The sequence below is a fragment of the Octopus sinensis genome, linkage group LG11 (assembly GCF_006345805.1).
Source record: "Octopus sinensis linkage group LG11, ASM634580v1, whole genome shotgun sequence".
In the NCBI taxonomy this organism is placed as follows: Eukaryota; Metazoa; Mollusca; class Cephalopoda; order Octopoda; family Octopodidae; genus Octopus; species Octopus sinensis.
The window spans coordinates 13,256,221-13,400,399 of NC_043007.1; the positions used below are offsets into that span (position 1 = coordinate 13,256,221).

Consider the following 144,179-nt stretch of genomic DNA (forward strand, 5'->3'; position numbering starts at 1 on the left):
CACTGGGGTCGATATAATCGACTTAATCCGTTTGTCTGTCCTTGTTTGTCCTCTCTGTGTTTAGCCCCTTGTGGGTAGTAAAGAAATAGAAATAGGTATTTCACCTGTCTTTAGTTCTGAGTTCAATTCCGCCGAGGTCGACTTTGCCTTTCACCCTTTCTACCAGTTTCGCACTGGGGTCGACGTAATCGACTTAATTTCTTTGTCTGTCCTTATTTGTCACCTCTATGTTTAGCCCCCTGTGGGCAATAAAGAAATAAATATCTCTTTTTTTTTTTGTTTCAACTATCATACGCTAACAAAATGCTTATAACATCATCAACGAAAGGTGTATATTCTGTGGATTAAGGACCAGTTCAGCAAACCCGTTTATACATACACCCGAAGAGCTGACATTTTCCAGTATTACTAAAATAATACTGTTTCGATGTAGTATTTAGTACATTACATAATAATGTAATATGATTCTTCTGGTAAAGTGTTGATGAAATAATTAGGGTATTAAAGGGGTGGAATAACGAAGCAAAACTGTTCTGCTTACACACAGCCATTCAATATCTACGTCTTCAAGAAAAGACTTTGGGATATTAATATGAACCGTCAACTATTTTATGAGTGTAGAAAATACCCTTTTCTACTCTAAGCACAAGGCCCGAAATTTTGTGGGAAGGAGCCAGTCGATTAGATCGACCACAATACGCAACTGGTATTTAATTTATCGATCCCGAAAGGATGAAAGGCAAAGTCGACCTCGGTAGAATTTGAACTCAGAACGTAAAGATAGACGAAATACCTCTAAGCATTTCTGCCAGCTCTCTGCCTTAACCAAAAATAAATATTTCGCCAAACTTGGACATACGGCAGTTTAGCACAATAGCAACAATATATATACGACGGGTTTTTTTCAGTTTCCGTCTCCCAAATCCAGCCACAAGGCTTTGGTCGGCCCGAGGCTATAGTAGAAGACACTTGCCCAAGGTGCCACGCAGCGGTACTGAACCCGGAACCATGTGGTTGGGAAGCACACAGCCACGCCTGAGCCTATGATAAACTTGACATTATTTTCCATGAAAAAAAAAAAAGAAAAGAAAAAAGCAATGTAGTGTTAGCTTTTAATTTAGGCTCAAGGCCGGCATTTTTGGAGGGCGTCAGGTTAGTTGATCCCTTCGATCCTAGTTTTGAACAAGTACTTTATTTTATGGGTTCCGGAAAGATGAAAGCAAAGTTGACCAAGGCGGGATTGGAACTCTGAACATAAAGATCTAGAAGAAACAACTTGAGACGCTTGTCCGACCCTATCCATTCTACCAGCTCGCCGCCCTCAATAACTATTGCTCCGAAATTTAGGTGCGAAGCTTTCAGTTTTGAGCTAAGTGGAGATAGTCAATACTGGACTGGTATTTTATTTTACTCTTTTTACTTGTTTCAGTCATTTGACTGCGGCCATGCTGGAGCACCGCCTTTAGTCGAGCAACTCGACCCCGGGACTTATTCTTTTTTTGTAAGCCCAGTACTTATTCTATCGGTCTCTTTTTGCCGAACCGCTAAGTGAAACTGCTCTGCAGAGTCTTGTCGAATTGCGTGCGTACGTGCGTGTGTGTGTGTGTGTATGAATATTTGTGTGAGTGTGTGTGTGTGAGAGAGTGAGAGAGAATGAATGAAAGAAAGAAAGAAGGAAAGAAAGAGAAAGAGAGAGAGAGAGAGAGAGAGAGAGAGAGAGCGTATGCCTGCACGCTATCTTATGTGTATATTTTATCTATTTATCTAGCAAGCCACCCAGCTATATATATATATATATATATATATATATATATATATATATATATTAGATAGATAGACAGATAGATTGATATACATATGTATGCATACAGATATATATATATATATATATATGTATATACACACATGTTTATATATACATAAATATAAACATACACATATACACAAATATATATACTTGTGTGTGTGTTGTGTATTGATATTTGTGTGTGTGTGTGTGTGTGTGTGTGTGTTCATAACAAAGACAGGTGAATAAATACATACACAACACATACGAATGCAAGTGTACATGTGTATGTGTTGAGAGAAAGAAGGTTTTTGTTTGGGGTGGGGGTGGGGTGGGGGGGGGTAAGGGGAAGACGGTAGGGTGGGGTCTTTTTTTTTTTTTTTTTAGCTGGTGAAATTTTAGGATATAATGTCAGAAATTTCATTTGTTATTTCTGATCTAACGATATCTATTTTGAGAGGAATCTAGCTTCGAAACAAACAAACAATTCCGCTGAGACAGAGCCAGGATTCTTGCGATAAAAAAGACATCATAACTCGAGGTCTCCACGCATACACACACACACACACACACACACACGCATACACACACACGCATGCACACACGCAGGCACGCACACACACACACACATCATAACTCGAGGTCTCCACACACGCACACACACACACACGCATACACACACACACATCATAACTCGAGGTCTCCACACACACACACACGCACACAGACACACACACACACACACACACGCGCATACACAAACACACACACACACACACACACACACACACACACACACACACACACACGCGCGCGCATACACAAACACCACACCTTGTTGTTACATAGCAGGGAGTATATTCGTAGACATCAGTCACTGTAATTTGAACTTTCAATAAATGTAGGCTTAGACAAGAAGGAACGTTAGAATTGACAAAAACACGTAACTTTAGGAGCTGTGCTCAGTAGGGGAGCGGGGCTTGTTTTCTGTTCTATGGCCAGCAAAGGAGATATAAGGGACAAGAGAAACAACAGCGTTTATTACCTTATTTTGTGATGTACGCCACCATTTATTAATCATGCTTAACAAATATCAAGTTTTGGTTTCGGACCCACGAGATCGGCTTTTCGTGGTCGTTCGACCTGCTAAAAAAAGCAGTCAAATCTCTCACGAATGAAACCCTATCGGGATCTTTTCGGTTTGGCCGGCAGTTTTTTCTAGCGGTGTCATATGAAATTGTCACCCATAATTATGACCCCAGTATCGATCTATTGCATTTCAATCTGTTTTTGGGTTAAGGTTAGAGTTAGACTTAGTTAGGGCTAGGGGTGGGGGGAAGGTATCTTTTTCTTCAGAAATGTGAATAAACCCAATCTGCTTCTAAAACGAGGGACATATTCATACGGCACAGAATGTTTTCACCTCAGTAGATGTCATTGATTGGTTGAAATTGCAGAAATTGAAGAAAAAACAACAACAAATATCTTACAAACCATAGAATTTTCTCAATAAAGCCAAGAGTAAAAGATGTTTTATAAACACATTCTACCAGTATACGAAGTTTAAAAGTGTTTAGTTACGTGGAAATTATTTTTAAAAAACTGCCGTTCAAACCGAAAAGATCCCCCTATCGTCTTAGGGAAAGGCTACGTTGGGAAATGTGACCCTGGGTGGAAATGTCTTTGATTATAAATCTGATCGATTAGGGCCGTTCTGGGAGTAGACAGTATAAAATCACTGGCATGATATTGTTTAATCCCAGGCCGACATCATGCGGGAAGCTTGAGGTAGGCTGTCGACGGCTAGAAACAGCAGCCAAATCTTCTTTAAATCACATACTCAGATATATCACGACTCATAAGGCGGGACCTTGACTCGGTTTTTTGGTGTATAATTGACTGAGGTTACATCACTTCACCTAGCTGAACGGGAACCGGTCCGTTGCAGGATTGAATTCCCACTTATGGATGCAACTCATAGCTGAGTGAATTGGAGTAAGTGAAATCATTACTCAGATAATCTTATATATAATATATATATATATATAATATATATAATATATAATATATATAATATATAAGAACGCCATTATGGACCGTTAGCTCCTACACGCATTTTTTTTCTCTCCTTGTTTCTTGTCTGTGTATCTTTCTGTCGAAGAGCGTAGGCTCGAAACGTAAAAGACTTGTTCTATTTCTATTCCTGAGCGTCATACTAATACATTTGTTTGTTTGTACTCCACCTGCCTTCGTCTTTTGTTTATTTTCGTAAACCTTCCCGTTATATATATATATATATATATATATATATATATATATAGATATATATATATATATATATAATATAAGATATATATATATATATATAAATATATATATATATATATATATATATATATATATATAATATATATATATATTATATATATATGGCTCAGTGGTTGAGCGTCGAGCTTACGATCGTGAGGTTGTGTGTTCGAATCCCGGACCGGGCTGCGTGTTGTGTTCTTGAGCAAAGCACTTTATTTCACGTTGCTCCAGTTCACTCAGCTGTAGAAATGAGTTGCGACCTTTGTCTTTCCCTTGGATAACACTGGTGGCGTGGAGAGGGGAGGCCAGTATGCATGGGCGACTGCTGGTCTTCCATAAAAACAACCTTGCCCAGACTTGTGCCTCAGAGGGTAACTCTCTAGGTGCAAACCCATGGTCACATGACCGAAGGGGGTCTTTACCCCTTATATATATATATATATATATATATATATATATATATATATATATATATTATATATATAGATATATATAATTGGTCAGCTGTCCATAAATCCGAAAAAGCGCGTTCGAATTTTGTTTTTTAGTAGTAATATTTTACATAGTCGTTGGTTATGTCCGGTCAACTTACTGTCCAGCCATAACCAGCTTCGTGTGTCCTCATCCAAAATGGAGACGAGTAACAATATTCCGAAGTTGTTCGCTTGAATAATTGTAGAGATCTCTTCCACATGAAACTATCGGTTGCCTTGTTATTACGCAAATAAAGAATATATATCTATTCACGATTGCAGTGGTGAGCTCTTATTCTCACTGTTCGATACTAGTACATATAGTAGACATCTAATCAGAGCTAATTTAGCTATTTCTTCGTGGGTAAGAAGCTTGCTTCCCAACCACATGGTTCCTGGTTCAGTTCCACTGCGTGGCACCTTGGGCAAATGTCTTCTATGACCGCGAGTCCACTGCTCTAACCACTGGGTCACAACGCCTCCACCTTCACGTAATACCTAGGAGAAGTCAGTATGTTACGGTGTGTGACAATGGTTAAACCCGGCGCCAAGGTAAATGGCACACACCCAGGGTACGACACAGCAGACGACTGTAACGCGAATGTCTGTAACAACACAGCAATGCTTCCACCCGTCTTCTTTGATAAATTACCCTTTTTGTTTACATATTTGTTTTCCTGTCTTACCCCTAAATTTATTTATATTTCTGCTGCCTCCAAAAACTGCATCCGATCCACCCAGATTATTTTTTGCTTCTTCCTTTGCCCAAATATTTTTATCCTGTCTATTAAAAAGTTCCGCGTCTTCCTTTGCATTTGCAAAAACCGTTTTGTGTGTGTGTGTGTGTGTGTGTGTGTCTGTGTGTGTGTCTGTGTGTGTGTCTGTGTGTGTGTGAGTGAGTGAGAGAGAGAGAGAGAGAGAGACTTTACTAATAACGTTCTTTATTTTTTTTATTTATTTCTATATATTTTTCTTTTTCTTTATCCGAATCAATCAAATTTTTTGTGTTATATATACATACATGTATATATATATATATATATATATATAGATATATATATATATATATATATGTGTGTGTGTGTGTGTATGTATATATATACATATATGTATATATATATATATGTATATATACATATATGTATATATATATATATGTATATATACATATATGTATGTATGTATATTTGTATGTATATATATATATATTATATATATATATATATAATGTATACATGTATATATATATAATGTATACACGTATATTTATATTTATACATGCATATATGTATGTGTATATCTTCTTATAAACCGAAAACTCTTTAAAAATAAACCTAATACTCTACATAAACGTATTAAATGACTTCTCAGTTGATGTTTTACTCTTTAGATTTTGTTACATTTATAAAAAGCCACGTATGTGTAAGTGTTTATATATATATATATATATATATATATATATATATATATATATATATATATATATATACACGTGTGTTTATACGTTTATATACTTCATATACGCATGCACACATAAGCGTACATGTGTGTGCATATTGAGTTCTTTCAATATAAAGACTATAGAGTTTGTGTGTGTGTGTGTGTATGTGTGTGTGTGTGTGTGCGCGTATGAATTTATATAATAATTAAAAATCTATTAATGGATCGGATTATACCAAGTTTCATAATATCGTGCCTCCAACCAAGGAATACTCAGAACTGTTGGTTTTTATTGTCATCCTACCTTTACTCTGATACTACGCAGGATCACTCAATGGTGAAAGTGTTCGTATGTATGAAGATAACAGTCTCAAACCATAGAAGTGTGTGATTTTGGAGAGATAAACCATTTTTTTTTTTTCGTTTAAAAGTTCAACACCCCTAAACTACAAATAACTAAATTTAACGGAACGGTTCATATATATGACTAATTTCACCAACTAATAAACAAAAAGAACAAAAATGTAGGGTTTTGATGTTTTGAAATAAGGGTAAAAAAAATAATATTTTGGCAACAAAATTATGATTTGAGATAAGGCGGCGAGCTGGCAGAACCGTTTGTATGCCAGGTGAAATGTTTAGGGGTATTTCGCCCGTCTTTATGTTCTGAGTTCCAATTCCGTCGTGGTCCACTTTGCCTTTCATCCTTTCGGGGTCGATTAAATAAGTACCAGTTACGCACTAGGGTCGATATATTCGACTTAATCCGCTTGTGTTGTCCTTGTTTGTCCTCTCTGTGTTTAGCCCCTTGTGGGCAGTAAAGAAATAGGTATTTCGTTTGTCGATACGTTCTGAGTTTAAATTCCGCCGAGGTCGACTTTGCTTTTCATCCTTTCGGGGTCGATTAAATAAGTACCAGTTACGCACTGGGGTCGATGTAATCGACTTAATCCGTTTGTCTGTCCTTGTTTGTCCTCTCTCTGTGTGTAGCCCCTTTTGGGCAGTAAAGAAATAAGAACCGTTAGTACGACAGGTAAAATGTTTAGCGGTATTTCGCCCATCTTAACGTTCTAAGTTCCAATTCCGTCGTGGTCCACTTTGCCTTTTATCCTTTCGGGGGTCGATAAAATAAGTACCAGTTGAATTCTGGAGTCGATGTAATCGACCATCCCGCCTCCCACAAATTTCGGACCTTATGCCTAGAGTAGAAAAGATTATTATGATTTGAGGTATGGCGACCCATACGACGTTTTTGAAAATATCATCGAGAGTCTTCAGGTTTTAAGCGTGAAATTATCATTTATTCCTTGCTGTAATTATTTTCAGTACCATGGTAGATTCTGTTTTCAAGTTACATAAATTTCTGCATATGGAGCATCTCAAATTTAAATCTAAAAAGGAACGGCAAGGAAGATGATATTTGAACCCAAATATTTTTCAAATGAGTTTGAATTATTTTGCTTTTATTTTTCAGTGGTGAAGAGTGTGTCTAGAAGATGAATTAAATTCACGAACCGAGAATGAAGTTTTAGTTTCACTCTCTAACCGAAGTCACTTCAGTTTATTTAGTCTGTTGATGTCATCGAGTACAGAATAAACATTACGACCTCCTATTTTTTTCCTTCCTTCTGCAAAATTAATTTGAGTCTGGTATATCGTCTTCCTATTTTAGTTATGATTTTAAAAAAAATTAACATTAAAACACGGGAGCAAGCAGAATCATAGAGCCCTGGATACAATGCCTTTTGGTATTTTCCAACATCCCTTCACATTTATTTTGAAATCCTGGGAAAGTTACTACAATCTGTGTCCGCCTGAATCATTAAGACAACCGGGTTCAGCTGCTCTGCATTGATAAGGGGCAAATACCTGCATACCTGCAGATGCCTGACCAGCAAAGGGAAGCAGCTGACCTCTCTTGTTCGAAGGTTATAATGGACACAGGTTCGTGTGTCACATAGCTAGCTAGAGGCGATGGCCTCTTGGAGCTAATCAACGGCAGCATTCGTCCTATATTTCTGGACTGCCATATTAGCTTGGCGATAACTATTAATATCCAGTACCGCTGCCGTAGTCTCCTTTAGGGGGACTTAGAAATATTAATAATTCCATTAAGACATAATTATCCACGAAGTACGGAGGATCATTTAATTTTGTTGACTCGTTAAAATATTTAGAATTTATTTTTAATAAATACTAGCAGTATCGCCCGGCGTTGCTCGGGTTTGTAAGGGAAATAACTATATAAGCATTTTTAGAGAGTTACTTCCCTTATATAATAGCGAAAAAATGCATTAAAAATGGGAAAAAATGATGGTAAATTTTTTTTTTTAATCGTAGACTCATCGTAGACGCGCGCTAATACCCAGAAGGGCTCGATATGAATCACGACTATAAGATACCCGGTTTTGGTTAAACTGCACCGCAAAATGTTGGAGTAGTTAGGAATCTAAATCGTAGGAGACATGATTCTTTATTACCCACGAGGGGCTTCTAAATCGTAGGAGACAGACACCACACAACTTCACTTTTATATATATAGATTACAATTTGCGTTTGTTTTATAAGAATTTTTATCTGAAGCCAACGTAGACATGGACAGACCACATCGGGTCGTCTACGTTCGTATCTAGGTAGAGGTTGTCCACCTGTCGGCTACACAGAAGACATCGATTAGGTTTAGTAAGGTCGTAGCGATAGAGAAAAATCAAACAGAAGGAGACTTAGAAACTTACAAGATGCTCCTGGGAAAGGAATCGCAACTGATGTGATCGCGGTGAGATTAGCTCTCGATAAATTCTTCAACACAAAGCACGAAGTCTGCATTATCAGAGCCAAATGCATGTTGTAAGACGCGAGGGGGACGAAAGTCGCTTGATGAGTCCGAGTGGTAGAGGCGCAACGTGAAAGCAAAACCCCAATTCGGTCTTTTGTGAACTATAATTGGCGCATGCTATTCGAGCCCGAGTAGATGTGTACGGCATTTAAGTAGCACTTCGCTCGACTGTTCGGGACCGATGGTGGGCCAGAACGCAGGAAGGATCTCAGTGCTTACCTCGTTGGCTTGCCGGGACTCTCAGAAAGGGAGGGCAAGTGTTGTAAAACACCAATAACGGCCGCGGAAATGCGGGTAGCAATAATTAGCTGCACGGGTTACAAATCGCTTGGCTTGTATGATCTACTCTACGAGCTTTACTTTCATAAGGAAAACTTGTTTGGAGACATCTTTTTTTTTTCTTTATTGCCCACAAGGAGCTAAACATAGAGGGGACAAACAAACGGATTAAGTCGATTACATCGACTCCAGTGCGTAACTGGTGCTTAATTCATCGACCCCGAAAGGATGAAAAGCAAAGTTGACCTCGGCGGAATTTGAACTCAGAACGTAACGGCAGACGAAATGCGGCTACGCATTTCGCCCGGCGTGCTAACGTTTCTGCCAGCTCGCCGCCTTATCTTGTTTGGAGACATCTTGGTAAATATCAACCGCACAGGCATCAGAACGGGAAAGTTTCTAGTTCTGTGAGCCGAAGAACGGTAACATTGCTAAGAAAAGGGGTCAAACAAGATGAGCCACGTCGATAATTTTAGGGCCATAAAATTGCTAAATGCAGATTTCAAGATTTTTAGCCAGTGTTGGCAAATAGGTTGGCTAGCACTTGTCAATGGTTTCACTGGTGATGCACGAACAAGTACAATCCCGAACAGATCTATCCACGACAGCCCAATCTCGTGCGATACATCATTGAGAGGGTGAATACAGAACGTGGTGTAGGGGAGGCCCACACAAAACCAAATCAGAAAACGCTATAGTCTATAGGATCTTTTCGGTTTGAACGGCAGTTTTTAACATAATTTCTAGGTAACTAAAAAATTTTAACCTTCGTATACTGGTAGAATGTGTTTATAAAACATCTTTTTCTCTTGGCTTTATTGAGAAAATTCTATAGTTTGTAAGATATATGTTGTTTTTTTTCTTCAATTTCTGCAATTTCAACCAATCACTGACGTCTATTGAGGTAAACAACATTCTGTGCCATATGAATATGTCCCTCGTTTAAGAAACAGATTGGGTTTATTTACATTTGTGAAGAAAAAAAAGATACCCTTCCCCCACTCCTAACCCTAACCCACTCTAACTAACCCTAAATCTAAAATAGATTGAAATGCAATAGATCGATACTAGGGTCATAATTATGGGTGACAATTTCGTATGACACCGCTAGAAAAAAACTGCCGTTCAAACCGAAAAGATCCTTCTACAGGACTCCACACACACACACAGATAAACAGAAACGGGTAGCTCCTGGTTGCGAAGCGGACTTCTTAACCACTGGGCCCTGGCTGCGTCGTGTTATTATGTCTTTGATAACATCTTGAAATCCCATAAACAAGTGTAAGTCATTGAATCATCCTGCTGGAATCCTTATAAGTAAAACACCTACGTCCCTGTCTGTCTGTCTGTCTGTCTTTCTCTTTCTTTCTCTGTCTGTCTGTCTGTCTTTCTCTCTCTACCGGATTGAGAGGTTATTATAAGAGAAGTGGAGGTTTTAGGAAGTGAAGACGAAGTGAGCTTTCAGATGTCTGTGTTTATTTATTTATTTATTTATTCCAGATATATTCTATTTGTAAACCACTCCTGCTCGTTCAGGAAAAGCAACTGCCATCTTCTAATGGTGGTACCGATGGTGATGGTGGTGGTGACGGTGGTGGTGGTGGTGGTGGTGGTGGTTGTGGTGGTGGTTGTGGTGGTGGTGGTGGTGGTGGTGGTACCGATGGTGATGGTGGTGGTGGTGGTGGTGGTGGTGGTGGTGGTGGTGGTGGTGGTGTGGTGGTGGTGGTGATGGTGGTTGTGGTGGTGGTGGTGGTGGTGGTGGTGGTGGTGATGGTTGTGGTGGTGGTGGTGGTTGTGGTGGTGGTGGTGGTGGTGGTGGTGGTGGTGGTTGGTGGTGGTGGTGGTGGTGGTGGTGGTGGGTGGTGGATGGTGGTGGTGGTGGTGGTGGTGGTGGTTGGTGGTGGTGGTGGTGGTGGTGGTGGTGATGGTGGTGGTGGTGGTGGTGGTGGTGGTTGTGGTGGTACCGATGGTGGTGGTGGTGGTGGTGGTGGTTGTGGTGGTGGTGGTAGTGGTGGTGGCGGGGCTGATGGTAAGTGGGTAGCGAATTGCCACCGTCTCCTTTCCCCCTTCTTTCTCCCTCCCCCTCCACCACCACTACCACCACCCCGGTACCCCCGTGGCTTTCTCCACCCTCTTCTATCAAAGTAATTGATGGCTTGGTCATTTACCCACTTTCCACGACGACAGGAACTCGACTTCCTACACTCATTCGCAATCGCCTTCTCCCACCCAATCTCCTCCCTCTGCCTCTTTCTTTCTATATATATCTATCTTTCTTTCTCAGTCACATACACCCCCCTCTCTCTCTCTCCCTCTCTTTCTCTCTCAAACACACACACACACATACACAGACACACACACACACACACAAACATTTTAACTCATTTTCCTTTCATTTTGACAACAGCAAGATTTCCACATTATTCCTTCCCACTTTTATTTTTTCTCACATTATTCCCTTTTTCTTATTTCTTTATTGCCCACAAGGGGCTAAACATAGAGGGGACGAACAAGGACAGACAAAGGGATTAAGTCGATTACATCGGCCACCAGTGCGTAACTGGTACTTCGGCGAGCTGGCAGAATCGTTAGCACGCCGGGCGAAACGCGTAGCCGTATTTCGTCTGCCGTTACGTTCTGAGTTCAAATTCCGCCGAGGTCGACTTTGCCTTTCATCCTTTCGGGGTCGATAAATTAAGTACCAGTTACGCACTGGGGTCAATGTAATCGACTTAATCCGTTTGCCTATCCTTGTTTGTCCCTTCTGTGTTTAGCCCCTTGTGGGTAATAAAGAAATAGGTATTTCGTCTGCGTTACGTGGTGAGTTCAAATTCCGCCGAGGTCAACTTTGCCTTTCAACCTTTCGGGGTCGATTAAATAAGTACCCGTTACGTACTGGGGTCGATATAATCGACTTAATCCGTTTGCCTATCCTTGTTTGTTCTCTCTGTGTTTAGCCCCTTGTGGGTAGTAAAGAAATAGGTATTTCGTCGGCGTTACGTTGTGAGTTCAAATTCCGCCGAGGTCGACTTTGCCTTTCATCCTTTCGGGGTCGATAAATTAAGTACCAGTTACGCACTCGGGTCGATGTAATCGACTTAATACCTATGTCTGTCCTTGTTTGTCCCCTCTGTGTTTAGCCCCTTGTGGGTAATAAAGAAATAGGTACTTAATTTAACCCTTTTTCTGTCGCTTTCCCTCCCTCTTTCTTCGTTGCATTTCCACCTAAGTAGAATTTGATTTTTTTTCTTTTACCGTTTTCTTTCTCGCCTACCCACCTCTCTCTCTCTCTCTCTCTCTCTCGCACACACATACACACACACATCAAACATCCTCATTTTAATCCCAGCTCCTTTGACTGCGGCCATGCTGGAGCACCGCCTTTAGTCGAACAAATCGACGCCCGGACTTTATTCTTTTGTAGTACTTATTCTATCGGAGTCTTTTGCCGAACCGCTAGGTCACAGGGCCGTGAACATACCAACATCGGTTGTGAAGAGATGGTGGTGGTGGTGGTGGGGACAAACACACACACAAACATGCATACACACACACATTTCAGTATATTTGGTCAGAACTGAAAGTCGGCCACTAAGTTAGGAACATGAAAATATAAAGAGAGGGAGATAGAAAGAAAGAGATAGAGGGCGAGAAAGAGAAAAAAGAGAGAAGGAGAGATATATTCCATCAACACTGTCCAAACGATGCCATTATCAAGTCCACAAACCCTCTGCAAGAATCGAACTCATGTCACATAGCAACATTGTGACACAACCTTTTTTTTTCTTTTTTTACATCAACTGGTATTGTCATATTCAATATATATTTCTTTACTACCCACAAGGGGCTAAACACAGAGGGGACAAACAAGGACAGACAAACGGATTAAGTCGATTACATCGACCCCAGTGCGTAACTGGTACTTAATTTATCGACCCCGAAAGGATGAAAGGCAAAGTCGACCTCGGCGGAATTTGAACTCAGAACGTAACGGCAGACGAAATACGGCTACGCATTTCGCCCGGTGTGCCAGCTCGTTTCTGCCAGCTCGCCGCCCTTTGTCATATTCAATATAGGCGTAACTTCGGTATAAGTACCGGAAGTACCGGATACATTTCAAGAAAGTGTTTTTTTATATATATATGGGGGGGGGGGGTTAGTGTTAGGGTTTGAGTTAGGGGTGTGAGAAAAGGGTTTCTGTTATCTTCAGAAATGTAAACAAAGTCACGTGTGTACTTATAGTCAAAGAGGAAAATGACCCCAGAGCATTCAAACCGTTGCTATTATGCAAAAGTGTCGTAACAGGCGCAAGAGTGGCTGTGTGGTAAAACCTCTGTGGTGGAAAGACGTGTTTTTTTTTTTGGCGGTGAGTCAAACGTTTTGTTGGACGTGGATAAATTTTTTCTATTGGAATTGTTGTCTATTGTTGAATATTTTCGAAATGTTGAACATTGTTGAACTTTGAGAATTTTTGTGCTTTTTCCCGGTGACGGGAGAAAGTAATTGTTGAAATATTGAAATTATTAATATTATTAATATTGAACTTATTAAAGCCGTTGTATGCTTTATTGTCGTCCCCCCCCCCCACTCCAGCGGGGGTGGCATTTGAACTGTTACCCTCATTAAGAGGAAAAATCTTATAGGTTTCCCGTTTTTTGGGATAAGCAATTTATTATTGCTAGAAAAATTAAATTTTAGCCGTTGTAGGCTCTATTGTGGCATCCACCACTAGCGTGGGCGAGATTTGAACTGTTGTCCTCGTTGTGAGTGGGGGGGGGGGATATTATAGGTTTCCCGTTTTTGGGGATTCTATATTTTATTATTGTGTGTGAAAAACAAAATTAATTTCGAACGTTGTAAGCTTTGTTGCTACGTCTCGCTCCCCAGCAGGGATGGGATTTGAACTGTCGTCCTCGTTAAGAGAAAAAAAAAGGTAAAAAATTATAGGTTTCCCTTTTCTGGGATTAAATTGTGTATCATTTATTTCTAACGAATATGTGGGTCGAAATATTCCAAGAAACGAACCAGCTACATGAGCCAGCAAAAAAGTTCGCGGCGGAATTTGAACTCGGAACGTAACGGCAGACGAAATACCTATTTCTTTACTACCCACAAGGGGCTAAACACAGAGAGGACAAACAAGGACAGACAAACGGATTAAGTCGATTATATCGACCTCAGTGCGTAACTGGTACTTATTTAATCGACCCCGAAAGGATGAAAGGTAAAGTCGACTTCGGCAGAATTTGAACTCAGAACGTAACGGCAGACGAAATACGGCTACGCATCTCGCCCGGCGTGCTAACGTTTCTGCCAGCTCGCCGCCTTTTTATTTGATATTAGTATTTAACGTTCATTTAGCGGCATTTCGTCAGTCCTCAGGTTCTGAACTCAAATTCAGCCGATATCGACTCCGCCTTTCATCCATCGGAGATTTATAAAATAAGTCGACTTACCCAACGCCCCCGAAATTGCTGGCCTTGTGCCAAAACTTGAAATCAATATTAAACATTCGTAACAGATAAGGTGGCGAGCTGGCAGAATCGTTACCACGCCAGGCAAAATTCTTAGCGGCATTTTGTTCATCTTTACGTTGTGAGTTCAAATCCTGCTGAGGTTGATTTGACCTTTCATCCTTTCAGGTTCGATAAAATAAGTACCACACAAACAGGTGAGCAATGACTTGTCGGTTACTCTTTCTCTCTCTCTCTTTTACTTGTTTCAGTCATTTGACTGCGGCCATGCTGGAGCACCGCCTTTAGTCGAGCAAATCGACCCCCCGAGAACTTATTCTATCGGTCTCTTTTGCCGGCATCAATGTCATCCTCATAATGGTCACTCGGTGTGCTAAAAATAACATCGATTTCACGCTCCATTGTATAACACGATCTTTATTGGAAACAAAACAAAACAAAAACAAAAATATGGAGTTTTTGATAGACTAATGTCTGCCAAATCACAGCTTGAAGACAATTTTAGTTATTAATAGTTTAAGTGAAATTATAAAATGAATGTATTGGTTTTTCTTTTTTATTGATTTCATTTTATTGTATTGATTTTTTTTTTGTCTCGAAGAGTCTGTACTTGTAGCCTGAAAGCGAAGAAATTATTGAGAACAACGCAATTAATACGATTGCTGAGTGAAAAACACACAGTAAACATTGAAAAACACAGACTGTTAACCTCTCTTAAACGTTTATTATTTGTTATTTAGTGTCTAGATTTTCGTCGAGCGAAGGATCTCTCATAAGGGCTCGTGGTGCATAGAAGCACACGTAATTATATTGCTGACAAACGAGAATCGTCTGCTATGGCTGCTGGAACACCAGATCACGTAATTTCAACTTGCTATAAGTTCTTCAGTGACAGAAATCCAGCAGCGTGACAACGGCCGAATTTCCCGTCAACGATATATAGAATCTCGGTGGCTATTCAGGAACTAGTGTCGTAAATAGTCAGTGAAAATGGTAACAATAGAAGTAATATTAATACTAAAAGGTAATCTTGATCTCCATCTTAATTTGGAGGTTGTATTAGAACAGAGAATACTGCAGGATTTACCTTAATCTTTTGCTTGTTTCAGTCATTTGACTGTGGCCAAGCTGGAGCACCACCTTTAGTCGAGCAAATCGACCCCAGGACTTATTCTTTGTAAGCCTACTACTTATTCTATCGGTCTCTTTTGCTGAACCGCTATGTTACGGTGACGTAAACACACCAGCATCGATTGTGAAGCGATGTTGTGGGGGACAAACACACACACATATATATATATGTACATACATACGACGTGTGTGTGTTTGTGTGTCTGTGTTTGTCCCCCTAGCATTGCTTGACAACCGATGCTGGTGTGTTTATGTCCCCATTACTTAGCGGTTCGGCAAAATAGCCCGATAGAATAAGTACTGGGCTTACAAAAGAATAAGTCCCGGGGTCGAGTTGCTCGATTAAAGGCGGTGCTCCAGCATGGCCGCAGTCAAATGACTGAAACTAATAAAAAGAGTAAAAAGAGTAAATATATATCAGCCAACAAAATTACAGCTGAGTGTCAAGAATTTTGACATTATATCTATATATATAAAACTGTAGTTGTGTGAGTGTCTGTCCCCTTCGATTTAGATTCCTAACTACTCCCACATTTTGCGGTGCAGTTTAACCAAATTCGGGTATCTTATAGTCATGATTCATATCGAGCCCGCCTGAGTATTAGCGCGCGTCTACGATGAGTCTACGATTTTAAAAATAATTTAACATCATTTTTTATTCCATTTTAATGCATAATTTTTCGTGTGTCGATGGCGGCGGAGTTGGCGTCCATGGTCACACCTGCACCTGTTTGCTTCTCCCCCTTCTTCCCTCCCTCGTGAAGCTGTGGGGAAGGGAGTGTAAGGAAATCAACGTCGTAAAGCGTTGTCAAGGAGACCAGCGTTCTTTTAGAACAACGACTTTATGGCTTGAAGACACCAAAACAGAAATGGCTAAGAAAGCCCGAATTGGCATCTATAAGGGAAGTAACTCTCTAAAAATGCTTATATAGTTATTTCCCTTACAAACCCGAGCAACGCCGGGCGATACTGCTAGTAACAAATAATAAATGACGGAACGGACACTAAGACAATGAGCAAGATCAAAGGCCAACCAAAGACATCGTCTTCATCGTTTAACGTCCGTTTTCTGCGCTAGCACGGGTTGGACGGTTCGACCGGGGTCTGGGAAGCCAGGAAACTGCACCAGGCTCCAGTCTTGATCTGGCAGTGTTTCTACAGCTGGATGCCCTTCCTAACGCCAACCACTCCGCGAGTGTAGTGGGTGCTTTTTACGTGCCACCGGCACAGGTGCCAGGGGAGTCTGGCATCGGCCACGATCGGTTGGTGCTTTTTACGTGCCGATGGCGAAATGATTTCACCCGCAGCCTGGGACCTACGTGGCCATGACTGGCCATAGACAAATAGCGGTGGAAGGAGTCCAAAGAGAGGTTCCTTCTTCTGGAGTGACGAAACCCTGGGTAAAGAATAAATGTTTAAGTGAATCTAATAGTCTTTGTGTGCTTTTCAATGGCCAATAAGCGATTAATGTTATTCTTGAACCATTGCAAACTGACGGCTGAAGGCACAACATAGGCAAGGGGTGTGTCTGTTTGGAAGAATTTCCCCGAGAGTCAGCGTTCTGGGGTGGGGGAAGGACTGGGCGTGGCAGTTAGTGCATAGACTGATGCAGTGGACGGACGAAATACAAATGTCAGGAGGAAGAGAGAGAGAGACGACAAATGAATGGATGAGACCAGCCAAGTCGGAGAAGTAGAGGCCATTGTAACTGCAATACAAAAGGCTGAGAGGACACTGTCCGTGTGTGGGGGAAAGAGGTTGGAGCGATGGTAGTGATTTTTGAAGCAGCATGAGGTACCCCGTTGTATCTACTTCGCTTCACTCTGAACCTGTAAAAAAGAAAAAAGAGAAAAGTACAACGAGGTGGTCATAGGTGGGTTGCCTTTGATCATAGCTTTGCCCGATCACGGCTCACATAATGCAAAACATGAGTAATTTTGGTAGAAAGAAACATATATATATATATATATATATGTATGTATGTATATATGTATGTTTATATGTTTATATATATATGTATATATGTATGTTTGTATATAATATATGTAGAAAAATACAAACTGGGACAAGAACGTAAAACATTTAGAAGACGATACAAAAAACACGGACGGGACATTCGAAGCCTTCAATCTTCAGTCAAGAACCGGATCATCCTCGCAATTTCGGCTGATTAATCTTGAGATCGCTCCGATGCGGCCAGCCCCAAGGAAAAACTAAGCTACGAGCATTAGATTTCTTGGAAAAAGGATCGAATGTATACGAAACAAAGACAGAAAAACGGACGATGCCATACGAATATAAATACAAAAAACAATAATGGTAACAACAGGACAAAAACAGCGGGTGTCTTACGACTATAGACAGTACAACTTAGTTTAGCTGGCGTATTTGGAAAAAAAGCCTTTTTCGGCAAATGAAGACAACGATGTTCTTGTGGCGCTGGTTAGAAGCCGAAAGGCTAGTTGACCGGCGGTCACGTGAGAGGAGAAGAGAGAGAAAAAAAAGGGGGCAAAGGAATCAAAGAGAGAGAGAAAAAGAGGGACGAAGGCACCAAAGGGGGGAGAAGAGAGAGAAAGAAGGAATTAAAGAGGGGAGAAGAAAGAGAGCGTGCCAAAGATTGGCTTGGCGACAGAATCAGTGAGGTGCAAAGTGAGAAAGACAGAGAAATGTGAGAGAGTGGGGGAAGAGGAGACCAAAGAATATGTGTATATATATATATATATATATATCCAAATAAGCAACAATGATATCCAAGGTAGTGTAGTACGATCGTTTCATGCTACTTCATTTTATTAAACACTGTAAGTAGCATGAAACGATTGTACTACTCTACCTTCGATATACTTGTTGCTTATTTTGATTATAATCACCCCATTTGATTTATATGGATAATACCATACAAAATTCTGGTGACTTTAACTTAATACCATATTCATCTGAATCTAAATTTTGCCGAACTTATATATATAATTGAAAACAAGTATTACATTTGACAAATACCGCTGCTGGCTCCGCATTAAAAGCACCCAGTACACTCTGTAAAGTGGTCGACATTAGGAAGGGCATCGAGCTGTAGAAACCATGCCAGAACAGACAATGAAGTCTGGTGCTCCCCACGACCTTAACAGCCGGAGGTGAAATCGTCCAACCCGTACCAGCACGGAAAACGGACGTTAAAAGATGATGATACAGACACCTCAAAATTAAATAGACATCCCTCATTATACTGCTTTATCTGTGAAGACACTAGTTGGTGCTTCAAGCCTGTTGGTGTATCATACACAAAGCATGTCTACTAAATAATAGATTAAGTAGTTCAATGCCTCAAACGTGATTATTTTGTTTCTAGAAATATATCTTTCGAAAATGATGGTGTCTATTTATTTTTGAAATGTATCGAAATCGAATTTGAACCAAATCCGATGCCAGTGCCGCTGAACTGTGCAGGTGGCAAGTACAGAAACACCGTTTCGACCCTGTGCTTGAGGAGACCTATTGAGTCAAGTACATCAACATCAAAAACCAATGGAAATTGTAGTTGTGATCCCTGTGCCAGTGGCACGTAAAAAGCACCATCCGAACGTGGCCGATGCCAGCGCCGCCTTGACTGGCTTCAGTGCCGGTGGCACGTAAAATACACCAATCCAATCGTGGCCGTTGCCAGCCTCGCCTGGCACCTGTGCTGGTGGCACATAAAAAGCACCCACTACACTCACGGAGTGGTTGGCGTTAGGAAGGGCATCCAGCTGTAGAAATACTGCCAGATCAGACTGGAGCCTGGTGCAGCCTTCTGGCTTCCCAGACCCCGATCAAACCGTCCAACCCATGCTAGCACGGAAAACGGACGTTAAACGATGATGATGATGATGAGACAAAAAGTTTTTAAAAAATAAAGAAATGAAAAACTCCGTCGGTTTCAACGATAAACAGTGAGTCGTCCAATTAACTGAACTAGCTACTTACTGAATCAACATGGATGTGGCTGAATATACCTCAGTTACGTTACCTATCTATATAACATGATCCTCAAACAGAATCAGTATGAGAAAGATGTACATTTGAATTACAAATACAATCCATTTGACGGGCTTCCATACAGTTTCCACAACAAGGTATGGGGACTACAGTAAAAGGACTCTAGCTTAAGATGCCACGCAATGTGATCGAACCCCTGACTTCGGAATTGTGAAGGAACTTCTTTATCGTTCGTCTGTATACTCTTTACTCTTTTACTTGTTTCAGTCATTTGACTGCGGCCATGCTAGAGCACCGCCTTTAGTCGAGCAAATCGACCCCGGGACTTATTCTTTGTAAGCCCAGTACTTATTCTATCGGTCTGTTTTGCCGAACCGCTAAGTAACGGGGACGTAAACACACCAGCATCGGTTGCCAAGCAAACACACATATACATATATATATACATATATACGACAGGCTTCTTTCAGTTTCCGTCTACCAAATCCACTCACAAGGCATTGGTCGGCCCGGGGCTATAGCAGAAGACACTTGCCCAAGATGCCACGCAGTGGGACTGAACCCGGAACCATGTGGTTGGTAGACAAGCTACTTACCACACAGCCACTCCTGCGCCTATGTACTTCTATGATAAAATATTTAAGTTATATAGAATATGCCAAATGTAATGAATTTATATTTATTTTAATTTTTGCAAGAATTTCATTGGTTTCAATTATCAGATTGCGCCCATGCTGGAACAGAAATCGTTCCAGTTCGCTCCTTATTTTGTCAATTTCGACTTGTCGAATAACTATTACCATTTTTCATATAAAGGGACACAACTCTGCATATATTCAATACTTGTGAAAAAAGTTGACCAAAGTTATCTTTTCTTTAGTTTCTATTTTATATCTTTTGGAAAATTTAGATGCGCTTGTGAGAAGATATGGCAGACGGAAACTTAAAGAAGCCCGTAAGATGTGAGTGTGTCTCGACATCTTGTGAAAGATATGAGCATCATGGCATACAAGCGCTGTCCTTCGTCTCCAATCTTTCAAGAAAAACATGTCTAGTCATAGCGAAATATTACCTTACCTGGAAACAGGTGAGGGTTGACAACAAAATGTGGCATCTGGTGGTAATATACCTGACAACGAAATTCAGCCTGACCCATGCAAGCATGGAAAAGTAGACGTTAAAACGATTAACACACACACGCACGTCCTTCTACACCAGTTTGTCGTTCTCATCCACAAAGAATTCTTCTTCCCATCGTGTTTATTCCGGTGTTTGAATTAGATAATGTTTCCTTAAATCCTTTAAAATGTTTTAGCCTGAAGGCCGCGGCCATGCTGGGGCACCACCGTTTGGTTAAAAAAAAAAATGACTTGTTGGCCATGGGTGGAACGCTATTGGTCATTAATCTTCTGGTGCATCACTGACCACCTCAGGCTAAACCAAACAGCAACAAATTAAGGAAGCTTATATCACCGAAGCAGGCCATGGTAGGATTTGAACTCAGAACCGAAAGAGCCAGAATAAATGTCACAAAGCATCCCATCCAATGTTTCACTGATTCCATCAGTCCACCGCTGTGGACTAGTACTTTACTAATCCTGGAAGGATAACGACACAAAGCTGACCCCAGCAGAATTTGAACTCAAAATGCAAGACATCGCTCTAATAATTCCACTCGTCCACCGTGCCACACACGTACTTTGTTTATTGATCTTGGAAGGATGGAAAAGCAAAGCAAAGCTGTCTCTGGCAGGTTTTGAACTCAGAACGTAAAGAGTCATAACAAATATTGCAACGCATCCTGTCCAATGCTCTGATGATTCTGCTAGTTCATTGCTCCAGACTGGCACTTCATTTACTGACCATGGAAGGATGAAAGGGTTAAGTTGACCCTCCCCCTACAAAAAAAAAAGAGCCTCTGCTAATTCACCCCCGACACATTAAAAGCTGACACTCCACCGGTTATAAAGCTGAGGTTTCCAGTTGATCCGATCAATGGAACAGCCTGCTCGTGAATTTAACGTGCAAGTGGCTGAGTACTCCACAGACATACACACCTTTAATGTAGTCTTCAGGGAGATTCAGCATGATACAGAATGTGACAAGGCTGGTCCTTTGAAAAACAGGTACAACTCATTTCTGCCAGCTGAGTGTAGTGGAGCAACGTGAAATAAAGCGTCTTGTTCAAGGACACAGTGTACCACCAGGAATCAAACTCATGACCTTTGGGTCATCAGCTGAACACCCTAACCACATAGCCATGCACCTCTACACATTATCATCATCATCATCACCACCATCAACATGTTAATGCTTGCATGGGTTGTTCTTTGGCCAGGTGCTCTTCCTGTTGCTAACTATCATCTCTTTCCAAGCAATGTAATATTTCCCCACGCCCTGACATATTTTCACAGAAAAGTGGAAACAAAAGACGCCACGTGTGTCACTGAGATGCTGGTGCCATGTTAAAAGCACCCAGTTCACTCTGCAAAGTGGTTGGCATTAGGAAGGGCATCCAACTGTAGAAGCCATGCCAAAACAGACGGTGGTGTTATTAAGTAAGACATGGCCTGGGCCTATACTGGCCGAAACCTATCAAAGTTACAATTGGAGTCTGCTCCTGTCAAACCGTCTAACCCATGCCAGCATGGAAAACGGATGTTAAATGATGATGATAAAAAGCACCATTCGAGTGTGATTGTTATCAGTGTCGCCTTACTTGCACGTGAAAAAACATTCGAGCGAGGTCGTTGCCAGTGCCGCTGGACTGGCTCCTGTGCAGGTGGCACGTAAAAAACACCATTTGAGTGTGGCCGTTGCCAGTACTGCTGACTGGCCCAGCACCCACTACACACTCAGAGTGGTTGGTGTTAGGAAGGGCATCCAGTTGTAGAAACTCTGCCAGATCAAGATTGGAGCCTGGTGCAGCCATCTGGTTTGCCAGTCCTCAGTCAAATCGTCCAACCCATGCTAGCATGGAAAGCGGACATTAAACGATGATGATGATGATATCATACAATGCAAAGGCGGAGCTGGCAGAAACGTTAGCACGCCAGGTGTAATGCTTTGTGGTATTTCGTCTGCCGCTGTGTTTTGAGTTCAAATTCTGCTGAGGTCGACTTTGCCTTTCATCCTTTCGGGGTCGATTAAATAAGTACCAGTGACGCACTGGGGTCGACGTAATCGACTTAATCCGTTTTGTCTGTACTTGTTTGTCTCCTCTATGTTTAGCCCCTTGTGAGCAATAAAGAAATAGAAATAGGTATTTCGTCTGTCTTTATGTTCTGAGTTCAAATTCCGCCGAGGTCGACTTTGCCTTTCATCCTTTCGGGGTCGATTAAATAAGTACCAGTGACGCACTGGGGTCGACGTAATTGACTTAATCCGTTTTGTCAGTACTTGTTTGTCCCCTCTGTGTTTAGCCCCTTGTGGGCAATAAAGAAATAGATATCACACAGTGCAAAGTGAAGGCGACAACACAATACTCAAACATAAACCAGAAAAAAAAAAAGACATTTTGAAAGATTTTTTGCCCTTATTTTTTAATGAATGACACGAAGTAAAATCACAGATAATGTTGTTTGTAGCCAACATCAATGCTAGACTGCATTAAGAGGTCTCTGTAGTTGGGGGCAAACATTGTGATGCCATGGTCTGACATCACAGAGCAGGTCTCTTCAACACACACACACACACACACACACATACACATACAATGAGACATTTTTTTTGCAGGTTTCTTTTGTGTTTTTCAAAAACTTCCAATGATTTAAGATCTCGTTCTTCTCCCTCTCTCTCTCTCTCATTCAAATTTTTCAGTTCCCAGCACAGTTTGAGCATTTTCGATTCCACAGCAGTTATTTCTTGTTACAGCATGGAGGTATATTTTTCGTTTTATTATTATTATTTTTTTTTTTAAGTAAAGACTTGGTTGGCAGGTGGTGGCCATGGCTAGCTTACAAACTGCCATTACTTGGTTGCATCAACGCAGAAAAGATTGGCAAGGCCAGTAGATTCGGAAGCATCTAGAATATCAAGAGAAGGCAGTTTATTCTTCAGCTGGAATATAGGGGGGAGTTTTTCAAAATGCCTTTCTTTCTTGAAGTGCTCACCGAGATTTTTCTGTGGAATTAAAAGAAAATTTAAAATCATTATCATATAAATATATAATTGGTATGGCTGTATGGTTAAGAAGATCACTTTGCAACTCCACATTTTTCAGGTTCAATCCCTCTGCCTGGTACCTTAGGTAAGTATCTTTTACTATAGCCTTCAGCTAACCGTTGCCCTGTGAATGAAATCGGTAGACAGAATCTTTATGGAAGCCATTGTATATACACACACACATATTATCACCATTTCAATGTCCACCTTTCCAGGTTTGCATGGTTCTCTTAAAACACATTGGAGCAGATTTTCTATGGATGAATGCTCTTCCTGTTGCCAAGCGAAGAATTATTTCCTTTAATCCTTCAAATACAAACAGCTCAATGGCCAAACATGTTTCTATGGAGGTAGTGAGGTTACTGAGCCTTGCTTCGGTTGAGATTAAATATAAATTTGTCCTATTGCAAAACAGGACACACACATGTGTGCACATTCACTGAAACTCATTGATATATAGTTAGAGAATAAGGTTCGTTTTTATAAGGAAAACATTGAAAGTGGCTTCAAGTTTTGATGGTAGCTGGCTTCATCAGACAATCTGACAAAGCTCACCATTGGAGAAACTTCGAAGCCAGTCAACCTTCCCCATGCGCGTGCATGCATGCGTGTGTGTGTGTGTGTGTACACATACACTTCATGACTGTATGATTGGAAGGACACCCATTATTTCACCACCTGTAGAGGTCCATTACCATCAGGTAGGTAAAGACACCTGTGGAAGTTGTCAGTTTTTCGTCCTGCATGAGTTTTACAGGTGGATGCCCTCCCTATCACCAACCACTTTACAATGTGGATTGCATGCATTTTATGCTGCCACCAGCACTAGAAAGGTTGTCTGCCAGAATTAGGTGCCCCTCTCTCCTGTGGCAGAATTGTTAGGCATAATAAGCTCAAACCCTGCTGAAGACAACACTGCTTTTCATCCTTCTTACTTTACTCAACATAGCCCTTCGCTCCCTATGGAGCAGATGCCATCAACAACTTTTCTTCCATGCTTTTCACTCTGGGCTGTCTTTTCTGCTTCGCTCCAGTTGGATCCTTGATTTTTCTACTCTTCCTCCATGAAGGTGCATGGCTCAGTGGTTCGATTCCTGGGCCAGGCTGTGCGTTATGTTCTTCAGCAAGACACTTTATTTCATGTTGCTCCAGTTCACTCAGTTGTAGAAATGAGTTGCGATGTCACCGGTGCCAAGCTGTATCGGCCTTTGCCTTTCCCTCGGATAACATCGGTGTCATGGAGAAGGGAGGCTGGTCTGCATGGGCAACTGCTGGTTTTCCATAAACAACCTTGCCCGGACTTGTGCCTCTGAAGGGAACTTTCTAGGTGCAGTCCTTTACCTCCATATTGCTCCAATGGAGGGCCTTCCTTTCCTAGGTATTGTTGCTTTTGAATTGCCATTAACACTTCTGAAGCTGGGTTTTTTCCTAAGCCCTACATAAACCCAATTTTTACCACTGGGAAGAGGTGGTCCATGGCCTCTGTCTTTTGACCTGTCCCAACATGAGTGGCTTTACCAGGTGCCTGCACTCCACCGGCTCAGCTCTCAGGGTCTTTGAGGCACACAAGCCACCATGCCACAACAAAGACTGAAGCCTTTATCCTTCTGATGGGGGTCAATAAAGCAGAGTGATAGTTCTGACAGAGGAATGACAGAATTATTAGAGATATTAGACAAAATTCTTTACAGCATTGTTCTGGATCATTGTATTCTGAAGGCCAAGGCAGGTGGAGTCAACTAGTCTACATCAATGAAATATTTATGTATATTTTATGATTTTGCTTAGGAAAAGCAATACCAAGAACCAGTTGTTAGAGTTTATTATACATTTGTGTTAGAGGAAAGCATTAAGCAGAGCGTGATATTTTTTTTTATTAATACACTTCATTTAATTAACGTATAAGGAAGCTATAGGATGTTTCACAAGCACTCAGTTCAGAGTGTACTGCTTCTTATAGCAGAAACAGATGTAAGCCATTGAAGTTGATTTTACGATTCTTGTTCCCTTGTCATTCGTTAATTAATATAAAAATGTGTGTGTGTGTGTGTGTGTGTGTGTACCTTAGTCAAAACATTGCATAATTGTTGTAAATGGATGTCATTCATTTCCAGTATTCCGTGAAAACATATCTGGCCATGGGGAAAATATTATCTTGCTTGGAAACAAGCGAAGGTTGCTGACAGGAAGAGCATCCAGCCTTGGAAAATCTGACTCAACAAATTCCATCTGTCCCTACTAAGCAACCACGGAAAAGTGAACATTAAATGATGGCGATGACATGGGCTGTGTTCCCAAGCAACACGACTCTCGGTCTGATAAACACCGCCGATCACAGGGACTCTGGGCAGCCCCAATCAAGGGGACTCTGAACCTAGCTGGGCGAAATGACCCTTGCGCCACCACAATCTCATGCCGCAATCATACACTCACCCCCAGAACCCTCACCCCACCCCACCACCACTACCTCCAGTCTTTGACATCACCCCCCCCCTTTGTTTCTGCTATCATTGACCCTATTTTCTGCCTACCCTACCCTCCAAGGATGTTAATCTAGAGGTTCTGCATCTTTATAACGTAGCTAAACTATTACAGTTTTTGCAACCTGACGACCATCATCACCAGTTTTTGTTCCACTTCTATCTTCACCATCATCGTTTAACATCCGTTTTCCATGCTAGCACGGGTTGGACGGTTCAACCGGGGGTCTGGGAGGCAAGAAGGCTGCACCAGGCTCCAGTCTGATCTGGCAGTGTTTCTACAGCTGGATGCCCTTCCTAACGCCAACCACTCCGTGAGTGTAGTGGGTGCTTTTTACGTGCCATTGGCACAGGTGCCATGGGAGGCTGGCAGTGGCCATGATCGGTTGGTGCTTGTTACGTGCCACTGGCACAGAAGCCAGTGAAGGCGGCGCTGGCATTGATAAAAAATACCTCGAGGAAGGCAAACAGCAGACACCATTCTATTATCACAAAACAGTCTTTAAAAAGCACACAGCGCATGCCAAAGAAATCACCAGGGGTCATTCACTGGCCTCAAGCACGCAGAAAGGACTGGTATCTCAGTAGCTTGACGAATTCACTCCTCTCCTGTGTTCTTTCTTATTTTTGATATTGGCTTTGACAGAGTACATTTAGTACTGTTGAAAGGCTTCCTGTGGCAAGAACAACAAATTCCTTCTAATCTGTGATTTTATATATATATATATATATATATATATCATCATCATTGCTTTTCCATGTTAGCAGGAGCTGGATGGAGTTTGAGACTGTTTTACTACAACCTAATTAATGCCTTTCTTGTCCCTAGCCCCCCACCTGTTCCCAAGCAAGATAATACTTCTACAAGGACAGACAGGTTTTCACAGAATGTTGGAACCGAACGACACTGCTTGTATAACAGTGACACTCATTTACAAACCACACAACAGAAAGACAAGGAGACATAAACACACACACACATATATCTATCTATCAATTGCATCTATCTATGTATCTATTTCATCTATCTTTCTATCAACTTATTTCATCTATCTGTCTATTTTTATATATATATATATAATATATCGTTGTTTTAACATCCACTTTTCCATGCTTGCATGGGTCAGACAGAATTCTGTTGACGCAGCCGCCCCCTTCCTATTCAAACTTTACCCTGTATACAAGTGACACCCCAGTTTTTTTTCAGTTAAAAGCAAATATAACATGCTGTGGCTTTAATACATGAGCAAACGTCGTATATCCATATATGATTGGCTTCCTTCAGTTTCTACCTAAAAAATGGTCTCACCAAAAGACTGATATGGTCAAGGCTATAGTAAAAGGCATCCAAGGTACCACAAGATGGGATTGAACTATAAACCATGTGGTTGCGAAAACAACTTCTTACCCACACAACCATGATTGTACCTACATTTAATTATGGTAAATAATCTATTATATATATATAATATTATAACACACACAATCAGTATTATAAATAATTTATAAACACAATAAGGCAATAGCTGTCATTCTTTGGTTTATACAAGAGATTTTAAGATGATGTTAAAAGCAAGCTCAAAGAACTAAGCTAGATTAAGGTGAAACCAAAGCTATTTCCCAAAGAAAATTAGAAAAACGAAAATAAAAAAAAAGGAAGGAATTCAGTTACTTACACCAATAATGTCAGAGACAAGCTTTTTAAAAGCATCTTTTTTCCTTTTGTCAGACTGTTTCTGAGGTGCCACATGGAGGACTTTGTCATCAAACGACTGCAACAAGAGGAAGAAATCAATGCCGAAACGAAGAATTACGGCCGACATTCATAACACAAGACAAAGCAAGTTGGTCATCCATTTTCACTCTTTTTGCTAAACCTACTCATCAATGGAGAGTCGATGGAATGAGACAATTCGGAGCAGCGGTTTGGATGCTACCGATTTGGTACGGCAGATCGAATGTACAACCTGGTTTTGGCAGCAGCACTTTTTAGCACTGGAGGCTAGCAGAAATAGATATATATATATATTTATGTATGTGTGTGTGTGTGTGTGTGTGTGTGTGCGTATGTGTGTGTGTTTATATATACATAGAGGCACAATGGCCCAGTGGTTAGGGCAGCGGACTCATGGTCGTAGGATCGCGGTTTCGATTCCCAGACCGGGCACTGTGAGTGTTTATTGAGCGAAAACACCTAAAGCTCCACGCGGCTCTAGCAGGGGCTGGTGTACTCTTTCGCCACAACTTTCTCTCACTCTTTCTTCTGTTGGCCTGCTCGCTTAGACAGAGGGCTGGCATCATTTGAAGCCTAAAACAATGTGAAGCGCATTGTGACCAGCGATGTGTAGCAACATCTGATAGCCTGGTCGGTCACGGTGCTATATATATATATATATATATATATATATATATATATATATATATATATATATATATATACAGAGACAGAAAGAGAGAGAGTGTGTGGGAGAAAAAGTCAATAAAACTTATTAATTTAACATAAATGATAGAAATACTTTCCTACGTAAAAAGAAATATGCTGAGAGAAAGAACAAGGAAAACATTACCCCGTTAGCATTTAAGCTGGCCATATCTGGCCCAAATATTCTACCTGTTTTCTGGTTAAACTGGCCAGATTTGACCTCTCACACCTAACCTACAATGTTCTTCTAAAAATAGAATGTCACGTCATGGTCACAAATCTCAAAGCTATGAGATGGTGCATGACTGATTTGAAACAAATGTGAATAAATAAGCATTACACTTGACAGAGTAATCCGAATGCTAAAGGGTTAAATCATACGATGCCCAAAATAAGTCAGAGTAAAATCGGCAATGCCAAATTGGTGGCGCCAAAACGGCTGTGCCAAAACGTCTCGTATCTGAGAATCAAATACTAGCCTGACACGATATGGATTGGTCATCATTCATCCTCACCTCAGACTTGTTATACTGGAGGGTCAAACACATTCTTAACTCTTTTGCTACCGTTTTTATTTTGAGATGCTCTGTGTTTCATTCAATTAATTTTAAATATAACAAAGAACTTAGTTACAATTTATGTTCCCAATACTAGCTTAATAATAACTAAGGTTTGGTGGAAGATTTTAATTCAATATTTATGAAAACAAAATATTTGTACTATAGAGCTAGAGGCGGTTTTGGCTAGGTTGGTATCAAAAGAGTTAATGCTTCAGAGTTTAACCTCTTAACATAGACATTTTTTTTTTGTTTCAATTTCCATGAAAAAATATATCTTTTTATTATTTATTTTGAATCTGTATATAAGTAAAACTAAGTACACAAATTATTTTGGATCCGTTATTGATTTATTATGAAGTTATTGATAGATATGACAGCTACTGATTGTTAATGATAGAAAAAGAGAATAACATCATGAATGTAGTATTTTGGGTTAGAAATTAGTGTCAGATACCCCAGAGTACAGTGGATGAATATTTTCATTCAAATATATATTTACTGCCGCAAGGCACCTGCCAGAGGGAGTGTTTGTCCAGGATAGGACTATGCAGCCACAGCAGGAGATGTTAAGTTAATTTTTTGGCTCTAAAAGCAAAAAGCAAGGCCATGTAGGGGGACATGGAGTTATGTACAGGGTGGTGTTCATGCAAACGGTTCAGGCCATTTGTGGCCAAGGGAGACTTTGAACCAAGCGGTCGTCGGCATCTTCACTATCTCGTCCGGCAGCTTATTCCATGGATCCGCAACCTGGACGGAGAAAGCCCCTCTCCTTCAATTGAGATGAAATCGTCGCAGATAGAACTTTTCGGAGTGACCCCGCAGCCGACGCTCTGGAGCAGGAGTGAAGAACAGCTCTTTCGAGAGGTTACACTTTCCGCTTATGATGTTTAGGACATGAAATGTAAAAGCCAGACTAGATTACTTTATGCGCAACTCCATTGTCTCTCGAGACAAAAAGGATGCCAACAATATATTTACTAGACACCTCTAAACGAAAATATACAGGGTACTATGTTAAAGAGATTAAAATGGATTAAAACACAAAGCCAATGTATTCTGGTTACACATGAGATCACAAAACAGTTAATGATTGCAATATCAATTAGGAAAATATTGTCTTAACCCTTTTGTTATTGTATTTCTGTTGAGATGCTCTGTGTTTCTTTCAATTACTTTAAATATAACAAAGAATTTAGTAAAATAACTTAGTTATCATTAATCTAGTGTTAGGAACATAAGTTGTGACTAAGGTTTGGTGGAAGATTTTAATTCAAAACTTATGAAAATAAGACATTTCTACTACAGAGCCAGAACCGGTTTCAGCCGGGTTGGTAATGAAATGGTTAACCCTTTTGTTACCATATTTATTTTGAGATGCTCTGTGTTTCTTTCAATTACTTTAAATATAACAAAGAATTTAGTACAAGAACTTAGTTATCATTAAGCTAGTGTTAGGAACATAAATTGTGACTAAAGTTTGGTGGAAGATTTTAATTCAAAACTTCTCAGAGCTAGAGCTGGTTTCAGGTGGGTTAATAACAAAAGGGTCAATCCAAACAAAAAAAAAAAAAAGGTTAGTGAATGCACCCACCTTTTTTAAATTAGCTAAAATAACACTGAATTTGAGGATGTGAGGTGAATCATTATTACATGAATAGAACAAGGCAAGAAGAAATATGACAAACCTTCAGAGATGTTTCTGTACAATATGGTATCTGTTGTTGCATCACTAACCGGATATCAGGAAATAGAGGGCGCTGTGGAAGAACAAGTGGAAAAAAGGCATCGAATGAATCAAACATAATACAACAATAAGGGTAATGTTACTCGACAGAGGGCATAGGTCAGGGATTGGAGATTTTGTTGAGGTCAAGCGGTCAAGCTGCTACTTTTCTGCACTGACAGCTCACAGCTCCAGAACTCTTTACTCTCTCTCGTTTACTTGTTTCAGTCATTTGACTGTGGCCATGCTGGAGCACCGCCTTTAGTCGAGCAAATCGACCCCGGGACTTATTCTTTTGTAAGCCCAGTACTTATTCTATTGGTCTCTTTTGCCAAACCGCTAAGTGACGGGGACGTAAACACACCAGCATCGGTTGTCAAGCATTGCTAGGGGGACAAACACACACAAACTCACACACACACATATATATATATATATATACATATATACGACGGGCTTCTTTCATTTTCTGTCTACCAAATCCACTCACAAGGCATTGGTCGGCCCGGGGCTATAGCAGAAGACACTTGCCCAAGATGCCACGCAGTGGGACTGAACCTGGAACCATGTGGTTGGTTAGCGGAGTAAGAAATTTGTTTCCAACCTCATAGTTTCAAGGTTTAGTCCTATAGCTCCTGGGTTAAATGAAGCTTTGTGAGTGGATTTGGTAGATGGAAACCAAAAGAAGCTCGTCGTGTGTGTGTGTGTGCTACTGCCTCCTTGCCTAGACATCATGTGATGGGTGTACACAAGTGTTGCCGTGATGCAAGCATATCCTTTGCTTCCAACCTTCCGTGAAAACATGTCTGGTTAAGAGGATATATAACCATATCTCAGAAACAAGTAAGAGTCTGTGAAAAGGAAGGGCATCTGGCAGCAGAAAAGTCATCTTGACAAAACTCTTTAGATATACAAAAGTGCACTTTGAAACAATGATGATGACATGATGACCATGTGTACTGTGATTGATTAATAGGTACACCATGCCTCTTGTAAAAGGTAGCCAAACATGTTGGTGACAGAAAGATTATGATATTCTAATACAGTGCTTCAGAAAACCTGCCCAAATTATCACAGCAAAGAAAACTGGATGTAGTCAATTGTAACCACACCATTGTATTACACTTGATTCTGGATGGAATAAAAAGAATTATTCTTGATTCATCATCATTTAACGTCCATTTTCCATGCTAGCATGGGTTGGACGCTTCGACCGGGGTCTGGGAAGCCAGGAGGCTGCACCAGGCTCCAATCTTGATCTGGCAGTGTTTCTACAGCTGGACGCCCTTCCTAATGCCAACCACTTCGTGAGTGTAGTGGGTGCTTTTTCACCTGCAGCATATATGCCACACCTACATTAGAAATTATTGGCATGTATAAAAAGCACCTTTTGAGCATTGGGCCTCACAGAGGCAATGACAAATAAATAAGAATTTTGGCAATATGCTGTGCTTGAGAAGAGCCATTAAGCCAAAGCCAAGTGAAATTGTAATCATGGCAGGCACAGGTGTCACACATCTGGCACCCGTGCCAGTGGCACGTAAAAGCACCCATTACATTTCTGGAGTGGTTAGCATTAGGAAGGGCAGAAACCATGCCAAATCAGATGAGAGTCTAGTGCAGCCCCTCAGCTTACCAGCCCGGGTCAAACCCTTCAGCCCATGCCAGCATGGACGATGGATGTTAAATGATCCTTGTTGTTGTTATTATTGTGAAGGTACATAGTTGACTGGTTAGAGTATTTGGCTCACGTTTGTAAGGCCGTGAGTTCGATTACCAGTAGCGTGTTGTATCCTTGAACAAGACACTTTATTTCACATTGGTCCAGTTCACTCAAGTGGCAAAATTAATCTGCAAGGAGGGACGATCCTACTAAAACGGATTCTGTACTAAGACAAGACACGAGTCTGTGTCGTAAAAAAAAAGGTTGAAATCATCATCATCGTTTAACGTCCGCTTTCCATGTTAGCATGGGTTGGACGATTTGACTGAGGACTGGCGAACCAGATGGCTGCACCAGACTCCAATCTGATCTGGCAGAGTTTCTGATTGCAGATCAGATTGGAGACTGGCGAACCTCATGCTAAGGAAGATTATCTAATGATAGGGACCATGCCAAAATTCACAAGTATAGACGAAACATTTAGGAGTAGAGTGACGCTAATTAAGAATTGATTGGGATCGTGATGACCAGAGTTAATTAAATAAATACTGAAAGGTTGACGTTAATCTGGACAACAGATTTTCTCGTAGACTGTTTAATCTGTTCGTTATTATATTTCTTTCGAACTGTACTACTGCTTTTGTTTCAATTAATTATGAAAATAACAAAGTGCGTGTGCCTCCTAAAAAAGCACCCATGCTGGTGCCACATGGAAATGATCTGTGATGGTGCCGTGTAAAAAGCACCTGTGCTGGTGACAGTACAGACCATGGCAGCAGGGGCATAAAACAATGATCATGGTAACGGTGGTATGGATGTGTGTGTGATAAGGTGGCGAGCAGGCAGAAACGTTAGCATGCCAGGCGAAATTCGTAGCTGTATTTCGTCTGCCGTTACATTCTGAGTTCAAATTCCGCCGAGGTCGACTTTACCTTTCATCTTTACGGGGTCGATAAATTAAGTACCAATTACGCACTGGGGTCGATGTAATCGACTTAATCCGTTTGTCTGTCCTTGTGCGCCCCCTCCGTGTTTAGCCCCTTGTGGGTAGTAAAGAAGTAGGTATGTATGTGTGTGTGATGGGGAGAGAGAGAGAGAGAGAGGAGTAATGGGGATTTTATGATTTTACTTACCAGAACTTCATAGACTTGTAATCCCAGACTCAGCAACATAGCCTGGCCTGCTTCATGTTGACCATGTAGTTTTAGTCCTAACAGGACAGCGTGAAGTAAGTGATGGGCAACAGCTGAGGTTACTGTTTTGTCAGCAAGCATCTACAAACAAAGATTTCATGAAAGAGAGAAATATTAAAAACTGAAAGGTTTTGTTCATGTTGAGTTGAAATCAGAATTGGTGGAGAAGACAGCCTTCAAATGACACCACCCCATGTATATATATATATATATTGGCCGATGCCAGCGCCGCCCCGACTGGCTTCTGTGCCGGTGGCACATAAAAAGTACCATCCGAACGTTGCCAGCTTCCGTGCCGCTGGCACATTAAAAGCTTCAACCGATCGTGGACGATGCCGGACACCCCACCCCCTGGCACCTGTGCAGGTGGCACGTAAAAAGCACCCACTACACTCGCAGAGTGGTTGGCGTTAGGAAGGGCATCCAGCCGTAGAAACTCTGCCAGATCAGACTGGAGCCGGGAGCAGCCCCTGGCTTCCCAGACCCCGGTCGAACCGTCCAACCCGTGCTAGCGCGGAAAACGGACGTTAAACGATGATGATGATATATATATATATATATATATATATATATATATATATATATATACACAAGCAAAACGCCCCCTCGGCCAATGGACGGTGCTGAGTTGTCAAACATTTAAACCAAATTTTCTCAAAACAACTTGTCCGACCGTCCCATAGGCCTCCCCTTTCAGTGACACTGACTTAACCTAAATTTGAGACACTAGCAAAAGAAAAAATAAAGATAGACTTTTTTTCTATTCCAAAGAAAAACGATTTTATTCACACAAATATGCAACCGAAGAGTTTAAAGTACCAGTAACGATAAGGCTGTTGACTGGGAGAACACAAATATGATTTAGATCCGAGAAGACACACCCACAGACAGATAGACAGAATGGATTTTATATAAGAGAAATATATATATAAAGGCGCAGATGTAGCTATGTGGTAAGAAGCTTGCTTCTCAACCACATGGTTCCGAGTTCCGTCCCACTGCGTGGCACCTTGGGCAAGTGTCTTCTGCTATAGCCTCAGGCTGACCAAAGCCTTGTGAGTGGATTTGATAGATGGAAACTGAAAGAAGCCCGTCAAATATATATTATATGTATATCTATGGCCGTTGCCAGCGGCACGTAAAAAGCACCATCCGATCGTGGCTGTTTGCCAGCCTCGTCTGGCACCTGTGCCGGTGGCACGTAAAATGCACCAACTACACTCATGGAGTGGTTGGCGTTAGGAAGGGCATCCAGCTGTAGAAACATTGCCAGATCAGACTGGGCCTGGTGCAGCCTTCTGGCTTCCCAGAACCCAGTTGAACCATCCAACACATGCTAGCATGGAAAGCGGACGCTAAACGATGATGATGATCTATGTGATTGTGTCTGTATTCGTCCCCCTACCACAGCTTCACAACCGGTGCTAGTGTATTTAGAACCCTGTAACTTAGCAGTTCGACAAAAGAGCTAACTGAATAAGTACCAGGCTTATAAAAAGTAAGTAGTGGGGGCGGTACATTCAACAAAAAAATTCCTCAAGGTCGTGCCCCAGCATGGCCGCAGCTTAATGACTGAAACAAGTAAAAGATAGGCATAAGAGTGGCTGTGTGGTAAGTAGCTTGCCTACCAACCACATGGTTCCAGGTTCAGTCCCACTGCGTGGCACCCTGGGCCGACCAAAGCCTTGTGAGTGGATTTGGTAGACAACTGAAAGAAGCCCGTTGTATATCATCATCATCATCATTTAACGTCCGCTTTCCATGCTAGCATGGGTTGGACGGTTCAACTGGGGTCTGGGGAGCCCGAAGGCTGCACCAGGCCAGTCAGATCTGGCAGTGTTTGTACAGCTGGATGCCCTTCCTAACGCCAACCACTCCGAGAGTGTAGTGGGTGATTTTATGTGCCACTGACACAGGTGCCAGACGAGGCTGGCAGACGGCCATGCTCGGATGGTGTTTTTATGTGCCACCGACACAGGTGCCAGATACATACATACATACATACACACACACACATATGGTGACTTATATTAGCAAAAGTATAGAGATTAAGATTTTATAAGGGAGGATGGAGCTGAGTAAAACACAAATCAAAAATTTGGTCAGTAAGCACAGGAAATAAGATATACAGAAAATCAAGACTCCTGGTACATGCATGACTACATGGTTTAAGAGGTCTGTTTCAAAATCATGTGTTTCCATGTTTGATTCCACTACGCATCACTCTGGTTAAATATTTTCTTCCCAACTACATGGTTTCAGGCTGTCTGAATGTGGCACCTTGGACAAGGGTTCTACTTTAGCCCCAAGCTGACCAAAGCCTTTATAGATGGATTTGTGAGAGGAAACGAAAGCAGCCTGTTATGTATATATGTGTGTCCTTGTTTTGATATCACAGATGATTGTGAATTAGTGTCAGTGTCATTCATTTCCAACATATTGCGAAAACATGTCCGGCCATGATGAAATATTACCTTGTTTGGAAAGCGAGTGTTGGCAACAGGAAGGATATTCGGCCGTAGAAAATCTGCCTCATTAAACTTAGTTCGACCCACGCATGCATGGAAAAAAATGCACGTTAGATCAATAATGAAGAGGAATAAATAAACCAAAATAAAGAAGCATGTACACTCAGTCAATTCTACAGAGCGAAAAACATCTGGAAATTCAAACATCGTTTTAAACTTTCACAAAGTGAGCCAATTCAGGCTTTCAAATGCGAATAAAATAAATGTATATACTTCAAATGTAAACAAATTACACGCACACACACAATTTATATCCATTTAAAAGAAAAGATAATGGAGAAAAGGAAGTTAATAATTGTTTATCTATCTATCTATATATATAACGTTCTCCAACTCTAATTAGCTTCTAATTACAAATAGATATATCGTCAACTCTAGTGGTTCATAGAATCATTTGCACGCCGGGCAAAATGCTTAGCAGCATTTCGGCTGTCTTTATGTTCTGAGTTCAAATCCCGCCGAGATCGACTTTGCCTTTCATCCTTTCGAGATCGATAAAATAAGTACCAGCCAAGTACTGTGGTCGATGTAATCGACTTCCCCACGTCCCAGAATTGCTGGCCTTGTACCAAAATTTGAAAGCATTACTATTAGTGGCTGTAGTTATGTCGAAATTCTTTTGATTTCTATTTTTATCTTTTGACATATCTTTATTGTAGTTGACGTAAACACCTCTTTTGTGTGTTGCATTTCGTCCTTTGATATTGTCTTAAGCTTTTACGGGGAATAAAAATTATCATCATTCATTAATATTTTGTTAGTAAGCATTAATGTTATTGACTGGTGCGGACTCTCAGAAATCGAAAGGAAGCTTTAAAAAAAACAATAAAAACGCGTTGAAGGCAATTCTTTCTTTTGAAGATCCACGCTAAAACCATTGTGTCGGGCTGGCAATGTTTAAGGAGGATGAAAGTTTGTTTTCAGAAAAAAACCATCAACACTAATTTTGAAATAACTATTATAAACATATGAAACGAAAGCTACCTCACCTCAGTATAACTATGTTCTCTGGATTATTTTACTATTCTCTGCTCCTTAAAAACATTAGCACTATTGAACAGTGCTAAGGTGTTCAAGCCACTAAAATTATACACAGATATATATATATATACTAGCAGTATCGCCCGGCGTTGCTCGGGTTTGTAAGGGAAATAACTATATAAGCATTTTTAAAGAGTTATAGCAAAAAAATAACAAAAAATGCATTAAAAATGGAATAAAAAAATGGTAATTTTTTTTAAAATCGTTGACTCATCGTAGACATTTTTAGAGAGTTACTTCCCTTATATAATAGCGAAAAAATGCATTAAAATGGAAAAAATGATGGTAAATTATTTTTAAAATCATAGATTCATCATAGACGCGCGCTAATACCCAGAAGGGCTCGATATGAATCACGACTATAAGATACCCAGTTTTGGTTAAACTGCACCGCAAAATGTGGGAGTAGTTAGGAATCTAAATCGTAGGAGACAGACACAACTTCTTTTACATATTGTTTTGGTGTCTTCAAGCCATTAAGTCGTTGTTCTAAAAGAACGCTGGTCTCCTTGACAACGCTTTACGACGTTGATTTCCTTACACTCCCTTCCCCACAGCTTCACGAGGGAAGAAGGGGGAAAAGCAACACAGGTGCAGGTGTGACCATGGACGCCAACTCCGCCGCCATCGACACACGAAAAAATATGCATTAAAATGGAATAAAAAATGATGTTAAATTATTTTTAAAATCGTAGACTCACGCTAATACCCAGACGGGCTCGATATGAATCACGACTATAAGATACCCGAATTTGGTTAAACTGCACCGCAAAATGTAGGAGTAGTTAGGAATCTAAATCGAAGGGGACAGACACTCACACAACTACAGTTTTATATATATATATATATATATGTGTGTGTCTGTGTTTGTCCCTCTAACATCGCTTGACAACTAATGCTGGTGTGTTTATGTCCCCATAACTTAGCGGTTCGGCAAAAGAGACCGATAGAATAAGTACTGGGCTTACAAAAGAATAAGTCCCAGGGTTGAGTTGCTCGATTAAAGGCGGTGCTCCAGCATGGCCGCAGTCAAATGACTGAAACAAGTAAAAGAGTAGAGAGTATATGTACATGTGTGTATATGTTTGTCCCCGCCAACATCACTTGACAACCGATGCTGGTTTGTTTATGTCCCTGTAACTTAGCGGTTCAGCAAAAGAGACCGATAGAATAAGTACTAGGCTTACAACGAATAAGGTCTGGGGTCGATTTGCTCAACTAAAGGTGGTGCTCCAGCATGGCCACAGTCAAATGAGTGAAACAAGTAAAAGAGTAAAGCGACATGTACACACTTGACTGGCTTACATGTAGTTACCCTCAATCAAATTTACCGCACAAGTCTTGGATCGTTTCAAGGCTACAGCAGAAGAAATCTGCTGAAGGCATCATACAGTGCAATGAAATCCAAAATCATGTGGTTGTACAAGAAACTGCCAAACTATATCATGTCTATGCTAGGCATAAATGCACAATCTCTGTGCAGCACAAATGGCTCCATTACCATCCATAAATAAAGATGATAAAAATTGCTATCTCAAATGTAAGATGACAATATCACAGTGAATAAAAATTTTGTGACTGCATCATGAAATTGAAATCTTCAATAATAAAAGCAACTTGAAAACTACATTTTGATAAAAATATATTAAAATTGGAATTTATAAAAATTTTCTACATGGTGTTAATTTTAATAAATGCATTTTTTTTAGGCATTAAGAAGGTGTCACAAAAGTGTAATCTTAATGATACTCACCTGTTTAAGTACTGGCCATCCCAAGCTGATACATTTGTGGCATGTGGAACTGTCACGCCATAAAAGCCCATCATACACACACAGGAAGATGAAGGGATAGATGTCCTGTAAACAGAAATATAGGAATGAGACCTCAGTAACAAAGAAATTACTTTTTCCCCCCAGCATTTTCTTTACTATAAGTCAGTGTATTTTCTTTTCCTTACTAGATGTCAGTGTATATGTCATTACATTCATAAGTTTATATTTGGTACAACTGATGTCAATAAATTACAAGTGCTACTTTTACTCAGCTTTGTGTTTCTTAGAAAGCATTCAATGAATATGAAAAGACACAGGAATCAACATAATTTGGCTGAAGTTTGATTAAACTTATAATTTGGAGATAGTAGAATGGCAAATGCTTGGGTATATTTCCAGAAGTATAAATAAAGATGATAAAAATTGCTATCTCAAATGTAAGATGACAATGTCACAGTGGATAAAAATTTTGTCATTGCATCATGAAATTGAAATCTTCAATAATAAAAGCAACTTGAAAACTACATTTTGATAAAAATATATTAAAATTGGAATTTATAAGAATTTTCTACACGGTGTTAATTTTAATAAATGCATTTTTTTTTTAGTTAAAGTTACATACACCAAACAAATAACTAAAGAGCTTTCTTAATTATAGTATAGATATTTCTATATATTTATTAATTAGTAGGGATATATGAGTTGGTTGAAGCAAATCAAATTGACTTCATGAGATGGTATCATAAAAAGATGCAATGGTATTATCTAGCATTGAATTCCAGTGCTTTAGGTTAGCTACATGGTCACGTGCCTCACTACAATCTACAAGCACAATTTTCCTTGTATCACACCTTACTGTCTTAAGAAATGGCATATTGAGTAGAGGAGTGTAAGACTTGAATAAAGTCATTTCTGTATATCTTCTCAACCAGAACAATGAACAGCTTCAAGGCAACAGAGGTTCAATTTCAGGTGTGGAATTCTTAAGCACACACAAACACTGATAGAAGGTAGAATGTGATAAATAAATTAAATAAACAGAATAATAATTACTTCAGTTTTCATACACATTTGGCCTAATTCACTGAGGTTATCGTCCCTGGTGGGTGCTCCCTGAGAAACGACCTCCATATCATCTATATTGTCTTCTGTTTCAGGTTTCTTGTTCATACATATCACACCTGAACAGAATGAAAAGACAGTGAAAAACAAAAACAAACCAAAAATCAGTAGACACAAGTAGTTTCGTTATAATTAATGAAATTTAACGATTAGTTATTCCTTACTCTAAGACCTGTCAAGCCAAGTGAAATCATAGTTGTGGCCGTTGTTGGCATCGGGTAACTGGCACCTGTGCAGGTGGCATGTAAAAAGCTCTGTTTGAGAGTTAGGCCTCACAGAGGCAATGTGGCCAATGCTGGTGTCACGTAAAAAGCACCTTTCGAGTGCTGGGCCATACCGGAGCAATGACCAATGACGAAGACCTTTGGCAATATGCAGCGCTTGAGAAGGAAGATCCATCAAGCTGAGTGAAATCATAACTGTAGCAGATACTGGAGTCACGCGACTGGCATGTAAAAGCATCCATTACACCCTTGGAGTGGTCGGTGTTAGGAAGGGTATCCAGCCATAGAAACCATGCCAAACCAGATTGGAACCTGGTGCAGCTCCTCAGCTTCTGTCAAACCGTCCAATCCATGCCAGCATGGACAAATGGACGCTAAATGATGATGATTTGCTCCCAAAAGTTTCTATCAACCCTTTAACATTCAAACTAGCCATATCCAGCCCCAATATTCTTCCTATTTTATGTTGAAACCAGCCAGATCAAGCCTCTCACACTTACCCTACCATGTTATTCTAAAAGTAAACAACTACATCATCAAAATCCTGGAGCTATAAGGTAATACATGATTGCTTCAAACCAATATGAATCGATAAGAATTACACCTGACAGAATAACCAGAATGCTAAAGGGTTAAATCACATCTCAGGATTTTTTTCATAAATTTATTAAGCTTGGTTTTGTCCACATCCATATAAAATGTATCAAATGTATCATCATCATCATCATTTAGCGTCTGCTTTCCATGCTAGCATGGGTTGGACGGTTCAACTGGGGGTCTGTGAAGCCAGGAGGCTGCACCAGGCCCAGTCTGATCTGGCAGTGTTTCTACAGCTGGATGCCCTTCCTAACGCCAACCACTCCATGAGTGTAGTGGGTGCTTTTTACGTGCCACCCGCACAGGCGCCAGACGGGCTGGCAAACGGCCACGGTCGGATGGTGCTTTTTACGTGCCACCAGCACGGGGGCCAGGCGAGGCTGGCAACGGCCACGATCAGATGGTGCTTTTTACATGCCACCGAAAAAAGAAAAATCAATACTTCAATCTTAAATTTTTAACACTTCAGTGCTTCCATATTTTAAAAATATATTAAAACGACAAGCTAAATATAGGTATGGAAAACTACACACACAAAATATTTATTTCAATAATATTTTAAATAGAATTTATGTTATAGAAATATTATTTTATTAATTTTATAAATTGAGTCAATGGAAATAGTAGTTGTGATACCTGTGCCGGTGGCACATAAAAATCACCATCCGAACGTGGCCGATGCCAGTGCCGCCTCGACTGGCTTCCATGCCGGTGGCACATAAAAAGCACCATCGAAATGTGGCCGATACCAGCGCCGCCTCAACTGGCTTCTGTGCTGGTGGCACATAAAAAGCACCATCAGAACGTAGCCGATGCCAGCGCCGCCTTGACTGGCTTCCGTGCCGGTGGCACGTTAAAAGCACCAACCGATTGTGGCCGATGCCAGAGTCCCATCGCACCTGTGCCGGTGGCACGTAAAAAGCACCCACTACACTTGCGGAGTGGTTGGCGTTAGGAAGGGCATCCAGGTGTAGAAACACTGCCAGATCAGACTGGAGCCTGGTGCAGCCCCTGGCTTCCCAGACCCCGGTCGAACTGTCCAACCCATGCTAGCATGGAAAATGGACGTTAAACGATGATGATGATGATGAGTATTGGGGTCTGTGGTTGTTAATTTTTATATTTAGTTGTAACCCAGGATATATATATGTATGGCATATTTTGGAAATATTTTGAACTATAAACTTAATACTTGTGTATTTAAGTATGGAAAACTATACACCCGTGATTCTCAACCTGGGTCCATATAAGACTTTTGGGGCTCCACACTAGCAAAATAGTAAATTAGGGATCCATAGTAGTATATTAAGGGTGCACGGAAAAATTTTGCTTTAGATGTATCTATTAGAAAAAACAGCCAAGTTTATTTTTCTGATGTTTTATTTATATAGTTCCGCCTACACAGGTTATCATCATCATCATCGTTTAACGTCCGCTTTCCATGCTAGCATGGGTTGGACGATTTTGACTGAGGCTGGCAAACCAGATGGCTGCACAAGGCTCCAATCTGATCTGGCAGAGTTTCTACAGCTGGATGCCCTTCCTAATGCTAACCACTCCGAGATTTAAATATCAATGGGTTCAGTCAACTGGGCTGGTTTTTTGAGCCAAAAAATTTTGATCTGGCTGGGTTGGTAATGAAAGGGTTAAGGATACGATGCACCACTGGGAATTGAACTCGTAACCTTGTGATCACTAGCCGAATACCCTAACTAATGTTTTGCCACAACTAAACAGTAATGATATTTACATTCCGTATGGAATTTGGTACCAAGTAATAAAAGGTACTTGTACTATTATTCAAAGAGACTAATGGTTTATATAAACCCATCCAACCCACATCAACCAAACCAAACAGAAAGACACATTGGATAATGTTATTCTAAATACAATATGCCAGGGGGTTGCTGGATTAGGGATGGCATAAGGCCTTGATCAACAACAATTTGTCTCTCTATATATAAAGCTGAAGTTGTCTGTGTATGGCAGGTTTGGTAGCCTTCAACTAACACTATCTCCTCCGAGACCCTGCAGCGCAAGTTGACCAAAATTGAGAGTATGATAGAAGAAGGCTTGCTCTTCCTTCCGTAGAAGAAAAAATTCAAATCGGACCATGTTAACACCAAACATTATTTACATCAAAACGGTGTTTTTTTCTATTAAATTCTGTTTTTTTCGATTTTTTGACTGCTGTGTCGCCATTTTTTGGTGTATTTCAACCAGAAAAATGTTCACTTAAAGAGAATAACAAGCTACATAATGCAAAATTTTTACTTTTCAAAATTTCCAATTCTAAAGGATCGGAACAAATCCGAGCAATGCTGGGCGATACTGCTAGTATTAGTACAAAAAGAAGCAGGTGCAAGGGGGGTGGGGGTGGGGAGAAAATATGAAGCAAATGTTGAATGATAATGAAAAAAAAATAAAAAGAAAGAAATTGTGTCACCTAAAAGTTCTAAATATTCCCTCGTTAGCTGCCTCGTTAATTGGTCTTCTAGGACTTCTTTGTCTTCATCAACACTGGAACTAAGAGGAAATGGAAAGTAGAAAGGAATGGTCAGGGAAGAAAGGGGAGAGAGAGGAGAGGTGAGAGAGAGAGAGAGAGAAGGTAATAAAGACCAAATAAATTTAGCTCCAATAAAAAGAATCATGGTGAAATGTGAAAGAGGAGTGAATTGTGTGAAAGGACTCACGCATCTTGGCATCGTTTGTTAATTTGTTCCCATTTCAAACTCAACCTCTGTAATAAACAAAACAAAACCAATAAAAGTAAAGTAAAATCATCATCATCATCATCATCATCGTTTAATTTCCACTTTCCATGCTAGCATGGGTTGGACGATTTTGACTGAGGACTGGCGAACCAGATGGCTGCACCAGGCTCCAATCTTGATCTGGCAGAGTTTCTATAGCTGGATGCCCTTCCTAACGCCAACCACTCCGAGAGTGTAGTGGGTGCCTTTACATGCCACCGGCACAGTCCAGTCAGGCAGTACTGGCAACGACCTCGCTCGAATCTTTTACAGGTGCCAGTAAGGCGATGCTGGTAACGATCACGCTCGAATGGTGCCATTTAATTGCCACCGGCACGAAAGCCAGTTGGCCGCCCTGGCAACGATCACACTTGTGTGGTGCTCCTAATACCCTACTAGCATGGGGCTCGAGTGCCAGTAAGGTGATGCTGGTAACGATCTCGCACGAATGGTGCCTTTTACGTGCCACCGGCACGGAAGCCAGTTGGCCGCCCTGGCAACGATCATGCTCAAATGGTGCTCTTGGCATCCTACCAGCACGGGCACAAGTGCATGACAAGAAAAACAAATAAAAGGCATTTTTTTTATCATCACCATCATTCAAAAATCTACATTCTCATGCTTGCATGGGTTGGGCAGAGCTTATTGAGGTAGATTTTCTACGACCACATGCCCTTCCTGTTGCCAACCCTCACCTGTTTACAAGCAAAGTAATATTTCCCCATGGCTGGACACGTTTTCGCAGAACACAAGAAATAAATGACACAACTTGTATGATAATGACAGGTGTAGCTGTGTGGTAAGTAGCCTGCTTTCCAACCACGTGGTTCCAGGTTCAGTGTGTGGTACCTTGGGCAAGTCTCTTCAACTATAGCCTCGGACTGACCAAAGCCTAGAGAGTGGATTTGGTAAAAGGAAACTGGAAGAAGCCTGTCATATTATATTTATAAATATATCTGTGTGTGTGTGTTTGTCTCCCATCACAACATTGGCAACCAGTGTTGTTGTGTTTACATCCTTGTGACTTAGCATTTTGGCAAAAGAGACCAATAGAATAATTACAAGGTTTCAAAAAGTAATAAGTCCTGGGGTCAATTTCATCATCATCGTTTAACATCTGCTTTCCATGCTAGCATGGGTTGGACGATTTTGACTGAGGGCTGGCAAACCAGATGGCTGCACCAGGCTCCAATCCTGATTTGGCAGAGTTTCTACAGCTTGATGCCCTTCCTAATGCCAACAACTCCGAGAGTGTAGTGGGTGCTTTTTACATGCCACCGGCACATTTTACGTGCTATCGTTTGACTAACACCCTTCAAGGTGGTGCTCCAGCATGAGCTCAGTCAATTGACTGAAACAAGCATAGGATTAAAAGATTACTTACCTGGTACATATATGGACAGAGCTTGGAGAGCAAGGGAAGGACAGCAGTTACAAAATACTCTCGTGGACAATGTTGAACATAAGGCTTCATAAAAACACCTAGAGTACACTTAAGGAAGAATAAAATACTTTGACTTATTTCATCACCAATTAAAAAACAAATACAGATTTCTCAACTTCAGTAATTTACGGATTAGACACTGAAATAAGCAAGCAAATAAACTGGATAAAACTGCGGCACCTAACTTTTTAATGGTTGGTGATGACAAAATGTGTGTTAATGACTATTTTATCACAGCTGACAGATTAACCAAGAGACTTTAATGAAGCTATCTATAATAAATCGTATCAAGACAATTCCCCCTGATGACATCTACCTCGAGGACAATTACTGCCCTTGGTTAATTACTCCCTCTCCAATATATTTAGAAGTTTTAAATCATCATCTGATGTCCTCAAGGGTAATTGTCCTGGGGTGGGGGAATGTCCTAGACTCATAATAAACAACTCATAATCATCATCGTTTAACGTCCGTTTTCCATGCTGGCATGGTTAGACGGTTTGTCCAGGGTCTGCACCATGCTCCAGTCTGATCACAAAGTATGGAAAGCCAGCGGTGCCAAAATCTCAAGGTATGGAAACCTAGCGGTGCCAAAATCTCAAAGTATGGAAGGCCAGCGGTGCCAAAATCTCAAAGTATGGAAGGCCGGTGGTGCCAAAATCACAAAGTATGGAAAACCAGCAGTGCCAAAATCACAAAGTACGGAAGGCCAGCGGTGCCAAAATCACAAAGTATGGAAGGCCAGCGGTGCCAAAATCACAAAGTATGGAAAGTCAGTGGTGCCAAAATCTCAAAGTATGGAAACCTAGCGGTGCCAAAATCTCATGGTATGGAAGGCCAGCAGTGCCAAAATCACAAAGTATGGAAAGCTCCAGTCTGATCTGGCAGTGTTTCTACTGCTGGATGCCCTTCCTAACACCAACCACTCCGTGAGTGTAGTGGGTGCATTTTACATGCCAGGGGAAGCTGGCAACAGCCATGATCGGTTGGTGCTTTTTACGTGCCACCGGCATGGAAGCCAGTCAAGGTGGCACTGGCATCATCCTCGTATGGGTGGTGCTTTTTACATGCCACTGGCAAAGGTATCACAACTACAATTTCCATTTGATTTTTTTGATGTCGATGTACTTGATTCAATAGGTCTCCTCAAGCACAGCAGGTTGCCCTACGATCCAAGGTAAGCACAGCAGGCCGTCCTGCGATCCACAGCACTTTGGATGGGCTGGGGCTTCTATGTGAAGCTGGTGCAGGAAACAGTGCTAGATTAAATACTAAACCTCTATCACTATATGAAAGAAAGAAGAGAATAAAATTAAAACAAGTTCCTTAACTCTTTTGATACGCAGATCATTCCTGCTGCTATGATGCCAACTTTATGTTATAAAGTGATCTAATTTAAAATCTTCCATCAAAATTTTGTTACATTACGTTCGAAAGGGTTAATAGGCACCAATAGATAACTGGTAATTATTTCACGGACTTCCGCAAGATTTGAACTCAGAATAGCTAAACACTACGCTACATTTAGTCTAATGCTCTAATACCAAATGTTTTGTAAAATGCTAAACAATAAAAACAACAATACAAATATTATTTTTAAGGATACGAATAATTGGTCGCAGTCTGTAGTCGGGTATATTGTTCAGGTTGATTAAAACATAGTTCAAGAGTAACGTGGACAATTCTGGGTGAGCATAGAATTCGTAACCGAGACACAAGCCAGCATTGCCCAGGATATGGTAACTGTAAAAGAAATAAGAAAAATATACAAACTGAAGCAATGTGTGAATATTGTATATTATGGCTGAAACATAAAGAAAATGCTGTAAACATTTGTAAAAAGAAACCGTTATTGGGTTGTCTGAAAAATTTGTGCCGATTTTTAAAGGAAAGAAAAAGGTCAATAAATACTTGCCATTGTATTTTTAATCAACCAAATATGAACCATTTTGTTGCACAATGTGTCTCCATCTTTCCTTTAACTTGAAAATACCCTCTTCCCAGAATTCAGTTGGTTTCATGGCAAAGAATTCATCGAGGTATTTTTTTACGTCATCCAAGGAATTGAAATTTTTACCATTAAGACTACTCTGCAGAGATCTGAATAAGTGGAAATCTGAAGGAGCAATATCTGGTGAATATGGAAGGTGGGGCAACACATCCCAGCCGAGCTGCAGCAATTTTTGTCTGGTTCCCAAAGCATCAAGTGCCGAAAATGAACTTTCTTATCTTCCATTTTAAAGGGTTCCAGAATTAACACAGGTTATAGGAAGATAAACCTTCTTCCACGAAAAGATAGCTTAAACTGTGCTCTAAATGGAGGTGTAGTCAAATCCTATTTTATGGACTCAACCATGTTCTAAAATAAGTTGAAAGGTAAGCTACTATAAATCGGCACAAACTTTCCGGACAACCCAATATAATTGATTGATTGTAGAGTGTCAATATATTATTTTGTCAATTTCTTTTATGGGCCATTGGCAAGTAAAAAAACACCTGCTACACACTTGGAGTGGTTGGCATTAGGAAGGGCATCTAGCAGTAGAAACCTTGCCAAATCAGATCAGAACCTGGTGCAACCTCCCAGCTTACCAGTTTTCTGTCAAACCGTCCAACCCATACCAGCATGGAAAGCAGATGTTAAAATGATGATGATGATTCTGATTCTGAGTTCAAATTCTGCTGAGGCCAACTTCAGCTTTTATCCTCATGGGGTTGAAGAAATAAGTACCTATTGAGCACCTGGGGGGAGGGTTTCAATGTAATTGACTAGCCCTGCCTCACCAAATTTCAGGCCTTCTGCCTGTAGCAGAAAGGCTATTATTTATCAAGTGAACAGTTGTGATCGATTGGTAATCTTAGTACCTATACAATAAATCCTTGTGTGCATGGTGAACAGCATGAATCAAAATGATGTTTAATCTGTTCTGGCAGTTTCCCACATGAATCTGTTGCCAAGCCTTTGTACTCATCCTGGCCCTCTTAACTTTGTCTCTCGCATTCCTCCTTTTTCTATACCACTAGCAGTATCGCCCGGCGTTGCTCGGGTTTGTAAGGGAAATAACTATATAAACATTTTTAGAGAGTTACTCCCCTTATATAACCCGAGCAAAAATCATTAAAAATGCGGAAAAATGATGGTAAATTTTTAAATTGTAGACTCATGCTAATACCCAAAAGGGCTCGATATGAATCACGACTATAAGATACCCGCTTTTGGTTAAACTGCACCGCAAAATGGAATCTAAATCGGAGTAGACAGACACACACACACACACAACTTTAGTTTTATATATAAAGATATGTGATATACACATGGTTTACAGACCAGCAGTAGTCTTTGTAGTTCCATTTTGTCTTAGAAAGGTGTCCAACAACAATTCCTGTGATACTGACCATTTTAGGTTTAAAATTGTAGCAAATACTCACCCATTGTCATGGATATTGCCAATAAAGTTCTGCATACGTTCCACAGGTTGTTTGGATATTGTAGAGTCTGTATTGTCTATGTAAGGTGGTTGGATACCTGAAGAATGCAAAAAAAGAAGAAAAAAAAGACAATAAATGGATGCAGCAGATGTTTCCAATTTAACGCTCTGGCATTCAGATAATTGTCAAATGTCATGTTGCCAGCGCCGCCTGACTGGCTCCCCGTGCTGGTGGCATGTAAAAAGCACCACCCGAAAGTGGTCAATGCCAGTCCCCCACCCCAAACTGACTCCTGTGCCAGTAACATATAAAATGCAGCATTATCCGAATGTGACTGATGCCGTGCCACCTGACAGGCTCTCGTGCTGGTGATGTGTAAAAAGCACCCACTACGCTCTTGGAGTGGTTGGTGTTAAGAAAGACATCCAGCTGTAAAAACATTGCTAGATCAGATTGGAGCTTGGTGCGGCCTCCTGGCTTGCACATTCCTGGTCAAACCGTCCAACCCATGCCAGCATGGAAAACAGACGTTAAACGACGATGATGATGATGTTTTGAATTAATCATGTATTATCTTGTAGCTTTGAGATTTTGATAATGCAATTCTTTATTTTTAGAATGACACTGTAGGGAAGGTGTAAGAGGCCATGAATATAAAACAGGTACAATATTTAGGCAGGATACCCTTCCTATGCCAACCACTCTGAGAGTGTAATGGGTGCTTTTATATGCCACCAGCATAGGTGCCATTTGCATAACACCAGTGTCTGCAACAACTGCAATTTTACTTGGCTTGATGGGTCTTCAGGCACAACATAATGCCATGGTCTTGGTCATTTGTTATTGCCTCCATGAGGCCCAACACTCAAAAGAGCTTTTCATGTGGCACTGGCTACTTTGGCCCCACAAACTCCAATACTCAAAAGGGGCTTTTCACATACCTATTTCTTTATTACCCACAAGGGGCTAAACGCAGAGGGGACAAACAAAGACAGACATAGGTATTAAGTTGATTACATCGACTCCAGTGCGTAACTGGTACTTAATTTATTGACCCCGAAAGGATGAAAGGCAAAGTTGACCTCGGTGGAATTTGAATTCACAACGTAACGGCAGCCGAAATACTGCTAAGCATTTCGCCTGACGTGCTAACGATTCTGTTAGCTTTTCACATACCAGTCACATGACACCAGCATCAGTCATGACTGGTTTCACTTGGCTTGACCAGTCTTCTCAATCACAGCATATCACCAAAAGTCTCGGTCACTAGTCATTGCCTCTGTGAGGCTCAGAGTTTGAAGGTCATGCTTCATCACCTCATCCCATGATGATGATATTAAAAAAAAGAAGAAAGACAGAGAAAATAAAAAAAACCCAGTTTAATAATTAAGGAAAGCTTATAAGGTACTTACCTAAAACTGCTAATTTGTCGACTTCTTGCAGGTCATATGCATTGCAAAAATCTGGATGCCTTAATTTCAGGTTTTCTTGAAGCCAGAGAGCACTAAGCGTCCTATAAAACAATTATAATAATAATTATCAATTGTGGCTGTGTGATTTAGGAGCTTGCCCCCCAACCCTGTGGTATGGGGTTCAATCCCACAACACAGCACCTTGGGCAACTATCTACTATTATAGCCCCTCAGCTGAACAAAGAACAAAGCCTTATGAGTACATTTGGTAGAGAGTAACTGAAAGAAGCCCATCTCTATATATAGAAAGCTTCCCTTTCCCTTTAGGACATTTTCTAAGCGTTACCCACTATTCTCATCTTCTTGGCCCTAAGGCTATATTTTGCTTGACCGTTCGGCCTTGTCCACCGCCCTAAATTACACTCTAAGTCATTTTGCTTTGTTTTGTTTGCTCTCAGCCCTGAATTCTTCTCTGCAAAAATAAATTCTTTTTAATTGTGAATCTCTCAGTCTTATCCTTAAAGGGTGTAAAGCCGAGTATTAGCAACTGGTTGGTAACTGATGAAGGATTTGTCTCCCATCTGGTTTTATACTCAGTATATGTTATGTTGTATGTGTATTTACCATACATATTTGAATTTACACACACACACACACACATATATATATATATATCTATATATATATATATATATATCACTGTGACCGACCAGGCTATCAGATGTTGCTACACATCGCTGGTCACAATGCGCTTCGCATTGTTTTAGCCTGCAAATGACGCCACCCCGCTGGCTAAGCGAGCAGGCCAACAGAAGAAAGAGTGAGAGAAAGTTGTGGCGAAAGAGTACAGCAGGGATTGCCACTACACCCTGCCGGAGCCTCATGGAGCTTTAGGTGTTTTCACTCAATAAACACTCACAACGCCTGGTCTGAGAATCGAAACCGCGATCCCGCTGCCCTAACCACTAGGCCATTGCGACTCCATATATATATATATATATCTTTTACTTGTTTCAGTCATTTGACTGCGGCCATGCTGGAGCACCGCCTTTAATCGAGCAACTCGACCCCGGGACTTATTCTTTTGTAAGCCCAGTACTTATTCTATCGGTCTCTTTTGCCGAACTGCTAAGTAACGGGGAACATAAACACACCAGCATCGGTTGTCAAGCAATGCTAGGGGGACAAACACACACATGCATATATATATATATATATATATATATATATATTATATATATATATATATATATATCACTGTGACCGACCAGGCTATCAGATGTTGCTACACATCGCTGGTCACAATGCGCTTCGCATTGTTTCAGCATGCAAATGACGCCACCCCGCTGGCTAAGCGAGCAGGCCAACAGAAGAAAGAGTGAGAGAAAGTTGTGGCGAAAGAGTACAGCAGGGATTGCCACTACACCCTGCCGGAGCCTCATGGAGCTTTAGGTGTTTTCACTCAATAAACACTCACAACGCCTGGTCTGAGAATCGAAACCGCGATCCCGCTGCCCTAACCACTAGGCCATTGCGACTCCATATATATATATATATATCTTTTACTTGTTTCAGTCATTTGACTGCGGCCATGCTGGAGCACCGCCTTTAATCGAGCAACTCGACCCCGGGACTTATTCTTTTGTAAGCCCAGTACTTATTCTATCGGTCTCTTTTGCCGAACTGCTAAGTAACGGGGAACATAAACACACCAGCATCGGTTGTCAAGCAATGCTAGGGGGACAAACACACACATGCATATATATATATATATATATATATATATACATATATACGATGGGCTTCTTTCAGTTTCCGTCTACCAAATCCACTCACAAGGCTTTGGTCAGCCCGAGGCTATAGTAGAAGACACTTGCCCAAGGTGCCACGCAGTGGGATTGAACCCGGAACCATGTGGTTGGTAAACAAGCTACTTACCACACATCCACTCCTGCACCTATATATATAAATAAATAACAAATGAAAGACAGAAGATGGAATATAGGAAAATATATTATTAATCACAACAATTGTCTCGACATATCGAGCATTGACTCCTCTTGTGGGACACACAAAAACTGGTACAGGAGTATCCAGCGGTGCACACGTATCTTGTCGGGTGATAAATAAATAAAAAATCTCGTTAAAATGACAGCCAAAACTCTTCTTCATTGCAGTATAAATCTTGCGTTTGTAATTTGATTTCTGCTTAGGGCACATTTGGAAAAGATGATGGCCGTGTCCATGTAAAAATTATTGAAACTTCAATTTATGATGATAACTGTTTTGTAATGAAACAACGATTCCTGATGTCTGCCATTTAAAGGTTAAACAAATAAATAAATATATAACAGCTATTAACAGGTGTAATTCATTTTCGATCTTAAGTGGTGCAGAGATATTGTAGAAATTGACAGGTGTGGTGAATTATCTTACCTGAGCAATGCAAACAGATTGTTGAGTAAAATGCTGATGTGTGGAGTAGCAGGGTTTCGTATCTGGACAGTGGAATCGAGGCTTGGATTAACAAAACCACCAGACTTTGCGATCTGTTCAAAGAGAAATTAAACACAAGTTATTTTCAGTAACTGGGCTGTGGTCATGCTGGGGCATCACCTTGTGGGGGCTTCTTTTTTTACAACTTGAATATAAAGACGATATTGCGAGTGAGAAGAAACAAACTGATTCGAATGATTAACCCCTTACCCGGCAGAAATGAATATATGCGTTTTGACCGAAATCGTATTTTTCCATCTCTGGCAAGTTAACTCGTCAAAAGATAGACTCGCCAAAATCGACAGCAAACGAGTTCCTTCGTCTAAAAACGGGTTAACTCGTTTCTGCCCAATGCCATAATTTAAAATCAATATTATTGAATTAAAATTCATAATAAATAAGGTTTGAAATATACCTCGAAATCACCATTCAAAACATAGTAAAATAAAACAATTAAAAAATATGTCTGAAAAAATACATTTATTTTCAAAATAATTGTTGGGTAAGGGGTTAAGATCAAAATTCATAAAACCAAAATAAAATGGAAAGAAAAGACAAACCTGGAAATCATCGGGCCATTTGCTCCTCTTCATAACAGCAAGGATTGTGATGATACAATATGAAATCTAGAAAGAAAGAAAGAAAAAAAAAAATTCATTTGTACAATTCTACATTTAAGAGATGGGGTATTCATCATCATCATCGTTTAAACGTCCGTTTTCCGCGCTAGCACGGGTTGGACGGTTCGACCGGGGTCTGGGAAGCCAGGGGCTGCTCCAGTCTGATCTGGCAGAGTTTCTACGGCTGGATGCCCTTCCTAACGCCAACCACTCCGCGAGTGTAGTGGGTGCTTTTTACGTGCCAGGGGGGTGGGGTCCGGCATCGGCTACGATCGGTTGGAGCTTTTAACGTGCCAGCGGCACGGAAGCCAGCCAAGGCAGTGCTGGCAACGTTCGGATGGTGCTTTTTATGTGCCACCGGCACAGAAGCCAGTCGGAGCGGCGCTGGTATCGGCCACATTCGGATGGTGCTTTTTATGTGCCACCGGTACAGAAGCCAATCGGGGCGGCGCTGGCATCGGCCACATTCGGATAATGCTTTTTATTAAGGAAGGAAGGAAAATATTAGATTTATAAGCCCTAAAATTCACTCCGTAATTGCCCAAGGGCATATGGCATAGTGGTTAAGAGTGCGGGCTACTAACCCCAAGATTCCGAGTTTGCTTCCAGGCAGTGACCTGAATAATAATAACAACAATAACAGCAGCAGCCGTCCAAGAATTTAGACCTGGAGATCTCGATTTCCAGCGACTTCAAGGGCCACCTCCCAGTGGTGTCGGGCGTCAACGAAGAGCCCTCAACTACAACAAGATGACCAAAGTTTTTTTTTTCCAAGGTCTGGGTCTCCTGCCCCTAAGCCCTAGACCATCACCTAATCACCCTTACCCGTCTTGTTGCTTAACAACAACAACAACAACATGAGAACCCAGGTTTGAAATTTCTCCAAGACATCTGATGAAGGCTGAAGGGTATATCAGCCAAAACGTTGTGTTAACAATAAACAAGATGAGGACAAATATCCACCATATGTAAATAATGCTCATTTGTACAAATAATACATTGTAAATGAATAACATAGATCTTAAGGGTTCTTAATATGAATTTCTTGATATTCTTTTACAGTATTTTCTGGCTTAAAAGTCAAATTCTTCAGACCAAAATTTATAGCCAGAAAAGGTAGGTTCCCCATACAAGCATTGTCATTCATTTACAATATGCTGTGAAAACATGTCTGGTCATGAGGAAATATTTACCTTGTTCAGAGACAAATGAGGATTGGTGGCCAGAAAGGGCATTTGTTGTTGTTTGTCCTTCTCGAGTCACGCCTGGCTCATAAGGGCCGGTTTCCCGGTTTCCTTGGCGTATAGGTTCCCCACCTGGACGGAACGCCAGTCCGTCGCAGGTGAGCTGCAAGATGCAGGAGGAAAGAGTGAGAGAAAGATGTGGCGAAAGAGTCAGCAGAAGTTCACCATTACATTCTGCTGGATCCGTGTGGAGCTTAGGTGTTTCGCTCATAAACACACACATCGCCTGGTCTGAGATTCGAACCCGCGATCCCTCGACTGTGAGTCTGCTGCTCTAACCACTAGGCCATGTGCCTCCACAAGAAAGGGCATTTGGCCAAAGAAAATCTGTTTCGATGAGCTCTGTCTGACCCATGCAAGTATGGAAAAGTTGATGTTAAAATGAGGAAAGTAGAGAACAGAATTGAGATTTTATGCAGACCCCACACCCCCTTGGCTGTGTAAACAATTGCTGTGAGGTCAAAGTACCACACCAAAGAGTCCATGGTTAACAACCGTCCATACAGTTGTAGCTCTGCAGGATCCTCTATGAAGTTGTCCAACCTACTGAAAATAGCAGCCCACCATCACCACCATCTCCTCCTTGTCTTGAGACAGCATTCACCCGGGGTGGGCTGAGCTGGCTTCATTCATCCTCAATGCTGCATCTCTCACAAACACCACCATCATTTAATGTTCACTCTCCATGCTGGCATGGGTTAGACGGTTCGACTGGAACTGATAAGCTGCACCAGGTTCCAATCTGACTTGGAAGGGTTTCTATAGCTGGATGCCCTTCCTAATGCCAACCACTCCAGGAGTGTAATGGGTGCTTTTACATACCACTGGCACTTCAACCATGCCAAAAGTAAGATGGCTACGTTAAATAAGCATTTTGTAATGGTAGTAGTAATAATAATAATAATAAGTTTTTTACTTGTTTCAGTCATTGGATTGCAGCCATGCTGGGGCACCCCACTTAAAGGGTTAGTTGAACAAATTGACCCTGAGTATTTTTAAGTTTGGTACTTGTTCTATCAGTCTCTTTCATGAGGACATAACCGAACCAACACTGGTTGTCAAGCAGTAGTTGAAGACAAAGACAATTACACACACACACAAAAATATATATATATATATATATATATATATATATATGTATATATATATATATATCATCATCATCATCATCATCATTTAACGTCCGCTTTCCATGCTGGCATGGGTTGGACGGTTCAACTTGGGTCTGGGAAGCCAGAAGGCTGCACCAGGCCCAGTCTGATCTGGCAGTGTTTCTACAGCTGGATGCCCTTCTAACACCAACCACTCCGTGAGTGTAGTGGGTGCTTTTTACGTGCCATATACATATATATATATATATATATATATATATATATATACATACATGGTAGCGTATATGTATAGAGGGTAGCTGGATGTCCTTCCTAACGCCAACCACTCTGAGAGTGTAGTGGGTGCCTTTTATGTGCCACCAGCAAGGGAGCCAGTCAGGCGGCACTGGCATTGACCACACTTGAATGGTGCTTTTTATGTGCTACAGGCACAGGAGCCAGTCAGGTGGCACTGGCAAATGTCTTTGATTATTTGGACCCACAATAACAATGGAATGAAACTTAATTCTAGTAGAATGAAAAACCATTTACCTGTGAACGGTTAATACCACTCAAGTCATCAGTGCTTGGTTCTACAGGAGGTTGGTCTAGGCCTACAAATGACATGAATTTCTCAGGTGACTGAAAGGCTCTGAAAGAAGAAGCAATATTGTCAATGAGATTTCTTTGTATTTTCCATAATATTCCATATATAAGGAAGCCCCTAATTTTTTTTGGGGGGGGGGCTTAAAATCTGGAAAAAAGGTTTTGTAAAGGATTATAAGAAACTCCTATATTTTTTTAACCAAAATTTTGACAAAATAAAAAAAGGGTTTCTTATACATGTTAAAATATGTATTTCTTTATTACCCACAAGGGGCTAAACATAGAGGGGACAAACAAGGACAGACAAATGAAATAAGTCGATTACATTGCCCCAGTGCGTAACTGGTACTTAATTTATCGACCTCGAAAGGATGAAAGGCAAAGTCGACCTTGGCGGAATTTGAACTCAGAACGTAGCGGCAGATGAAATACGGCAATGCATTACACCCTGCATGCTAATGGTTCTGCCAGCTACACAAATACACAGACAAACTCATAAATCACTGAAATAATTCTCATACACCTGTTCAAAATAGCAAAGGAAACAACAAGGCACCGAAACTACTCCACCTCCAATACTTTATGGGTAAAGTTATTTATTCTCTTAATAATCCTTCCTACTATAGGCACAAGGCCAGAAATTTTGTGGGAGGGGACTAGTTGATTACACCGATCCCATTAGTTGATTATATTGACCCCAGCTCTCGACTGTATGTATTTTATCGACCCCAAAAGAATGAAAGACAAAGTCGACCTTGGTGGAATTTGAACGTAAAGGCACATGAAATGTTGCTAAGCACTTTGCCCAGCGTGCTAACGGTTCTGCCAGCTCGCTGGTTTATCGACGTTTAACATTGGTCGACAACCATGATTGTCACACGCTGATGAAAGGTAAACACCTCGAGCCCCTGTGTATCATGAGTTGAAGACGGGGAGGATGACTCCCCTTCACAAATACTGAGAGGACACAGATAGTGTGTCTATAGCCAGCTGGAGGAGATATCTTCCTGGGGCTACAAACTACAGTAGCATCCACCCTTAGAGTTTAGCCATATTCAAATGGCAAATATGCGTCACGATATATATATATATATATATATATATATTATATATATAAATACATATATACGACGGGCTTCTTTCAGTTTCCGTCTACCAAATCCACTCACAAGGCATTGGTCGGCCTGGGGCTATAGCAGAAGACACCTGCCCAAGATGCCACGCAGTGGGACTGAACCTGAAACCATGTGGTTGGTTAGCAAGCTACTTACCACACAGCCACTCCTGCGCCTTTTAGGTGTTTTCGTTCAATAAACACACACACCGCCCGGTCTGGGAATCAAAACCGTGATCCTCTGACCACAAGTCCACTGCCCTAACCACTGGGCCATTGTGCCTCCACACTGGCCAAGAATACAAAACTTGAATATTTTATCAAACATATCCCATAGCAACATTTAACATAGGATTTTACAAAGAGAAAAAAAGAAAAACAGAGAAACCAAACATAAAAATACTCACAATTCAAAACTATTCGATAACCAAATTTCCTTCACTGGTTGAAGAACTTCTTCTATGAAAGTGGATTGTTTATCAAAGTTTTGAGATTGATTGCTGAAATATATAAAGTTAGTAAAACCGAATGAGTCATACTAAAGGAGAGAATTTTATTGGGTAAAACCGAAGGTGGTAAAACAGCTTACTTGGATTTCAGGTGAAACAGTAATTAGTGTTTATGTTGTAGATTAAGACTAGATCAGAGAGAGAGAGAGAGAGGGAGAGGGAGAGAAACTGCAAACCTATACAAGTGAAAACATTCACTATACAAACCATTCATCCAGTCCACATTATAAAATAGTTAATGAAAAATGATGCATTCAATTAAAAAAACATAAAGAAAGAAGATACAAGACTGACCTAATAAGAATTAAAGCTTCTGTTAAAATACATTTCTCCATTTGAGACAGTTGAATTGGGTCCTTTGCGATGTTCTGTATGTGTTGATAAAGACTTGGGAATACAGGCTGGAATAGATTCGCAGAAATATGGGAGTCAGTGATATATAAACCAGAAACAAGAGGTAAAATGTTAAAGATTCACTTTTAATGTTTTACAGCAGCATAACTTAAGAGAAAAACATAAATACGGTATATATATAAAAGTGAAGTTGTGTGTCTGTCTCCTACGATTTAGATTCCTAACTACTCCCACATTTTGCGGTGCAGTTTAACCAAAACCGGGTATCTTATAGTTGTGATTCATATCGAGCCCTTCTGGGTATTAGCGCGCGTCTACGATGAGTCTACGATTTTAAAAATAATTTACCATCATTTCTTTCCATTTTAATGCATTTTTTCGCTATTATATAAGGGAAGTAACTCTCTAAAAATGCTTATATAGTTATTTCCCTTACAAACCCGAGCAACACCGGGCGATACTGCTAGTGGTATATATATATATATATATATTAAGTGTTTAAAAAAATGAAGGAGAAAGACATAGTCATTTGACTGCGGCCATGCTGGAGCACGACCATCAGTCGAGCAAATCGACCCCAGGACTTATTCTATCGGTCTCTTTTTTGCCGAACTGCTAAGTTACGGGGGACGTAAACAGACCAGCATCGGTTGTCGAGCGATGTTGGGGGGACAAACAGAGACACAAGGCATTAAACATATGTCAAACACATAAACTGTAGCTTAACCCTTTAGCATTTGAACCAGCCATCTCCAGCCCAAATATTCTGCTTAGGTGTAGGAGTGGCTGTGTGGTAAGTAGCTTGCTAATGAACCACATAATTCCAGGTTCAGTCCCACTGCGTGGCACCTTGGGCAAGTGTCTTCTACTATAGCCCTGGGCTGACCAAAGCCTTGCGAGTGGATTTGGTAGACAGAAACTGAAAGAAGTCCATCGAATATATATATATATATATATAATTTACAAAATGAGGGCAGAAGAAAAATTCTAATGCCAAATATGCCGAAAAAAAGACAAAAATTGTCAATTAACCATTAAATTATAATGGTTAATTGACAATTTTTGTCTTTTTTTCGGCATATTTGGCATTAGAATTTTTCTTTTGCCCTTATATTGTAAATTATTCATAAATTTAACCTTTAAAGGTATTTTTTGATATGCTGGTCATTGATGGAATTTTTTTCCCGAAAAAAATTTTATCCTACATTAGTTATATATATATGTGTATATATATATATAATTATAACAATGAGGGCCTTTGCAACAATACTTTTGGTATGTGGTCTAGCACCCTCATTGTTATAATTATATTAACTTTTACCGAATATGGTCTTTATCCATACCAAAATACTACTTGGTGAAATTTGTTGAAAATATTAAATTAATTATATTTCACCCTTTATCTGTATATATATATATATATATGTGCAGGTGGCACGTAAAAAACACCCACTACACTCGCGGAGTGGTTGGCGTTAGGAAGGGCATCCAGCCGTAGAAACACTGCCAGATCTGACTGGGCCTGACAAAGCCTTCCAGCTTCACAGACCCCAGTTGACTCGTCCAACCCATGCTAGCATGGAAAACGGACGCTAAACGAGGATGATGATGATGATGATATATATATATGTATGTTTGTGTGCCTGTGTTTGTTCACCCAACATCGCTTGATAACCGATGCTGGTGTGTTTACATCCCCGTAACTTAGCGGTTCAGCAAAAGAGACTGATAGAATAAGTACTAGGCTTACAAAGAATAAATCCTGGGGTCGATTTGCTCGACTAAAAGTGGTGCTCCAGCATGGCCACAGTCAAATGACTGAAACAAGTAGAAGAGTAAAAGAGTACTTGTTTTGTGTTCAAACCGGCCATATCTGACCTCTCACACCTACACTATAATGTCCTAAAAATAAACAGCTACACCATTGAAATCTCAAAGCTATGAGATAATGCCTGATTAATTCAAAACAAGGTGAATACATAAGCATTGCATTTAGCAGAGTAATTTAAATGTTGAAGGATTAAATAGGGTGTTAAAAAAAAAAATGGAAAAGAATACAGAATGAAGGGATCTTACAAATAGCAAATCTGGATATTGCTTGCAGACTTTCACAAGAACTGAGCAAGCATGCTGCCGGACATTTTTAACAGCTTTGCTTCGTGTTGATTTAGTTTGGCCAGGAAGATTGAAGACAACAGCTGAGAAAATCTGGTTTAAGAAAATTGGGGAAAGAAAAAAGAATTTGTTGATGCTTTTGATAAAGGATCCAAAATAAAATACACACAGAGAATCAAATTTATACAAAATATAAAAATGAAAAACAGAGAATAGGAGTGGTTGGCGTTAGGAAGGGCATCCAGCTGTAGAAACTCTGCCAGATCAGACTGGAGCCTGGTGCAGCCCCTGGTTTGATGCTTTTGATAAAGGATACAAAATAAAATACACACAGAGAATCAAAGTTATAAAACAGAGAATAGGAGATTATTATATAATAATAATCTCGCGGAGTGGTTGGCGTTAGGAAGGGCACCCAGCTGTAGAAACTCTGCCAGATCAGACTGAAGCCTGGTGCAGCCCCTGGTTTGATGCTTTTGATAAAGGATACAAAATAAAATACACACAGAGAATCAAAGTTATAAAACAGAGAATAGGAGATTATTATATAATAATAATAATCTTGCGGAGTGGTTGGCGTTAGGAAGGGCACCCAGCTGTAGAAACTCTGCCAGATCAGACTGGAGCCTGGTGCAGCCCCTGGTTTCCCAGACCCCGGTCGAACCGTCCAACCCGTGCTAGCGCGGAGAACGTACGTTAAACGATGATGATGATGATGATGAAAGAGCTGAGTTAAAGATGTAAAATGTATTAAGATAAAAATAAATTGATTTGTTCATTTAACATTTGTCTGGGGAGAGAATGACTCTCCCCCAGACACAACAGAATATGTGGAAGGTTTTGTAACTCACCTTGTCTAATACAATTGGTAGCGTTTCAAGACTGTCATTGAGGAATGTGAATAATGCGGAGACACAGGACAGCAAACACGATAAGATCAAAGGATCCTGTAACAGGAGGAGAAAGAGAGAAAAGTGAATTATCATTAACATGTTGTAAGCAAGAACACACACAAGACAGAAACTATGAAATAAATATGGAAGATTACAGCCCCAAAAGGGCAAGAATTTGGACCTTGAAAGTTACATATTAAAAAGCAGACTAATCATATACCTATTTCTTCACTACCCACAAGGGGCGAAACACAGAGAGGACAAACAAGGACAGACAAACGGATTATGTCGATTATATCGACCCCAGTGCGTAACTGGTACTTATTTAATCGACCTCGAAAGGATGAAAGGCAAAGTCGACCTCGGCGGAATTTGAACTCAGAACGTAACGGCAGACGAAATGCCTATTTCTTCACTACCCACAAGGGGCTAAACACAGAGAGGACAAACAAACAGATTAAGTCGATTATATCGACCCCAATGCGTAACTGGTACTTATTTAATCAACCCCGAAAGGATGAAAGGCAAAGTCGACCTCGGCGGAATTTGAACTCAGAACGTAACGGCAGACGAAATATGGCTACGCATTTCGCCCGGCATGCTAACGCTTCTGCCAGCTCGCCGCCTAATCATATACCGTATTTGATGGTATATGATGCACATTTTTCCGAAAAAATATCTCGTGAAAATCACCCTGGGCCCTACATGTAAAGTTGGGACTCCCATAAGCTTAATATTTGTCCTGAATCTCACTACTATCGACTAATTTTAATCCAGACGGTCTCTTCTGCCTTAGTATTTTTTTATATTTAATAATGTTTCTGGTAGGTAAGGAACTTTTGTAATGTTTTGTAAAAAATTATCTGCTTTAACCCTTTTTTTAGCAACCTGGCTGAAACCGGCCCTAGCTCTGAGTATAAATGTCTTGTCTTTATAAGTTTTAAATTAAAATCTTCCATTAAACCTTAGTCACAATTTATGTTCCTAACATTAGCTTAATGATAACTAAGTTATTCTACTAAATTCTTTGTTTATATTTTAATTAAATGAAAGAAACACAGAGTATCTCAACAGAAGTTCTGAATAAAAATCTTCCACCAAACCTTAGTCACAATTTATGTTCCTGACACTTGCTGAATGATAATTAAGTTATTTTACTCAATTCTTTGTTATATTTAAAATTAATTGAAAGAAACACAGAGCAGCTCAACAGAAATATGGTAACAAAAGGGTTAAGTAATCTGTTGATTAAAGGTCTGCTCAATCAGGACTATTTTGGTGCTTAAACAAGAATAACTAAGAAGAAACTCATATAAAACAAATGATGGCAGCTCTAACAAGCAACAACAACACCAACAACAATAATAAAGTCAAAAGGGTTTTTTTTTAAAACCGTTGTATACAATACCTGTGTGTTGTAATCCAAGACTTGTTTCAGCAGCTGGACACCGGCGGCACGATCAGGTTGTGGATTAGGGGACGTTGTGAGTCTGGACATGACACTCTCCAAGAAAGTGGTCAAGCCATCCCATTCAAGGAAAGCAGGTGAACTTAAGTTACAGTTACCACGTTCAGTACCTACATGGAAATATCAGAAAAAGTTGTTTCAATTTATTTCTTATTTCTTTATTGCCTGTCTAAGGGGGAAGTAACTCTGAATAAGAATAGACTCTGGGGATAATGACTCACCTAACCCATGCTGGCAGAAAAAAAATCGATATAAAACAATATGTATTTATATATATACTGGTTACCCTCTATTGTCTTTATACTGCATAATTTAGTGGCTTTAAACCAGCCACATCCAGCCAAAATATGCTACTGTTTTTATGTTCAAACTGGCTATATCCAGCTCTCTTTTACTCTTTACTCTTTTACTTGTTTCAGTCATTTAACTGTGGCCATGCTGAAGCACCGCCTTTAGTCGAGCAAATCGACCTCAGAACTCATTCTTTGTAAGCCTAGTACTTGTTTTATCGGTGCCTTTTTGCCGAACCGCTAGGCATCGGTTGTCAACCGATGTTGGGGAAACAAACATACACATACTTCTTTCAGTTTCCGTCTACCAAATCCACTCACAAGGCTTTGGCCCTTCCGAGGCTATAGTAGAAGACACTTGCCCAAGGTGCCACGCAGTGCAACTGAACCCGGAACCATGTGGTTGGTAAGCAAGCTACTTACCACACAGCCACTCCTACACCTGTTCACACTTTCCCTACAACGTAATTCTAAAAGTAAATAATCTCATTACTGAAACCTCAAAGCTATAAAATACTGCATGATTAACTAAAAATAATAAACAGAACACTTGACAGAGCAATCTGAATGCTAAAAGATTAACGAATAAAGTAACAGGCTGAAATTAAGTATAGGGATTGATATGATTGACTGAAATCATTAAAGGCAGTACTCCAGCTTGGCCGCAGTCCAATGATGGAAAGACTAAACTGGAATCAAAGTACTGACCTCCGCCAATGTCCACAGGTTTCTGCAGTAAGTCTTGTAACCAAGTGGCAACAGCTTCAAAGGTACATTTAGGGTTGATGCGTGTAGCAAGTCGCAGAGTTTCAGCAACTTCGGCTCTGTAACCTGGGGAAAAGAAAAGAAAAAAGAAAGATACAATAAGAAAACAGAAGAAAATGTAAAGATTCTTCAGTGATAAATTTGAATACAGTTCTATATTTAAGAGATGAGGAATTATGTACATTATTTACATTTGACGGATATTTGTCCTCATCTTCTTTGTTGTTAAGATGATGTTTCAGCTGATATACCCTCCAGCCTTCATTAGCAATATACCATAATTCCTCGAGCAAAATCCGCATTTCCCCCCAAAAAATTTAATGGTCAAAATCCCTAGTGCGTACTATATACGAGGTTAAAAATGAAAAATATTTTCTAAGCAATGTCCGCGTCTCTATTTGCTGTCCGGCAATGTTTATTCAGACGCATTTTGTGATGTTGGGCGTGGAAATACCTTAAGCTAAGCCTGAAAGCAATGAAGTCATAAAAAATCATCCATAACTTGCAGTAAGCAACATTTATTAAACGTTATTACTGTTATTTCTTTATTTTCTGCAAACAAAATGCACAAAAAAGCTACATGTTTGCATTATGTTATATATACAATAATAATAAAGGACATTACCGTATACATTTTTACAAATCAAGGACGTTATATAGATCTCCTTGACTCAAGTTAGAGTAGGGGTGTGTGTTATACACAAGGTTTAGGTTTTTCAGAGGTACAGCCCTCTAAAAATCCTCTGCATGTTATACTCAAGGGTGGACTATACTCGAGGATTTATGGTATAACATTTTTGGCAAGTGAATTCTATTATAAGCCCTAGGCTGATCAAATCCTTGCGAGTGGATTTGGTCTTTAGAAACTAAAATAATCTTGTCGCATGCGTGTGTGTGTTTGTTTTGACATCATGTAATAGCTGGAATTGAATGTCAACTTTGTACAAGCGATAGCAGGTTTCCAATCTACCATGAAAGCTTGTCTGCTCATGAGGGGATATTAAGTTGCTTGGGGACAAGTAAGGGTTGTTGACAAGAAGGGCAACCAGTCATAGAAAATCTACCTTAACGAATTCTCTCCGACCCATGCAAGCATAGAAACGTGGACATTAAAATGAGGATGAATGATGATAGAATTATATTCTATGGCAAACCAGATGGCTGCACCAGGCTCCAATTTGATCTGGCAGAGTTTCTACAGCTGGATGCCCTTCCTAATGCCAACCACTCTGAGAGTGTAGTGTAAAAGCACTCACTACACTCTCGGAGTGGTTGGCATTAGGAAGGGCATCCAGCTGTAGAAACTCTGCCAAATCAAGATTGGAGTCTGGTGCAGCCATCTGGTTCGCCAGACCTCAGTCAAATCGTCCAACCCATGCTAGCATGGAAAGCGGGCATTAAACAATGATGATGATGATGATGATGATGATGATAGGGATCAATGTTTCCAAAATCAATAATTTACATACAGGAATACTTACGTGAGAAAAATAGATTGAATTCTTCATCACTGTCAAAGTCCAGCAAGGCATAGCTACAACTTGGTGAATTGTTCTGACTAGGAAATCCAACCTAGAAAATAACATCACGTGTCTTTTAGACATTGCTGATCTTTATAAAACACTCTCATAAATTACCCATTGTGATATTCTTAAAACATTGCAAGAAGCGCAATTTAAAAAAATACTATCCAAAACTGTCTGCAAGCAATAATAAATCTCTGAACGAGATGTAAACAGTAACTGCTCGACAACGTAAAGCATACTAGCCATCTCAATATGGCTAACCACTAAGGGTGGGTGTTACTGTAGCTTTTAGCCCCAGGAGATCATCGTCTCCAGCTGGCTTTAGGCACACTTTCTGTGCCCTTATGGTATGACCTCCCTTTGCAAATACCATAAGGGCACAGAAAGTGTGCCTAAAGCCAGCTGGAGATGATGATCTCCTGGGGCTACAAGCTACAGTAACACCCACCCTTAGTGGTTAGCCATATTGAGATGGCTAGTATACTTTACGTTATCTAAAACTGTTTTCTAAAAAAATCGTCCATTACTATTGCACCAACCTGACAGATTTAAAAATAAAATCATCTCCAAAATGTGTGTGGAATCTGTTATCATAAAATGCAAAAGGATAATATTCTTAGATTTGGGACCAGTTTAATACATGCAAATACTTAACGCTTTCAGGTCCAAGATTTTGGATAAAGGCTTGGGGAAGCACTCCGTTGGTTACGACGACGAGGGTTCCGGTTGATCCGATCAACGGAACCACCTGCTCGTGAAATTAACATGTAAGTGGCTGAGCACTCCACAGACACGTGTACCCTTAACGCAGTTCTCGGGGATATTCAGCGTGACACAGAGAGTGACAAGGCTGGCCCTTTGAAATACAGGTACAACAGAAACAGGAAGTAAGAGTGAGAGAAAGTTGTGGTGAAAGAGTACAGCAGGGATCACCACCATCCCCTGCCGGAGCCTCGTGGAGCTTTTAGGTGTTTTCGCTCAATAAACACTCACAACGCCCAGTCTGGGAATCGAAACCGCGATCCTACGACCGCGAGTCCGCTGCCCTAACCACTGGGCCATTGCGCCTCCACTCGATAAAGGCTTATCAATCTACAATCAAAATTAGAAATACCAATTTTTTTTTTTTGGTCAAGAAACTTACCTTAATAATGGTTGTAGTGGCACTGCGCACCAGACGAGGTATGAAAGACATTAATGTTTCATCTTCGGATATAATCTCATGCCTGAGGAAAGAGGCCCACAGGGAATGCGTTAAACTGCCAAGAAACTAGCAAGGACAATAATAGTGAAAAAAAAAGAAAAGAAAAGAAAAAAAAAACAGAACGTTGTCAATAAAATTATCTCAAACAGAAAGAGAAGAAAATGATAAAGGCAACAATAAAAAGAAAAAAATCGGAATCTTTTCGGTTTGACCGGCAGTTTTTAAAAATAATTTCCACATAACTAAACACTTTTAAACTTCGTATACTGGTAGAATGTGTTTATAAAACATCTTTTTCTCTTGGCTTTATTGAGAAAATTCTATGGTTTGTAAGATATTTGTTGTTTTTTTCCTTCAATTTCTGCAATTTCAACCAATCAATGATGTCTATTGAGGTGAAAAACATTCTGTACCGTATGAATATGTCCCTCGTTTAAGAAACAGATTGGGTTTATTTACATTTGTGAAGAAAAAAAGATACCCTTCCCCCACTCCTAACCCTAAAACAGATTGAAATGCAATAGATCGATACTAGGGTCATAATTATGGGAGACAATTTCATATGACACCGCTAGAAAAAACTGCTATTCAAACCGAAAAGATCCAAAAGTCATGGGTAATGGCCACACATTATATATCTCACCTTTGGTACAGTGATGAGAAATATTTGAGTGTGTGAGGTGCAGTATAGTACAGGTGTAAATATTTTGACTTTGGTTGGATGGAAAGAAAAACAAACATGAAATCAATTGGTGGAGGGTGTAACTCAGAAACTGTAGCCAATTAATTAAATATTGGTTTGAAATTTAGCACAAGGCCAGGAAGTTTGGGGGGGGGGACAAACACACACACATACACATACATATATATGACAGTCTTCTGTCAGTTTCCGCCTACCAAATCCACTCACAAGGCTTTGGTCGGCCCGAGGATATAGTAGAAGACACTTGCCCAAGGTGCCACGCAGTGGAACTGAACCCGGAACCATGTGGTTGGTAAGCAAGCTACTTACCACACGGCCACTCGTTATATTTTTCATCTTTTATATTATTTTATATACAGTAAAAATAAGAAGAGTCATAAATATTTAGCTACAAGGTCTTACTGTACTGGTACCTGGTGCAGCTCTCTGGCTTTGCCAGCTCCTGTCAAACTGTCCAACCCATACCAGCATGGAAGACAGGCATTAAATGATGAAGATGATGATAAAGTCATTAACATCATCATTGTTTAATGTCCATCTTCCATGTATGAGTAGGATGGTTGACAGGAGCCAGCCAGGTAGCAAAAAACTACCCTAGGCCACTGTGTCTGGTGTGGTGGGGATTTTACATCTGGATGCCGTTCCTAACACCAGACCTGGTAGAATTGTTAGAACGCCAGGCAAAATGATTAGTGGTATTTTTTCTGCCACTACATTCTGAGTTCAAATTCTGCTGAGGTCGACTTTGCCTTTCATCCTTTCAGGGTCGATTAAATAAGTGCCAGTTACGCACTGGGGTCGATATAATCGACTTAATCCATTTGTCTGTCCTCTCTGGGTTTAGCCCCTTGTGGGTAGTAAAGAAATAGGTATTTCGTCTGCAACTACATTCTGAGTACAAATTCTGCCAAGGTCGACTTTGCCTTTCATCCTTGATGAAATAAGTACCTGTTACACACTGGGACCAATGTAATCAACTTGCCCCACCACCCACCATTTCAGGCCCTGTGCCCGTAGTAGAAAGGATTATTTTATATACTGTAAAATACAGCATCAGAATTATAAACACAGATGAAGAAAATGAAAAACAATAATGAATTAGAAATGATTTAAGGTGAGAATAAAAATTTACCCTGCTTGGGTGCTCTGTAAAGGCTAATACTGCTTCGAGGTATTTCGTAAATGTAGGAGGTTTCTGGACATCTTCACTGTAGCCCTGTTGAAAATAAGAATAAACAGATAAGATTTACAAAAATATGTGAAGTTGAGAAGGATGTTCCCCAATCACTTGGGAAAATAGATGACTGGAGCCTGGTGCAGCTCTCTGGCTTACCAGTTGAACCGTCTAACCCATGCCAGCATGAAAAACAAATGTTAAATGATAATGATTACACACACACACGATAGGTGTCTTTCAGTTTCTGTCAACCACATCCACTAACGAGTCCCGTTTGACCAGGAACTATGATAGAAGACATTCTCCCAAAGTGCTGCGGCACAGTGGGACTGAACCCCAAACTGAATGGTTGGGAAGCAAGCACCTTAAACACCAGCCCAGCCTGTCTTTAGTGTGACTACTCCAAAATAGTAACGATGACAATGGTGTCATTACCAACGTAAACGATGATTGCAATGATTACATTGTGAAAATGAAACTTAAAAATCTCACTTACCCATAAAGCACAGAGTTGTTTCCCAATTTCCGTGAAGACTTGACATAACCGTTTTAGGAAGAGATAATAACGCTCATCGGTTGAGGAATTGTTAGCTTCTCTAGAAGAGTGATGAAGAAAGGAAATGGTAATTAGGAAGAGCTGAAATGATGTGACTAGCAACAGATAGCAGTAAATAAGTTACATAATTAGAAGAGGAAACAAATTCCAGTACAACATCAATAACAAGGAGGAAACCTGATACGGGTACTACGCCTGCTAGTAATGACAAGTAAATCTTTCTAAAATTATATCATGTTGCTTTTAACAGATTAACTGCCACATGTACTACATGTGGGTCATTGCAAACTCTACACAATCACCAAATGCATCACTGGTGGTGCATTTTCATAATTTGAGAAAATATTTTATTTTGTACCCTTGACATGGTTTTGCGGACATTTAAATAATATGAGTGCTAAATATTGATGCTTAATTATGAAATATTGTAAACATGCAAAAAAAAAAAAAAAGGGATAGATGGGAGTAACTGGAAAGAGAAATTAAGATGAATATGATGAGGTGTCAGAGCGTACCCCATAAGGTACAATGACCAAATCGACACGACTGTAGTTTTTTGCTTCTAACCATCATTCATGTTTTCCAGTTCTTTCATGGAAAAACATGTCTTGCCGTTGAAAATATTACTTTGTATGGAAACAAGTGAGAGTTGGTGACAGGAAGAGCATCTGATCATAGAAAAACCTGCTTCAACAAATCCTGTGTGATCCATGCAAGTATGGAAAAGTGGATGTTAAATGACGATGATGATATATATATATATGTGTAGTTCTTTGTCTATCTCCTTAACTTCTTGGAGATTTTAGGCAGTGAAACATGGGCTGTGGAGGACATGTGTAGGCTTGAAAGAAATGAAGCTAGCATGATCCGCTGGATGTGCAATGTCAGTGTCCATGAACGACTGAGTGTAAGCGCCCTGAGAGAAATGTTGGACATAAGAAACATCGGATGCAGCGTGCAGGAGAGACGTTTGCATTGGTACGGTCATGTACTACGGATGAATGAGGAGATTTGTGTGGAGAAGAGCCACTCCCAAACTGTTGAAGGAATCCAGGGTAAAGGTAGACCCAGGAAGACATGGGATGAGGTGGTCAAGCATGACCTTCATACGTTGGGCCTCACAGAGGTTATGACGAAAGACCGAGATCTCTGGAGATATGCTGTGACGGCAAAGATCCGACAAATGAAGTGAGTTCAAAGGAATAAAATGGTGTAAAACAATGTAATCTTCTCTTCAGGGAAATGAAGAAATGAAACTCGTCAATATATATACATACATATATATATATATAGACGAGAAGAAAATGGAGGAAAAATAACAAACAGAAATGAGTCTTTTGTGGTAATAAACCTTACTAATTAAATAATGGCTTACTAGCGCAAAAGACTTTTCTTTTTGTCTATATAAATTTAACTATGGTTTACCTGCTGCCATATACCTTTTACCAAGGAATATACCTACTGAGGTAATCATCAGGTGTGCCTTTGGATATATCTATCCCTTAGAGGTGTTAAACACCTCTAACTTATACATGCACACACATATATATATATATATATATATAATAATGAGGGAGATAAATTGAATATTAATCTCTGGAGAACATTCTTTCTTTGTACTTAGATCGTATGTGATCTTCTTCTAGCATATGGCTATCCACCTAGTGGTTTTTAGCCCTAAATATACATACATATATATATATAGACACACACACACACATCAGGTATTTTTTGGTTTCTGTAGCTAAAGGTGATGATGACGATAACCTTTTTTGAGGTAGATACTTAGTAAAAGAGAGGGGAGAGAAGAAAAAAGGAACTTACATAGCAGCAGTAAAAATAATAGACATGGCATCATCACTGAACAATATCAGCAAAGGTTTTCTCTCTTCCAAACGACCCTGAAATTGAAGAAATATAACAATTCAACAATGACCAAATGCTATGTCAATAACGAAGCTCAACATTACCTCTGAATATTACATTATACAAATATCCACTTTCTATTCAGAATTCTCTCTTGAAAAATCATTATGCTCAGAGATCAGAGGCACCCAAAATAGAGACACTCAAACCAGAGGCGCCCAAAATAGAGACGCTCAAAACAGAGACACTCAGAGGCACCCAAATTAGAGACGCTCAAAAACAGAGACACTACTTCTCCAAACTGAGAGATCACAGCTCCAATATATATATATATCACAACATCATAAGTGGAAAGTGTAACCTCTCGAAAGAGCTGTTCTTCACTCCTGCTCCAGAGCGTCGGCTGTGGGGTTACTCCGAAAAGCTCTATCTGTGACGATTTCATCTCAATCGAAGGAGAGGGACTTTCTCCGTCCGGGTTGCGGATCCGTGGAATAAGCTGCCGGACGAGATAGTGAAGATGCCGACGACCGCTCGGTTCAAAGTCTCTCTTGACCAGAAATGGCCTGAACTCTTTGCATGAACATCACCCTGTACATAACTACATGGCCTTGCTTTTTGCTTTTTGAGCCAAAAAATTAACTTAACTTAATACTATGGATGTGTGGTAAAAATGTCTCATGAAAGAATTGCCAGACAGGTTTTACTTAGCAGAGCCAACTAGCAGGAATCGAAGAGGCAGACTGCAAACAAGATGGTAAGATGACATCCGTGAGTTTGGATGGTCTCAATATCCATGAGTCCAGCTGGATCAATTGGAGATGGTTGCTTCTAACAAAACCCCATGAAAGGAGTACTTGAGGACACTGCCCCTACAACCCTTCCAGGAATAAGTGGGCAAAGAAGATGAGATGAGAAATGAGATTATGCAGTGCTGTGCTGTAGGTTTGAAAGGTTTTCATATCCAGAGATTAACTAATCTACATTTGTAAAACAAACTGATTAATTGACATCAAGTTGTTTATTGACACACCTCAACATCTGGCCTAAAGATACTCTGGTTCTTCTCTTTAACACCATTATAATGGCTTTTGCTCTTTGGTGCCAACTGTTTCCAAGCCAGCTCTACTCAAGCACTTCTCAACTCACTTGTCAATGTCTCCAATATCATGATTCTTCTTCACAAGCCCTATGCTTAGACTTATTTCTTCTAAACAACGCAGATTCCCTCCCTGTACATTTTTTTCCCTGCAACTACTAATGTTCAAGAATAAAGACAACCATGCCAGTACTAGTCCTACCACCCTCAGTTCAAGGGTCTGGTTTTGCAAATTACTTGGTGACCTCACTGGTACAAGTGTCAGTCAGTACACTCTGTAAAGTGGTTGGCATTCAGCCATAGAAACTATACGGAAGCAAGCTGGCAGAAACGTTAGTACGCAGGGCGAAAGGCTTAGTGGTATTTCGTCTGCCGTTATGTTCTGAGTTCAAATTCCGCCAAGGTCGACTTTACCTTTCATTCTTTCGGGGTCGATAAATTAAGTACCAGTTACGCACTGGGGTCGATGTAATCGACTTAATCTGTTTGTCTGTCCTTCTTTGTCCCTTCTATGTTTAGCCCCTTGTGGGCAATAAAGAAATAAGAAACGTTCTGAGTTGAAATTCTGTCGTGGTCGACTTTGCCTTTCATCCTTTCGGGGTCAATGAATTAAGTATCAGTTACGCACTGTGGTCGATATAATCGACTTAATCCCTTTGTCTGTCCCTTCTATGTTTAGCCCCTTGTGGGCAATAAAGAAATAAGAAACCTTATGGAAGCAGATATTGGAGCTTGGCTCCTGTTGAACTAGTCAATCTATTCCGGCATGGAAAACAAGACATTAAATGGTGATAATGTCAATCTCACTGGTCCCAGAAATCCCATGAAGACCATGTGCAAAGCCCCTTGTAATCAGCCTAATTTTCAAAAAGAAAAAAAAAAAGAGGAGTGGCTGTGTGGTAAGTAGCTTGCTAACCAACCACATGGTTCTGGGTTCAGTCCCACTGCGGGGCATCTTGGGCAAGTGTCTTCTGCTATAGCCCCGGGCCGACCAATGCCTTGTGAGTGGATTTGGTAGATGGAAACTGAAAGAAGCCGGTCGTATGTGTTTGTCCCCCTAGCATTGCTTGACAACCAATGCTGGTGTGTTTACGTCCCCGCTACTTAGCGGTTCGGCAAAAGAGACCGATAGAATAAGTACTGGGCTTACAAAGAATAAGTCCCGGGGTCAATTTGCTCGACTAAAGGCGGTGCTCCAGCATGGCCGCAGTCAAATGACTGAAACAAGTAAAAGAGTAAAGAGTAAAGCAAAACCTAATTCCATCACATTAAACCTCAGACAGTGTTTTCCAGCAACGCTTTGGCAATATAACGAAAGTCTTGTGGATGAACCCTGGTGGATGGAAACTGTATCAGTTTGTTCCTTGGTGGAATACTTTAACCATCGCCCAGTTTTTTCATCCCTAACATTACTTCTGATCCTCAGGTGCCTTTAGCAGAATGAACTACAACGAGTAGTCAGGCAAGGTTTGAGAATAAACAGATATTCCGATACACCGTTTACTAAGCTAGTAGCAACCAATAAATTGTGCTTTTTTCCCCCCCACCTTTTCTTATCAACTCGTGTTTGAGGTCCTCACTGCAACTAACAACGTTGGACACACTGTTAACCCCTAACTCTACCTCCTGCTCTGAATTATGATATAAAAAAAAAAAAAAAAAAAAAAAGCACCGTATTTGATGGCATAAAGGACACACAGGTATATTAGACAAACCCCAATTTCAGTAGTGCATATTAAAGAAAAATTAATTCTTGTGCATTAAAGCTAATAATATTTCACCCTTTTAGCATTCCGATTCCTCTATCAAATGTAATGCTTATTTATTCAGATTATTCCGAATTAATCATCGCTTATCTAGCAGCCTTGAAATTTCAATGATGTAATTGATTATTTCTAGAATGTATGGAAGCACTCTATCGGTTACAACGACGAGGGTTCCGGTTGATCCGAATCAACGGAACAGCCTGCTCGTGAAATTAACGTGTAAGTGGCTGAGCACTCTACAGACACGTGTACCCTTAACGTAGTTCTTGGGGATATTCAGCGTGACACAGAGAGTGACAAGGCCGGCCCTTTGAAATACAGGTACAACAGAAACAGGAAGTAAGAGTGAGAGAAAGTTGTGGTGAAAGAGTACAGCAGGGATCACCACCGCCCCCTGCCAGAGCCTCGTGGAGCTTTAGGTGTTTTCGCTCAATAAACACTCACAATGCCTGGTCTGGGAATCGAAACCGCGAGTCCGCTGCCCTAACCACTGGGCCATTGCGCCTCCACATATTTTTAGAATGACATTGTAGGGTAGATGCGAAAGGCCTGATTTGACTAGTTTGAACAAAAAAAAAAAAAAAGAAAAACGTAAAATATTTAGGCCTGATATAGTTATTTAAGTGCCAAATGGTAATAGATTTGTCTTGATTTTGTACTTTTGAGATTTCGAGTGTTTAATTTTAGAATGACATAAATTTAAATGCTAGTGGTTCAACCTATCAGCATTTAAACTGACCATATCTGGCCCAAATATTCTGTTTCATGTACAAACTGGTCAAATTAGGCCTTTCACACCTACTCCACAATGTCATTTTAAGAACAAATGATGATGATCATTGTTTAACGTCCGTTTTCCGTGCTAGCACGGGTTGAACGGTTCGACCGGGGTCTGGGAAGCTAGGAGGCTGCACCAGGCTCCAGTCTGATCTGGCAGTGTTTCTACAGCTGGATGCCCTTCCTAATGCCAACCACTCCATGAGTGTACTGGGAGCTTTTTATGTGCCAGGAGAGGCTGGCATCGGCCATGTTAGGATGGTGCATTTTACGTGCCGCCGACACAGGTATCACAACTACAATTTCCATTTGATATTTATTTTGATGTACTTGACTCAATAGGTCTCGTGCCACCGGCACAGAAGCCAGTCAAGGTGGCGCTGGCATCAGCCACGTTTGGATCATCATCATCGTTTAACGTCCGCTTTCCATGCTAACATGGGTTGGACATATGACTGAGGGCTGGCGAACTAGATGGCTGCACCAGGCTTCAATCTTGATCTGGCAGAGTTTCTACAGCTGGATGCCCTTCCTAACGCCAACCACTCTGAGTGTAGTGGGTGCTTTTATGTGCCACTGGCACAGGGCCAGTCAGGCGGCACTGGCAACGACCTCGCTCGAATCTTTTACACATGCCACTGGCATGGGTGCCAGTAAGGCAATGCTGGTAACGATCATGCTCGAATGGCGTCTGTTACGTGCCACCGGCACAGAGGCCAGGTAGCCGCTCTGGCAACATCATCATCATCATCATCGTCGTTTAACGTCCGTTCTCCATGCTAGCATGGGTTGGACGGTTCGACCGGGGTTCTGGAAGCCAGAAGGCTGCACCAGGCTCCAGTCTAATCTGGCAATGTTTCTACAGCTGGATGCCCTTCCTAACGCCAACCACTCCGTGAGTGTAGTGGGTGCTTTTTACGTGCCACCTGCACAGGTGCCAGGCGGGGCTGGCAACGGCCACGGTCAGATTGGTGTATTTTATGTGCCACCGGCACGGAAGCCAGTCGAGGCGGTGCTGGCATCGGCCACGAGTCGGATAGTGCCCACGAGTCGCATTGAAATCTCAAAGCTACAAGATAATGTATGGTTAATTTGAAACAACATGAATAAATGAACATTATATTTGACAGAGTAATTTGAATGCTGAAGGATTAAAGCAACTTTGCATACAGGACCTGAAGGACCTATGAAGACATATAAAATCGTGCATTTTATATGCCACCAAATAAGGTAAACAAATACAAGTTTATGATAGTTTCAGTTACCCTTCTAGAAACAATAAGTAAAAGACATTCTGCCGCCATTAACTGGAGTGACTTGTCATTTAGTAGCAGACACAACAACCGTAGAAGAAGACTATTGTCATCAAGAATATGACTCATTGGTACCCACTCTACAAAACCACACAGGGTCTGTAGAACAGCTTCACATACTCGACAGTGGACCAGTGCCCTCATCTGAAAGTCTCTCTCTGTGCTTTGTTGCTGAAAAGGAAACAAAAACAAAATAGTTAGAAATTAATCATCAATTGTCATTTCTCTTACATTATTTACACTTGACGGATATTTGTTCTCATCTTGTTTGTTCTAACGGTTCAGATGATATATCCTCCAGCCTTTATCAGGTGTCTTGGGGAAATTTCGAACCATCTTTACCTCCTTCCATGCAACTTCTGTCCACCCTTATATAATGTGGGGTGGTCAATCTCCTTTATAGCAAGACACTTGTGCTTGTCCCTCTATCATACCTTAGCCTCTGAAAAAGGGGCTTTTTCCCTTTATTTCCCTGTTATTTTCCTGTCTTACAAGTGCCAGTGGCATGGAAAAAGTACCCAGTTTACACTGCAAAGTGGTTAGCATTAACCCCTTTGACACCGGTATTACCCATTGATAAGGACCAGCTATGCTTAGGGGACATTTGGAGAAGATGATGCTCAGGCACCAATTGATGGCCATATCCATGTAAAACTTATTGAAACGTCAATTTATGATGATAACTGTTCTCTAATGAAACATCAATTCATGATGTCTGCCATTTAGGGGTTAAACAAATAAATAAATATATAACTCACGGAGTGGTTGGCGTTAGGAAGGGGCATCCAGCTGTAGAAACACTGCCAGACCAGACTGGAGCCTGGTGCAGCCCTGGCTTCTCAGACCCCGGTCGAACCGTCCAGCCCGTGCTAGCACAGAAAACGGACGTTAAACGATGATGATAACAGCTATTAATAGGTGTAATTTCATTTTTGATCTTAACCCCTTAACGCCGGTATTACCCGAAGCATGCGAGACACCACTCCAGTTTTTTTAATCTAATGAGGCCACGCAAATACACAAGTGCCAACGAGCTCGCGTCTATTTACGTTCACCGTTGCAATAACATAGCGTCGTACATTTACGTCTACTGGTTTATGAAATGGGAAGAACTCCGTCGGTCACGACGACGAGGGTTCCGGTTGATCCGAATCAATGGAACAGCCTGCTCGTGAAATTAACGTGTAAGTGGCTGAGCACTCCACAGACACATGCACCCTTAACGTAGTTCTCGGGGATATTCAGCGTTACACAGAGAGTGACAAGGCTGGCCCTTTGAAATACAGGTACAACAGAAACAGGAAGTAAGAGTGAGAGAAAGTTGTGGTGAAAGAGTACAGCAGGGATCACCACCACCCCCTGCCGGAGCCTCGTGGAGCTTTAGGTGTTTTCACTCAATAAACACTCACAACACCCGGTCTGGGAATCAAAACCGCGATCCTATGACCGCGAGTCCGCTGCCCTAACCACTGGGCCATTGCGCCATGGTTTATGAAAACGAATTATGTGAAGCTATTTATCATAAATGAATTATTCTGCTCAAGTTCAGCCACGTTCGGATGGTGCTTTTTACATGTCACCGGCATGGGTATCACAACTACAATTCAGGTATCACAACAACGATTATAAATATCAGGTGAGGCATTGATTTTCACTTACCAATGATTGATACTGTCCCTTGTGATAATTGAGTTTGGCCAAGAAAAATTTAAAAAGGTCTCCTAAGTTAGCCGTTAGTGTCTGTTGGATTTCTCGTCGCCGCTGTTGTGGAATGCTCTGAAATGCAATGACATCTTCAACGACTCGTAGAAAGACCATAAGAACCAGCTCAGTTTGAGTTTCCTGTAGAAGAGAGAATAAAAAAAAGATAAATCATTTCACAATATCATCATCATCATCGTTTAACGTCTGTTTGCCATGCTGGCATGAGTTGGACGGCTTGACAGGAACTGGCAAAACCAGGGTCTGCCCCAGGTTCCATAGACTAGTTTGGTTTGGTTTCTATGGCTGGATTCTCTTCCTAATGCCAGCCACTTTACAGAATGTACTCTTTACTCTTTTACTTGTTTCAGTCATTTGACTGCGGCCATGGGACAAACACAGACACACATACATATACATATATATATACATACACATACATACATACACCGCCTATAATAGAATTGGTTCGACTGTGGCTTTGAAGATTTCAAGTTGGAAATCTCTACTTAGAGACTGAACCTAGAATTATGTGGTTGTGAAGCAAACTTCAGACAGCCATGTCTGTATTGAAATAGACCAGTCCAACCTATGCCAGAATGGAAGAATGGACATTAAGAATGTTGGTAATATCACACAAAACCCCTAAAAAGAAAAAAAATTTTGAATACAACACAAACCCCTTGACGGCTTAGTATTTCCAAATCTTTTAGTAACGTTGCCCAAAGTTGAGGCCAATCTCTTTTAAGAATTTCTACAGTTATCCGAGACACTGCATCTTTAATATGATGTTCTTCCACCAGAATACCTTGTGTTCCCTGAAGAAATAAAAGAGAGAAGAAAAGATGTAAGGAGGAGCCACCAATAATAAATAACATTGTAAACAAGAACAGAATTATAGGAAGTTCTTCGTCAAAGAGTTTAGGAACTGGAATAGTGGTTGCTATTGGCACTGTTTTGTGGATGTTGGGAAAAATTGATATTCTTCTGTGCCCTTTAAGCCTTTAGCATTCAGGTTCCTCTCTCTCTCTTTTTACCCCTTTACTTGTTTCAGTCATTTGACTGCGGCCATGCTGGAGCACCGCCTTTAGTCGAGCAAATCGACACCAGGACTTATTCTTTGTAAGCCTTGTACTTATTCTATCGGATCTCTTTCGCTGAACTGCTAAGTTACGGGTATGTAAACACACCAGCATCAGTTGGGGTGACAAACACAGACACACAAACATATATACACATACGTATCTTACAGAGATTTGGACCGACTGAGACCCGGCTTGATGGGGTGCCCAGGAGGAATTGGCAATATACCAACAAATAGTGAGTGCAGCAACATGATGTGATGGCACATGGCACCACCAACACACATACACCTGACCTGATGAGAAACTTAAAAACTCAGAAAATCCTAAAAAAAAAATTTTTTTTTAATAAAATTTTTAAAATGCAAAAAATTAAAATCTCAAGATCACTTACTGTTGAAATTAATTCCAGGGCACTTTTCTTCATTCGATTTTTCTCTTCTGGTGTCAGGTCATTCCAACGATATCTACAATAGGTTAAAAAAATGAAGAGATCAAACACTTTTTGTTTATGGCATTTATTTTCCAATGTCAGAAAAGGAAGAGATAGGCTCAGAAATCATAAGAAGTCTAAAACCTTTAACACCCCAGTTACTCTATTAAATGTTAAGCTTATTTATTCACACTGTTTTGGGTTAATCATAGCTTATCTCATAGCTTTGGCTTTTGATGGTGAGTTTGTTGTTTTTAGAGTGACATTGTAGGGTAAGTGTGAGAAGTCAGACTAATCAGTTTAAATATAAAACAAGTTTATGATTTATGTAATGTTTAGGCCAGCCACAGGTTGGCGCAGGAGTGGCTGTGTGGTAAGTAGCTTGCTAACCAACCACATGGTTCCGGGTTCAGTCCCACTGCATGGCATCTTGGGCAAGTGTCTTCTGCTATAGCCCCGGGCCGACCAATGCCTTGTGAGTGGATTTGGTAGACGGAAACTGAAAGAAGCCTGTCGTATATATGTATATGTATGTGTGTGTGTGTGTGTGTCTGTGTTTGTTCCCCTAGCATTGCTTGACAACCGATGCTGGTGTGTTTACGTCCCCGTCACCTAGCGGTTCGGCAAAAACAGACCGATAGAATAAGTACTGGGCTTACAAAAAGAATAAGTCCCGGGGTCGAGTTGCTCGACTAAAGGCGGTGCTCCAGCATGGTCACAGTCAAACGACTGAAACAAGTAAAAGAGTAAAAAGAGTAAGGGACCCGTGGTGGCGGTGGCTTTGGTTGTTGCAGCCTCCATTTTCCTTCTTGCCGTTTCTCTCCCTCTTTCCTGTCGTTCAGCTTCAAAATGATTTGTCACAGTGGAGATGGAAGGGTGCCAGCCTGTTGAGTAATGGGGGTCGCTGTAAATGACTCACACGCCACCCCTGAAATTGCTGGTCTTGTGCCAAAATTTGAAACCAATATTTAGGTTGGCGTTAGGAATGGCATCCAGCTGTAGAAACTCTGCCAGATCAAGATTGGAGCCTGATGCAGCCATCTGGTTCACCAGTCCTCAGTCAAATCGTCCAACCCATGCTAGCATGGAAAATGGATGTTACATAATGGTAATGATAAAAAGTACCATTCGAGTGTGATTGTTATCAGTGTCACCTTACTTGCACTTGTGCCGGTGGCACGTGAAAAGACATTCGAGCGAGGTCGTTGCCAGTGCTGCTGGACTGGCCCTGTGCAGATGGCACATAAAAACACCATTTGAGCGTGGCCGTTGCCAGTACCACCTGATTGGCCCTCGTGCCAGTGGCATGTAAAACACCCACTACACTCTCAGAGTGGTTGGTGTTAGGAAGGGCATCCAGCTGTAGAAGCTCTGCCAGATCAGATTGGAGCCTGGTGCAGCCATCTGGTTCGCCAGTCCTCAGTCAAATTGTCCAACCCATGCTAGCATGGAAAGCGGACGTTAAATGATGATGATGATTTAAATGCTAAAGGATTAAGCAAGATGTAAATTTTAGGAGCTGACTATAGTTGACATTGCTTAAATCCAGGCCAGTTATGATCCCAAAGACATTCTAAACTTTCAAGCACATTGCACCTTGGACTGTATTACTTAATCTTTTTCCTTTTAAGATGAGAAGGCATAACAAGAATTTGGCAGCTATTTCTAATAGATCAATGACCACACGGAAACTTCTTTGGCTGTAGCCATATTTAAATGCATAATTTTGCAGGTCCATGGCTAAGTGGTTAAGGTGTTTGGCTTATAATCATACTGGCTCCACTGAGAGAGAGAGAGAGATATCGGATCTTTTCGGTTTGAACGACAGTTTTTTCTAGCGGTGTCATATGAAATTGTCACCCATAATTATGACCCTAGTATCGATCTATTGCATTCCAATGTTTTAGGGTTAGGGTTGGTTAGGGGGAAGGGTATCTTTTTCTTTAGAAATGTAAATAAACCCAATCTGTTTCTAAAACGAGGGACATATTCATATGGCACAGAATGTTTTTTACCTCAATAGACGTCATTGATTGGTTGAAATTGCAGAAATTGAAGAAAAAAAAAACAACAAATATCTTACAAACTACAAAATTTTCTCAATAAAGCCAAGAGAAAAAGATGTTTTGTAAACACATTCTACCAGTGAACGAATTTCAAAATTTTTTTAGTTACCTAGAAATTATGTTAAAAAACTGCCGTTCAAACCGAAAAGATCCGAGATATCTTGTAACTTACTTGATACAATGCTCTAGAAGCTGGAGACCAAAATGCCGTATGATGGGGGAGTAATCCTTCTGAGCCAGAATCAGACCAAACTTTATACTCTTGGAAGGCATTTCCTTCAGTTCATCACAGACCTGAAAATAAAAGAGAGCAAATTCAATAACATGATTTAAAATATTCTTCCTTTTCTTCACCACTTAATATCCGCTTTTTCATGCTTGCAGGAGCCACAGAGTATTTGTCGAGGCAGATTTTCTACAGCTGGATGTCCTTGCTGTCACCAACCCTCAGCAGATTCCTTGGCCAGACATGTTTTACAGTGATGCTTGTTTACAGCTATTTTACTTGCTTCAGTCATTTGACTGTGGCCATGCTGGAGCACCACCTGTAGTCGAGCAAATCGACCCCCAGGACTTATTCTTTGTAAACCTAGTACTTATTCTATCGGTCTCTTTTTGCCGAACCGCTAAGTTACGGGGACGCAAACACACCAGCATCGGTTGTCAAGCAATGTTGGGGGGGACAAACACAGACACACAAACATATATAATATGTATATATATATATATACGACGGGCTTCTTTCAGTTTTCGTCTACCAAATCCACTCACAAGGCTTTGGTCGGCCCGAGGCTACAGTAGAAGACACTTGCCCAAGGTGCCACGCAGTGGGACTGAACCCGGAACCATGTGGTTCGTAAGCAAGCTCCTTACCACACAGCCACTCCTGCGCCTATCATTTGAAGACAGACACACACACACTGTTAAGTTTGACAGAATAAACTGAATGCTAAAGGGTTAAATCCCATGTTTATTAAATGATGTATCATCATCATCATCTCCATCTAATGGCCGTCTTCCATGCTGGCAAGCATAAAGATGCACCAGTTATCATTGATCCCCTCATCGACCCCCAGGCATGTACAAGAAAATAAATAAATAGTGCAGTTTCAAGGCATTTATTGATCCCTCGAATAGTCCCATCGACCACTTTGGAGACCCCTGCACTAAGATGGCAAGTTCAAAGGTTTGGGGTTCAGTCAATAATAATGATGATGATGATGATGATAATAATAATAATAATAGTTTCAAATTTTGCCACAAGGGCAGAAACTTGGTGGGGAAGAGATGAATCAATTACATCGACCCCAGTGTACAACGGGTACTTAATTTATCGACCCCAAAAAGGATGAAAGGCAGAGTCGACCTCGGCGGAATTTGAAAGCAGAATGGAGTGACGGGTGAAATACTGCTAAGCATTTCGTCCCGCGTGCTATAATAATAATAATAATAATATGCCCTGATGCAGTACCAGGCAGTGGCTCTCATGGCTTCTGATCTCAACTAATTGGAAGTGTTATCATGTACATTGTTTTTTCTTGGTATAAAAGATTGGCTACAGCAAATATTAGGCTCAATACCACAGATTTGCCTCTGAGTTGTTTGACCATAACCAGTTGAGCATGTCCCTTAGTGGCTGATGATATGTGCATCTCTGATCATGAGCAGAAGTAGTGGGGGAGCATCATAGCCATGTGTTGAGAGGGATTCTTTGGGGTTTGAATAATTCATCTCTGGAAACATGGGTGCTCCGTTCAACATCCTTAAACAACCCTTATTCAGGGAGCTTTTGAGCAGGATGGGTTACTCAACCAGAAGAAAATTCTAACTGGGCCCCACCTGCAAGATCGTGCATTGTTTACCTTGAGATCACCATGTCGTGCACATATGGTCGTGATGCATGTGCCTGGTGTACCTTTATCAGACGGGTAGTCAAGATGGGTATATTGGGCTTTGTATATTTTACCCCAGTGTCACTTTGATGGCATGCACTGCTCTCTCACTCAATAATAATAATAATAACGACAACAACAATATCATTATTATTAATAATAATCTTTTCAGCCTATAGTAATTTTGGGAAGAAGCTAAGCCGATTAAATTGGCCCAGTGTATAACTGGTACTCGTTCCATCGACCAATAATAATAATCCTTTTTATTGTAGGCACAAGGCCTGAAATCTTGGTAGTGGGTGGGGGATGTTTAGTCGATTACATCGACCCCAGTGTGTAACTGGTACTTATTTCATCGACTCCGAAAGGATGAAAGGCAAAATTAACCTCGTTGGAATTTGAATTCAGATCGTAAAGACGGACGAAATGTCGCTAAGCATTTTGACCGGAGTGCTAACGATCCTGCCATCTCGCCGCCTTAAAAACAATTAATAGCAATGATAAAGATGAGCATAAGTGATCGGTAAATATTTATTGCATCTCAGCCGGTGTTATGAACTAGTTTCTGAGAAAGGTCTATAGAACTGCTAGAAGTAGCTGTCAAATCACAGCCTTAATAGAAAATGAATGATGTATTAGAGAGGATATAGTTCTAAAGATCGAAAAAAAAAAAATAAAAGATGGGATGTGCACGCATGGAACGTCTGCTTAAATCATGGCTGACGAAGGGCTTAAGAACAATTGAGAAAATAACGAAGCCACGAAGGGAGGATACTACGCGACAGAAAGAACTGTTAGAAATAGCAGTCAAGTCTCACAGCCTACCGTCTTAAATAAAAGATAATGGCAGAATTCAAGAAGGGGAATGATCACAGTTGGAACTACTTTGATCATAGCTCTGGCAGCTCGATCGGGGCTAAAAAAAAACAGACAACCACTGAGGAATAAGCAAGATTTCACTGATATGGTGCCTTATTCCTGATGAGAAAACTCCACCGCGCAGCTCCTTAAACAAAAGAACCTATCTCCGCACCCGTAATACCTTATACTTCATACCCAATGTGAAAATCGATTTCTGTCTCACAAACCTTTGAACAAAGAGAACATCCCGATAAAAGACCCCGGTTTTAATTTGTTATTCTACAAGTATAGTAGTAGAAAGAAAGTGCGTGTCAGACGTGGTAGTGTTATTATGGAAATTTGATATATAATTAAGGTAAAAATAAAAATTAAATTAAAAGCTTAGCGAACAAGGAACGTGTAGCTTGTTTCTAAGAGAAGAAGAATCAGTAATGAAGGAGAAAGAAAGAAAAAAGTGTTTATTAATGAAGAAGCCGGTCAGTGGTTGTTAGAAGAACGGGGATTCCCCCTTTGTAAACGACACAATTATAATATCTGATTAGCACGCGATGGAAATCCTCTCCAAATATTTTAATTAGCATTAATTTTGAGACTAGCAATATCGGACTGTCCGATGATGGCTAAACTGGCCGAAACTTCGAAGTCCCTCTCAGTACTATTCTTGTTGGTAAAGAATAATAAATTTGCACTCTACCGAAAGTATTGAGTAATGCTTCAGATTAAAGTTAAATTGTTTTGTATTATAATATAAAAAACAAGCAATATTTATATAGAAGTATAATTATATATATATATATATATATATATATATAAGGATATATCCGAAATGAATGCGAGAGAAAACAAAGCCTTCCACATATGCACAAAAACAACCGAGAACAATAAAGAAACGTGTGGCCATTGCTCGCTAATTGGGATAAATTAGAATGCGTTGAGCCGAAAATATAGAGATCGTTTTTACATTAGCAAAAAAAGAATTCTTTTATTAATTAAGATAGACATCTATTGTAATATATATATATATATATATTTTGTTTCTTCAATTCGAGGATATACATACATATATATATATATGTATACTATACCAAAATTAACCAAGCCACCTTGCTCCTCTTTACCTACCTATCTATCTACCTACCTACCCCGGCGAAATTCCAGATATGGCTACTGTTATTTCTTTTTTATTTTGTCACCAATAATTTCTTGACAGTAGAAACTGAAGCAGTATCAATAATTTTACAAGCAGGTAGCATCTAAATAATGGTCTCTGCAACATTTTTTTTTTTTTTTTTTTGCTTTCTTCCTTTCTTTTAATAAAAACCAAAACGTAACCAGCAAAGATAATTTACATTTATAAAAGTAAAAGGCATTTTTAATTTAAGATTAATTAAAACAAAAAAACTATTCGCAAATAAATTAATTTTTGCCGAATGCATGTATGTATGATGGCGTTTCACAATTAATCTGTACTTTAAGAACCGGTCTTTTAGACTCTCTAAAACGATCATCCGTTACAATAAAATGGTTATTTTGGTGCCCATTGGATCCTTCCAATAACTCTGACGTAACTTTTAACCTCAATTTTGTAAGAAGCAAAAGAGATGTGTTTTAGCCGGTCACTCTACCTTGACATAGTCAAGTGCGCGCGCTTATGTATTCATGTATGTGTATATATATATATATATATATACACACACACACACAGAGGTTTGGTAGGCCAGTCAGGAAATATAGAACTCTGTGTGTGTGGTGTGTGTATATATATATATATATATATATAATCGGCAAAGTTACAAAAATGACTCCAGGGCAGATAGTTTCGTGTATACCTCTAAACAACCCGAATCCATCCACGCTATGCAAGAACCACGTTACCAGATTTTAAATCTGATAAGAGCCATACACGAAAATCTGGGCCCTTGAGTCCGCTTTGTAATATTCTACAGATTAAAAATTAAAAGTATATATATATATACCAATTAAGGACTGAACACGAAAAGTGGACAGTCAACATGCTAGATATAGACGTCAAATCGCCATTCTCCACAAAGATTATGTTCTCAAATCAAACTCAAAGTTTGATTTGAGAACATAATCTTTGTGGAGAATGGCGATTTGATGTCTATATCTAGCATGTTGACTGTCCACTTTTCGTGTTCAGTCCTTAATTGGTATATATAAATATTTTAACCTTCGGATTCTTTTTAATATGCTAGACCACTGGTTTTAATTGATAAATATCAATTTCTACCCTTAATTAATTATATATATATATATATATATATATATATATACATGCACTCATACACGCATTCTAAACCGTTTAATTCCACCGATCTTTGCAACGGAAGCTATAACCACATGTATTTCTATTAAATGTTTCATGATACTGTTTAATTTAAAGATATAATCAGAATTTTATGAACCTAAATCTAGGTGTTTTCCTTTCCAGTAATTCTTCCCCCGATCTAGCATTGATTGATTCCTTGTCATATGAATAGGTACAGATGTCTTTATGCAGAAATCGTACTTTCAAATTCGTGTCGTTGGTTAAGAATTGGGGGGGGGAAAAAACCCGAAGAATATAGCTGCACTATATCGCATGTGGTTGTTAAAGTTATTTTATATATAGAGATTTACATGCAATAATGAAGCAAAGATTATCAGTAAGGAGCAATGGCTGTTTAGAAATTTGGCGGCAGAGAAGGAGAGAAAGAGAGAGAGAGACAGACAGAACAAGGGTGAGAAAGATAATGAAAAAAAAAAAAGAGACAGAAATAGAGAAAAAGAACGGGAGAGAGAGAGAGAGAAAAGGAAAGAAAAGCGGGTGAGATGTAGGAAAATCAAGCAGAGAAGAATAGAGACGTGAGAAGATATATTTGAAAAAAGAAAAAAAAAAAAAAGTCAGATGCGGGTGGCAAATATTTGAAAATATTCTGTCGCTGTTGATTAGTCTGGGGAGAACCTTGACCGAGCAAGTCAATATAATAAGAAACTTGCAGCTGCGACCATTCTGTCGGTTTTTTTTTTCGATCATATTATTAAACGTGCACTTTTCTAAAGACATTACGGTATGATTTGAAGGGGGGAGGGGGTATGGGAGAACGGAATCTGGCTGCTGTTTCTAGCATGTTGAGCAACCACTAGAGGCTCCCTCATTGGTTCGTTCGTTACCGGCATTAAAGAATTCGAACGAAACTAAGCAAGATACCCACCATAAAACGAAAGTGTTTACAAAATATATGTCTCATAGAGATAATTCAAATCGTCGACTAAATTGGAGAAAGCATTAAGAAATTTCGCCCGCTTTCTAAACCTTAAACATAATATATATACAGCCCGTGGTATCTAGTTCAAGTTCGCATACACATTTGCCGGTGAGTGCAATTAACTGTAATGTCGATCGCACGAAACCTTTAAATACGACGGAATAATTCGATTTACTCCTTTCTTCCATAATAAACACACATATGTATATAGTTAAACATGCAGATTCCGCCGAGGTCGACTTTGCCTTTCATCCTTTCGGGGTCGATAAATCAAGTACCAGTTACGCACTGGGGTCGATGTAATCGACTTAATCCCTTTGTCTGTCCTTGTTTGTCCCCTTGTGGGTAGTAGGGAAATATATAGTTAAACATGTACGTGTAAGCGTGAAAGGTCATGTATGATACTGTAATAGATACAAGACAAAGTGAGCGCATTTGAATTTCACTTTTACCAAAAGAAAGAAGGAAATAGTTTCGTAAATGCCTTAATTAGTTAATCAATTAATTAATATCTCACCTGGTGCGCTAAGATTCGTTCCTGCTGGCTCACAGCTGGGTTCATCACTGTGTCCACGGCTGTTATGAGGTGTTGAACATCTGTATCCATTTTCAGTGGTTTAGTTGGGTTATTTTTTAAATTAAATATATAGAGATATGTATATGTGATTCAGGGTTTCAAAATATATATATGTGTATGTATAAAGATTACGCTGTTCTTGAGTTTATGCTGCGATGAGGTGGAGAATTTTTTACAGAAATATATAAATATGTGTATAGTATGTATGTATATTCGTTCACTAATTCCTTTTTTTTTTTTTTTTCTGGTGAATGAAATTGAAAACAAACAATAAAGGAAATTAGCGAAAGAAAAATTCGGTTGAATGAAACCGAATGTAAAAGAAAGAGAAAGGTATTATTCTTCCGATGCTGGTTTCACTAATTGGAGGAATTATTATTGAAGCAGAAACGAAGGATTTTCGGGTTTTGTAGTTGATGCAAGTGTAAAGCTGTGGCAATGGTAAGAAATCATCCCAAGACACCAACTAAGAAGAGAACCTTGCAAAACATGCCAACATGCCGCATTTTACGCACGCGCCAATTTCTCACACAGCCCAATGGTAATTGCGTTGACGGTGCTCCCCCAGAAACTGTTCCACTGCGAAAATTATATCCACTCATTTGCCATTCAGCGAACTAATGAGTCCACCTGTTAAATAATATGAAACACATCATCAGTCTCATATCATACTTTGGTAATCTTTAGCAAAGCCGGGCGTTGTGAGTGTTTATTGAGCGAAAACACCTAAAAGCTCCACGAGGCTCTGTACTCTTTCACCACAACTTTCTCTCACTCTTACTTGCTGTTTCTGTTGTACCTGTATTTCAAAGGGGCCGGCCTTGTCACCCTCTGTGTCACGCTGAATATCCCCCCGAGAACTACGTTAAGGGTGCACGTGTCTGTGGAGTGCTCAGCCACTTACACGTTAATTTCACGAGCAGGCTGTTCCGTTGGTTCGGATCAACCGGAACCCTCATCGTCGTAACTGACGGAGTGCTTCCATCAATCGTTAGCAGAATCGGGCGAAATGCGTAGCTGTATTTCGTCTGCCGTTACGTTCTGAGTTCAAATTCCGCCGAGGTCGACTTTGCCTTTCATCCTTTCGGGGTCGATTAATTAAGTACCAGTTACGCACTGGGGTCGATGTAATCGACTTAATCCGTTTGTCTGTCCTCTTTGTGTTTAGCCCGTTGTGGGTAGTAAAGAAATAGGTATTTCGTCTGCCGTTACGTTCTGAGTTCAAATTCCGCCGGGGTCGACTTTGCCTTTCATCCTTTCGGGGTCGATTAATTAAGTACTAGTTACGCACTGGAGTCGATGTAATCGACTTAATCCGTTTGTCTGTCCTCTTTGTGTTTAGCCCGTTGTGGGTAGTAAAGAGATAGGTATTTCGTCTGCCGTTACGTTCTGAGTTCAAATTCCGCCGGGGTCGACTTTGCCTTTCATCCTTTCGGGGTCGATTAATTAAGTACCAGTTACGCACTGGAGTCGATGTAATCGACTTAATCCGTTTGTCTGTCCTCTTTGTGTTTAGCCCCTTGTGGGTAGTAAAGAAATAGCTATGAGACAACAGTCTCATGTCATACTTTGGTACTACTAGCGAACAGTGGTCCCGGTGCGCGCACTCGCGCTAGCTAGTCGTAAGTAGTCGATCCTACAACGACTTGCGCCTATGTTTGTATTTCAAGGCTGAATACATATCAAAAGAAAATTAAATAATATTTTTCGAACAAAGTAAATACATTTTTAAACTAAGTAAATAAATTATTTTTATAAACAAACTAAGATTAGGGTTAAAAAGTCGTCGTAGGATCGACTAGTTACGACTAGCTAGCGCCGCTGCGCGAGTGCGCGCAGCGGGACCACTGTTCGCTAGTAGTACCAAATATATGAAACACATCATCAGTCTCATATCATACTTTGACGTCTTTGAAACGTTTAAAGGTACTACTTGAAAACAGTGGTCCCGGTGCGCGCACTCGCGTAGTCGCGCGTTCGCGCTAGCTAGTCATGACTAGTCGATCCTTACTTTGTGTTTTTGTTTGTGATTTACTTTGTTTTAAAAAATTATTTTCGGATCTTTTCGCTTTGACCGGCAGATTTTTAAAATAATTTCTTTGTAACTTAAACACTTTTAAACTTCGTATACTGGAAGAATGTGTTTATAAAACAACATCTTTTTCTCTCGGCTTTCTTGAGAAAATTCTGTAGTTTGTAAGATATTTGTTGTTTATTTTCTTGCATTTCGGTAATTTCAACCAATGTGGTCCCATGTGGTCTAGTGGTTAGGATTCCTGGCTTTCACCCAGGCGGCCCGGGTTCGATTCCCGGCATGGGAACGTTAATTTTTAGAAGGCGGCGACTTGGCAGAATCGTTAGCACGTCGGGCGAAATGCTTAGCGGTATTTCGTCTGGCGCTACGTTCCGAGTTCAAATTCCGCCGAGGTCGACTTTGCCTTTCATCCTTTCGGGGTCGATAAATTAAGTACCAGTTACGCACTGGGGTCGATGTAATCGACTTAATACCTATGTCTGTCCTTGTTTGTCTCCTCTGTGTTTAGCCCCTTGTGGGTAATAAAGAAATAGGTAATTTCAACCAATCAATGACGTCTATTGAAGAAATTATTTTAAAAATCTGCCGGTCAAAGCGAAAAGATCCTTATTTACTTTTTTGTGTTTTCGTGTTTTATTTACTTTGTATAACAAAAATTACTTATTTTGTGTTTTATTTACTTTGCTAGGTAGTCGTCGTAGGATCGATTAGCGCGGATGCGCGACTACGTGAGTGCGCGCACCTGGACCACTGTTCTCAAGTAGTACCATGTTTAAAAAGTAAAAAAAAAAAAAAAAAAGAGGAACAGCTTATTGGATAATACAGTCCGGTATAATCAGTGTGGAAAAGCACGATGGAAAAGGCCAGAACTCTGTGGCCATTGTTCCACTCGATCAATACCGAAATGGAATTAAAAAAACGGCAACAATAGGCGCAGGAGTGGCTGTGTGGTAAGTAGCTTGCTAACCAACCACATGGTTCCGGGTTCAGTCCCACTGCGTGGCATCTTGGGCAAGTGTCTTCTGCTATAGCCCCGGGCCGACCAATGCCTTGTGAGTGGATTTGGTAGATGGAAACTGAAAGAAGCCTGTTGTATATATGCATATATATATATGTGTGTATGTGTGTGTGTTTGTCCCCCTAGCATTGCTTGACAACCGATGCTGGTGTGTTTACGTTCCCGTCACTTAGCGGTTCGGCAAAAGAGACCGATAGATTAAGTACTGGGCTTACAAAAGAATAAGTCCCGGGGTTGATTTGCTCGACTAAAGGCGGTGCTCCAGCATAGCCGCAGTCAAATGACTGAAACAAGTAAAAGAGAAAAGATATATATATATATATATATGTGCGTGTGTGTCTGTGTTTGTCTCCCTAGCATTGCTTGACAACCGATGCTGGTGTGTTTATGTCCCCGTAACTTAGCGGTTCGGCAAAAGAGACCGATAGAATAAGTACTGGGCTTACAAAAGAATAAGTCCCGGGGTCGAGTTGCTCGATTAAAGGCGGTGCTCCAGCATGGCCGCAGTCAACTTACTGAAACAAGTAAAAGAGTAAAAAGAGAGAGAGAGAGTCTATCTATGAAGGGTTTTCGATAACTCTCACACATAATACTTCTCTTCACCGTATTTCTGCATGAATAAATACCTCTGTCGAATTACAATTAAACGAAAGAATAGGATAGAATTGGTACGCGTTGTTATCCGATAATTTTAGGTCAAAATAGTATACAATGAAACCAAACTCCAGCGATGTGATAATACTGTTAACGTTATTGGACAAGTGTGGCAAGGAACAACAACGGAACTAACTCAACTTTCGTGTATTTCCTATTAATGAATGATACAGCTCTTCAAGAGTAGAAAATAAAGTCGATGGTGTGCGCGAACTTGCACAAAACGAAACTGCGCAGCTTGGAAGAATAAAGACAAATACATCGATTATATTATTAAGATGTTGAAAGTTATTAATTTAACGCCATCTGGTGTATGCTAATAAGTATATCATTTACATGCTTATCATGTGGATATCTATCTATCTATCTATCTATCTATCTATCTATCTATCTATCTATCTATCTATCTATCTATCTATCTATCTATCTATCCATCTATCTATCTATCTATCTTTATCTATCTATCTATCTATCTATCTATCTATCTATCTATCTATACACGCACGGGCACTCACTTTGAAACGTAGGCTTTGTGTGTGTGTGTGTGTGTGTGTATATATATAATGTATGTAAGTAAATGTATGGAAATATATATACATACGTATATCATCATCATCCTCATCATCTCCATCAGTTAATGTTCATATTCCATACTAGCATCGTTGGACAGTTTGACAGGATACGCTGGGTCCAAGGACTGCATCATGCTTCAGTGTTTGTTTAGCAATGTTTCTAAGGCTGCATACCCTTCCTAATACCAACCGTTTTACTCCATGTACCGTGTGCTATTTTTTTTTTTTGATTCATCAACACTAGCAGGGTCTCCATGCAGCTTGCAAAACTATTCACCTCGTGTGGGAAGGGAGAAAATTGTGCCAGGAGGATAAGGAATCGAGAGGGCTTAAATATAAAAGAAAAGGGGCCAGAGCAGAACAGGTTTCTTACTGTAGAGGTAGAGTTAGAGTTAAACCATATCACTCCGGTATTAAGGATCATAGGACCGCGACTATTTCATGCCAGCGGACGCGATCTTGAGCTACCTCCTTAATTCCGCCTCATCCTCCATACATCCTTTCCAGGTCTTCTTAGGTCTTTTCTCTTTCCTTCGGGTTGCCAGTCTAACCCACGTCTTGCAGGGCACCTTGGAGGACCGATCTAGTCCCATTACCTTTTTTTTTCAGAATTTCTCGTTTGATGGGAGTTCGGTTCGTTCTACCCACCCACACTTCTATTTGAAATGTTGGTCCGGCCTTCAGATTTTGTGGACGTAAGCGCAGACATTTGTTGACTGCCCGCATTTTAGAAGAGAAGGTAGGGTCGGAGATGGAAAGTGATATAAGCGGGGAAGAAGTGTAAGAAGGACATTCAATGTGCAAAGGTGGGTAGGAACGAATGGGGCCAGGGTGCCAGGAGTGAGTGAGTGGTGTAGGGAATGTCTGATGCATTTGGGGGTGAAAGAAAGATGACATGTTGGTGGGTAGGTTGCAGAGGTGGATGGGGAAGAGGGAGAGAGAAATAAAGGGAGAGCAGGCACAGTGTATGAGGAAGGTGAGACGCATGGTGATTAGGAAGGTGAAATAATTTGATGCCAGAGTGGAGGGTAAGAGTGGGGTTAAATGGAAGTATATGATGTTTGTTCCTTCTCAAGCCATGCCCTTGTTCATAAGGGCCGGTTTCCCGGTTTCCTTGGCGTATAGGTCCCCCACTTGGACGGGACGTCGGTCCGTCGCAGGTGAGCTGCAAGATGCAGGAGGAAAGAGTGAGAGAAAGTTGTGGCAAAAGAATCAGTTCGCCATTACCTTCTGCCGAACCGCTTGGAGCCTGGGTGTTTCGCTCATAAACACACAGATCGCCCGGTCTGAGATTCGAACCAGCGATCCCTCAACCGCGAGTCCGCTGCTCTAACCACTAGGCTATGTGCCTCCACGAAAAAATGGAAGTATAGGAGGAGGTTAGTATTAATGGAGTGAAGGCACGTAGCTAAGTGGTAAGAGTATTCGGCTCACATTCGTAAGGTCCTGATTTCGATACCTGGTGTCTTGCGCGTTGTGTCCTTGAGCAAGACACTTTATTTCACGTTGCTCCAGTCCACTCAGCTGGCGAAAACGAATTTACTTGTAATCCAAAGGGCCAGCCGAGTAACATTCTGTGCCACGCTGAATCTCCATGAGAACTACATTAAGGGTCCAAATGTCTGTGGAGTACTCAGCCACTTGCACGTTTGTTTCAGGAGCAGACTGTTCCGCGGATCGGATCGGATCAGCTGGAACACTCTTCGTCGAAACCGACGGAATGATCTTTTACTCTTTTACTTGTTTCCGTCATTTGACTGTGACCATGCTGGAGCACCACCTTTGATCGAGCAAATCGACCCCAGGACTTTATTCTTTGTAAGCCTAGTACTTATTCTATCGATTTCTTTTGCTGAACCGCTAAGTTACGGGGATGTAAACACACTAGCATCGGTTGTCAAGCGATGTTGGAGGGACAAACACAGACACACGTACATATATATACATACATACATACATATATGACGAGCTTCTTTCGGTTTCCGTCTACCAAATCCACTCACAAGGCTTTAATCGGCCCGAGGCTATAGTAGAAGACACTTGCCCAAGGTGCCACGCAGTGGGACGGAACTCGGAACCATGTGGTTGGTAAGCAAGCTACTTTCCACACAGCCACTCCTACACGGTTTTTTAAAAATCAGTTTTAATAGGTAACATGCGAAGTTGTTCTGATTAGTAAGAAAAGTGGTATCAATGAAGAACTGTAGTTGGGGGGCGTAGTGATGGTGGTGGGTGTCTTGGGGTAGGTGGAAATTGGGCGGAGGGCCCAGTTGTGCACACACGCAAACAGACCTCTACTGGAACTCAGTTTCGCTGACGCGGGCGGGGTCTTTTCGGGGAACCGCATATCAGGGCTCAAGGTAATGAAATCAGTTTCCAGCACCTCGTCCCATGTTTTCCTTGGTCTCCCTCTTCCGTAAGTTCCATCCAATTTTATGTTACTCTTCTTCATCCATACGAAACAGATGTCCGTACAAGCGCAGTATACTTTCTTGTACGCTATACCAGATTCCTCTTATGCCCAGTTTTTCAGTTTCTGCCTTTGTATTATATCTTTCATGCACACTTACATTACACATCAAACGGAGCATGCTTGCTTCATTTCCTTCCAGTCTTCTCAAATCCTTTCCGTTCAAAACTCATGTCTTATAATCATGCGACAAAGCAGTTCTAACACGAGTGTCATAAAATATAGAATCTACACTCCCCTGAGTGCTACGTACGTACGTACGTACCACCGTACAAATATACAAGCATACACACACACATGTAAACAATTAGATTAGAGATATTCCGAAAATACTGACACTTCAAAAAGTACGTGTTATGGTAGTGGAAAGTTGCACTAAAATCACATAACTGGTTCGAGATCTGACATAGCATCACTTCACTGTTGTTGTCTTTACTCTTCAACCGCCTGCCTTCTCATTTCACTGCCTTATTCTTTTCCAACACCCATCTCCCATCTCTTGTACCATTATTTTCACCACAATTCATTTTTCTCCAAAGTTAACGCCTGAATATTCAAGGGAAATAAGTCGCTTTTACTATTACAGAGTTATGTACCTTTAACAGAAACTAGCGTTTTTTTTTTCATATATTTTTCAAATAATTTTCATAAATACAAAACATGACTAAGAGCCAAGCACGAAAACTTCGATAGCACAATCATCTTTACCAATATCATTGATTGGGGAATAGAAATACTATAGAAATATTATTATTTCTAAATCTCTCTAAAGGAGACTACGGCAGCGGTACTGGATATTAATAGTTATCGCCAAGCTAATATGGCAGTCCAGAAATATAGGACGAATGCTGCCGTTGATTGGCTCCAAGAGGCCATCGCCTCTAGCTAGCTATGTGACACTTGAACCTGTGTCCATTATAACCTTCGAACAAGAGAGGTCAGCTGCTTCCCTTTGCTGGTCAGGCATCTGCAGACTTAGAAAAAATAATATTTCTATTTTTGAAAACCAGTGGATGTATTCCACTGAATTTAGGTAAATATTCCTTCGAACAGACGGTCAGTAGCGTCGCCTGCTGGGTTTGGCTACTCTGCATTGATAAAGGGCAAATACCCTGAAACATGTCTGAAGATGCCTGACCAGCAAAGGGAGGCGGCTGACCTCCCCTGTTCGAAGGTTATAATGGATACAGGTTCATGTGTCACATAGCTAGCTAGAGGTAATGGCCTCTTGGAGCTAATCGACGGCAGCATTCGTCCTGCATTTATGGATTGCCATATTAGCTTGGCGATAACTATTAAAATACAAATTCTATTTCCCTATATACATTCCACGTGCCTCGAAATCTCCTATCTTTGTCAAAGTACTTCAGTCGAGACAGTCAAGTTGGTTCATATCAATGTTGGTGATATGATAACGGAACTGCTGTCTTACTGCCTTGATTTACACATAGCATATCGTAAATGTCACAACCAGGGAAATAATACTTCTGGTTATATATTGACCCTCAAAATCAACAGAGTTACGAAACAGACTTCATGGCTATAGAGTCAGGCCCATGATTATTCTGGATTTAAAGAAGTCAAAATCCTAAATTACATTAGTGTCGAAGGAGAATTCTTAAAATTCAATTGAATATACACTTTGTCAGGTGTATGATAAAGCGAAGAGGAAATTCTGATGGTACCTTTAAGCAGCCCTAGCTTGGCAGTCGATAGGAGGTGTTGTTCAGTTTTGCTAGAATCAGTGTTAGGAAGGAAATTAAAGGTAGCAAAGGTGTTTCAGAGTGATACTCATTTACTCTTTCATTTGTTTCAGTCATTTGACTGCAGCCATGCTGGAGCACCACCTTTTTGGTTGAACAAATCGATCTCGGGACTTATTCTACTAGTCTCTTTTGCTGAACAGCTAAGTTATGAGGATGTAAACATACCTATTTCTTTACTACCCACAGAGAAGACAAACAAGGACAGAAAAACGGATTAAGTCGATTATATTGACCCCAGTGCGTAACTGGTCCTTAATTTATCGACCCCGAAAGGATGAAAGGCAAAGTCGACCTCGGAGGAATTTGAACTCAGAACGTAGCGGCAGACGAAATACTGCTAAGCATATCGCCCGGCGTGCTAACGATTCTGCCAGCTTGCCGAGGATGTAAACATACCAGCATCGGTTGTCAAGCAATGGTGGTGGTGAGGGGACAAACAGAGACACAAACACACACACACACACATATATATATATATATATGTATATATACTTCATAATCTGAAACTGACTTATTGGAAGTCCACCTGAAGATTGTCGATCAAGACAAGAAACAATTGTAGTGGCGGTTTTTTTGACTATTTATTAAAATTTTATGTATTGATTAAGTCTTTCCTTGTTTGTTTTGCAAAATAGTGGTTTTGTCTCTAATAATATTTTGTATATATATATATATATATATATACACTACGATGGGCTTCTTTCAGTTTCCATCCACCAAATCTACTCACAAGGGTTTAGTTGGCCTGGGGCTATAGTAGAAGACACTTGCCCAAGGTACTGCACTGAGGGACTGTTGTATGAAAGCTAAAAACAACAACTTCAATAGAAAACAGGGCAACAAATGATAAAAAAAAGCCCATTTATTAAAGTAAATATGTCATTTCCTGGTTAAACACAAAAATATACCCAGATTGTAAATAATGATAACAATAAAAAAATTGTAAACATCCACAAGAATACTGTAACAAAAATGTTAGAACAGATAAGATTAAATGATTTTAATTAATTTCTGATTTAGATTACAATAAGAAAATAAACTATACATACATTTGTTCAAATAAAGAAATAAGCCCAGGAAGGGTGAAAAGTTTTGGGAAAAAATTTCACATTAAATGACTGAGGCATGTCATAAAGTCTGTATCTTTCAGCATTGATTCATTGAAATGGTTATGTAAGTATGAGTGTGTACACATATGCATATATAAGAGAACAAAGTGTACGTACGCCGCTATATATATACATAAAATAAAATACAAAATAGGACAAGAACGCAAAACATCCAGATAACAAAAGCAACAGCCGAAATTGTGAGGATGATCCGGTTCTTTACTGAAGATAAAAGGCTTCGAATGACTCATCCTAGTTTTTTTTTGTATCGTCTATCTGGATGTTTCGTTGTCCCTTTTTGTATCACCTAGTTGTCCATATGTTTTGCGTTCTTGTCCCATTTTGTATTTTATTTTATAAATATATATATATATATATATATAAGAATTAAGATATAAACTCAAATTAAGCAATAATACTCATACAGTTATAAATTTGACTTAAAATGCGCATATATATATTAATTCAAATCAACACATGAATATTTTTTAAAAATTTATAAAATACAAAAAAAAATAAATATACATAAAATGCATGTAAATAAAACCCAAAATTAAGAGTGTTTAAGATTCAATTAAAAGATCAATGTGTTTTTAAAAATATAGAAATCTTCTTTATATATAAAACTGAAGTTGTGTGTGTGAGTGTCTGTCTACTCCGATTTAGATTCCTAACTACTCCCACATTTTGCGGTGCAGTGTAACCAAAAGCGGGTATCTTATAGTCGTGATTCATATCAAGCCCTTCTGGGTATTAGCGCGTGTCTACAATGAGTCTACGATTTAAAAAAATTTACCATCATTTTTCCGCATTTTTAATGCATTTTTGCTCGGTTTATATACGGGAAGTAACTCTCTAAAAATGCTTATATAGTTATTTCCCTTACAAACCCGAGCAACGTAGGGCGATACTGCTAGTGGTATATAATACAGTTCATAGAAAATGGACTTCCTTGAACTGTATTATATACTTTAAATAGCATTTATATATTTTTAGAAACACATCGAACTCCATGGATCTTTTAAATGAAACTCTTAACTATTCTTAATTCTAGTACAACAAAAAAAATTGTATCAGTTCTCCTTTTCTCACATTCTCACACTTCCTTCTATACGTATCCCACATGGGTTTTCTTTACATGTATTTTTATGTATATTATATATATATATATATATATATATTATATATATATATATATATAATATATATATATATATATATCATATATATATATATATATATATATTTATATTCTATAAATATTTTAAAAATTATTTGTGTGTCGATATGTATTAATATATGTATATGCATTTTAAGTTGAATTCATAACTATATGAGTATGATTGCCTCGGGTTTGACCCGAGCACTTTTTAAGCAGTCCTGTATTTTTAGTAAGAAAGAACAATATTATATTATATATATATAATATATATATATATATATATATATATATATATATATATATATACACACACACACATGATGGTTATAATTAAATGGACAAAACGACATAGTTAAAGAAATATTTCCATCTAGATACAATGGATAAAACAATCAATGTACGCGTGTGTGTGCATGTATACACACACACACACACATGATGTCATACATCACTGGTCACAATGCGCTTTTCATTCTTTTAGTTTTCTGAATGATGCCACTCCACTGGCTGGCTGGTTGGCTAGGTGAGCAGGCCAACATTACTCCTGATCAGAAGGCTATTCCGTTGGAAGGTTATACATTTATAGCTGAGTAAACTGGAGCAACATGAAATGAAGTGTCTTGCTCAAGAACACAATGTCCTGCTAAGTCTGGAAATTGAACCCATGATTTAACGACCGTTAGTGCAACATCTTGACAACTAGGCCATGTGCCTTCAACACACACACACATATCATCATCATATATATATATATATATATATATATATATATATATATATATACACATATCAGGCAAGTGCCAAGAGTAATTACTCAGGGTAAGCAGTTGGTGACCTTTATGTAGTAAAACACACAAAAATATAAGTGAAAGACAGACGCACGACAGAGTTGAAGGCAGATTTACTTCTGCCTTTATAGCATGTAAAGAAAATGTTGTTGTAGGAGTGTACGCAGCATGTGTACTACAGCAGTGCTATGCATAGCTTTAATACCAAGATTGAAAGTGGGGAGCGAATTATGCCTACCTAATCTACAGAAAAATAAAACATTATGCATTGTAATCAGAGAAACCTTCATAATTTTATTGAATTAGGTCCATATTTTGCCACAAAAGGAAAATGTTGTTATTGATCTATTTTATTCAAGTTAGGCACTGCCTACCTAGACAGCACGTCCCTAAATATATATATATATATGTATGTATGTGTGTGTGTGTGTGTGTGTGTGTGTGTGTATTTATATGTATGTATATATACTCTTTTACTCTTTTACTTGTTTCAGTCATTTGACTGCGGCCATGCTGGAGCACCGCCTTTAGTTGAGCAAATCGACGCCAAGACTTATTCTTTGTAAGCCCAGTACTTATTCTATCGGTCTCTTTTGCCGAACCGCTAAGTGACGGGGACGTAAACACACCAGCATCGGTTGTCAAGCAATGCTAGGGGGACAAACAGACACACAAACATATACACACACATACATATATATGTATATACATATATACGACGGGCTTCTTTGAGTTTCCGTCTACCAAATCCACTCACAAGGCTTTGGTCGGCCCGAGGCTATAGTAGAAGACACTTGCCCAAGGTGCCACGCAGTGGGACTGAACCCAGAACCATGTGGTTGGTAAACAAGCTACTTACCACACAGCCACTCCTGCGCCTATATGTAAATGTTGAATGATGAAATGAGTGCTCTTCACCGCATTGGTGGATATATGATTTTTTTTTATTTATGAATTAAGGCTACCATTGGTTTCATGTTAAGAAAAGCGGGAAAATGTCCTAATGTCTTAACAATATTTCAAGCTGATCACATGGAGAAAGTTGTTCGCCTCCATTTTGGAAAACCGTCTTGCTTCGTGCACGGGATTTCTCATAAATTCGAGTGTGAATGAGACAATGGACCAATGAATCAAGGGACAAAATCCTGTGAATGAAGCGAGACTATTTTCCAAAATGGAGGCAAACACCATTCTCCATGTGATCGGCTTGAAGAAAAATTGTTAAGATACTAGGATATTTTCCCACTTTTCTTAACAAGAAACCAATGGTAGCCTTAATTCACAAATAAAGAAATTATGTACGTATATATATATATACATATATATATATATATATATCTATATATATACACACACATACATATATATATATATATATACATATACATATATATATATATATACACACATACACGCACTACTATTATTATTATTTAAAATAGCTTCATTTGGCCCCATGCAACTTAGAGTTTCAAGGGCTCCTTACTGAAACCTATCCCATAAGAGGGCCTAGCAAATTTTAAGTCTCACGGGGCCAAATCAAACCCTTTTAGATTATAATATACTTAACTCCTACCAAATGTGTTGTCTGCCACATTCTTTCAACTATACATACACACATATATACATACATACACACATACAATATAAATGCATATATTCATACACATTTATACAGACACATACACACAACATGCATAGATATCTTCTTTATATATAAAAGTGAAGTTGTGTGTCTGTCTCCTACGATTTAGATTCCTAACTACTCCCACATTTTGCAGTGCAGTTTAACCAAAACCGGGTATCTTATAGTCGTGATTCATATCGAGCCCTTCTGGGTATTAGCGCGCATCTACGATGAGTCTAAGATTTAAAAAAAAATTTACCATCATTTTTTTCCATTTTAATGCATTTTTTTCGCTATTATATAAGGGAAGTAACTCCCTAAAAATGTCTACGATGAGTCAACGATTTAAAAAAAAATTTACCATCATTTTCCCCCATTTTTTTTGCTATTTTTTGGCTATAACTCTCTAAAAATGCTTATATAGTTATTTCCCTTACAAACCCGAGCAACGCCGGGTGATACTGCTAGTATATATATATATGGTGTTATAGACACTCTTTCTAGTAATATATTTCCACCCCAAAGTATTTGGTTTGAAGCTTCGTAGTCCACTGGTGAATAAAGGCAAAAGAAAAGCAAAGAAGGTTGAATGCATGTTGAGTTGAGATTCAATGTCAGTGTGTCACGGTTAGCAGTGTGGGCACAGATGAAGTCCTTTGCAAAATCACACGGTACAATAAAGGATCATACACACTCATGCACATACATACTTATAAACACACACACACACACACACATATACATATATATATATACATACATATGTACATATATATATATATATATATATATAATATATATATATATATATATAATATATGTAGCAGTATATTGGATATATTATCCCATGGTGGGTTGAATTTTCAACCCCTATCTCATTTTATATATATATAATATATGTACATAAATATATATATATATATATATATATACATATATATATATACATATACTTACATATATTTATATACATACACACATACATATACACACATATTTATATACATACACATACACATATATAGATATTTATATATATACATATATATAGATATATATTTATATACCTACATATATAGATATGTATTTATACAAATACATATATAGATATGCATATATATACATACACATATATATATATATATATATATTTATATACATACATATATATATATATATATATATACACACAAATATATATATATATATATATCTATATATATATACGTATATATATTAATATGTATATGTGTGTATCAATTGCAAATAGATGATAATGTATATCTAAGCAATATATATCATTTGAATTAATTATTTGAACATAAACAGTATAGGAAAGATAAAAATCAATGTTCCTACATCCCAGTAAATTTTATTCCAAATGCCGCACATCTTGTGTTTAGGCTCCAGTGTATAAGGAAAAGAAATATATGTACAGAAGGAAGATGGGGTAGAGAAGAAGGGGCCTCTTCTGTTGTAACTCTTGAACACAGAGGAGGGAACCAGCACTGTAAGCGGCCCACACAACACCAATGAACTGAAACGAAAAAAAGGAAAAAAAAAAGGAAAAGGAGTTAGAAGATTAATGACTTTAATAATATTTAATAAAAGAAATCTATATATATAAAGCTGAAGTTGTCTGTGCGTGTGGCAGGTTTGGTAGCCTTCAACTAACACTATCTCCTCTGAGGCCCTGCGGCACAAGTTGACCAAAATTGAGAGGATGATAGAAGAAGGCTTGCTCTCCCTTCCGTAGAAGATAAAATTCACATCGAACCATGTTAACACCAAAAATTATTTACATCAAAAAGGTGCTCTTTTTCCTATGAAAATCCCTATTTTTTACGATTTTTTGACTGCTGTGTCACCATTTTTTGGTGTATTTCAACCAGAAAAAAATGTTCACTTAAAGAGAATAACAAGCTACATAATGCAAAATTTTTACTTTTCAAAAATTCCAATTCTAAAGGGCCGAAACAAACCCGAGCAACATGGGGCGATACTTCTAGTAAATATAGTAAAATGTAATAAGGCTTGTACTTTATTTCAGAATATATCATCATCATCATTGTTTAATGTCCATTTTCCATGCTGAGGTCTGGAGAGCCAGTGGCTGCACCAGTCTCCAATCTGATCTGGCAATGTTTCTACAGCTGGATGCCCTTCCTAATGCCAACCAAGTATAGCGGGTACTTTTTACGTGCCACTGGCACAGGAGGCAGTCAGGCGGGCTTGGCATTGATCATGTTTGAATAGTGCTTTTAATGTGCTACCGGCATGGGAACCAGTTATGGTGTACTGGCCACAGCTATGATCTTGGTTTTACTTGACTCAACAGGTCTTCTCAAGCGTATCATATCACCTGACGTATCAGGGGTACTCTTAACTGGGCCAGACATGCAGTTAAATATATGTCCGGTCATAGAGTGACCAATGGTTCCACGTTGTTGTTGTTTGTTTATTTTTGAGCCATGCCTGGATCATAAGGGCCAGGATGAGACCCTAGTCCATCGCAGGTGAGCTGCTAGAGGCAGGAAGAAAGAGTAAGAGAAAGTTGTGGCAAAAGAGTCAGCAGAAGTTCACCATTGTCTTCTGCCGGAGCCGCATGGGGCTTAGGTGTTTTTGCTCATAAATACATACATCGCCTGGTCTGAGATTTGAACCTTCGATCCCTTGACCGCAAGTTCGCTGCTCTAACCACTAGGCCAGTTGCCTCCACCAGATTCCAATGGGTGTGGGCATATGACCTCTCTTCTACCATATATCGTTTAAATTTGCATATGAAATTAGAAAAACTTGCTGAGTTTTTTTTTTTAATTTGGGGAAAATAAAAGCAATTTGTTTTCTAAGGGTATCATCATATTCATTGTTTAACGTCCGCTTTCCATGCTAGCATGGGTTGGACGATTTTGACTGAGGGCTGGCGAACCACATGGCTGCACCACGCTCCAATCTTGATTTGGCAGACTTTCTACAGCTGGATGCCCAATACTTTGTTTTCAAGAAATGGAAAAACCCCACCAAAAACAAAAAAAAACCCAAAAAACAAAAGAACAAGAACCAATGTGAAGATAAGTAAAACATTCTTACTTTAAAGACTGTACTGACAAGTGGCAAAGAATGAACAACTGGCATTATGGAGGCCATAATAACAAGCGGTAAAACGGAATATCCTATCACACCCAAACACTGTGAATAAGTTACCTGGAAGAAGAGAGAAAGAAAGGTTTTAAAATTGATCCAACAATTAAATATTTGGACACTAAAACTTCTTCAAAGAAAAATATCACTTGTTGATGTAATTTTGGCAAAATAGCTGATATTCTTGCAGAAAATGGTTTTGTGCCAAGCATACTTAAAGAAACCAATAATATGCAGTTGATTGCTCTTTTAAATGCCAAAAAATCTTATTATTTTATTTAAAATTTTTTTTACTTGCTTCAGTCATTTGACTGTGGCCATGCTGGAGCACTGCCTTAGTACTTATTCTCCCAGTCTCTTTTGCTGAACTGCTAAATTACAGGGACGTAAACACACCAGCATCAGTCGTCAAGCGATGTTGGTGGGGACAAACACAGACACACACACACGCACACACATATATATATGACGGGCTTCTTTCAATTTCTGTCTACCAAATCCACCCACAAGGCTATAGTAGAAGACACTTGCCCAAGGTGCCACACAGTGAGACTGAACCCGGGACCATGTGGTTGGAAAGCAAGCTACTTACCACACAGCCACTCCTGTGCGTATTTTGTTAAACTAATGATAAATGCTTTTATTGTTACACAAACAAATTCTGCTGCAATTCAGAACTTTCCAAGATTTAGCTTAGACTAATACTTATGTAGAGACAATCAATATTTTTATATTTTGTATTGGTTTTTGATTGATTATGAGATAAACAAACATCATTGGGTAAAAAAAAAAAATCAATTTAATTTCAACTTAACTTAATTTTCAAATAGTTTTTTAAAATTTTCCAGTTAACTCTTTTGTTACCATATTTCTGTTGAGAAACACTGGCCTGTGTTTCAATTAATTTGGGACAAACACAGACACACAAACTTACGGGCTTCTTTCAGTTTCCATCTACCAAATCCACTCATAAGGCTTTGGTCGGCCCAAGGCTATAGTAAAAGACACTTGCCATGCAGTGAGACTGAACCCGGGACCATGTGGTTCGTAAGCAAGTTACTTACCACACAGCCACTCTTTTCTCAAGCAGTTAAGGTTGTTTTTCTTTTTTTTTGGTTTATATATTTCCTGTTATAATGACTCAAATTGATTCTTTGAATCATTCATTCTAAACATACTCAAAAACTTTCCAGCTACCATTTCTGTTACAAAGATCTTTGCATAGATTTAGTTTTGCAAGAAACATTTAAAGTTGGTATAATCTTCACTTACTTCTCCCCCAAGAACTCTTGCCAATGTGAAAACAATCAGAGATCCAAACACCCATATAGTAATGATCCAGGAAACAACCTGTAATAATAATAATAATAATAATAGGAAACCAGACATAGTGTAAATTGAGAAAGAAAGCAAATGACGCCGGATCATAGATATAGCATGCCCAGCTGACAATAAGTTATACGATAAGGAAGAAAGAAAAGTTGATAGATATGACAAGTTAGCTGAGCAATTATTCTGTGCTGATGAAGGGAAATAACCCAGAAATCATGATACACAGATGTTGTTTTGAGCTGAGTGAGGGTGCTAGATTCCCTTGTTCGAAAATGTAAGGACACAGATCGTGTCGTAGAGCCAGCTGGAGACGATGACTTCTGGGGCTAAATTACAGCAACATTAGTCCTAAACCAGGACTGCCATGTTATGTTGGCAAACAATCTTTACTACAAAGTACTGTCGCTGAATATCTCACATTGTGAGATTTAAAAACAGTAATTTTCTAAGAACATTTTTGTTCTGATTTTGGATTTTTAGTTTCAAATATCAAAACTGAGGAAAAGAAAAGAAAGAAAAAAACTGAAATAACATCTTAGACTTGATTATTGAAATGAGATGAAATTTCATTCTTCAAATTTACAAATCTGAAAACATTTTCAAAAACTTATATTGAAAAATCAAATTGAAATCACTAATTTGAATTTCAAATTGTCATTCAGTTTTTTAAAAACTCCAATTAAAAATTAAATTTTAATCAATTTTTTTCTGTTTTTCATAAAAATTTCAGATTATGAAAATCTTTTGAATTTTCAACCAGAAAACCCCACAGAACTTCCACACCTGGTCAACACAAAAGCTTATATTTTGAAACTAAAAGATAAAGAAATTGTTGTGTACTTACTCTGAACTGACCATAGAGAGAAACCAATGAATAAAGGAGAATCACGACAAGGGGACCCCAAAAGTCAGGGTTATCTCGTACGATTTTCCTGTTAAATCCCAGCTGTGGAAGTGGAAACATCACACACCTCAGTTTGTAATAAATGTCTTTTATGTCGATATCCAACTCTTCTCTGGTAAAAAGATTAAAAAAGAAATTATTTAGATAATTAACTGAGTTTCAGCAACATAAATAAAACGATGAAGCTAGTAATTAAATTGGAAGTATTGGGTTGTCCGGAAAGTTTGTGCTGATTTTTAAAGGAAAGTAAAAGGTCAATAAATTCTTGCCTTTACATTTTTAATCAACCAAATATGAACCATTTTCTTGCACAATGCGTCTCCATCTTTCCTTTAACTTGAAAATACCCTCTTCCCAGAATTGAGGTGGTTTCATGGCAAAGAATTCATCAACGTATCTTTTTACGTCATCCAAGCAATTGAAATTTTTACCATTAAGACAATTCTGCAGAGACCTGAATAAGTGGAAATCCGAAGGAGCAATATCTGGTGAATATGGAGGGTGGAGTAACACATCTCAGCTGAGCTGCAGCAATTTTTGTCTGGTTCCCAAAGCATCAAGTGCCGAAAATGAACTTTCTTATCTTCCATTTTAAAGGGTTACAGAATTAACACAGGTTATAGGAACATAAATCTTCTTCCCCGAAAAGATAGCTTAAACTGTGCTCTAAATGGAGGTGTAGTCAAATCCTATTTTCTGGACTCAACCATGTTCTAAAATAAGTCGAAAGGTAAGCTACTATAAATCGGCACAAACTTTCCGGACAACCCAATAATTAAGCAACATCACAGCTTGTTTTTTTTTACTCTTTTACTTGACTGTGGCCATGCTGGAGCACCGCCTTTAGTTGAGCAAATCGATCCCAGGAGTTATTCTTTGTAAGCCTAGTACTTATTCTATCAGTCTCTTTTGCCTAACTGCTAAGTTATGGGGGACGTAAACACACCAGCATCGGTTGTCAAGTGATATTGGGGGGACAAACACAGACACACAAACACACACATATATATGTATACATATATACGACAGGCTTCTTTCAGTTTTCATCTACCAAATCCACTCAAAAAGCTTTGGTTGGCCCGAGGCTATAGTAGAAGACACTTGCCCAAGGTGCCACGCAATGGGACTGAACCCGGAACCATGTGGTTGGTAAGCAAGCTACTTACCACACAGCCACTCCTGCGCCTATGAAGATTGTTCATCCTTAACACTAGAAACCAAGGAGCTTAAACTTATAGAAGAAGAGTAAAATGCATTTATGCCTTAGAGAGGCTTATTGTCTGGTGATAAGAGGACAGCCATGGATTGTTCTCATCCCTCATTACATATAATCTATCTAAGATACATCTATATGTAATGTATGGAGGTGCAATGGCCCAGTGGTTAGAGCAGTGGAATCGCGGTTTCAATTCCCAGACCAGGCGTTGTGAGTGTTTAGGGAGCAAAAACACCTATAGCTCCACGAGGCTCCAGCAGGGTGTGGTGGCGATCCCTGCTGTACTCTTTCACCGCAACTTTCTCTCACTCTTTCTTCTGTTGGCCTGCTTCCTTAGCCAGCGGGGTGGCATAATTTGAAGGCTAAAACAATGCAAAGTGCATTGTGACAAGCGATGTGTAGCAACATCTGATAGCCTGGTCGGTCACGTGTCTATATGTAACGTATCTGTTTCTCTCCACACACATACACCATCATCATCATTTAATGTCTGTTTTCTATGCCGGTATTGGTTTGATGGTTTGACAGGCACTGGCCAGTTGAAGAGCTACCTGGGCTCAGTGGTTAGAGCATCGAGCATAGGATCGTGAGGTTGTGAGTTCGGATCCCGGACTGGCTGCGTGCTGCGTACTTGAGCAAGACACTTTATTTCACGTTGCTCCAGTTCACTCAGCTGTAGAGATGAGTTGCGACGTCACAGGTGCCAAGCTGTATCGGCCTTTGCCTTTCCCTTGTATAACACTGGTGGCGTGGAGAGGGGAGGCCGGTATGCATGGGTGACTGCTGGTCTTCCATAAAACAACCTTGCCCAGACTTGCACCTGGGAGGGTAACTTTCTAGGTGCAATCTCACAGTCATTCATGACCGAAGGGGCTCTCAGTCTATGGCTGGATGCCCTTCCTAATGCCAACCACTTTACAGAGTGTACTGGGTGCTTTTATGCAGTACCAGCACAGATGCTTTTACATGGCGCTTTTTACATGGCACCAGCACCCATGAACCTACAAGATTAGGAACGCTCAGCTGAAGAGGGATACAGGAGACAAGCCTGTATGCAAGGACAATCACCTGTATATAATCTCTCTCTCTCTCTATATATATATATATTATAGTGGAGTAGGCTGGTTTATGGGGTCACCTTGGGTTTCTTGCTCTTAGTCTTATGGTGTATCTTCAGGCCCCAAACACTACTGGCCTGAGACCTCTTTAAAATATGGAGGGGGAAATGCCTCGTTTTTAAGAGTAAAGCCATTGGTGATTATCTCCCTTTGCCATTGTCCATTGATCTTTGGCTGTGCTGCCATCTTGCGGTCACCAAAGCACCACGAATGTAAATGATTGTCTCCCTTCTTGCCTTGGCTATTGCTTTCCAGCTGTGGTGCTGCCATGCGGCTTCCAAAAGTCCAACAGGAATTTTCTAAAATGCAGGCATGGCCTGAAAATCTCCGTCCTGGCGTTCAGGTTGCCCCCTGGCATGAGTGAGTCTTTAAGGATCTATATATAAATTCATATACATTTTAAATGTGCAGGCATGGCCATAATTACAAAGTTCACTTTGTAATCACATAGTTTCAGGTTCCAACCCAGTGTGTGGAACTGTGGGCCAATTTCATCTACTCTTCTACGTTAACTGTGGCCTGACCAAAACCTTGTAAGGATCAAAGGATCTTTTCAGTTTGAACGGCAGTTTTTCCTAGCGGTTGTCATATGAAACTGTCACCCATAATCATGACCCTAGTATCGATCTATTGCATTTCAATCTGTTTTAGGGTTAGGGTTATGGGTGGGGGGAAGGGTATCTTTTTTTTCTTCAGAAATGTAAATAAACCCAATCCGTTTCTTAAACGAGGGACATATTCATACAGCACAGAATGTTTTCACCTCAATAGACGTCATTGATTGGTTGAAATTGCAGAAATTGAAGAAAAAAAACCCAACAAATATCTTACAAACCATAAAATTTTCTCAATAAAGCCAAGAGAAAAAGATGTTTTATAAACACATTCTACCAGTATATGAAGTTTAAAAGTGTTTAGTTACGTGGAAATTATTTTTTTAAAACTGCTGTTCAAACTGAAAAGATCCCGATTAAATAATAAAACAAAATAACAACTCAACAACACCTGAATGACAAAACTTACAGGAGTGGCTTCTGCACGGCATTCTCATCAACATCCTCTTCAAGTAACCACTGGAAGCCATTATTTTCAAGGAGACTTCCAGCAATGCCTCGGTTGCGGACGCCATAGGGTGATGGTAAGTTGCTTGTCTCTTTTTCATTTCCAACAATTGCGCCTTCAAGTGAAGATTGGTCTAAATAGAATTAAAGAAATGAAATTGGATAACAAATAATAATAAAATAATTATAAAAAAAACACATCCAAATATGTCAGGAAAAGCTTTAAGCAGATTTTTCTATCCCATTCATTCGCACACCATAAATCACCTTACAGTGGAGGTGCAATGGCCCAGTGGTCAGGGCAGCGGACTCGCGGTCATAGGATCGTGGTTTCGATTCCCAGACCGGGCGTTGTGAGTGTTTATTGAGCGAAAACACCTAAAGCTCCATGAGGCTCTGGCAAGGGATGGTGGTGATCCCTGCTGTACTCTTTCACCACAACTTTCTCTCACTCTTACTTCCTGTTTCTGTTGTACCTGTACTTCAAAGGGCCGGCCTTGTCACTCTCTGTGTCACGCTGAATATCCCCGAGAACTACGTTAAGGGTACACGTGTCTGTGGAGTGCTCAGCCACTTACACGTTAATTTCACGAGCAGGCTGTTCCGTTGATTTGGATCAACCGGAACCCTCATCATCGTAACTGACGGAGTGCTTCCATAAAGCACCTCACAACCATTTTGGATGAAGATCCCTGTTATATTACAAAGCTGTAGGCACACAGAGAAAACTAGTAAGTTACATAGCAATCCAGTTCTAGCAATGACCAAGATGATAACTAAGAAAAAAGGTGAGGGAGCAATAAGGGCAACGAAAAGTAGATAAACTAGTTTGTGGATGAGAAAGTTGTGGGAAAGATGCTGAAGGTAGTGGGAAGTAAGGGTGTTAAGAAAATAACAGAGCTTCTTAAGCTGGTGGTGAAAGAAGCCTGTATTCCTGTAGCCTGAGAATTAAGGGCTGTCAATCCTTTGTGCAACAGGAATGGGGATTCCTTTCCCTTTGGTTGGTTGGTTAACAATTAAGTTACTGGAAGATGGAATTAAGATATTCATTTCAACTCTAGGCACAAGGCTTGAAATTTTTGAGGGATGGGGGCCAGTTGATTAGATCGACTCCAGTACGCAACTGGTACTTAATTTATCGACCCTTTTGTTAATCTATTTCTTCTGAAATATGATCACTTTGTTGCAATTAATTTATAAATAATTAAAGAATTTAGTAAAATAATTTTATCCCTATTAAGCTGGTGTTTGGAACTTAAATTAACACGAAGCTTTAATTTGGATCACTTTAAAAGAGTAAGGTTGTTTCACGCAACTAGAGACAGTTTTAGGTAGGGTGGCATAAAAAAGGGTTAAGTAATGGGGCCAATATATTTAAGCTTAAGATGTGTACATAGCGAAGGCTGCAGGTAAAGGGAGAGTTGACTAGGATCTTGGGTAAGTTGAGGAACCATTTTATCACCTAAGAGCCCTGTTGAATGCAGATAAAAGGTAGATAAAAACTTAATGATGTTGACTAGAGTAAGATGTGTATGGAACTGAGTGGTGTATGAAGGAGAAGAGGAAGACTCACTGGAAGTGAAGGGAAATGTGTGAAGGGTAAAGACCCCCTTCAGGGATGAATGACCATAGAATTGCACCTAGAGAGTTCTCCTCTGAGGCACAAGTCCAGACAAGGTTGTTTATAGAAGACCAGCAGTTGCTCATGCATACCAGCCTCCCCTTCTCCATGCCACTGATGTTACCCAAGGGAAAGGCAAAGGGGCCGATACAGCTTGGCACCAGTGATGTCGCAACTCATTTCTGCAGCTGAGTGAACTGGAGCAATGTGAAATAAAGTGTCTTGCTCAAAAACACAACACGCAGCCCGATCCAGGATTCGAACTCATTACCTCATGATTGTATGCCCAACACTCTAACCACTGAGCCATGTGCCTCCATGGGAAATGTGTAAGTTGTAAGTATATGAAGTGCCATAATTTAGAGGTGTGAAATATGAGTAATGAAGTGCCATAATTTAGAGGTGTGAAATATGGGTAATGAAGTGCCATAATTTACAGGTGTGAAATATAGGTAATGAATGCAGAGCAGCAACAGAAGAGTTAGTTACATTTGTGATCTAATTGTGCTGGAGGTGGTTGTAATGAAAGTGTTCCAGCTAGAATAAGGATGACATGGGAGAAAGCTTAAGGAACTTCGTTTCTGTTAGCAACAAAAGGGTTTCTCTTTCTGTGTAGAAGGCACACAGTGAGAATATAAAATACATGCGAGAATAAAAAGTGACGAGCTAGCAGAAGCGTCAGCACGCCGGGCGAAATGCGTAGCCGTATTTCGTCTGTCGTTACGTTCTGAGTTCAAATTCCGCCGAGGTCGACTTTGCCTTTCATCCTTTTGGGGTCGATAAATTAAGTACCAGTTATGCACTGGGATCGATGTAATCGACTTAACCCCTTTGTCTGTCCTTGTTTGTCCTCTCTGTGTTTAGCTCCTTGTGGGTAGTAAAGAAATATATAAAACTAGCAGTATCGCCCGGCGTTGCTCGGGTTTGTAAGGGAAATAACTACATAAGCATTTTTAGAGAGTTACTTCCCTTATAAAACCCAAGCAAAAATCATTAAAAATGCGGAAAAATGATGGTAATTTTTAAAAAAATCGTAGACTCATCGTAGACGCACGCTAATACCCAGAAGGGCTCGATATGAATGACGACTATAAGATATCTGCTTTTGGTTAAACTGCACCGCAAAATGTGGGAGTAGTTAGGAATCTAAATCGGAGGAGACAGATACACACACACAACTTTAGTTTTATATATAAAGATATGTGCTAGAAATGAGATGCAACATGACAGTGAGCTATGAGTACTGAATGTGAAAAATCTGTGGAGATGGCAGAATGTTAACCCTTTAGCATTCAGATTACTCAGAGAAATATAATACTTATTTATTCACATTGTTTTGGATTAATCATACGTTATCTCATTTGAAGCCCCTGCGGACAAACAAGATGATACATGATAAACTGGATCAAATGCAAAACTTGCAAAGTTGGCCATTTTATGATAATATCGAAAACTAAAAGTTTATTGATTGGTGAACTCGGCCAGGGCAGGCGCAAAGTTGGAGGGCAGAAGAAGCGCTACAAGGATAGTCTCAAGGTCTCTCTCAAAGACTTCTCCATCGGAACAGAGACCTGGGAGACACTTGCTGCCAACTGCTCATCCTGGCGCAGCGCAATCACCGTGGGAGCAGGGACAGCCGAGGAGGGACGGATTCGGTCAGCAGAGCAGAAACGTCAGATGCGTAAAGCCAGAGCCGCCTGCACCAGTAGCACGGCCCCTACCCACTTCTGCCCCACCTGTGGGAGGGGCTTCCTTGCCCGGATTGGCCTCACCAGCCACCTCCGGTCTCATGGCGCCAGTTCCATCAGATGATGTCAGTTGGTCATCTTCGAACCGAAGGACGAACATTATTATTAGTTTCTCAATCTAATAATACGACCGACTTCGGATACCGTCTCATATTTTAGAAATAACATATTTCTGATTTTGTTGATACAAAACTATAAATACAGGGGTGAGAGAGAGAGAGAGAGAGGGGGGGGAGAGGGAGAGAGAGAGGAGAGAGAGAGAGAGAGAGATAGAGAGACGCAATCGATTTAATCCACTTTCCGTAATTGACAAATAGTTATTATATCAATCCAGGAAGGAGGAACTAGTAACACTGGTCCCCACCCACCTCTCAGCGGTGATGTAAAATAAAGGAACGTGATTAATTAATTAATTACTCCGTGAATTTTATTTTGTCCGAAACTTTATATAGATTCCGTCAATCCAAACTAAATGAATTCTGACCGTAAGCGGAGTCAGTGCAGGAAGAATTCTTTAGCATATATAAATATATACATTGATGATAGGATATTATCAGTCATTAGCAGAACATGGGTGGAAGTGCGATGGGATAAAATAGAAAGCCAACAATAAAAATATAAATCATAAACAAATGGCGTAACTTCGGTATAGGTACCGGAAGTACCGGATACATTTCAAGAAAGTTTATATATATATATATATGGGGGGGGGGTTAGGGTTAGGGGGGGGGAGAAAAGGGTTTCTGTTATCTTCAGAAATGTAAACAAAGCCACTTACGGTACCTGTACCGAAGGATCGCCAAACAAATAAATAAAACTAGTAAACAACTAAAGAATTGTGTCATTTTCATAATAATGTTCGAAAAATGTGTGTCACATAGAGACACACAGTTTAGGTATATTAAATGTAAATACGGACAATAAATCGGCGATTTATATGCAATGGGATAGATAAAAGTAACATATGCGGTCATGAAATCGGGTGGGAACGGGGTATTTTAAACTGTCATTAGCGTATTATTGAACGATGGGTGAGAATATTTGTGAAAGGGTGACAGAACCAAAACAACGTCATAGGGTAAGAGATGTGGGTGTGTTAGGGACGACTTACTGGACGTCGTTACGAATTGAAACTCAGCATTTGATGCATGGAATTTATTGGAGTTGTCTAGCGGAGGTTTGGCGAGCAACGATTCGTGCATCTGTTTGGTATTTTGTTCCAACTGGTCGATGTCCAAGGCATAACTGTTTCCTGCTGATGTGGACTGGGCTGGAAGTTCGGCCATCTTTAACAGTTGAACATCAGTTTATTTGAAAGTTTCGTATTGAATCACATTAAAAATTAAACAAAACGCGTTTGTTTTGCTAATTAATTACCATTTCGTATATTAAATATATTTTGTAATATTTAATAAACTAATTTATTTGTTTATTTTGGGTTTTTTCTACGAAACTACGGTTTGTTAGAGTATATGTAAACGCGGGAAAAGTGAATCAGTGAAGAAGCTGTTAATGTGAGTTGATGTTTAATTAATTACTTTTGATCTCGTTAAAATTAATTTAAACTAATTATACGGCTTATGAAATATGCTTTCTGGGGCGGGGGAGAGTTCATATTAGATATTCTGTGTAGTGCAGTTTAGTGAAGCAATGTGAATTTATGCATGAAATGAAATATTTTTGTTTATTATTAACCTCAGCATGTTTGGGTTTCGGGTAAAATATACAAGACACAGTTTCCAAAATTAAAACCAAAATAGGGAAATAGTCAGAAAAAGGGAAATGAAGTCAGTAACTATATAAGACGTATGCGTCCCCAATTATCACGCCAGGGGCAGAGGCAGACCCAGATCCCTTTAAAAATCTAAGGATCCTTGGAATCATTTTTGCTTTCCTTCTTTAACAGTTTTATTTCTGACGCCAATAAACTTGGGTAATGGAATGTCGTGTAGTCCCGTATTCCCATTTCTAGAAAATTGGAACTTTATATGATATCAAAGCCATGCAAATCTCTGAAGTTGTCTGTGTATGGCAGGTTTGGTAGCCTTCAACTAACACTATCTCCTCCGAGACCCTGCGGCGCAAGTTGACCAAAATTGAGAGTATGATAGAAGAAGGCTTGCTCTTCCTTCCGTAGAAGAAAAAATTCAAATCGGACTATGTTAAGACAATTATTTACATCAAAAAGGTGCTTTTTTTCTATGAAAATCCCTATTTTTTACGATTTTTTGCCTCCTGTGTCACCATTTTTCGGTGTATTTTCAACCAGAAAAATGTTCACTTAAAGGAGAATAACAAGCTAGATAATGCAAAATTTTTACTTTTCAAAGATTCCAATTCTAAAGGGTCGAAACAAACCCGAGCAACGCCAGGCGATACTGCTAGTTATGTAATATTTTGAAGCGAAAGCTGGGACAGTTTATTAATTATGAGATCGCGAATGCAGTGTAAAAATCAAGATTTGTTGACCAGGCCTTGATATTGATTTTTCCTGACCACATACCATTAAGAATAGCAACGTACATTCTTATGTTATTAATCTCTTATTGTTTAAATTGAACTTTATTACTTCTACTCAGGTGTCAATAAGCTAACAATTAAGTTATTTATTATGTTTAAAAGAAAAAAAAAATGTGCTGATGGTTTTCTCTGGGCGACTGGCTGTGCGGTAGATGCTTCGGTCTACAGATGTTTATTGCAGCCTCACAGCCTTTTAGGATCGGGGTGGAATCCTGCTTTACGCCATATTTTATAACTTTTTTTTAGTTTTTGGAATTTTCAGAAATTTTTTGCGAATTTGTGTTCTACATACTGGAATTCATGCGATTTGTGCAAAAAAAAAAAAAAATGGCGCGTGATTTAAGGTGTATTTAGCTGTTATTTTTAGCACATCTCAGGACCACCTCATACCCTCATCGTTTGTCAGGCTGACGTGTTGAATGTTTTTCAATATCTTTCTTCCCATAAACACATTTAATGGTCTGTTGCTGGGATTTAAGTCAAATATTCGGACTGTCTGTATTTTAATGAAAAATTCGGAAAATCAACAACCAAAAAAAAAAAAAGCTTTCGAAAAATTAGAAAGATCTTTTTCAAAGTCGTCTGAATTCTATGTAAAATGCAAATTCGCAAAATTCTTCTGCAAATTCCAAAAAATATTAACAATTATAAGGGGTTATATGGCGTTCATTAAGCAGAATAAGTTTTATCATTGTCTCAGAAAAAATATTAACGACAAAACATTAATATATTTAATTCGAGAGGTTCATGGAAGGAACGCCTTCAGATTTGTTTTCAATTTGAGGGATCATCTATGTGGTCGCTTTTCCTGCTAGATATGACAACCAAATTAAACCCTATCCTTCAATATACGATGCCTTACACCTGTTACACTTTTTTTTCCATTTTTGTCACCTGGGCGCGGATCTATATATTAACCCCCTATCATCTTAAAATATATAGTTACGGGGTACTACTTAAGAAGAGTGGCCCCGGTGCGCGCACTCGCTCATCCGCGCTAGCTAATCGTGACTAGTCGATCCTTACTTTGTGTTTTTGTTTTATTTACTTTGTGTTTTTGTGTTTTATTTACTTTGCTAGGTAGTCGTTGTAGGATCGACTAGTCACGACTAACTAGCGCGGATACGCGAGTGCGCGCACCGGGATACTGTTCTTAAGTAGTACCTACTTACGGCTACATTGAATAACGGAGTATTAGCTGTAGGCAGCCGGGGGCGGGGGGAGGCAGAATAGTCACGGTTGGAACGCTTTTGATAATAGGCCTGCTTAATGAAGACCAACTTGGGGGGTTGAGCAGTTGTAATAGCTGAAGAATCAGAAATGCCTTCGCGACCCCGTCTTTCAGTGTTTTATTTTTTAGGCTCCAAAATTTAGTATGAATGTAGGTTGACCTTTTGCAAAGTCCGAAAATTTTAAGATTTTTATTGTTTATATGTGACATGGCCAAACTTAAAAGTATCCTTTTGTTGTATGTTTGAAGTTCAAATTCCACTGATCTTGATCTTGACTTGAACTCACAGCTGTCATACAACTCCCTGGATATGATTCTAGAATGTTACTGAAATTATCGTCATCGGCGTCTTCGTAGTTATCATGATGATCATTGTCTTTTTCATGGTTACTTTGCATCTGCCTTTCATGAGTGTACTGGGTGCTTTTTTCATGCCACTGGCACTATCGGGGTTGCCAAGTAACTTGGAAGACAGAAAAAGAACAGGGAAAAAGGAAAAGGAAAAGAATCTGCCTCTACTAAGTGGTGGTAGCTGGGGGGGGGCGTTGTACTTGTGAGAGGGAGGTGGCTTTATGTCAGATGTTGAAAGGCTAAAGTATGATGGAGGACAAGCACAGATGGCTTTCCACATGGCTGTGTAGTAAGAAGCTTGCTTTTCTCAACCACATGGTTCCGGGTTCAGTCCCACTGTGTGGAACGTTGGGCAAGTGTCTTCTGCTATAGCCCTGGGCCAACCAAAACCTTGTGAGTGGATATGGTTGATGGAAACTGAAAGAAGCCCATCGTATATATGTATATATAAGTGTGTGTGTTTGTCCCCCTTGCTACCAGTGCTTGACAACTTGTGTTGGTGTGTTTACGTCCCTGTAACTTAGCAGTTTGGCATAAGAGAACGATAGAATAAGTACCAAGCCTTAAAAAAATAAGAACCAGGGTGGATGCATTTGACTACAAATTCTTCAAGGCACTGCCCCAGCATGGCCTCAGTCTAACGACTGAAACAAATAAAATATAAAAACATATATATATATATATATATGTATGTGTTGAAAAAACAAAGTATTTTATTCTACATAGGTAGACACAGAGGAAAACTAGAAGTTGAAAATGCACCGAGCATACTTAAAATATTTGTGTGTGTGTATATATATATATATATATATATATATATGATATGGTTGGCAGTCCGTTGGTTATGACGATGAGGGTTCCAGTTGATCCGATCAACGGAACAACCTGTTCGTGAAATTAACTTGCAAGTGGCTGAGCACTCCACAGACCCGTGTACCCTTAACGTAGTTCTCAGGGGAGATTCACTGGCCCTTCAAAATACAGGTACAAGAGCAACAGGAAGAAAGAGTGAGAGAAAGTTGTGGTGGAAGAGTACAGCAGGGTTCACCACCACCTCCTGCCAGAGCCTCATAGAGCTTTAGGTGTTTTTACTCACAACGCCCAGTCTGGGAATCGAAACCACAATCCTACGACTGCGAGTCCGGTGCTCTAACCACTGGGCCATTGTACCTCCACAATATATATATATATATATATACACACAAATGTGTATCTGATAGAGTAACCGATGACTCATGTAATGTAACCAAAGATTTCCTTCCTTTCTCTTACCTGTCTTCAAACTTGATTAATTACCTGTTTACTTATTCCTGATGAAGGGGACATGTCAGTGTGAATCTAAAGGAGTCATACCAGTCAGGTGGTTCTGGCAACGAGCACGCTTTTGAAAATAGAAAGGGCTGTATAACAGTAGCATTCTTCCCTTTCATGGGACTGTCACATTAAGTTGACAACACACTGTCACTTTATCGTGCTGCTACTGCATAAATCTCTCCATGAGATTTAGAAATATATTATTTCTATTTCCATAATGTTATATATTTTTATATTCTGCAGCTTCCCTTGCATATTTACCGGGCGAAATGCGTAGCCGTATTTCGTCTGCCGCTACGTTCTGAGTTCAAATTCCGCAGAGGTCGACTTTGCCTTTCATCGTTTTGGGGTTGATAAATTAAGTACCAGTTACGCACTGGGGTCAATGGAATCGAGTTAATCCATTTGTCTGTCCTTGTTTGTCCCTTCTGTGTTTAGCCCCTTGTGGGTAGTAAAGAAATAGGTATTTTGTCTGCTGTTACGTTCTGAGTTCACATTCCACCGAGGTCGACTTTGCCTTTCATCCTTTCAGGGTTGATAAATTAAGTACCAGTTACGCACTGGGGTCAATGGAATTGACTTAATCCGTTTTTCTGTCCTTGTTTGTCCCTTCTGTGTTTAGCCCCTTGTGGGTAGTAAAGAAATAGGTATTTCATCTGCTGTTACGTTCTGAGTTCAAATTCCGCCGAGGTCGACTTTGCCTTTCATCCTTTCGGGGTCAATTAAATAAGTATCAGATACGCACTGGGGTCGATGTAATTAACTTAATCCCATTGTCTGTTCTTGTTTGTCTCTTCTGTGTTTAGCCCCTTGTGGGTAGTAAAGAAATATATTTATTTATATATAATTAATTACTAGGTTTTGTTGTTTTCAGATTGTCACCTCCAGAGAATGGGTATCACTGGTCTGTTGCCATTCCTTAAGAAGATCCATGTACCAACAAATATATCACAATTCCAAGGAGCAACTGTTGCGGTGGATGTGTATTGCTGGCTTCACAAAGGAGCATTTTCTTGTGCTGAGAAATTGGCGTTTGGAGAGGACACAGATCAGTAAGTAGAACTTTACAAGACATTGTCCTTCATGCTGCCTGTCTGTCCAGAACGCCCACATTTGTATGTATGTCACTGTATTGGCATCACTTTAGTTCTTAAGCATTTAATCCTGCCATCTCTACCCTAAATAGTCTACCTGATTTACGGGTGGGTGCTGTAAAGTTCTTGGCGTTAAGGGTATCACAAAATGCCTGATTGGAGGCCCAAACTTCCAAGTTCTTTTAAAGGGCTTAGAAAAACTGAAGGACCGCTGAAATAGTGTGTGAATCTGAAATGGGAATATCTTCAGTAAAATCATAATTAACTGATCTTCCTGTATTTCCTTTTACCCAAAGCCAGGAACTTTTCAGTACTTCGTCATATGTTCAAACTGGCCATGTCTCACACTTACCCTACAGTGTCATTGTAAAATTACACAATCACATCATTGAAACGTTAGCACGCCGGGCAAAATGCTTAGCAGTATTTCGTCTGCCGCCACGTTCTGATTTCAAATTCCGTTGAGGTCAACTTTGCCTTTCATCCTTTCGGGGTCGATTAAATAAGTATCAGTTACTCACTGGAGTCGATATAATTGACTTAATCCGTTTGTCTGGCCTTGTTCGTCCCCCCTATGTTTAACCCCTTGTGGGTAGTAAAGAAATAGGTATTTCGTCTTTATGTTCTTAGTTCAAATCCTGCCGAGGTTGACTTTGCCTTTCATCCTTTCGGGGTCGATAAATTAAGCACCAGTTGTGTACTGGGGTCGATCTAATCAACTGCCCCCCCCTCCCCCAAAATTTTGGGCCTTGTGCCTAGAGTAGAAAAGAAAGCTATGAGATATTGCATGATTAATTCAAAACAATGTGAATAAACAAGTTTTATATTTGATAGAGAAAGATGAATTCTAAAGGGTCTACGCCTCACTGCTCCATGTTTGCAGAGTGAGACGGAATTTATTGAGGCGGGTTTTCTGTGGATGCTCTTGCTGTCACTAACCTTCCTGCTTCTAAGTGAGATCATATTTCACTGTGACCAGGCTTTAACACTTCAGCATTTTAACTGGCCATATCTGGCCCAAATATTCTACCTGTTTGTTGAAACCAACCAGGTCCAGCCTATCACACTTACCCTTCAATGCCATTCTAAAAACATTCAATCACATCATCAAAATTTCAAAGCTACCAGATAAAGCATGATTAATTAGCAACAATGTGAATTAAAAAAAAAAAAACATTACATTTGGCAGAGCAAGCTGAATGCTAAAGGGTTATTGATTTTAGGTAAAATAAATGAATGGTTGGCGTTAGAAAGGGCATCTAGCTGTAGAAACTCTGCCAGATCAAGACTGGAGCCTGGTGCAGCCATCTGGTTCGCCAGCCCTCAGTCAAACCGTCCAACCCATGCTAGCATGGAAAGCGGACGCTAAACGATGATGATGATGATAAATGGTTGATCACTATTGACCTCAGGTGGTTGCAGTAGAATTTCTTGTTAGTGGAGCCTAACCATCTCACATTTGATGTCTAATTACTTTGTCATAAGTTTTGATATTTCACTTTCTTAACAGTTTACTTTACATTTTAGCAGTTAAACTAGCCATATCCGGCCCAGATATTCTACCTTGCTTTCCGTTCAAACCATCTAGATTTGGCCTCTAGCGCTTGCCCTGCAACGGCATTCTAAAAATTAACAATCTCATCATGGAAGTTTTGAAACTCCGAGACAATGCATGATAAATTCAAAACAGTTTGAATAAATACGCATTATATTTGATTGAGGGCTCAGAGGGCTTTTGTTTCTTCATTTTCTTCATGTCATCATCATCATCATCATCGTTTAACGTCCGCTTTCCATGCTAGCATGGGTTGGACGGTTCAACTGGGGTCTGGCGAGTCCGAAGGCTGCACCAGGCCAGGCTGATCTGGCAGTGTTTCTACAGCTGGATGCCCTTCCTAACACCAACCACTCCGAGAGTGTAGTGGGTGATTTTATGTGCCACCGACACAGGTGCCGGACGAGGCTGGCAGACGGCCACGCTCAGATGGTGTTTTTTATGTGCCACCGACACAGGTGCCAGACGAGGCTGGCAGACGGCCACGCTCGGATGGTGTTTTTTATGTGCCACCGACACAGGTGCCAGACGAGGCTGGCAAACGGCCACGATCGGATGGTGTTTGTTACGTGCCCACAGCACGGAGGCCAGTCGATGCAGTACTGGCTACGGCCACGTTCGGATGGTTTTCATGTCAATGTTTAAATTATGATAGATCTTATTTTTCTCCTAAATTTTGTTTTATAGGTATATATACTATTGTATGAAATATGTCAACTTTATGATCAGCAAAAATTTGAAGCCAATCCTTGTGTTTGATGGCTGTCATCTTCCTTCCAAAAAAGACGTCGAAGACAGCAGAAGAGAGTAAGTGACATTTTTTTATTCAGCTGTTTATTTGCATAAACTCATTCTGTCAGAGTTAATTTACTCGTTAGCAAATAATTTACGCAATTTAAGTTGCTAACTTTGAAAGTTTTTGTTATCTTTTATCTTTTACTTGTTTCAGTCATTGGACTGTGGCCATATTGGGGCATCGCCTTGACGGGTTTGGTCAAACAAATTGGCACCAGTACTTATTTTCAAGTCTGGTATTTTATATGTCCCTTTCATCAAGCTGTTAAGGTATGGGGATATAACCAACCCAACACTGGCTCATTCTCTCTCTATTTCCTCTTATTGCTCTCTGTCGAAGAGTGTAGGATCAAAACGTAAAAGACTTTTCCATTTTTCCTGAGTGTCAAACTAAATACACTTGCTTGTTGTTCATACATTCCTGTCTTCATCTTTTGTTTTTTTTATAAATTTGAACTATATATGTATTTGTTAATGCATGAAAGTCTTGGACCTTGAGCCACTCTGATACTTCTGCTGTTGGGCCTGATGGAGGCAATGAACGAGACCTTTGGCATTATGTTGTGCTTGAGAAGAAGACCCCTCAAGCCAACTGAAATTGCATTTGTGGCAGACACCGGCGTCATGCAGATGTCATGTAAAAGCATTACATTCTCGGAGTGGTTGGCGTTAGGAAGGGCTTCCAGCCATAGAAAACTTTGCCAAATCAGACTAGAATCTGGTGCAGCCTTCCAGCTTACCAACCCTGGTCAAACTGTCCGACCCATGCGAGCATGGATAAAAGACATTAAATGATGATGATGGGATAGATATATATATATATATATATATATATATATATATCATCATCATCATCATCATTTAGCGTCCGTTTTCCATGCTAGCATGGGTTGGACGGTTCTACTGGGGTCTGTGAAGCCAGAAGGCTTCATCAGGCCCAGTCAAATCTGGCAGTGTTTCTACGGCTGGATGCCCTTCCTAACGCCAACCACTCTGTGAGTGTAGATATATATATATATGTATGTATATATAATCAAAATGAGGGTGAAAAATTGGATATTAATTTGATAACATCAATTTTAACACCAGTGGTCCAGCATATAAAAAATACTGAAATTCAATAAATAGTATTTCATACATAAATATAAGAGGGAATTTTTTTAACCACTAGGTGGAAACCCTTATGCTAGAAGAAGATCTGCTATGGTAGACCATAGCAGATCTTCTTCTAGCATAAGGGTTTCCACCTAGTGGTTAAAAAATTCCCTCTTATATTTATGTATGAAATATATATATATTCATTTGTATAAATGCAAATTGCAGGAGTGGAACAGGTAAAATTCCAGGTTAGATATGTTTCCTAAGCTAGCAGATCCTCAACAAGGGCTACTCACTCAGCCAGCTACTCGTCAAGCCGAAGATACCTTAATTATATGAAGGTTACCTCGTTGTTTGGGAACCCCCAAGTTAACTTACTGAAGATGTTATTTGAAATGAGTCTTGAAGCCAGATGAACAGTGTAAGACAGATTTATTTTTGTTTCATGATAGCCGGCGAAAAGTTTACCGTCAAAAGGCTGCACAGTTTTTGAAAGAAGGCAAACGAAGTGAAGCTAAGGAATGTCTCCAGAGGTGTGTGGATATTACTCCAGACATGGCTAGAAAACTCATTGAGGTAAGAACAGTAGATTTCTCTGCATTCATCTCTTTGCTTTTACCACATTATGTCGGTGAACAGTGCATGGCACTCTTTTCGATGGGGATCAGCTTGTAATAAGGATGTTCAGTCGCTCTTCCTTGGAGACTCAGCATGATAACATTTGTAGTGGTTAAGTGTGTATCATGGAACACGGATGCAAATGGAATGTGTAGGTCTTAAAAGTGAAAAATGCGTGAGCCGATCCATGATTAAAAATGATTTTGGCTATTGCCAGCGTCGCCCCGACTGGCCTCCGTGCCGGTGGCACGTAAAAGCACCATCCGTTCGTGTCCGTTGCCAGCCTCGCCTGGCCCCCGTGCCGGTGGCACGTAGCACCATCCGTTCGTGGCCATTGCCAGCCTCGCCTGGCCCCTGTGCCGGTGGCACGTAAAAGCACCATCGTGCGGGTGGCACGTAAAAAGCACCCACTACACTCACGGAGTGGTTGGCGTTAGGAAGGGCATCCAGTCGTAGAAACACTGCCAGATCAGACTGGGCCTGATGCAGCCTTCTGGCTCCACAGACCCCAGTTGAACCGTCCAACCCATGCTAGCATGGAAAGCGGACGCTAAATGATGATGACTACATACAGAATGTAAGCAACTGCTACGAGTTAGAAATATAAACCTTATGGCCATATCACGTTGAAAGCACCGGTTCCTGTCCGATCACCGAGGTTAAGCAACATCGAGCTTAGTTAGTACTTAGATGGGTGACCGCTTGAGAAACTGTGTCCTCTCCAAACGCCAATTTCTCAGCACAAGAAAATGCTCCTTTGTGAAGCCAGCATGGAGAACGGATGTTAAACGATGATGATGATGTTGATGAAACCGAGTACATTTGTGGAAGTCATATATCAGGAATGAATATGTTTGTGTGTGTGAGACAGTAGTCTATCATGGCATTTCGAACATTTCTCTCGATCTCTGCGGTTAATTTTTACACATTCACAAATGCAAGCAACCTCTCTTGGTTCCCATGCCAGGGTTATGAAGTGCATAATCCAGTAGAACAAGTAGAAGTGTGTTGTATACTCCCTATGACTGTGATTGAAGACAATAGTCACAACAGTTTGATACCTCTAATCAAAGGTCCTAAGTATAGTCTTAACCCTTTCGTTACTATATTACTCTTTTTACTCTTTTACTTGTTTCAGTCATTTGACTGCTGCCATGCTGGAGCACCACCTTTAGTTGAGCAACTCGACCCCGGGTCTTATTCTTTTTGTAAGCCCAGTACTTATTCTATCGGTCGCTGTTGCCGAACCGCTAAGTGACGGGGACGTAAACACACCAGCATCGGTTGTCAAGCAATGCTAGAGGGACAAACACACAAACATATACGCACACATGCACATATACATATATATATATATACATTTATACGACAGGCTTCTTTCAGTTTCCGTCTACCAAATCCACTCACAAGGCATTGGTGGGCCCGGGCCTATAGCAGAAGACACTTGCCCAAGGTGCCACGCAGTGGGACTGAACCCGGAACCATGTGGTTGGTTAGCAAGCTACTTACCACACAGCCACTCCTGCGACTATATATTTCTTATTTCTTTACTGCCCACAAGGGGCTAAACATAGAGGGGACAAACAAGGACAGACAAAGGGATTAAGTCAATTACATTGACCCCAGTGCTGTACATTGCTACTATATTTCTAAGTTAAAAACACCCCTTATGAGTTTCAATTAAATTCTAAAATAATCACGAATTTAGGCTGGTTTCATTAAGCAACTGTAACTTTTTTATTTAGCGACATGTTAATGTGATTTTTGGAAAACAATTCAAGAAAAGGTTCTTAATTTGCATCGCTTTAGTCTCAAAGTAACTCTAATTACAGGTAAATACAGGTGAATCACAAGCTTTTTTCTCGGATTGTTTACTTTCTGTGTAATGGTTTGTTTCCGCAGATCATGTCATACAAGCTTACATTTGGTTGATTTCTCCATAGCTTTTGTTTAAAAGCCCTCAAATTCAGAATCACTTCTTAATAGCATGAAACTGTTATCCATTTTAAAAGTTGAAATAAAATCACCAAAGAAAAAAATGTGGAAAAAATTTTCTAAGGCATAGGAGTGGCTGTGTAGTAAGTAGCTTGCTTATGAACCACATAGTTCTGGGTTCAGTCCCACTGCTTGGCACTTTGGGTAAGTGCCTTCTACTATAGCCTCGGGCTGACCAAAGCCTTGTGAGTGGATTTGGTAGACGGAAACTGAAAGAAACCCGTCGTATATATGTATATATATATATATATATATATATATGTGTGTGTGTGTGTGTGTGTATATGTTTGTGTGTCTGTGTTTGTCTCCCCAACATCACTTGACAACTGATGCTGGTGTGTTTACATCCTCGTAGCTTAGAGGTTTGGCAAAAGAGACCGATAGAATAAGTACTAGGCTTACAAAGAATAAGTCCTGGGGTCGATTTGTTCGACTAAAGGCGGTGCTCCAGCATGGCCACAGTCAAATGACTGAAACAAGTAAAAGAGTAAACTTTGCAGAGTTCAGATATCACATCAAACAATGTCGGATACTGTACCTCGACTATTTTCAAAGTGAAATCATGTGTTTTCACGCATGTATTAACGAGATTTGTGCTGAAATTCACATTTAAATATCAATGGGTTCTCTCGATGTCTTTGGCCAGGTTGGTCGTTTGAGCCAAAAAGTTTTTCAGTGAGGCCCAGTGTCCGAAGATTCTTGTATAAAACATGTCAACTAATGCATATCACTTGACCATGTGACCAGCCAGACTCTCAGATGTTGTTACACATCACTGGTCACAGTGCGCTTTTGCATCGTTTTAGCCTTCAAGTGATGCAACCCCATTGGTTAGGAAAGCTGGCTAACACCCCCTCCCCCCGATTAGTAACAAAAGGGTTAAACTGTATCCATTTCCCTTGCTGCTAATTAGACCAGTAGGAAATCTCTGCCCTGGATAGGATTTGAGTCCCTACAAATCCTCCCAGGTATTCTCTTGGGTAGGATTCCCTACATCACAAAAGCACATGAAAGAGTAGTGGCTGCTCACAGTTCTATTTATACCACAAGAACTCCACTATGATGGCTTGCTGTGCCAGGGTCTTATTGAAAGCACCCAGCAGAAGGGCATCAGGCTGTAGAAACCATGTGAACACAGGCATAATGGAGCCCAGGCTGCTCTTCAGTTGGCCAGATCTTGTCTAACTGTCCAAACCATGCCAGCATGGAGAACATCGGATGTTAAATGAATGAATGAATTCCCTTTGGCCTCTATTAGAGTATACTCTTTACTCTTTTACTTGTTTCAGTCATGTGACTGTGGCCATGCTGGAGCACCGCCTTCAGTCGAGCAAATCGACCCCAGCACTTATCCTTTGTAAGCCCAGTACTTATTCTATCGGTCTCTTTTGCCGAACCGCTAAGTTACGGGAACGTAAACACACCAGCATCGGTTGTCAAGCGATGTTGGTGGGGGCAAACACACAAACACATACATACATATATATATATATATATATATATATATATATATATATATATATGACGGGCTTCTTTCTGTTTCCATCTACCAAATCCACTCACAAGGCTTTGGTTGGCCCGAGGCTGTAGTAGGAGACACTTGCCCAAGGTGCCTCACAGTGGGACTGAACCCGGAGCCATGTGGTTGGTAAGCGAGCTACTTAACACACAGCCACTCCTACGCCTGTATATGAAGTGTGTGAGATAAATCTTCCTTTCGCAGGGTAAATAAACAACATCTGTTATTCCATGTCATTTATATTATCTCCTTGATAGATGAAATATTCAATTTTACTTTCCTTCTTTTAAAACAGGTGTGTCAAAAACAAGGGATTGATTGCATTGTTGCCCCTTACGAAGCTGATGCTCAGTTAGCCTATTTATCGCAATCTGGGATTGCCCAGATTGTTGTTACCGAAGACTCCGACTTGTTACTATTTGGTTGTGACAGAGTAAGTTTCTCTCACTGTCTCTCCATTACCATTTTTTTGTCTCTTTCTTCTTATATTAAATTCGTTTTTCAGATCTTTTCGCTTTGACCGGCAGATTTTAAAAATAATTTCTTTGTAACTAAACACTTTTAAACTTTGTAAACTGGTAGAATGTGTTACATAAAATATCTTTTTCTCTCGGCTTTCTTGAGAAAATTCTGTAGTTTGTAAGCTATTTGGTCTTTAATTTCATATGACACCGGAAATTATTGTTGTTGACAACGCTCTGGCGAAATTGTTTTCACCTTAACAGATGTCACTGATTGGTTGAAATTGCCGAAATGCAAGAAATTAAACAACAAATAGCTTACAAACTACAGAATTTTCTCAAGAAAACCAAGAGAAAAAGATGTTTTATAAACACATTCTACCAGTTTACAAAGTTTAAAATTTTTTAGTTACAAAGAAATTATTTTAAAAATCTGCCAGTCAAAGTGAAAAGATCCCATTTTTCTATGGTAGCTTTGGACATTTGAATAGACTTGGGGCAATTATTTTATTACTGGGAGTAGTGGCAGGAGATCTACCTTGAAATAGTGACCTGCCTACAACTGGTGGGCAGTATCTTTTAATTAATGGAGTGAGAGCCTTCATTTGTAAATTAGAGCTCTAAGTTTTTTTCACTTGCACCCACTACACTCTTGGAGTGGTTGGCATTAGGAAGGGCATCCAGCTTAGAAACCTTGATCAATCAGATTGGGGCCTGGTGCAGCTGCTGGCTTAAAAGAAATCTGGCACTTATTTTAACCACACAGCCATGTCTGTGCTTTTGGCCATTGATTGTGTCAACACGAATGTCCATAAAAGATGAAATTTTACCACTTTTAATTCAATACTTTGAAAAACGAATTGAATTTCTTCTTTGCAGGTGATTTTCAAGATGGATTTCTATGGAAATGGCATCATGATTGAAAAATCCAGACTAAATGAAGCCATTGACATCAGAGATGGATTCTACACCTTCAATAAATTTAGACACTTGTGTATTCTGTCCGGCTGCGACTATTTAAGTTCTTTACCTGGCATCGGCTTAGCAAATGCTTGTAAAGTATTCAAATTAGCCAGACAGGCAGATCTTAGACAGGTAATTTTTTTTCCAATCATATTTTGCAATTTATAATTTTTTTTCCCACTTTCTTTGACCTCTCTTTTTTTTTTTTTTTTTTTTTTTGCTTATGTCTACCCCATCATCGTTTAATGTCTGCTTTCCATGGTGGCATGGGTTGAATGGTTTGACATGGAACTGGCTAGCAACGAGCTGTCCAGACTCCACCTGTCTGTTGTGGCATGATTTCTACGGCTGGATGCCCATCCTAACTCCAACCACTTTACTGAGTGTGCTTTCTAGTGGTTTTAGTGAGGTTTTGAGAATTCTGGCGATTTGCTCTAGTTGAGAAGACATGTCAATCTAAGTGCATTTGTGGTTGTGGCTAGTGCTAGTGACATGTAAAAGACACTTGATAAATTGTAAAGTGGTTGGTGTCAGGAAGGGTATCCAGCTGTAGAAAGCAAGCCAAAAGAGACTGGAACCGGGTGTAGCTCTCTGGGTTACCAGCTCCAGTCAAAACTATCTGACTCATGCCAGCATGGAGAGCGAACGTTAAATGGTGATGATGGGTAAGAGGCACAGAACCTCCGTCCCACTGCGCGGCACCTTGGCCAAATGTCTTCTACTATAGCCTCAGGCCGGCCAAAGTCTTGTGAGAGGGTTTGGTAGATGGAAACTAAAAGAAGCCCGTTGTGTGTGTGTGTGTATATATATATATATAACTAATGTAGGATAAAATTTTTGGGGGGAAACAAATTTTATCAATGGCCAGCATATCAAAAAATACCTTTAAAGGTTAAATTTATAAATAATTTACAAAATGAGGGCAGAAGAAAAATTCTAATGCCAAATAGATGGCCAGCATATCAAAAAATACCTTTAAAGGTTAAATTTATAAATAATTTACAAAATGAGGGCAGAAGAAAAATTCTAATGCCAAATAGATGGCCAGCATATCAAAAAATACCTTTAAAGGTTAAATTTATAAATAATTTACAAAATGAGGGCAGAAGAAAAATTCTAATGCCAAATATGCCGAAAAAGAGACAAAAATTGTCAATAACCATTATAATTTATGTGTCTCGAAACAAACCGATAGAAATTTCTAAAAAATCCGTTATTACAGTATTGTAAATTATATATATATATATACTCTTTTACTCTTTACTCTTTTACTTGTTTCAGTCATTTGATTGCGGCCATGCTGGAGCACCGCCTTTAATCGAGCAACTCGACCCCGGGACTTATTCTTTTGTAAGCCCAGTACTTATTCTATCGGTCTCTTTTGCCGAACCGCTAAGTAACGGGGACGTAAACACACCAGCATCAGTTGTCAAGCAATGCTAGGGGACAAACTCAGACACAAACACGCATATATATATATATATATACATATATACGACGGGCTTCTTTCAGTTTCCGTCTACCAAATCCACTCACAAGGCTTTGGTCGGCCCGAGGCTATAGTAGAAGACACTTGCCCAAGGTGCCACGCAGTGGGACTGAACCCGGAACAATGTGGTTGGTAGACAAGCTACTTACCACACAGCCACTCCTATATTGCAAATAAGAAAATGGAGAAGCACAATAGTTGGTTCATCAACTTTAAGACAGTAAAATGTTAACTTTAATAATTGGGTATTATACCAACAGTACATTGGATAGATATTATCCCTTAGCGGGTTGGACCCACAACACCTAACTTTCTTGGAGTTATATATATATATATATATGTGCGTGTCTCTGTGTCTGTGTTTGTCCTTCCACCATTGCTTGACAACCGATGTTTGTGTGTTTATGTCCCCGAAACTTAGCAAAAAAAGACTGATAGAATAAGTCTTTGGGGTCAATTTTTTTGACTTAAGGCAGTGCTCCAGCATGGCCACAGTCAAATGACTGAAGCGTGTAGAAAAGCATAGTAAACAAATGCCCTTTCTGTATTTTACTTTTCTTTTCTTTTCATTTCTTGCAGCTTCTTCGTAAAATTCCATCTTATTTAAATAAATCGTTCAGTGTTCCCAACGAATACATCGAAGGTTTCATCCGTGCAGAGAACACGTTCCTTTATCAGTTGATATTTGATCCCTTAACTCGAAAATTGCTCCCTCTCAACCCTTATCCCGAAGATCTTACACCCGATGACCTTCACTATGCCGGAACGTATCCTTTGCAAGAATTCATTTTACAGCAAATTTTGGTTCAGTGTTGCAATGTCTGACACTCAACTCATTCTCAGACATATTGGGATGTGTGATGTTTGTCTGTGTGAATGTTGGTGTATGTTTGTGTTTAAGAAAAAAAAAACTTGGCATTTTTGTTCCCCCATCACTGTTTCTCAACTGGTGTTGGTGTGTTTACATCTCTGTAACTTAGCAGTTCGGCAAGGTAGACCGATAGAATAAGTACCAGACTTACAAAAGTACTGGGATCGATACAATCGACTGAAAGTTCTTCAAAGCGGTGCCCCAGCGTGGTCACGGTCTAATGACTGAAACAAGTGAAAGATAAAACGTATAATAATAATAATAAACATTGTGTACAGTGCTCAGGTGCACTACAACTCATCTAAAGTGCATATATAATCAGGTGTAGTTTCGACGGATTTCGGAAAGCATGAGGGCCTTAAAGGATGCAGTGTCATGGCAGTCAACAACTGACGCAGGCAGTTTATTCCATGCTTCAGCAACTCTGAGCATGAAGAAATGTTTCCGAAAGTCATGGGAGCTGTGTTGTTTTCTGACTTTGTAGGCATGTCCACGTGTGTTAGACACATGGAGATCAAAAAGGTGTTCATATAGATCAAAAAGGTGTATATATATATAAACACACAATCAAATTCTGTGTGTCACCATTGTAATAATTGATTAATTAATCCTTAATTAATATCTAAGATACATTCCAAGATCTGAAGCGTTTGATATTGCTTTGGGTAACACTGACATTCAGACAAGAAAGAAACTATCAAACTTCAATCCTGACACAGATTTGGTAAGTTGCTTTGTTTTTCTATCCTTTTCATTTCTTTTTTCTTTTTTTTTTTTTGCTTTTCTTAAAATTTGAAATACAATATGAATTTTTTTCATTACCGTTGCTGGTGGCATGCAATAAGCACCATTCATTCATGTGTGGGTCGCTGCAAGAGCTACCTGACTTGCTCCCTTTGCTGGTGGTGCGTAAAAAGCACCATCCAAATGTGGTCGATGCCAGTGCTGCCTGACTGGCTCCTGTGTCAGTGGCACGTAAAAGGCACCATCCGAACGTGGCCGATGCTAGTGGCACGTAAAAAGCACCATTCGAACATGGTCAATGCCAACCCCTTGCCCTGACTGGCTTGTGTGCCAGTGGAACGTGAAAAGCACCATCCAAACATGACTAATGCCAGTGCCGCCTGACTGGCTCCCGTGCCAGTGGCACATAAAAAGCACCCACTACACTTTGAGTAGTTGGTGTTTGGAAGGACATCCAGCTGTAGAAACATTGCCAGATCAGATTGGAGCCTGGTGCAGCCTCCTGGCTTGCCAGTCCCCAGTCAAACTGTCCAACCCATGCCAGGATGGAAAATGGACGTTAGATGATGATAAATAAAATTTAGAATATGAGAGGTTTGCTTTTTGTCTTTTGAGATATACATAGGAAGGAAAGATGACAGAAAGAGAGAGAGAGTGTGCGTGTGTGTGTGGTGATGAGGTATCATCATCATCGTTTAACGTCCGCTTTCCATGCTGGCATGGGTTGGACGATTTGACTGAGGACTGGTGAACCAGATGGCTGCACCAAGCTCCAATCTTGATCTGGCAGAGTTTCTACAGCTGGATGCCCTTCCTAATGCCAACCACTCCGAGAGTGTAATGGGTGCTTTTACGTGCCACCGGCACGAGTGCCAGTCAGGCAGTACTGGCAATGGCCACACTCAAATGGTGTTTTTCACGTGCCACCTGCACAGGAGCCAATCCAGCGGCACTGGCAACGACCTCGCTCGAATGTTCTTTTCACATACCACCGGCACAAGTGCCAGTAAGGCGACGCTGATAACGATCACACTCGAATGGTGCTTTTTACGTGCCACTGGCACGGAAGCCAGTTAGCTGCTCTGGCAATGATCACGCTCGGATGGTCGCTTCCCAACTAAATGGTTTTGGGTTCAAACCCACAGTATTGCACCTTGGGCAAGTGTTTTTTTTTTAATAGCCTTGAGCTGATTAAAGCCTTGTGGGTAAATTGGTTAATGAAACTGATTGAAGCCTATTCTGTACGTGTATGTGTGTGTTTCCTTGTCCTGGCATTGTGGGATAGTTGCAAGCGAGTGTTGCCATCGTACAAATGGCGTTATTTATTTCCAGTCACGCAAAAAAAAAAAAAAATTATTTAGTCAAAAAGAAATATCACGTGACTTGCTAACAGGTAAAGGTTGTTGACTGGAAGGGCACCCAGCCATGCGAAAATCTACTTTACTGAGTTCTGTCTGATCCATGTGATCATGAAAAAGGGGGACATTAAAATGATGGTGGTGGCAACGACAAGGATGATGATGATGATGATGATGATACCACCATCTCCTCTGCTGATGACAATGCTCGAGATGAAATAATTCACTTATTTTGCATGTTTTTCTACCAAAATTCCTTCTTCCTCCCATATCTATCCTCTTCCTTCCACATATGTCCATAATTTGTTGAAGGAACCACTTCCCCTCACGTTTTCACGACAGACACACACACACACACTTTCTCTCTTTCTCCCCCTCTGTCTCTGTTGTTCTCTCTCTTTATCTCTCTCTCTCTCTTCTGTTATCTTTTCTTCCTATATAGACCCCGAAAATTGTAAACCTCCTCCCACATTGTAAATTCTTCATTAACAGGCATCAACCCCTCCACCTCAACCACTTCGCCCCCCTCCTCCACCCTCCCCCTACACAGTTCTCTTCACATGCCTGATCAGAAGTGATAAGCCAATGAATTAATGGTGACGTGCTTACTGGGGCTTGTTGACCCCTTCCACTCACCCCAACCCCCGCTCTCCTCCTTCTCCTCCTCCTCGAAATATTCATAAATCTTATCATCAATATAATCAAATTGTTATCGTCAGAACAATATTTAAAGACGGGAGAAGAGAAGAATTTATTGCACCCATCTATTCCAGCCTATTGTTAGGTGTGTGAGGGGCGGGAAGAGGAGGGAGAATGATTGGAAAAAGAAGGTGTGATGGGAGGGGTGTTGGGGGAAAATAGAGAGAGGAAGAGACACAGATATTGTGTGCATGTGTGTGTGTGTGTGTGTAAAGGAGAGAAAGAGAGATGAGATAATTATTGAAAAGATTCCATTTAATTTTTTTTTTTTTAGCCTATAAGATCTCAAACTGCTTTAACAATGCCTTGGCAATAAACTAGGAGTTAGGCTGCTCTGCTCTACGACTGCCTCTTCAGGCTTGGCTTTGTGGTTAAGAAGCTTGCCTTGCAACCGTGGGGGCTTGGGGTTCAGTCCTACAGTGTGGTACCTTGAGCAAGTGTTTTTTCTTTGCTAGAGCCCTGGGCCGATTGTTGCCTTGCGAGTGAATTTTGTAGATGGGTTCTGTGTAGAATCCTGAAGTGTGTGTGAGTGGGTAAAGGAGCTTGCTTCCCAACCACATGGTTCCAGGTTCAGTCCCACTGTGTGGTCACCTTGAGCAAGTGTTTTTTTTTTACTATAGCCTCAGACCATCTGGAGCCTTGTGAGTGGATTTGATAGATGGAAACTGAAAGAAGCCCATCAAATATATATATATATATTATATATGTGTGTGTGTGTGTGTGTGTATGTATCATTGTGTCTGTCCTCCATTACCTTGACAACCGATGTGGTGCGTTTTTGCCCCTGCGATTTAGCAGTTCAGCAAAAGAGACTGATAGAATCAGTACTAGGCTTAAAAAATATGTTCTGGGGTTGATTTGTTTGACTAAAACCCCTCAAGGTGGTGCTCCAGCATGGGCACAGTCGAATAACTGGAACAAGTAATAGAATAAAAGAATATATATATATATATATATATATATATATATGTATGTATGTATATGTACATTTGTATGTATTTATGTGTGTTTGTGTGTTTGGCTGCTGCCACTGCTTGACAACCTCTGTTGGTTTGTTTACACACTGACATAACTCAGCACTTTGGTAAAAGGGGGTTGATGGAGTAAGTAGCAGACCTAAAAAGAAAATGACAAGGAAAAAAGCACAGGAGGCTGCACCAGGCTCCAATCTGATCTGGCAAAGTTGCCAGCTGGATGCCTTTCCTGACGTCATCCACTCTGAGAGTGTAGTGGGCGCTTTTTACGTGCCACAGGCACGGGGACCAGTCAGGTGGCGCTGGCATCGACCATGCTCGAATGGTGCTTTTTACATGCCACTGGAGACCTATTGAGTCAAGTACATCAACATTAAAAAATCAAATGGAAATTGTAGTTGTGATACCTGTGCCGATGGCACGTAAAATGCACCATCTGAAAGTGACCGATGCCAGCACCACCTTGACTGGCCCCCGTGCCGGTGGCATGTAAAAAGCACCAACCGATCGTGGACGTTGCCAGCCTCCCTTGGCCCCTGTGCCGGTGGCACGTAAAAAGTACCCACTACACTCTTGGAGTGGTTGGCGTTAGGAAGGGCATCCAACTGTAGAAACACTGCCAGATCAAACTGGAGCCTGGTGCAGCCTCCTGGCTTCCCAGACCCCAATCGAACCGTCCAACCCATGCTAGCATGGAAAACAGACATTAAACAATGATGATGATGGTAATATATGTTGAGTGTGTCATATAAATGAAGATTTCAATCTGTTGCCCCATTTAATATATTTTTCAATTGTGTGTTTTAAAATGAAAAGGAGAATTAATGTTCTCTCAGTTGAAGAATTTGTGATTTTCTTTCCTTTTATTTTTAACACTTTCATATCTTGCTACAGAATCCTGGTCCTGAGGTAGCAGCTAAATATAATGGTCCCCATATGCTGAGCATTTGGAACCGGAATTATCGAATTCTTTCCAAAAGATTGCAGGAAAAGTCACCACTTAAAGAACGGCCGATTTTAAAGAATAAAGAAATTGTCACAGAGTTTAAAGTTACTCAACAACCACGAAAGCGACTCAGAAATGGTAAAGAATTTCTTTACTGGTTTTTTTTTTTTTGTATTTTGCCTGCTTTTATTTGTGTATTTGTTAATTTTTAGATTTGGCAGGTCTGAGATTAAATCGCTGGATTACTGACCACAAGGTTGGGGCTGGAGGATTTGGTGGTACGGCAAGCAAGGGCCGATAGAGTGTGATGGTATGGGTCTGTGTTGAGGAGGGATGAGGAGCATGTTCCAAGGAGGGTGCTTGAGCTTGAGGTAAATGGACTGCGAAAGCGAGGTAGACTGAGGAAAACGTGGAAGAGGAGATTGGGAGGGTTGGCTTGAGAAGGGTGGACTCCGAAAACCAGGTGAGATGGTGTGAGAGCAGTTGCTATGGCATTGAGATAGATCTGACCACCCCCGTTAATGGGGACAAAACCTGGATTTAAAACACTGGATGATGATGGAGGTAATGAGTTCAATCTCTAGCTCAAGAGACATTATATTATCGTTCAGTTTTTATTTGTTTTAGTCATTGGACTGTGGCCATGCTGGGGCACCACTTTGAAGTGTTGAACAAATCAACTGCAGTACCTAATTTTGTATTATCACCCTGCTGACCAAAGTCTTGTGAATGGATTCTGTAGATGGAAGCTGAAAGCCCATACATCACATGATGGTTGCAAATGAGTAGCATCGTCATAAAAGCGAGGTTGTTTCGTTTCCGGTCTTCCATGGAAAACGTCTGGGCTGGGGAAAATATAATTTTGCTTGGACAAGTATCCGGCTGTAGAAAATCTGCCTCAGCAAATTGTATCCGATCCATGCAGGCATGAAAAAGCGGACATTAAAACAATGAATACTTTCCATCATCATCATCATTATCTTGCCCTTACTTGTGCCTTGGAGGGTAACTTTCTAGGTGCAATTCCATGGTCATTCATGATCGAAGGGGGTCTCCTCCTCCTGTTGTTATCATCATCATCGTTATTATTATTAAAGGTGGCAAGCTGGCAGAATCGTTAGCATGCCGGGCAAAATGCTTAGCAGCATTTCGTCTAAGTTATGGGTTCAAATTTCGCTGAGGCCGATTTTGCCTTTTATCCTTTCAGGAGTTGATAAATTAAGTACCAGTTACGCTCTGGGGTCGATATAATCAACTAGTCCCCACCCCCAGGTCTTGTGCCTATAGTAGAAAAGATTATTATCATTATTATTATTGTTGTTATTGAGGTTATTGTTTTTTTTTTTGTAGTTGAAAATTGTTTGGAATCAAAGTCTGATAACGAGTTATCACACATTTACTCTCCGGAAAGTCCCTCAGTGAAAAAGACAAAGCTACCTTCCAAAATCGAAGAGAATGCCTGCGTTACCGATGAATCTGTTGATATTCTGAGTTCTTTACTTGATGAGCAGGATGATGAGAGTTCCAATGATAAACCAACAAGAGACGAGAAGTGCCAGAAAACAGATTTCACTTCCATTAAAGAAAGCAAAACGTCCTGTTTAGATCCAGACCAAAGCAGTGAAAACCAGAACCCTGATTCGATGCCAGTTTTAAGCAAGAAAAACTCTAGTCAAGTCGAAGAAGCAGCTAAGCAAACTGACATGAAACAGAAGTTAAATTCCACACATCAAAATAAGTTTGCTGTTTTCAAAGAAGTTTCAAAGAGATTTGATATCAATGCGCCAAAAGTCCAAAGTCGGTAAGTTCTGTTTTGTTCTTCACCCTTTTAGCCCACATGAGAATGTCCTTGATTCTACAATGCAAATTCCTTGTTTCAAAATGATCCTGATTAGAATCTTCCACCGAAATTTCCATCAGATTTCATTTATATTCCAAATGCCAGCTTAAGAATGACAAAGTGTTTTATGACATAAGGTGGCGAGCTGGCAGAAACATTAGCACGCCAGGCGAAATGCTCAGCGGTATTTCGTCTGCCGCTACGTTCTGAGTTCAAATTCCGCTGAGGTCGACTTTGCCTTTCATCCCTTCGGGGTCGATTAAATAAGTACCAGTTAGGCACTGGGGTAGATATAATTGACTTAATCCCTTTGTCTGTCCTTTTTTGTCCCTTCTGTATTTAGCCCCTTGTGGGTAGTAAAGAAATAAGGTATTTCGTCTGCCATTACGTTTTGAGTTCACATTCCGCTGAGGTCGACTTTGCCTTTCATCCTTTCGGTGTCGATTAAATAAGTACCAGTTATGCACTGGGGTCGATATAATCAACTTAATCCCTTGTCTGTCCTTTTTGTCCCTTCTGTATTTAGCCCCTTGTGGGTAGTAAAGAAATAAGGTATTTCGTCTGCCATTACGTTTTGAGTTCACATTCCGCTGAGGTCGACTTTGCCTTTCATCCTTTCGGTGTCGATTAAATAAGTACCAGTTATGCACTGGGGTCGATATAATCAACTTAATCCCTTTGTCTGTCCTTGTTTGTCCACTCTGTGTTTAGCTCCTTTTGGGCAATAAAAAAAATAAGAATGACAAAGTGTTTTATTAAATTCTTCGTTGCGACTGATGTAATGTGTTTCAACAGGAATATGGGAACAAAAGGGTGAAACTGGAAAAAAAATGGTCAAGATTAGCTTTTAATAGTTGTACTTCTTCATTAGCTAAATCCTGCCATTTTTCTATGATGGCATCAAATGGATCAGTCTGAAATATTCCTTTTCATCACAAAGTTCTTAAGGTTCGTCCCATCCATTTTGGTCTGCTGCACATAGTTTCTATGGTAATAAAGAATAAGAAGTTATGAATGGTACAACAATGCACTATAATACAGGTAATGGGCTATATACCTGTTGTAAATTAGTCATCCATAGTCTGATATGATATTTTGGAATGAAATTCCTTCTTCAGATATTCTTAGAAAAGACATTGGAAAACCGATTGTAGCAGTGACTCCAGAGCGGCTAACCGGCTTCTGTGCCAGTGGCACTTAAAAGGCACCATTCGAGTGTGATCGTTACCAGCATCGCCTTACTGGCACTCGAGCCCCATACTAGTAGGGTATTAAGAGCACCATCCGAGCGTGATCGTTGCCAGAGCGTCTATCTGGCCTCTATGCCGGTGGTATGTAAAAGACTATTCGAGCGTGATCGTTACCAGCATCGCCTTACTGGCACCTGTGCTGGTGGCATGTGTAAAAAGATTCGAGCGAGGATGTTGCCAGTACCTCCTGACTGGCCCCCGTGCCTGTGGCACGTAAAAAGCACCCACTACACTCTCGGAGTGGTTGGCGTTAGGAAGGGCATCCAGCTGTAGAAACTCTGCCAGATCAAGATTGAAGCCTGGTGCAGCCATCTGGTTTGCCAGCCCTCAGTCAAATCGTCCAACCCATGCTAGCATGGAAAGCGGACGTTAAACGATGATGATATGGATGACTAAATTACATTTTTTGTGTTATAGTGCATTGTTGTACCATTCAAAACTTTTTATTCTTTACAAATAATACACAATGCTTCTTCAAGCGAACTACAATACTCTCCTATCTCTGTGATAATAGTTTCTCTTACCAATTATTGGCATTTCTTTCCACTTTTCATCATCATCTGTGTGTACATGGCACAGGTGCTGTGCAGCAGGACGGAACTTGCAGCTGTATGGCTGCAAAGTGAGCTGCTTTACAACACTGCCTGCGCCTGACAGACAGCCGTACTTGAATGTAGGACAAATTTATTCAGTGTCATCACCATCGTCATCATTGTTTAGTGTTCGCTTTCCATGCTGGCATGGGTTGGACGGTTTGACTGAAGACTAGAAAGCCAGGAAGCTGCACCAGGCTCCAATCTGTTCTGGCAAGGTTTCTGCAGCTGGATGCCCTTCCTAGTGCCAACCACTCCGAGAGTGTAGTGGGTGCTTTTTACGTGCCACTGGCATGGGGGCCAGTCTGGTGGTGCTGGCATCGACCACGCTCGAACGGTGCTTTTTGCATGCCACCAGCATGGGGGCCAGTCAGGCGACACTGACATCGACCATGCCCGAATGCTACTTTTTATGTGCCACTGGCATGGGGGCCCTGTCAGGGGCATTGACAACGCTCGAATGATGCTTTTTATGTGCCAGTGGAATAGGACCTAGTCAGGTGGGACTAGCATCAACCATGCTGAAATGGTGCTTTTTACAACCCACCAGCATGGGACCCAGTCAGGTGGCACTGACATCGACCTTGCCCGAATGGTGCTTTTTATGTGCCACTGGCATGGGGGTCAGTCAGGGGCATCAACAGTGCTCAAATGATGCTTTTTATGGCATGGGAGCTAGTCAGGTGGCACAGGCATCAACCATGCTGAAATGGTGCTTTTTACAACCCACCAGCATGGGACCCAGTCAGGTGGCACTGACATCGACCTTGCCCGAATGGTGCTTTTTATGTGCCACTGGCATGGGGGTCAGTCAGGGGCATCAACAGTGCTCAAATGATGCTTTTTATGGCATGGGAGCTAGTCAGGTGGCACAGGCATCAACCATGCTGAAATGGTGCTTTTTACAACCCACCAGCATGGGACCCAGTCAGGTGGCACTGACATCGACCTTGCCCGAATGGTGCTTTTTATGTGCCACTGGCATGGGGGTCAGTCAGGGGCATCAACAGTGCTCAAATGATGCTTTTTATGGCATGGGAGCTAGTCAGGTGGCACAGGCATCAACCATGCTGAAATGGTGCTTTTTACAACCCACCAGCATGGGACCCAGTCAGGTGGCACTGACATCGACCTTGCCCGAATGGTGCTTTTTATGTGCCACTGGCATGGGGGTCAGTCAGGGGCATCAACAGTGCTCAAATGATGCTTTTTATGGCATGGGAGCTAGTCAGGTGGCACAGGCATCAACCATGCTGAAATGGTGCTTTTTACAACCCACCAGCATGGGACCCAGTCAGGTGGCACTGACATCAACCATGCTGGCAGAATCGTTAGCACGCCGGGCGAAATGTTTGGCAGTATTTCGTCTGCTATTACGTTCTGAGTTCAAATTTCGCCAAGGTTGACTTCGCCTTTCATCCTTTTGGGGTCGCTAAATTAAGTACCGGTTACGCACTGGGGTCGATGTAATCGGTTTAATCCATTTGTCTGTCCTTGTTTGTCCCCTCTGTGTTTAGCCCCTTGTGGGTAGTAAAGAAATAGGTACTTTTTATGTACCACCGGCACACGAGCCAGTCAGGTGACAGTGACATTGGTGTCTTTCATTTTTTTGTAAGACAGTGTGTGAGTTGAGGGAGATTTGGCTGCTATTTCAAGTAAATTGAGCAACCATGTCTCGGTAGTGGTGGTGGAGGTGGGTCTCTTTGGGAAGTTGCAATTAAAAAAAAGAATCTGTGATTGTTAGATGAAATAACGAAGGATGTGAAACACTCTTAATCTTACGATGTAATTATCTTTTTCTCTCTTCTCTCTCTCTCTTTTTTCCCTTTCATCAGATATTTCCGACCAGTGAAAGAAGAGGAAAAGAAAGAGGAGAATGTAACTACGAAACCTTCTCGTTTATCTCAACTATTTAAGGAAGAAACGGAAGACAAATCAGTAAACAACAACAATGGTGATGAAGATGATGATGATGATGATAAAACTGAGGATAATAATAATAATAGTAATAATAATGATAACAAAAACAACAGCCAAAATGTCTCACCCTCAGGCGTGAATAAAGAGATTAAACTTCAAAACAAAACATTATCTGCTCTGTCTGCTTTCTCTTGGGGAAAACGCCGTACCAGCACCAACAAGCTAACTCCCGAACCTGTCCCCCAGGGATCTGAAGATGAAGTTTGTGAACTGTCGCCAATACCACAGATCTCTGACAGCACAAATGAGGCCGCATCGACGACCGATTGGACATCTTACTCTCGGGCTAACTCGACTGTAAATAGTTCGGAGAATGGAAGCGAACTCTTTGATTCTGGAATAGCTTGTTCCCCTCTGGCCCTGAGTCGAAGTTCTTCTAAACTGGAAGCGGATTTAGTTGAACTTGAAACTGGCTCCCAGCAATCCGTGATGGAACTTGGAACTGGTTCTCAGCAATCTGTAATGGGACTTGAAACTGGCTCCCAGCAATCCATAATGGGACTTGAAACATGCTCGCAGGACACCGTCTTTGGTTTCAATTCGTTGTTTTTATCTTCACAGGTAAGTGAATTTGTCATCTTGTTCTTTAAACAACAACTTTGAAAATAATCCATTCATAAACCATAAAGCACTGTGTTTGGTGGTGATGGTGGTCGTGGTGGGAATGATAGCAGTGGTGGTGAAGATGCTTGTCATGGTGGTGGTAAGAATGGTGAGCTGGCAGAAACGTTAGCATGCCGGGCGAAATGTTTAGCGGTATTTCGTCTGTCGTTACGTTCTGAATTCAAATTCCGCCGAGGTCGACTTTGCCTTTCATCCTTTCGGGGTCGATAAATTAAGTACCAGTTACGCACTGGGGTTGATGTAATCGACTTAATACCTATGTCTGTCCTTGTTTGTCCCCTCTATGTTTAGCCCCTTGTGGGTAATAAAGAAATAGGTAAGAATGGTGATAATGATGCTGACTCACGGAGTGGTTGGCGTTAGGAAGGGCATCCAGCTGTAGAAACACTGCCAGATCAGACTGGGCCTGGTGCAGCCTTCTGGCTTCCCAGACCCCAGTTGAACTGTCCAACCCATGCTAGCATGGAAAGCGGACGTTAAGCAATGATGATGATGATGATGGTGGTGGTGGTGGTGGTAAGCAAGCTACTTACCACACAGCCACCCCTGTTTATTCTTTTATAAGTCGTTTCTTTGTGTTAATTCAGTTTGAACTCTTTCAATAAAAACTCCTCTGGAAACTGCCTCCATTAAAATTTTTCAAATTTAAATCAAAAACTTTGGACTAGAATCTCAATATTACATAAAAGGTAATGTTAGATTCCAATCAAATATTTCTCTTAATTAAGTTAAAAAAGTTAATTATTTAGGCCGTTGCCTGACTCGCCTGGCCTCCGTGCCGGTGGCACGTAAAAGGCACCATCTGATCGTGGCCGTTTGCCAGCTTCGTCTGACACCTGTGGTGGTGGCACGTAAAAAGCACCCACTACACTCATGGAGTGGTTGGCGTTAGGAAGGGCATCCAGCTGTAGAAACACTGCCAGATCAGACTGGAGCCTAGTGCAGCCTCCTGGCTTCCCAGACCCCAGTTGCACCGTCTAACCCATGCCAGCATGGAAAGCGAACGCTAAATGATGATGATTTCATTGAACCACCAGTAATTTTTGATTATTTTGTAAATTAACGCATCAAAGGTATGTATATATTCTTGTCCACTGATTCTTTGATCTTTTTTCTCATTTAATCTACAGGAAGCACAATCTTCAAGATGTGAAACACCTATATTTAATATTGGTATGTGAACAAATTATTTTTTTTGTTAATTATATTTTAATTATCATTTGCATTTAAGTTGGCGAGCTGGCAGAATCGTTAGCATGCTGGGTGAAATGCGTAGCTGTATTTCGTCTGCTGTTACGTTCTGAGTTCAAATTCCGCCGAGGTTAACTTTGCCTTTCATCCTTTCAGGGTCGATTAAATAAGTACCAGTTACGCACTGGGGTTGATATAATCGACTTAATCCGTGTGTCTGTCCTTGTTTGTCCTCTCTGTGTTTAGCCCCTTGTGGGTAAATAATAATGAAATTATTGTATACAGTACTCAGGTGCACCACAACTTGTCAGAAAGTGCATATAAAGTACATGCAGTAATGTAGAAATGTCTGGAAAGCGAACCGTCCAACCCATGCTGGCATGGAAAACGGCCGTTAAAAAAAAAGATTTAAAGAAAAAGATAAATAATAATGAAATTATTGTATACGGTGCTCAGGTGCACCACAACTTGTCAAAATATGTTAATTTGAGTGTACAACACATACCATTATAAAATGTTATTTTAACCTGTAGGCACACCTAAAGTTCCGATTGCAGCATCGAAATCACCCAAAACGCCAAAATGTCGTGTGTCTGGACTGTCCAAGAAGACTACGAAGAAATCCTCCAGTGCTGCTGCAATGAAAAAACTTGATGGTCAGCAATCTATCAAAGATATGTTTGCTAAGTTTGCCTATACCAAGGGGTAAGTTAACATTTTCCCATCAATTTTGTTTTACAATCTTACTTCATTGTGTGTGCATGCTTTTCCCCGTCACCTGAATAAACAATGGCAAGCATAGCTGTATAGTGTAACTCGCTTGAATAAGCAAAGGTATGCGTACCTGTGTAACACTACTTGGTACTTCCCTGTTGTTGATAACCAATTTTTTTCTAAGTTACTGAAGTATTAGTGAATAAACTCACGAGACAAGTGGCAGACTTTCAGAATAACTGTTACGACCTCGTGGAGAAGTAAATTGGTAAGGAATTGGGTGATTATAGCATTCGGATTATTTGGTCAAATGTAATACTTCATCATCATCAAGTCCGCTTTCCATGCTGGCATGGGTTGGCCGGTTCGACCGGGGTCTGGGAA

General features: G+C 40.2%; 3 protein-coding genes, 1 non-coding gene and 1 pseudogene across 6 annotated transcripts in view; 3 read left to right on the forward strand and 2 right to left on the reverse strand.

Annotated features, from left to right (window-relative positions):
* Window positions 1–16,947: 16,947 nt before the first annotated feature.
* LOC115217152 (exportin-5-like) lies at window positions 16,948–88,435 on the reverse strand. 2 transcript variants are annotated; one of them, XM_036507081.1, is made up of 32 exons: window positions 87,607–88,435; window positions 81,240–81,361; window positions 78,963–79,035; window positions 78,167–78,304; window positions 77,445–77,627; window positions 75,738–75,956; window positions 70,789–70,865; window positions 68,905–69,004; window positions 68,364–68,447; window positions 66,469–66,594; window positions 65,280–65,370; window positions 63,742–63,864; window positions 62,684–62,853; window positions 61,234–61,329; window positions 60,344–60,475; window positions 58,208–58,314; window positions 57,812–57,904; window positions 56,237–56,336; window positions 53,290–53,355; window positions 52,670–52,782; window positions 50,234–50,334; window positions 48,822–48,918; window positions 46,999–47,135; window positions 45,333–45,430; window positions 43,889–43,935; window positions 43,642–43,721; window positions 40,306–40,433; window positions 39,232–39,336; window positions 33,850–33,990; window positions 31,016–31,087; window positions 28,025–28,120; window positions 16,948–17,558 (listed from the first exon to the last, which is right to left on the reverse strand). In XM_036507081.1, the coding sequence occupies exons 1-32, from the start codon at window positions 87,694–87,696 to the stop codon at window positions 17,538–17,540; spliced, it is 3,426 nt and encodes a 1,141-aa protein (XP_036362974.1). In that variant the 5' UTR covers window positions 87,697–88,435; the 3' UTR covers window positions 16,948–17,537. The 2 variants fall into 2 exon arrangements, with proteins under 2 accessions (XP_036362974.1, XP_029642627.1); XM_029786767.2 differs by lacking the exon at window positions 16,948–17,558 and adding an exon at window positions 23,220–23,826 and having other exon boundaries at window positions 87,607–88,433.
* A 1,480-nt stretch (window positions 88,436–89,915) lies between these two features.
* Trnae-uuc lies at window positions 89,916–89,987 on the forward strand. The gene has a single exon. It is a non-coding gene; the product is annotated as a tRNA-Glu (tRNA).
* A 12,226-nt stretch (window positions 89,988–102,213) lies between these two features.
* On the reverse strand, window positions 102,214–114,306 carry LOC115217230 (protein YIPF4). The gene is made up of 6 exons (XM_029786871.2): window positions 114,120–114,306; window positions 109,602–109,773; window positions 106,185–106,356; window positions 105,281–105,358; window positions 103,958–104,071; window positions 102,214–102,404 (listed from the first exon to the last, which is right to left on the reverse strand). Exons 1-6 carry the CDS (start codon window positions 114,292–114,294, stop codon window positions 102,267–102,269), a joined length of 849 nt encoding a protein of 282 aa, XP_029642731.1. The 5' UTR covers window positions 114,295–114,306; the 3' UTR covers window positions 102,214–102,266.
* A 134-nt stretch (window positions 114,307–114,440) lies between these two features.
* LOC115217460 (exonuclease 1) overlaps window positions 114,441–144,179 on the forward strand; it is a 34,518-nt gene continuing 4,779 nt past the window's right edge. The window contains exons 1-14 of one of the 2 annotated variants that reach the window (XM_036507082.1): window positions 114,441–114,522; window positions 119,299–119,476; window positions 121,761–121,880; window positions 123,419–123,542; window positions 127,394–127,531; window positions 128,439–128,654; window positions 130,591–130,778; window positions 131,510–131,606; window positions 135,552–135,741; window positions 136,954–137,404; window positions 141,122–141,692; window positions 141,726–141,827; window positions 143,021–143,063; window positions 143,615–143,786. In XM_036507082.1, the coding sequence (XP_036362975.1) occupies window positions 119,316–119,476; window positions 121,761–121,880; window positions 123,419–123,542; window positions 127,394–127,531; window positions 128,439–128,654; window positions 130,591–130,778; window positions 131,510–131,606; window positions 135,552–135,741; window positions 136,954–137,404; window positions 141,122–141,692; window positions 141,726–141,827; window positions 143,021–143,063; window positions 143,615–143,786 (2,573 nt within the window). In that variant the 5' untranslated portion in view covers window positions 114,441–114,522; window positions 119,299–119,315. Of the gene's footprint in view, window positions 114,523–119,298; window positions 119,477–121,760; window positions 121,881–123,418; window positions 123,543–127,393; window positions 127,532–128,438; window positions 128,655–130,590; window positions 130,779–131,509; window positions 131,607–135,551; window positions 135,742–136,953; window positions 137,405–141,121; window positions 141,828–143,020; window positions 143,064–143,614; window positions 143,787–144,179 lie in introns of both variants that reach the window. The other variant, XM_029787165.2, reaches the window with a different exon arrangement.
* Window positions 124,196–124,311, forward strand: LOC115217740 (annotated as a pseudogene).

What these genes read in the sequence shown, in the direction of transcription:
- LOC115217230 (XM_029786871.2), bottom strand. Translation starts at nt 114,294, where the DNA reads ATGGCCGAACTTCCAGCCCAGTCCACATCAGCAGGAAACAGTTATGCC. An exon ending in GCCGTGCAGAAGCCACTCCT is followed by an intron (nt 106,357 to 109,601) that starts GTAAGTTTTGTC and finishes TCTTTTTACCAG; the next exon opens with AGAAGAGTTGGATATCGACA. An exon ending in TTGTCAGTACAGTCTTTAAA is followed by an intron (nt 102,405 to 103,957) that starts GTAAGAATGTTT and finishes TTTTCGTTTCAG; the next exon opens with TTCATTGGTGTTGTGTGGGC.
- LOC115217152 (XM_029786767.2), bottom strand. Translation starts at nt 87,696, where the DNA reads ATGGATACAGATGTTCAACACCTCATAACAGCCGTGGACACAGTGATG. An exon ending in GAAGCTTTAATTCTTATTAG is followed by an intron (nt 57,905 to 58,207) that starts GTCAGTCTTGTA and finishes TATATATTTCAG; the next exon opens with CAATCAATCTCAAAACTTTG. An exon ending in GGAATATTTAGAACTTTTAG is followed by an intron (nt 40,434 to 43,641) that starts GTGACACAATTT and finishes CATTCTGTTCAG; the next exon opens with GTGTGATATGTATGAACAAG.